At 42.1% G+C, this 119,251-nt stretch overlaps 2 protein-coding genes, 1 long non-coding RNA gene and 1 other non-coding gene across 6 annotated transcripts; 2 read left to right on the forward strand and 2 right to left on the reverse strand.

Moving 5' to 3' along the window:
* The first annotated feature begins 811 nt into the window (after window positions 1–811).
* Window positions 812–51,509, forward strand: COL17A1 (collagen type XVII alpha 1 chain). Of its 2 annotated transcripts, XM_074373679.1 has the most exons (57): window positions 813–1,013; window positions 5,892–5,954; window positions 7,704–7,748; window positions 8,777–8,881; window positions 9,894–10,025; window positions 13,524–13,571; window positions 14,498–14,533; window positions 15,615–15,662; window positions 17,046–17,189; window positions 18,416–18,574; window positions 19,182–19,253; window positions 20,591–20,662; window positions 21,444–21,512; window positions 22,702–22,863; window positions 23,250–23,330; window positions 24,855–24,899; window positions 25,935–26,159; window positions 26,705–26,926; window positions 27,328–27,357; window positions 27,711–27,737; window positions 29,183–29,209; window positions 29,304–29,366; window positions 30,104–30,208; window positions 30,978–31,040; window positions 31,697–31,732; window positions 32,326–32,379; window positions 32,617–32,652; window positions 33,168–33,203; window positions 33,861–33,923; window positions 35,155–35,190; window positions 35,476–35,547; window positions 36,423–36,449; window positions 37,382–37,417; window positions 39,280–39,315; window positions 39,589–39,669; window positions 40,733–40,768; window positions 41,292–41,369; window positions 42,256–42,309; window positions 42,428–42,469; window positions 42,630–42,692; window positions 43,297–43,356; window positions 43,654–43,680; window positions 44,013–44,045; window positions 44,127–44,201; window positions 44,509–44,559; window positions 45,065–45,190; window positions 45,868–46,005; window positions 46,512–46,580; window positions 46,866–46,997; window positions 47,571–47,660; window positions 47,761–47,871; window positions 48,263–48,409; window positions 48,682–49,020; window positions 49,501–49,638; window positions 49,893–49,955; window positions 50,106–50,186; window positions 50,544–51,509. In XM_074373679.1, exons 2-57 carry the CDS (start codon window positions 5,903–5,905, stop codon window positions 50,594–50,596), a joined length of 4,551 nt encoding a protein of 1,516 aa, XP_074229780.1. In that variant the 5' UTR covers window positions 813–1,013; window positions 5,892–5,902; the 3' UTR covers window positions 50,597–51,509. The 2 variants fall into 2 exon arrangements, with proteins under 2 accessions (XP_074229781.1, XP_074229780.1); XM_074373680.1 differs by lacking the exon at window positions 47,761–47,871 and having other exon boundaries at window positions 812–1,013.
* LOC123613158 (U6 spliceosomal RNA) lies at window positions 24,151–24,257 on the forward strand. The gene has a single exon (XR_006720509.1). It is a non-coding gene; the product is annotated as a U6 spliceosomal RNA (small nuclear RNA).
* Window positions 29,106–41,354, reverse strand: LOC123613132 (uncharacterized). The gene is made up of 6 exons (XR_012510139.1): window positions 41,243–41,354; window positions 38,563–38,682; window positions 36,781–36,895; window positions 31,663–31,767; window positions 30,305–30,405; window positions 29,106–29,261 (listed from the first exon to the last, which is right to left on the reverse strand). It is a non-coding gene; the product is annotated as an uncharacterized LOC123613132 (long non-coding RNA).
* A 5,365-nt stretch (window positions 51,510–56,874) lies between the features above and the next one.
* On the reverse strand, window positions 56,875–110,616 carry SLK (STE20 like kinase). 2 transcript variants are annotated; one of them, XM_010970957.3, is made up of 19 exons: window positions 110,015–110,616; window positions 93,370–93,534; window positions 91,062–91,110; window positions 90,538–90,687; window positions 85,271–85,343; window positions 84,913–85,107; window positions 84,284–84,365; window positions 82,777–82,905; window positions 80,946–82,301; window positions 78,720–78,850; window positions 78,369–78,492; window positions 76,682–76,861; window positions 74,178–74,270; window positions 67,139–67,268; window positions 66,271–66,395; window positions 65,553–65,741; window positions 64,876–65,001; window positions 63,844–63,957; window positions 56,875–60,556 (listed from the first exon to the last, which is right to left on the reverse strand). In XM_010970957.3, exons 1-19 carry the CDS (start codon window positions 110,165–110,167, stop codon window positions 60,410–60,412), a joined length of 3,711 nt encoding a protein of 1,236 aa, XP_010969259.2. In that variant the 5' UTR covers window positions 110,168–110,616; the 3' UTR covers window positions 56,875–60,409. The 2 variants fall into 2 exon arrangements, with proteins under 2 accessions (XP_010969259.2, XP_010969260.2); XM_010970958.3 differs by lacking the exon at window positions 74,178–74,270.
* Between the last annotated feature and the right edge of the window lie 8,635 nt (window positions 110,617–119,251).

Below are 119,251 nucleotides of genomic sequence, written 5' to 3' on the forward strand. Positions count from 1 at the left end.
GATTCATGAGCACTGTCTAGATTGGTGCAAATTAGTGCTTAGAAAAGTCTAATGGCCCCATGGAACGTACATGGTGTTATAGGGCCTCTGGGAGTCCACACATGTCTTTGTTGTGTGGAGACTCTATGGGTGCTAATTTGAGAGGCAAGAAGGTCCTTAACCCTCCCCCCAGCAATATCTCTCTCCATTATTAGGTGGCTAAATGCCTAAAATTACTCACATCACTCTTTGGAATCAGCATTACTATACCTGGTTACCTCTTTTAAAAAATGAACCCCCCAATTTGCTCCACAATTTCAGTCATTAACACCTTACTCTGAATTAGTTCACCCACTGTTTCCTCCAGGCAGGCTTGACCTGGGTGGGGTCAGAATGGGAGAAAGAGGGAAAAGGTATATATAGGGGAAACAGGTCTTGAATATAAATCCTGTCAACATCACTGTTTTTATAGGGTTTGGGCTTGGACCTTGACCACAGGCCCCCCATATGGCTGGCTAAACCATGAGTCATGCACATCGGGATTTTGACTTATTCTCATGCCAGCAAGTGAGGGGAATACCAAATTGTGACAGTTCTCTGGCATAGAAGGTAAGGAGAAGTAACAAAATGTTATATTTCCTTTATGCTGAACCTTTGTTCTCTTTTCCCCATGGCCCATAAATGGTTAACCTACTTAAACTGGAGAAACTTTCTGCCTCCTGCAAAGTTTGATTCCTGGAGGCAGATTTTTTTTTTTAATCCAGCAAGTGTCAGGTAATTGGAAGGGTGGAGTCAAGCTGTAAACCCTGACACACCTTTGTCAGGACTTGTTGGGAAGCAAAGAACTGAAAGAAACAAGAGGGAGAGAAGAAGTGAACATTTTTGAAAGATCACTCAGCCCTAACACACCTTGGCTGGGTCTGGATAAAAAAAAGTGGAAACGGCAAACGTCTAGAAGAAAGGATCAGAGGAAGAAAGAGAGAGGGGGTATTTATTCAAAGCTGTTTCCAGTTCCCTTCAACATCTCAAACTAAGTAAGTAACAGGAGGAATTTTACCTTTTTCTCTTTTTATGAGATTTTAATTTGAAGTTTGCCTCTGAGAACTTAAATGTTTGTGAGAGAATATAAGATGATGTTGTTTGGTTTCCAGTGTTCTGGTTGAAGTCATTAATTGATCAGAAATTATTTCTTTGGCTTATGTGTTCTGCTTAGGGTAGATTTTTTAAAGGAATGAGAAAGTTTTATCAGTGGAAAAAAAGAAGGAAAAGGCGTTAAGATAAAGAGGACTCCACTGGCCAGCTTTCTTTCTTTTCTTTTCTTTTTTTTTTTTTTTTTTTGGTATTGTTGTCAGTTTTTTGAAATGACTTGTGTTAAGTTGTTTTATTTAGAATATGTTTATTTAGAATTTATAATTCTTTCTCTCTTAATCTCAGTTTCTCTGTCTCTCCCTACCTCCCTCTCTCTCTTTCTCTTTCCCTCTCTGCCCTTGACAGCAGAGAACAGCTCAGAGGTGAAGTTAAAGTGTAGGTGAGTGGGGGCTTCTAGAAGCAGCCCCTGAGCACTATGAACCAGTGTGCTGCCGGGGCGTCTGTGCAAGGTCTGATTAAGCTCAAGGGGCTGGTGGACATTGCTGTGTATCACACTCTACAATTACTTCCCCTAATCTAAAGTAAACTACTTGAAATCATAAAACTAATCCAGGAACTTCCTGGAGTCAAACTGGGAACCAGAGAAAAAGAAAGAAAATTCTGTCAAACTTTTGCTGGCCAATTTGGACCCCCCCCCCCCAAGAAAAAATCATTTTGGGGTGAGAATTACCAGCTTAGTTATCTCACTGGACTACATTAACTGCTAACTGACAAATTACCACTTTACTTTCTGAAGTGTAGGCAAAGTCTTTGGCACCTCACTTCTTTTGAGAAGCGGTTAGTCTGTAGCCTCATAGTTGGATTTGTTCTGTCCATAAAATGTAATGGGATTTTTTAAAAGAAATTCATTTGGAAAGCAGAATTGTCTCTATCCCCATATGCTCTCTTGTAGAGCTAGGGCACAGATCTAAGTCAGAGCTAAACTGAAACAGATGTCCAGCCCCTGATGGAGCCCTTCCAAGGATCAGAGGGGGCCTGCTTTACTCTCAGCCCCTCTGAAACACCCACACAAATCTGATTAGAATTTACATGGGGACAGTTAAAGCAAGAAGTCCTGCCAAAGGCTTGGATTGAAACTCAGGTTGGTGAAACTGATCCGACCTAAGAACTAACCACATTCAATTATGCCAAGAGAAGCCTGCGTCTGCGTGGTTTGGTTCGTTTGCCATTGTTAGCAGCAATAGGATTGAACTAAACATGGCTGTAAACAAGTGGTATAATCACAAAGCTGGAGCCCAAGCTCCCCACCCCCTACAGTTAGGAAAATCAAGTATGCCAAATGCAGCAAGCTGGCGAGCCCATCACTGGAGGGGCATAGGGACAGAACCTGTGAGACAGTCAACCCTAGGGCGTTGGTGTTCCCGCCTCCCAGACGGCTTAGCCCTCCTGTGTTAACAGATCAATAACTAGTGGGTGGTTTTCTCACACTTTGGTTATTTTATCTTTTGTTTTGTTTTAAAATGTAGAGCATACAGAGATTGGGAAAAACAGGAGCTGAAAAAATACCTGTGATTCTTTAGCAGAATATAGGGACATTTATTCCTAAAATAGAAAATAGAAAAACACTTAGCTTCTCCATTCTCTTTTTTGTGTCAAAGGCCAAGTGCTTCATGAGTTGTTATAATCAAAAGGTCAGTGAGGTGGTTTACTATTGGTATCAGCAGTTTGTCCTTGTTTGTGCGTGGGTTACACACCATCATCATCGAAATAGTTTTGGGTGGATATAAAATCATTTAAATGAAGGGGGAAAGAGAAAAAACAAACCTCATAAAAGTAGAAAAATATTTTGAATTGTGTTTTCTTACATAAGAAAATGACACAGGATCATTTCAAAAAAAAAAAACATTAACTATGAAATACCCATGAAGCAGCCCCTTAGAACTGTGGATGGAGATAAGCATAATTTTGGAATTGAGCACTTGAATGACCTGCTCATCCTTAGCTCTAGTAAAGTGACCCAAACATCCAAGAAGTTTAAAATTCTGCTGCTTGACCATGCTTCCATTAAGTAGTGCTTTCGGAGGAGGGAGTACAGGTGAACGCTGCTGGGAGAGGTAGGCTCGGGCACGTGCCTGGGCATGTAACTTTCCCTTACATTACACTTTTAAAAAGCTATCAGCTTAAATATTTAAAGGGGAAATCCTACAGGAATACTGTGGGCCCCGTGGGATGGTCCACATCCAGGTTTGTGCCTCAGCTCACCACTTTCCATTTAATAACTCACAGAAAGTTCCCTCTTAGCATTGGTTTAAAGGAACCCACCTCCCAGCACATCCCTGCCATTTCAGACTACCAGTCTGAGAAAGAGCTTTGGCAAAGTCAGCAGAACTCCATCCTATGTATTTCAGCCCCAAGAAATCATTCTGTAAGGCCACAGCCATTTAGGGGCTCCAGGTTGAGAAAGAAACAAGAACCCATCTACCTGCACCCACCTAGGGCTCCTTCTAACCCAGAGCACCTGCCAGTGAGGAGCCCCCAGGCCTTGGAGAGGGCATCTGATTTCTTAGCAAGCTGCCTCCGCATGCCTTCTGAATGTTAGGGAACCCTTGGCTTTTTGCTGTAGATCTTGAGGCTTCATCACTGGGACTTAAGAAAAAGATGGAAATGCCTGGAAATGTCTGTTATTTTTCTGGATACAGAAAGAACAAGAAACCACTTGCCAGGTTTGCCGCCTAGACGCTGAGGCTGTACCAAACGAAGCTATCATCTGTCTGCCTTGATGGCTGCAAGTGGAATTAACCCAGCCAATCCCAAGTTTATAGCTGCCAGCAGCAACTTTCATTAAAGGATCAAAATGAGCAATAAGTTGTGGGAAGTAAATATTTCCGGGGATTTTTATAAACAGTTCCTTTCAGGATAACAATTCAGGTGTCATCCTAGGTGGCTCCCCACTGGCAGCCAGGTGCATTTGAACATTGAATCTCCACTAATGAACTTAAAAACAAAAAAACAAACAAACAAAAAAATGCAGAGAGGGGCTTCAGAGGTACCAAAGGCTATTAATGCTCAAACAAAGGATTTCAAAGATTTCAAAGAGGGTGTCAGGCTGTACATAGGCTGGCATGACATAAGTCATACAGGTAATAGGTGGAATGCAGACACAGTCACGGGCCAGGTTTGCCGTTCTAATGAGGCTGGACTCCATTGTTGAATTCTTTATGGAGCGTGTCCATTCTCTTTGGCTCTGGGAAACATACCTGCAAAGACCTTCTGTGTCTTCTCAGATCCAGCCAGGAATTTTTCCATGATGCCTCATTCCTTGCCTAGAGCTGCATTTAAGAAACTCTGATGAGCAAGAAGCTGGCACATTTGACTAGGCCCTGGAGCTATCTTGTTGGATTTCACCTGGTAGTTGACCAGCTGGTCTCATGTGGTCTTGGTTTTCAGCAGGAATATCACCCAGGGCTGCATTAGGACTTTGGTGGGCCCTAGACACGTTTGCCTTTGTGGATGCCCTTCCTTCATTAAAACATTTTTTTAAAATTTTATTTTATAACTTCATTGAAAGACTATAATCCAGGTTGGGTTGTGTTCACTTTTCCTTCTGATTTAAAAAAAAAACTTAAAATACTTTTGTAGCCCCTTAAAAATAAAATGGGACTAGGCACTCTGCCCATTGTACCTAACAGATAAGTAGACCCTAAAGCCACCAGGCAGGAGAAAAAGACAGAAAGGAGAGTTCTTCCAGAAAGGGGTGCCCTGGGCAGATGTGGCTTGCCCCAGAATTTTAGAATCCAGTTTAAACTGCATCCAAAGAGAAACTAGGAGGAAGGGAAGGTTGAGGGGCTGGGAGAAGAGAGCCATGGGGAAAGCCAGATTTCAAGTCCTTGCAGAGCCTGAGACAGGGAACTACAGCCAAAAGCACCCAGTTGGGACAGGGATCCTTGCTGTGGTGTCCTGTGTGTTTAAAGCCTACAGGCCCTCCCCAGCACAGCCCCACCCCTTGTGTCAGCCTTGCCTCATTCTGTCCACACTTCGGGACACAGTGGACAGGATCGCAATGACTTTCCTGTCCAGAGCAGAGTAAGAGTGAAGGGAGAACATAGGTGACATGTGCAAATAGGTATTTTCCTACATATTTCAATAGATTTTACACTGATTTTCTTCATATATTTTTCTAGCTATGTCTGCAAGTAAGGATAGTGGGGCTTGCTTGTTATGAAGAGAAAGTTTCCCATTGTAAAAAGTGTCAAGTTCCACACAAACAGAACCATTACCATGATTTTTATCATGATTTCAATCCATCAACCATCATTCTCACATCTGAACTCTAAATGATGAAGCACTAATGTCTTATATTCACAGAGCCCCATACAGAACACTGAACATTATGGGATACATCAAAATGAATTAGTTGAAAGTGCTGAGTGCTTTGACAGATATCCTTCAATTATGTGTTACTTCAGCAAAGAATGGAGGTTTTATAGTCAAGGGTCAAGGCACCAGATCTTCTATGTAAGACTTTTCATGTTCAGTAGGGGGCAGCCTGATCAGTTAGATCCTGGGGGGTGGGTGGGGGGAAAGGGGAAGATCCCAAGATCCCAGTATAAAGGAATAGAATCCAAGGTGGAACTATTATAGTACTCCCTTATCTGATACAAGAACTGGGAATGACTTCTGTTAAAAAAAAATGCACAGGAAAGAATTACACCTTGAATTCTAAGAATCAAGTTTTGGCTCTCAGCTTGAATAGTAGGGACCTATACTTATGAGAAGTGATGGTAATAGTCATGGCTAGTCACGATTTCTGGCTTTTTCCGTAGGTGGCTATGGTATGGATGTAACCAAGAAAAACAAACGAGATGGCACTGAAGTCACTGAAAGAAGTAAGAACGTGATATATATGTCATTATAAAAGTAATAAAAAATTTGGAAAGAGTAAATAATTTATTCCTAATTCCACCACAACCACTGTATCTTTTTTTTTTCCTGTTTCTTATGTTTTTGTTTTTAGTTTTTTTCTTGGATTTTTTTTTTGTGCTTATTTTTCACTGTATCATTTTAAATGTATTCCTAAATAGACTTTATTTCCTCCTATGAGATGCCTTTTGTTGATTTTAATGCTAACACACTTATAATCAAAATGTGTTCTTTTTCTGCAAAGATGAAAATAGCTATTTTGATGTGTAGTTTTTTAAACCAACATTTTTAATGGTTTCATAATATTCTGTTGAATGAATTTGCCGTAGTTTATTTAACCATGTCCTTATTTAGGGATACAGGGAAACAGAAGTCCAAAAGAATAATATCTCCATTATTGCAGGGACAAAATTGGAATCACAGTTGTGTCACAGTTGTAATCTACACTGAAAATTGAAAACAGACACATTTCTTTTGTGAAACTGCCCAAATGATAAATTCAAAGACATTTAAACTGTCCCCTTAGCAGTTCTAACTCATTCACTTATCCTGTGACTTTCATATATCTCCAATAAAAAAAATCTCTGGCTCCACAGACTTGGAACTTTAGGTTAAGAAATAATTTATTTTTATGTGTCACAGAATCCCAGAGGTCCACACAATGAGAAGTTTAGTGAAAGCTCAAGGACTGTTATTCAAATCAAGCCGCCATTTTAGTCTGAAAAACCATTTCCTTTTATGCATGGAATGCGGCTTCTGCTGCATTCGTAACCCCAGTTCCTGCTAGGACAACCAAACGCACAGGAAAATGCAGGGTGAAGAAGGCAAGGGCGAGGGATGGGGGCAGTGAGACTGGTGTGGGATGGAGCCGTGGCCAGCAGCACAAAGTGATTCTGCACCATCTTCTTGCATCCTTCTCTCCTTTTACCAACCATATGCACATGCACAGCACACATATGCACACACGTGTGCACAAGAAGTATACTTTGAAAGACCAGCGACCTCAGCTAGGTAGATGTTACTTTATGTTCAACCCAGAGGGAGGTAGTGGTGATGGTCACAGTCGGAGCACAAAATTGGCCTGGTTATGGTTTGGGGAATCTACCTACCTTCCCACGCTGCTGTGCAGGAGAGAGTGATTCAGGAAGGCAAGAGGTCTTTCTTCTAACTGGAAGCTTTTATGAACTCTATAGACTAACCATCACTTGGAGTCTAGAGAAACTCAATTTAGTTTGGGGGAGGGGTGGGGCAAAGGGACTGGTTCTTCAAATCTGTCTTGGATGTTCATCTATCCATGAACCAAATGTGACTTACCCACCCCCTTCTTTCCTTCACCTCCTCACACTCAAGGGTGACCCTGAAGATTTCAGAATGAATTATGATGTCCTTGAGACATCCACAAATTCATAAAGTTCAAGGTAATTATCTATATAATAGTGAAATCAGCCAGGATGATGCTTTGGCCCCAGCTGGAGTGGGTGACACTTTAGAAGGGAGAGTACAGAGAAAGAGAGTGAATTTGAGGGCCTGGTCCTCCTTCAAAGGCAAACCCAGGCCTGGACTAGATCTCATTGTTATATAAGAGACATTAATGCCAAGACAACTCACTTTTCAAATCAGTAGGTAACTAACTGCTTTTGGTTCCAAATCCCTTCGGTATTTCAAGGATCTCAGTGCGTTACTTAAGATCTCATCCTTTCTTTGTCTTTTTCTAGTTATCACGGAAACAGTAACTACAAGACTTACGTCCTTACCACCAAGTAAGTGACTGACTAGAGAGCTTGCTCTCAGTGAGGCCCATGTGAAGGGCTCCACATGTAACCTTTTCCCTGGTAGCTCACTCTCTAGTTGAGCAAATCCAAAATATCTGAAATCTTTTGTTTAACAACTGTGTTGACATTTATATACCACAGAATCCACCAGTTTGAAGTGTATAATTCAGTAGTTGTTGATGTACTTACAGAGTTGTGCAGCCTCTTTGCAACAATCTAATTTTAGAACATTTCCATGATTAAAAAAATAAAACCCTCCATGGCCATTAGCAGTCACTCCTCATTCTCCCTCCCCTCTCCCCAGCCCCTGAAAACCACAAATCTACTTTCTGTCTCTATAGATTGGCCTGATCTGGACACTAAAATACCAGAAATCTTATTCAGCCTGAGCACGGGGTGGGAGGAGGGAACCACAGTCAGGCTTCTGTTGGAATCCACTTTTTTCTCAGGAGGTCCTTAGGGCTAGTGGATTTTTTCATGGAGATCTGAGCCCTCCCACTAGCCCTGCACCCCAGGAAGCCTGGCTTAGTGCAGGGAGTGGGGAGACCCCACCCAGCAGCCCACGAGGTTGGAGCAGGGTGTACTACCAGGTGGAACACCAGCAGCACAGAGCTGTCCCTGATCTCAGTGACACGTCCAGTGGTTGCCATGTCTGGGGCCCTGACCAGACATGAGGGAAAAAAAGCAAGCCCAGCCCAGGCCCTGGCCTCAAGGAGCTTTTTATCTCTCACTGACTTTTCTAATATTTGTTTTCCTAATCAGCAACTTGCTATGCTTCACCCAGAAGACTTACTTTTCAAATCAGATAGAATATTTGTTCTTGACTTTTGTATCAAAAACAAACAAAACAAGAGCATGGCAGCCTGTACTGTGCTGTGCAGGTCTCGAGGGGAAGGGACCCCAAACCAAGAGGGCTGTGGGTGAGAAGCCAGGGAAGGCTTCTGAGGGGCAGGGAATGAGGAAACCCTCTGCACCGACTCTAACTGTACATTGCCACCTGCTCCTTGTTTCTGCAGAAGGGGGGACCAGCAATGGCTATGCTAAAACAGGCTCTCTTGGTGGAGGGAGCCGGCTGGAGAAACAGAGCCTGATGCACGGCAGCAGCGGCTGCATCAGCTCAGGTCAGTGCCACCTGGTGGGAGGGGCTGGGGGAAGAGCAGGTGGACAAGGGGAGAGGGACCTGCATGGAGAGGGACCATTACAACTGTCGGTCACCCATTCCAAACCCCCCAAAGAGCTATGTAAAGGACACACAACCCATTGAAGTTAAGACTTTTCAGTGATCACATTTGAAGCCTACTTAATTAAAATGGGATCAATTTTCATAATGTTCCTCAATATAAATTATAATAATAAAGAAGTCTTCTTGGGGAGGTGACTCCTTTCCAACTGAATTACTTCCTTTAAGCCATCTCTTTTAAAGTCTGAGGGCTTACAACTTGAATTAACAACAACAAAAGAAACAACGATTGGGTTACTGTGCTAAGGAAACCTAGTGACATACGATCCCACATGTGCAACTTTCCAGTGGGCAGGCATCCAACACAGGCCCAGTTGTTCCTAGTGAAACATTCTTTCACGGTAGCTTTCAAGCTGAAACAAAATAAAACAAAGCAGGAAAAAGACACACACAGACACACACACACGCACACACATGCACACACACACACAACCTGTGAAGCCATTTTAAAAGCCTTGGAGTGACACTAAAGAAAGACCCAAGACATACAAACAGCTGGGCTGACCAAGAGGAGCACCTGCCTTACCTGTCGAGGAACATGTCCACATCGGGTTACATTCTAGTCCCTGGCAGTGCTCTACAATTACGTGCCAGGACCTCAAGAAAAATCCTGTGTCTCAGTGTCCATGTGCTTTGACCATGGACATAAAGGACCTCCCTGCCTTCCAGTGGTCAGCTGGGGAGGGGCAGTAGCACTAATTCCACCCCCCATTTCTGAGTGGCCGTGGGGATGCTGTGGTGGACCCTTTCGGTCATGGAGATCATCTCCTGAAGTCCTCTGGCCCCTCCTCAGGGCCCTCTTTTATTACGGGCAGCCTGCATGTACATAGTTAGTATAACTGGAGGTCAGTCTGCTGCGGTGCTGTGATGTTTTACGCCTTCCCCCCTTGTAGGTGGAAGCACACGAGGCAATGCCTCCACGTCTAGTTACAGGAGGGCTCCTTCACCTGCCTCCACTCTGCCCAACTCACCAGGCTCAACCTTTGAGAGGAAGACTCACATCACCCGCCATGGAACATACGAAGGTACTGGTCCCAGAGACTTTAAGAGAGAACTACTCTCTCCCCCAAGTACCTTCTCTTGTTCTTTGAAGATGGAAGCATCAGCCACCTGTCTTCACCTGTGTCTGCCCTCTCTCCTTGCTCTCCATTCTGCCTTCATTTCTTTTATGGACTCTTGTTACTTGGAGATTTTGTTGATTTATCTACCCCTCATTCATCCATTCATCCATTTAGTCACTTTTTAACTGATATTTCAAATATCTACCATGTGTTTAACACTGTGGGATGCTTTGATGGATGCTTAAATGAACCATACCTGGATCTTGTCTTCAAGAAGCTTTGAGTCAAACAGACAAGATGACAGATAAAAGACTATAATGCAAAGTAGAAGGGGATTATCTTTTCTAGATGGGTCTTAAGTGAAGATTCTACATAGGAGGTGACATCTGAGCTGGGCCTTCGTAATGTGTAAGACTTCATACCTGGGGGAGAGATGAGGTGCTCCGGGCTGCGGGAGCCTGTCTCCAGACAGACAGGAGAGTCCAGGGCCCAGCTAGCAGCAGTGGTACTTATGTGAAGAGAGATGGAGAGACTCAGATTTGCTGCTAGGCCAAGCTGTTTGGGCTTTGTTCTGCACACAGTGAGGAGCCACAGAGATTTTGAGCAAAAGGGTCGATCCTATCTGAGATCCAGGACTAGAACTCTGGATGCCACATGCAGGAAGAATAGGGAAGGGGTGGAACACAGTGACAAGTTAAAAGGTGATCAATAGTCCAGGAAGGGGAAACCTTGTCTGAGACTAGGGTGGCAGCAGTGGGAGCGGACAGGAGGAGCCGGAGGTGAAAGGTGTGGCACGGCTGGAACTGACAGGTTTGACAATGGATCCGATGCTGGGGGAAAGGGAGGAAAAGGAGTCAGTGATTCAACTGGGATTTTTAAACACTGGTGGTTGGGTTCATGGTGGTACCAACAACTGAAACAGGGAGGTCTCCCCAAGGATGGGTTCAGTCATTTCATCCTGAAGTACAGCTGCTGGCATGGCTGTCAGGTGGGGATACCAAGCAGGCAATGGGACACATAGGACCTGAGCTCAGGGAAGAAGTCCCTGAAGCTCCCTGGCAAGATACCCAGTTTGGAGTCATTCACAAAGAGATGCTAGTAGACTCTAGAAAACTGAAGGAGTTGGTCAAGGAAGAGAGTTTTTTTTTTTTTTTAACATTTTTTATTGATTTATAATCATTTTACAATGTTGTGTCAAATTCCAGTGTTCAGCACAATTTTTCAGTTATTCATGGACATATACACACTCATTGTCACATTTTTTTCTCTGTGAGTTATCATAACATTTTGTGTATATTTCCCTGTGCTATACAGTGTAGTCTATTCTACAATTTTGAAATCCCAGTCTATCCCTTCCCACCCTCTACCCCCCTGGTAACCACAAGTCTGTATTCTCTGTCTGTGAGTCTATTTCTGTCCTTTATTTATGCTTTGTTTTTGTTTGTTTGTTTGTTTTTGTTTTTGTTTTTGTTTTTTAGATTCCACATATGAGCGATCTCATATGGTATTTTTCTTTCTCTTTCTGGCTTACTTCACTTAGAATGACATTCTCCAGGAGCATCCATGTTGCTGCAAATGGCATTATGTTGTCAGTTTTTATGGCTGAGTAGTATTCCATTGTATAAATATACCACTTCTTCTTTATCCAGTCACCTGTTGATGGACATTTAGGCTGTTTCCATGTTTTGGCTATTGTAAATAGTGCTGCTATGAACATTGGGGTGCAGGTGTCATCCTGAAGTAGATTTCCTTCTGGATACAAGCCCAGGAGTGGGATTCCTGGGTCATATGGTAAGTCTATTCCTAGTCTTTTGAGGAATCTCCACACTGTTTTCCATAGTGGCTGCACCAAACTGCATTCCCACCAGCAGTGTAGGAGGGTTCCCCTTTCTCCACAGCCTCTCCAGCATTTGTCATTTGTGGATTTTTGAATGACGGCCATTCTGACTGGTATGAGGTGATACCTCATTGTAGTTTTGATTTGCATTTCTCTGATAATTAGTGATACTGAGCATTTTTTCATGTGCTTTTTGATCATTTGTATGTCTTCCTTGGAGAATTGCTTGTTTAGGTCTTCTGCCCATTTTTGGATTGGGTTGTTTATTTTTTTCTTATTGAGTTGCATGAGCTGCTTATATATTCTGGAGATCAAGCCTTTGTGGGTTTCACTTGCAAAAATTTTCTCCCATTCCGTAGGTTTTCTCCTTGTTTAATTTCTGGTTTCCTTTGCTGTGCAGAAGCTTGTAAGTTTCATTAGGTCCCATTTGTTTGTTCTTGCTTTTATTTCTTCTAGGAGAAAATTTTTTAAATGTATGTCAGATAATGTTTTGCCTATGTTTTCCTCTAGGAGGTTTATTATATCTTGTCTTATGTTTAAGTCTTTAATCCATTTTGAGTTGATTTTTGTATATGGTGTAAGGGAGTGTTCTAGCTTCATTGTTTTACATGCTGCTGTCCAGTTTTCCCAACACCATTTGCTGAAGAGACTGTCTTTATTCCAATGTATATTCTTGCCTCCTTTGTCAAAGATGAGTTGACCTAAAGTTTGTGGGTTCATTTCTGGGCTCTCTATTCTGTTCCATTGGTCTATATGTCTGTTTTGGTACCAATACCATGCTGTCTTGATGACTGGAAGAGAGTTTTAAAGCAGGAGAGAGCATAGAAAGATAAAGTTGGGGGAAGATGGAGAAAGGAGAGGAGAGGAGAGGGAAGAGTCTTTGGGGGTGCATGGGGAGACTGGGAGCCATTGAAGTCGAGAGCAAGAAAGTGCTCAGGATCAAGAAGGAGGAGGTTAGAGGAAGACATTTGGGTTCTGCTCCTAAGGTTACTGAAGTTCCGGGTGATCTGCAGAAGCAGTTTTAGTGGAAAACAGACAAGCCAGGTGGCTCATGGGCCTAATAGTGAGTGGAGATGGATACCAGTGATGGAGAAGCAGGATTAGGGGATGGGCACCTCAGTGAATAACTTAGCCCCAGGGCTGCAGAGGGTAAAGGGAATCCCAGATTCAGGCCAGGTGAATTGGGTCATTGCAGTGCTTTCTGCTGCTCAGTCTGCATGTGGCCTGGTCCCTTCACTTGACAGGGTCCACATTCAGGACGGGCTTCACAAGGCCAGAGACACCCTGGTGCTAACAGCATGTTGATTTGATCAGAGGCAGGTAACCGGCAGCAGCACCACATAGGGTAAACGTGGTCGAGGAAGTGAAAACTAAAAGAAGCCTCCTGTTTTCTTTTGCTCAAACCCTGCCCTTCTGAAGTAGCTCAGTGACCAGAGGGAAGTGCCACAAGCACGTCCAGAGGGCAGGTCATGTTTAAATCAGGAGCCCACTGGAGAACACCTCTCAGCCTCCTGAGCACCCCGACTGCAGAGGCTCAGAGGGGAGTGACCCGGCTCCACCTACTCTCTCGGAGGCCGTGTGGGCTTAAGTGGCCATTTGTACTAAGTGTTTTGTCCTCTCTCCAGGGAGCTCCAGCGGCAACTCTTCCCCAGAGTACCCTCGTAAGGAATTCGGTATGTCCTTTCCTTATTTTCTGAAGAAATGGTCAAGTGTGCTGGTGGGGATGGAGGCAGAACATTGTGAATTAACGTCATGAGTTAAGTGGATTCTTCTAAGGGAGTCTGGACTCTGCTGACCTGTTTCCCTTGCTCTTTATCCTGAAGCATCTCAAGGGGACTGTCAGCCACATTCGCTTGCTGTCATAAGTCTTTGCTCGTGAAATGGCAAGCTAGTCATACAAAGCTGAGGCTTGAAAAGATAAGCACTAAGGCCATACAACAATCATAGGGTTTTTCCTTCCACAGGACACACAGAGATCTCCCAGCAAAAAGGAGCAGGGCTTAAAACACACCAGTGCCAAACATCCCTGCACCTCCAGCACAGCTGGCTTCACAGGGGCACATGTTATACTAAGGGACACCCTAGGCTATATCTTCACGTGACCTTCCGTCTTTGGTCCATGTTCTTGGATTCTCTCTGTGCATATGAACTGATGATCATTGATTGTACAGTGATTATAATTTCATTTATTTATTTGTTTACAGCTGGAAAGCCAAGGCAGTCTCATATAAAAGACTAGAGGAAAGACCTGGCAGTTGTTTGATACATTTGACCAGCAGGGTCAGCCAGTCCAAATGGATCGTGCTCCCAAATGCAAATGATTGCCTTAGTTAAAACACTCTAAGTGTGAGCCAACCTAACATTCATTTTGCTAACTTAACACCATAAATGCACTAGAGTCTGCAAAATTCTCTCTGCCCTTTGGCTCTGTGGTCACCACTTACTAAGGATCCACTGTACCTGAAGGCTCCTATATGGCTATAAACGCACTGTGAAAACAGCCTCCTCCCCCAACCCAAGTAGATCCACGTCGACATCTCTAGCATGCCACCTCTTATATATGCCTAAGTTGCCGAAGTTACTTTTCCCTGTTTTTCAGCATCTCCTTCAACCAGAGGACGGAGCCAGACACGAGGTGAGCCCTGCTGCTGGGTTCAGTTTAGCTCCTTCAGTATTTTCTGAACATCTATCATGTGTCCAGCCATGAGCCAGGAAGTGTGAGGGAGTAAAGAATGAATAAGGCATGGTTTCTGCCCTCAAGGAGCTTGCAGCATCTGGGGGTCTTCTGCTGGCTCCATTGGAATGGGAAGGGTAGATTTTGACAGGGTCTAGCAAGCATGTGGAGCAGTTTGTTCTGCTGTGGATGGTCTGAAGATGCTGGCACCACATCTGGTTTCACATCTAGTCTCCTGGGTGACTTTAACAAGATGTGCTGTCATTGGCTTTATGCAGCAAAAATGAGCACAAGCCCATCTTTTTCTAGTTGTTCCCAGGGATGGAGGACAGCTTGAGAGTTTTGCACTCTCCACAACTTCCAATGGATAAGGCCCTAGAAGGGAATGTGGTCCTGGAGAAAGCTGTCCAAATGATTGCCTTGTTATATCTGTTGATGCTGGGGAGGGGCGCATCAGAGCTGTGCTGAAGGCAGAATTCTTCTCAGGCTCCGGGAGTTCTCAGTGACCAGTCTAGACTTCCCAGGGGCCTCGTCGCATCACTCACTCCAAAGTTAGGCATGTACCAACCACTACAACTATAGGTTGATAGGTGATAGATGCTCATGCTCCACTTGAAGCTAATAATGTTAGACCACCCACTTTCTGCCCTGAAGAGGCAAAAATGGCTAAGCAAACACCATAGGCTTTAGAATCCTCTTGCTATTACCTGAGAAACCCTGGAGGCAGAAGAGCGGCTTGGGGCTAGTGATTGGAAATGGGCTGTAGGAGAGCAGTTGGTCCTTGCTGATTGTGATGGAGCCTCCAGGCCCAGCCTGGGATTTCTGCTCCGGGATACCGGGAGGTGCGCTGGGCAGGTTGAGGTGTAGGGGGAGGACACCTCTCTTGAAACAGCACTTGTTCAGGGTGCACCTAAGTTTTCTGTTCCCAGGACGCAGAGAGCTCAGAGCAGCCCAAAGATATATCAGCCGCTCAGAGCTCAGTGTTGGGCACAGTGATCCTAGCTCCTTCATTCACAGCCTTCCCGGTCTTTTCCCTGTACAGAGAGTGAGATCCGAGTGCGACTGCAGAGTGCATCCCCATCGACCCGATGTAAGTGCTCATGTCCTAGGAAGGATCCAGGACAACTGCTGTGTGTGTGTGTGTGTGTGTGCGTGTGTATGCAATCACTCCGTCATAGAACAGCTCTAAGGGCCTGGGTGACAGGGACCCTGGGCTCAGTGCAGGGGGTGAGGAGCTGAGTAAGTCACAGTCCCTGATGCTCAGTAGTTCACAGACTAATGGGAAGACTGTAAGCCAACCAACCATGCAGGTCAGGGAGCTGAGGGAGGGGGACCAGAGAAGACTTCCCAGGTTAGTGTTGTTTGAAGGGAGACTGAAGGGTGGATCAGGGAGGCTCAGTGAGATAAGTGGGCAGAGACATTGGAGGAACAGACAATGAGACTTTGGAGGAACATTCAGTGAGGCTGAAGGAAAAGGAGCAGGACCCAGTTGGGGTCATTAAGATCAGAGAAGGACCAGAAGCAGAGTGTGAGAATTTGAACATGATCTCGAATGTCAGGAGTTCCCCACTCCGTTGACTGTGTTGGACTCCTGTTATTTGCCACTTTGAAATGAGCCCAAGTGGGCAGGAGCCAAGAGTAGGAGGAGAAAGATCTGGGTCTGGTGGCTCAGGAATCAGACTGGGACTTGCTGGAAGAGCTCAGAGCCTGGGCTATGGGGTCTGTTCCAGGCCGCTGTCCCGCCTGAGTCTCCCCAGGCACTGGGGTGCTGAGCCCAAAGGATGGAGCCCTCAGGGGAGGGAGTGGCTGGGTTGTTCTTAAGCACATGTGGTCTGCAAATCTGTCTCCCCTTATGCATTGCTCTTACACGACGCCTCCTTCCTCTCCTGTTTGCCACCTTGGGGAGCACAAGGTGCTTGCTCCACTGAATCATCTCCCTGCAAAATTTTATCAGCCAGACGGTCTTGAAATTAACTAACAGGAAAGCAGCATAATGTTTAGGAGTTATAGGCCCCAGATTCCTTTTGATACTCTAGAGTATACAAGATCGGGGACCTGAAACCAAGGCATCCCGTGCCGGGGAGGAGACCAGTGTTGAACCATTTGTTTCAAGGAGTCTAGTTCTCTGTCTCCAGTGTAAATGTTCCGCCAATCCAGGATGACAGCATCATCCAGCCACAGAGTCTTCCCGCTGGTGTCTGATGAGGTCTAATTAGGAAATATCTACCGAGGACGTTGACCTCCTCATAGAGACACTGTATTTATGAGGCCATTAATACTACAAAGTGCCAGGTTGAAAAGTGCTATAAATTGACAAAATGCAAAAATGATAAGGCTAACCAAAAGTGTCCCAGCGGGTCCCAGATGCATCCTGCTCCCTAGTATTCGGGATGTGATTTAATGTTCCTCCCACTGCAGTTGGAATCAGGAAGGAATCCTGGGCCTAATGAAAAGTTGGGGGATTCTTTTACAGGGACAGAATTGGATGACGTTAAGCGTTTGCTCAAGGGAAGCCGATCAGCCAGTGTGAGCCCCACCCGGAATTCTTCCAACACACTCCCCATCCCCAAGAAGGGCACGGTGGAGACCAAAGTGGTGACAGCGAGCTCCCAGTCAGGTGAGCCCCACAGCCCCGCACTGCTGCAGAGGGAAGGGAGGCCTCTCAGGAGGTGGCAGAGAGTTTGCAAAGCACTGAGCATTTGCTCTCCCTGCGGCATGAACATGTGGGCTACACCCTTCTGACCCCCACCTGGTCAGCCAGCCCTTGTGCTAGCTGTAGTCTGGCTCTAGATCCTGGATATTCTCTCCCAGGAGATTCTTGACACGTCCTGGGAATGTGTTGGCCAGGTTCCCCAGATGAAGGATGTTGGGGGAAAGTTGCAGTGTTTTCTTTCATCCGTCCAGTGAACATTTATCATATGTCTCCTCTGTGCCAAGTACTGGGGACTGAGGAAAGGCAATGAACGAGGTAGACAGCCACTGCCCTCGTGGAGGTGGGGGCCGCTGGGGGAAGTCAGGTAGGCTGCGTGTGGTTCAGCGCTCGTGTATCAGGTACCTGCAAGTGCAAGGTAGGTTCTGGGGGAGACAGAAAGTTGAATAAGCAAATCCTTGGGGGGAGATGAGGAAAGAAGTCAGTGCTGCTATGGTATGAAGCTTTCCTCTCATCTACTGCTGAAAAAAATAGACCTTGAGGTTGTGATCTTTTGTTTGACAATATAAAACCAAAACCTCAGGGTAGTTTGTCATCCACATGGCTAACTCCCTCTCATATAATAAATAGGCAGAACTGGCTTCAGATGTGAAGAAGTAGAGTGCTCCTGGGTTCTGGTTGGCACATAAGAATGTTTAAGGAGGGATTAACCAGAGAAGGCTGCCCTCTGTGCAGTGCGACCTTGAAACCGAGGGCTTCCCCACCTGCCCTCCATCTGCCTGGAATTCTGTTGTAAGGGAGTCCCTGCTCCATGGCATCTCTGAAGGTGGAGTCAGCAACAGAGAGAGAGTGGGACCGTGGATGGGGACAACACATCAGGAGTGGGGGTTACGGGCACAGAACAGGAAATGAGTGGACCCCAGAGCAAAATTTATCTACTTCAAATTTTACTGAAAGCCAGCAAGAATTTCTTATCCAAGAGATTAGGTTTTCACCAGCTCTGAGACTTCAGACATGAGTGGGATGACCACCTGTCCCAGTTTGTCCCAGACAGAACTGAGGGAGTTCTCAGGACATGGGACCTTCAGGGCTAAAACTAGAAAAGTCCTGGCAGACTGAGCCCACCAGGTTCCCCCAGCACAGAGAGTGGGTTTGTCGCTCACTGGGGTATGTGTGGACACATCTGTTTCCAGTGTCTGGGACCTACGATACCACCATCCTGGATGCCAACCTTCCCTCCCACGTGTGGTCCTCCACATTGCCGGCCGGGTCCTCCATGGGCACCTACCACAACAACATGACGACCCAGAGCTCGTCCCTGCTCAACACCAACGCCTATTCTGCAGGATCAGGTACATGGCTTGCAGAGCACGTCCCCTCCCACCCCTGAACCCTCCACACCTTCCTCCCACAAAGAATGACCCCTCTGGCATTTGCCATCCCCAAGGCTTCCTGAAGGGGCTTTCTGTAGCCAAGCATCCCAAGATTCTTCCACTGAAACTTCAGTTCAGTTCAACCTCTAAGGTGTTTCCTCTCGGGGTCCCTCATAGAAAGAACTATATGGCACGGGGTATCTGAAAAAATGTAATGGGAAAGAACCCAAAAATAGATACAAGGAACCTAGTTTCACTCCATGTAGATTAACTGTGTGACTTTAAGAAGTCATTTAACTTCTCTGGGCTTCAGTGCCTTCTCTGTAAAATGGTCACTAGCAAGAGGGGCTTTGGCAAGAATCAATGTCCATTTGAGGCCCCACTAACCTACAACCACCCCTTGGCTCTGACCCAAGACACACCACAGATTAGTGTTTGGGTCTGTGCTGCAAGGCAAGAGCCTCAGTTTCTCCTAAAAACAGAAATGTGATGCAATATAAAAATGCAACCCTGGTATTTCTTCTGGTGCTTTTTTGCCCCTATTCTGTGTGGACATCCTCTCACCAGCCTTCCTCTGCCCCTGCAGTCTTTGGAGTTCCAAATAACATGGCATCCTGCTCCCCTACCCTGCACCCTGGAATCAGCAGCTGCTCCTCAGGTCAGTGTTTGCCAGCTTGAAAAAATTAGGGATGCTCTCACTTGGTAAGGAAAACAGAATGTTTTTTGGAGAAGATGTCCTTTCCTGCCCAAGAGTATGAAGGCTTCTCCACGCACATGGCAACGCAGAAGCGGCAGCCAAGGAGCTGCATTCCAAGGCACAGAGCCCGCCCTCCATGGCAGACCCAGCTCAGGCCCCAAGGGACAGGGGTAAAGGGGAGGGCACCAGAGACCACACCTCAGTGCTTGTTCTGCGCTGGCCCCTTTATTTAATGGGAGAGGTGGAGAGATGGACGTAGAGGGACCAAGTGAGGCATAGCTCAGGACATTTTCAGGGGGGAAGCACTGTTAATTTAGAAAGGCCGTAACTTCAGATCTTTTTATACATATTATAGTTCTTTGGGGGCTCGGATATTGTTACTGCTTAGCTTCCAATGCAAACATATGATCATTTTAAAGAAGTAATTATTCACTCTATTTCTGCAGACATCATAATAGCCTATGTGTAAATAAGCTGTCAGCCTGCATCCTGTGTTAGATGAGTCGGCCTTCTGTCTGTCATATCGTGACTAATAAATACAGTGATGTGGGCCTTCTCTATTTCCTTGGCTGGTCTCTCTGCTTCTGATTTTAACACCTCCAGTTGGCTAGAGTCCCACAAATACAGAAGACCCCAGGTTCAAGCTTTGCGCCTCCTGCCTTGGCTATTCTGCTTTGCAAAGTCCTGCCTCAAGAAGGTGGGCTGATGTTGGATCCATGATCTTGTGCCCCAAGCACTAGACAGGATAGAATCAGAGAAGCTCTTAACTAGTGTGAAATGAGCTTCTGCACGTTGTTAAAAAGCAAGCAAATAAAAACAAATGACCAGCCTTTGAAATCATAATGGGGGTGAGGGGAGTTTTATGTGTTTGAATCAGGAGAAGGAAGGGTCAGGAGGAAAACTAGGGTCCCACCCATTCAGTGCGTCTCAGCCCCCGTTGTGTCTGTCTCTGCAGTTCCCACACTGTGCACCAAGGCACCCCAGGGTGCTGCAGGGAAGGGAACCCCTGGGATATTTTAAAATTTCGAGGCATACAGCAACATCTGTCAGACCCTATGCAAACTACCACTGTTAAGTTCACTAAATGAACTTGGTCACTTTTGCCCCGGGATAGGGAGGTGGGGCAATAAAAAATCATGGTGTCACTAAGAGTGTGGGAACTGACAATGTCTGGGAATCTCTGTCATATGCAAAGGCATTTATCACAACTGTGGTTTGGGGGACCCCGGGGGGGATGCCTTACCTCGAGGGGCCTCATCTATGTACCTGTACTCACCTGTCCTCAATTCCTCACACAGTGTTTGGCATGCAGAACAATCTGGCCCCCAGCTCATCTGCCCTGTCCCATGGCACGGCCACCACCTCCACAGGTCTGCAACTGGGGTTTAGAGGCTAGGAGCTGGGAAATAATGCCTCTTGGCAGCTATAACTCATAATGTCCCTTTTCGACAATGGAATTAGAGGGACCAAAATGTTCTTAAAAATCAATTGACCTTTCCCACCAAAGAAACAACCCTCCACACCCCAACCCAGAGATGCCAGCCTCAATCATTTGCTGACTCAGACATGAATGAAACCACAGGGGAGCCGGGGAGCCTGGGCAGGGCAGCGGTGGGGGGTGTCACCAGTCTATCCCCTTGTCTCACTGCTGTCCTTGACAGCCAACTATAGCTGCAAATCAATTGTCTGGCTGACTCTGATGCATGCCCTGTGCAAACTTGGAGGTGGGGGGCAGAAGCAGTTTGAGCCTCGGTCGGTCTTTGCCCTCACGTGCTTACTGCTTAGTTGGTGTAGAAAGTCTAAAACACGTAAAACGGCTGGGGGATTCTATAAGAGGACGTGAATCAAGCTGTACAGAGCAAGTGTTTGGGCTGTGGAGTTCAGAAGGGAAGGAGATGTGGGAGGGTCTAGGAGGACTTCATGGAGGAGGTGGCCTTTGGAATGGTCCTCTGATAATGAGGATTATACCAAAGAAAGTTTCATTTATACTTGCTGCTGCCCCTGTGGCTAAAGACAGTTGATTCCATTGTTTGTTATTATTCTGCTCATTATTATCATTCATTATTATCTCACCTGGGGAAGCTGCTTCTAAGCTGCATGGAGCTACCCTCCCATGCTGGCCTCGCTCACTCCTTGCTTCATCTCTTGCAGCATATAGTGTGAAGAAAAACATGCCCCAGAGCCCTGCCGTGGTGAGCACCGGGGTGTCCACCTCCAAGGGTGAGTGCTGCTCCAGCTGCTGGGAATGGGCTCGCACCCAGGGAGAATTGCTCCCCAATGACACGTGGCAGGAGGGGACATGGCCCATTGGTGGTCTGAGGTCTGCAAATACGACTCACCCCACGGGCCTCTGGGTTGTTTCCAAGAGTGAGCAGAGATGAAAGTATATGTCCCTCGCCTGATCTTGGCCGTCCTGGGCAAGAGGTAGGAAGCTCCACCCTCCATACCTGCTCAGGGTCAGGCACTCAGAGCCCAGCCCCCACACTTGTTTGAAGCACCTGGCCTGCTCCTGTCACAGGTTATCCGTCGCTAGGGACAGGGCACCCCTAAAAAGCTGTTGCCCACACCCTCCATACTTTCTGTGGGATCTCTGTCGACTTGAGTACATGACATATGGTAGCCTATTTCTTCCATGGCTCTGATCCTGCTATGTTTCTTTCCATTCAACAGTTCATGGGCGAGGGTATAGCTCAGTGGTAGAGTGCTTGTTTAGCATGCAGGAGGTCCTGGGTTTAATTCCCAGTACCTCCATTTAAAAATTTCTTTAATATAAATAAGTAAACCTAATCACCACCCCACCACTACCACCAAAAAGAAAACATTTCAAAAAACATTTACTGAGCACCTGCTTTCTGTGAGACAGTGTTCCGTGTGCCTGGAGTACAGACTAGATTCCTGCCCTCACTGGGCTGACAGTTCCCATGGAGGTGGCAGATAACAAACAAGTAGACAAAGTACACAAGATAATTACAGCAAATGCCACGTGTTTGAAGGACAAACACAGTGAGGTGGTAGAGACATGCATGGGTGTATGTTAGGCTGGGCAGTCAGGAAAAGTGCCCCCAAGACACTAACACCACGGTTAGAAATGAAACCACCCAGTTAACTAAAGAAGGGTCTGCCTGACACAAGGACTTTTGCCCATTCACTGCAGGTCCTGTAACATCCAAGTGGGAGGCAGCCCCCAGGCCAGCCCCCCGTGCTTCTGACATGGACCCAACCTCCTGATGGTCAGGCCCATTCAGGCAGGAGAGGGTGTCTCTGGTCCCCAACATGCTTCTTAGTAACCGCTGTCAGCAAGATAGTCCCACTAATCCTTGTCTTCCTCTCCTTCCTCTTGTGGCCATTTCTTCCCTCTCCTTCTCTCTCTACCTTTTCCTTCCTCCTCACTCACTTCTTTCCTCTCCAGCCAGCACCACAAATGTCCAGAATGATGACTTCTTGAACAAAGACTGTAAATTCCTGATCCTGGAGAAAGACAATGTGCCCGCCAAGAAGGAGATGGAGCTGCTGATCATGACCAAGGACAGCGGGAAGGTCTTTACCGCCTCCCCCGCCAGCGTCACTGCAAGTACGTGGGAGCCCATGAGACTCAGGTTTTGGAAAAAAGACGAAAAGTGTAGGCAAACGTCCTAGCAACGTGGTTTGAGACACTTGAATGATGAAACCAGAGTCATCCCATTCAAATGAAAAATGCCTGCTGAATAGGGTGTCCCAGGGTCTGCCTCGAATGCAGACAAGCCAGGAAAATTCCAGCAAAGAGCTCCCAGAGGGGTTACTGGGCAATGGCAAGTCTCCTAACCACAGGTCCAGACTTGGGGTCGGGGTGGGGACTGACTCCAGGGGTGGCCGCTTCCTACCAGGCTAACCTCTACCTCCACAAGCAGGAAAGAATATGAAGCGGGGGCAGGGGAGTGGGGAGAGAATATCCCGGATTATCAGGAGTTGTGTGCACAGCTTCTTTTTCAGAGGACACCCTGAAAAAGGAAAAGCAAGCTGCCTATACCGCGGACACCCACCTACTGTCAGAAGCTAATGGTAAGAGCAAATCTGATCACTGACCACTTTGACTTCAGCCAATCCATCTGTCACTTGTCTTCTAAGACCTCCCTACTCTAAGCGTGGTCCTGAACCAGCAGCATTGGTAAAATCCTAGAGCGTGTTAAAAATGCAGACTCTGGGGCCCTAGCCCAGACCCACATTTTTATTTTTAATGGGGGTGCCGGAGATTGAACGCAGGCCCTCGTGCACGTGCTCTGCCACTGAGCTATACCCTCCCCCAAGGCTGTATTTTAACAACGTTCCCCCACTGATTAGTGTGTGCTTACTTTGAGGGGGAAGCGATTCCATGGCACATCTAAAGTTCACAGTGGTATTTTTCCCTCACCTTCTCCTCCCATAATTTTCAGAACTAATAGAAAAATGCTTTGCAAAGCACTTGGTAGCTTTATTTTTTTTCTCCCCAAATATCTGGATTCTGTCCTGGATAACCACGTTTCTTCACTGCTCTGGGTCCTGTGAATCTCTCAGAAAAACTGATTTCAGGGAGGTCAGTAAAGGAAGAGATAAGTTAAGTCATAGAGCATCAGCTACAATCCTCTCAAAGCCTGACTCTAAGTCTTCTAAGTTAGCAGTTCCTTATATTTTAGGGTTGGAGGTGGGGCTGTGGAGCCAAAAGACTCTTTTCAGAATCTAATGAAAACTGTAAACAATTTTCCCAGAGAATTCCACACATGCCCACAAACTCAACGTGCAGATGGCATCAGAGACTCATGATGAGCCCTCTTCCAAGCCCGTCCCTGCCTTTCTGTTCCATCCACTCCAAGTTAGGAACCTGTGTTCAAGGTCCCTTAACCAACTGCTCGCCTCAGCAGCACATACACTAAAATTGAAACAATACGGAGAAGATGAGCATGGCCCCTGCACAAGGACGACACGCAAATTCGTGAAACGTTCCATATTTTTGTAGATACTATACTGACAGGTATATATAAAATAGATAAACAAGTTTATACTGTATAGCACAGAGAAATATATTCAAGATCTTATAGTAGCTCATGGTGAAAAAGAATGTGAAAATGAATATATGTATATTTATGTATGACTGAAAAATTGTTATGTACACCAGAAATTGACACAACATTGTAAGCTGATATAACTCAATAGAAAAAAAAAAAAGAGAGAGAGAGAGAGTACAAAGTCCCTTAATCAAGAAATCAAGACTGATTTCTCACCAGCACATTTATTGTTTGAAAGCCATGGTCACCCTTAACATGGTCCTCTAAAGATGTCTTGGGCTTTCAAGGTTTAAGGTCACAAGAAGGTTATGACACTGTGCTTTTTCCCACTGTAAATTGTTTGCCAAGCCATGTCTTCTTCAATGAATTTATTGCAAATATGAGATCAGCAAGGACTGAGTTAATGGACATTCCTGTACGTGGCTGTTCTGCAGGGTGCCTGGGAGTCATATCTATTTCAGGCCTTGCCCCAAATCAATGCACAGGCTATCCTGTGGGTTCTTGCAGTTTAAAAGCTCAGGTCAAACCCATGTTTGTCTTTCAGGAGAATTGAAGACTGTGTCTGCAAAGGGCAAGGCTGCCTCTGCAGGTGGGTGAGAACAGCAGGTCCTTCAGTGATGGATGCTGAAGGGGCTGGTTATGATGAACAGAACAGACAACGGCCCCTTAGCCTGGAGCCAGGGCACACATGAGCCACCAAGCTCTAAAGAGTTTTCCCTAAGGTTCAAAGAGGGCTGCTGGAGGGGCCAGATGGGGTCTGTGAGCTGGAGCAGGGCTGCAAAAGGATCTTAGCTTAGGTGATGTCGCTCACAGGCCCCACTGCTCCTGCTGGGCACCCACTGTCTGCCCTTAGGTCCAGGGTCTGCCAACACAGCAGGAGCAACACAGCAGGGCTCCTGTTGTGTCTTACAGAACCCCCCCCCCAACATGGGCTTCAAGGTGACACTAAGACCACGCACACCTCCAGCCCTTCACACTTTCCTCACTTGCCCCACAGTCTCCTGAAAGAAGCAGATCAAGGGGTATCAGCCCACTTTAGATACTAAAAGCTAAAAACATTTCTACTGGAAAAAAAGAAAAAGGAAAAGAAAATCTTCCTGGCTGCCCTTTAAGTGCTGAGGGTAGTTCTAGGTGCTGTGTGTAGGGATTACAAAGAAAGAGCTGTGTGAGCAGAGATGTGGTGATGGAACTCTTCAGGTCTGAGCATAAAAAAAGATGCAGGAGGCTGTGGCAGATGCATACTCGTAATCAAGAATTTTAAGCCTGGGGCTATGTGCTCTAGCCTCTGCTAATTACTTACTTAAATATGCCTTATTTCCTTCAACAACCATCTCATGAAGAAAGCAAACTTTAAATCCTATTTTATCAAGAAAAAAGAAAGAAAGAGAGAGAGAAAGGAAGAAAGAAAGAGAGGTTAAGTGACCTTCTCAGGGTCACACAGCTCAAGCCCAGGATTGTGAGACTTCTGCTCTTTGCCCACGGCAACCCTGTGCTCATTCCAGGAGCCACACAGGAAACGGAAAGCTTCACTCAGGCCCAGAGGGAGTCACCAAAAGTTAGAGAATTTGCAAGGCAGAGGGCTCGAGCTGCCCGCCCTCACCCTACCCTGTCCTCTCTTCCACAGACATCCACAGCTATGACCACCGCCGTGGCGGTGGCGGAGGCGGTGGCGGAGGCTTTGGCGGCAGCACTGGCGTTGGCGGTGTTGGCAGTGGAGGCAAGGGCTCGTGGGGGGCAGCGCCAGCCTGGTGCCCCTGTGGTTCATGGTGCAGCTGGTGGAAGTGGCTGCTGGGCCTGCTGCTCACCTGGCTGCTGCTCTTGGGACTGCTCTTTGGCCTCATTGCTCTGGGTATGTGGTGACAGCGGCCCTGCTGCCCATTTAGGAGGGCCAGAATCAGCACGTGCACCAAGTTGGGGCCAAGGGCCCCAACCATCAGCGCAGACCCCTTGTTAATACAGATGAGGAGACTGAGGCTCCAGGAGGCATCCGACAATGGCCACTCGGTGCCAGAGCTAGGACTCTAATACAGGGCCCTGTCCCTGTGGCAGCCTGCTCTGAGCATTCAGCTGTCCTTAATTATCAGGCCAGGCCTTTCATAGCCTTTTAACTTTCCACATTCGTTGGCTCTCACCCAGCTCCCCAGCAGGGTGAGGACAAGCTCTGTCACCATCTCAGATGATGGCCAGGCTTCTTCAAGGCTTGGTTCCGATTTTGAGTAGCTCATCCCACTTGCAGCTACAACCAACAATCTCCATGTAAAATATTCCAACAAGACATCCCCAGGCCTGAAGAAGCTGCCACAGACCCCAGAGCCCCTGGCAGGATGCACGTGTGCTTGGGAGGCTCCACTCCAGGCCCCTGTGGCTGACACTGCCTCCGTGTGTTCTTTTCAGCCGAGGAGGTGAGGAAGTTGAAAGCACGGGTGGATGAGCTGGAGGACATCGGGGGCAGCCTGGTACTTTACAACAAGAAGATGGAGAGCAGAAAGCAGGACCCCCTGCAGGGTGTCAACCCCGACCTGACAGCGAGTGTGGGGACATCTGGGCTTGGAGACTACAGCCAGGAGGAACTCTGGCAGTTCGTGAGGGGCAAGCTGATGATGGAACAGGAAAACGGTGAGTACATCCCAGGGCAAATGTCCGGCCGGCTCCTGGTCCCAGCTCCTGTGCCTCTGTGTGGAGCAGTACCCATCCAGGGCACTCTCAAGCTCCCCCCATTCAGCCCCTTGACAGCCCTGGGAGGGAGGACCTGTGTTGTGATCCCATTTTCAGGTAAGAAAACTGAGACTTAGAGAGAATTGCCCAAGATCAAGATCGCACAACTTAAAAAAAAAAAAACACACAACTAGCCCACTTTAGAATCTGATTGCCAGTCTTAGCCTCAGTTTCTTCCCACTATAACATGGTGATCCCGTGTGTGTGTGTGTGTGTGTGTGTGTGTGTGTGTGTGTGTGTGTGTGTGTGTGTGTATGGCACAGAAGATGTTCAGCTAACTCAGGCTTTACTGTCTCTTGCAGGGAATCTCCGAGGAAGCCCTGGCCCTAAAGGTATTGCAGTGGATGGACCCCTTTCCCTGCTTTCATCTGGGGGAATTGGAAAACTTTTCTTTTTTCCAAATTGAAGGATGAGCAGTGGAAAGATCTTACAGAGTCTGTTGGGAGGGTTGAGAATTGGCTTTACAGTCAGAATATCTCAGAACGGGAAGGAAACAAAGGCATAGTCTAAGAGAGGCCAAGTGATGTGCCCAAGAGACAGTGATGGAGACCGAGGGAGCCACAACATAGGCCAGCTCACCCTGAAATGTGGTTTACCTGCTGTCAGCTGGTCTTAAGATACTAGGGGAGAAGGACCCCTTGGGGTTTCACCCCATCTCACAGTTTTCGTATCTTTCTGATTTTAGGTGACATGGGAAGTCAAGGCCCTAAAGGTAAACAGAACATGGAAAGTTTTACCTTAAATATTAGTGAGCATTGACGGTTTAAAACAATCAACGAGTGTCAGAAGAGGCACCTCCCACTCACCCTGGCCATCTCCCTGCTGTGGTAGGACTGTGAATTGCAGAGCAGCCTGCAGACCCTCAGGCTTTGAGGGGCAGGGGTGTCAGGACAAAGCAGGGCTACATCTCTGGGGGCAGCACTGTCCCTGGTCTCTTCTCAGGGACTCCCAGAACAAGGACCCTGGGCCTACATGTCCCCCAGCTCCAAAGGGCAGCCTCAGGGCCTGTTACTGCACAACCCCGGGGAAAGCTGGAGAAGTAAGGATTCCTGGGCTCTGCCAGGAAATCAGCTCCTGGATCAGATGCTCTGGGGCTGGACCCCCTCCCCCAAGGTTAATTCTGATGAACAGGTCAGGAATCAGCCCTCCAGGTGAGCAGCCTACTCTCGGGGGTCTTAGCTGGGAGGCTGAGTGTAAACCCACCAGTCAGGAATGGTGCTCCTGTGCAGGAAATTCAGCAGGAGCAGCACCATCTGCCTTCTGGGGAAGAGGGGGAAGCCCAGCAGGGAGGCAGGACATAGTCACAGGAAAAGGGGCCCCTCAGTGTTGGTTAGCTGAGGGACAATCACATGCTGACTTGTGTGGCACACATTCAGTTGCCATAGGAAACTGATATATGTCCCCAGAAAAGTGGTTTGACGGGACAGGCCCATGGGTGGGAGGAAGAGCTTTCCCATCGCAATGACCACAGCAGTGCCCCTTGATCTAGCTGAGTGGGGTTCACAAGCTTTAGGGGGTATGGGAATTGCCTGAAGATTCTGGGCCCCACTCCCAGAGCCTCTGATTGAACAGGTGTGGGTGGGGCCACGAGTCTGTGGTCTGGGTCACCCCAGGTGGTTCTGAGGTCAGGGGTGCAGGGTCGAATCCTTACTGGCGACAACAGGCTCGCCCCCTCTCCTCAGCTCCACCTCCCTTCCCAGCTCCACCTCCCTTCCCAGGAGATGCCAGAGCAGGAACTGGGGTTCCTCCACTTGACGGCCCTCCACCTCTCGTCAGGATTCCCTGTCCCCATACACGCCCCAAGTCACTGCCTCGGCCCCTCTTCCGCCAAGATTCCAGCTGGCTGGCCACACAGCCCACCCCCGACCATGATGACCATGGAGACTAATGGTCCCGGAGCCCCTGGCCCTGCAGTGGCCATGAAACACAAGTGCCCAGCCAAATCTGAATTACAGATAAGCAACAAATCATTTTTCACTCTAAGTATGTCCCAAATACTAAAAATTTGTTCATTGTTTATCTGCAGTTCAAACTTAACTGAGCGTCCCATATTTTCACTTGCTAAATTTGGTAATCGTACCTGAATTTTGCTGGTGATGCCTTTTGGTGATTGGCCCAAGTCCTCTGCTGACTTCTGTCTTCTCTCTGTTTCCACAGGAGATCGAGGCTTCCCTGGGACTCCAGGTGCGTAGACTCTGGTGCTGCTGCTGGGCTGCAGGCTGCCCTGTCCTGGCCCCTGGGGGGAAAGCAGGGCTGAGCTATTCTCGTGTGTCCACAGGTATCCCCGGGCTTTTGGGCCACCCAGGTCCAGAAGGACCAAAGGGACAAAAAGGCAGTGTGGGTAAGAACGGCTTTTCCATTCACTTATTCCCTCATTGCTTCATTCAGTTAACATTTGTTAATGTGTGCCAGGCCTGCTGTGTGCCAGGCCCTGTCCTAGGGGCTGGGGAGACAATGGTGAACAAAACAGGGAACCCCTGCCTATGTTTGGGTGGAGATAAGCAGTAGACATGATAAATAAGTGAAGTTCACAGAGGGCAGGAGTGGTTTGTGAAATAGGAAGACAGAACCCAGCAGGGCACTGGGAGTGCTGAGGGGGTAATTAAAATAGGGCCATCAAGGAAGGCTGACTAAGAAGGTGCTGTTTGAGCAAAGATGTGAAGGGGGTGAGGGAGCCGGGCCTGTGGAGATCTGGGGGTAAACATTCAAGGCAGAGGAGCAGCTGCAGGCCCCAGGGCAAGGGTGTGGCTGTGTGGCTAGGAGCTTGGGGAGGAGACCCAGGCTGGAAACCACGAAGGAGGTAGAGAGTCAAGAAGGAGGGGCCCTGGAGGCCTTGTAAGGACTTTGGCTTTTGCTCCCAGTGAGTTGAGAAGCCATCTGCATGTTGGGGCAGAGGTGGGACATGATCCGCTTGCATTTTTAAACTCTATGCCTCTGCACTAAGCCTGGGCTGCAGAGGGAGAGGCTGGGAGACGAGGGCAGAGGCTCCAGGCAGGCATCCTGCCAGCGAGATGCTGCCTGTGGCCCTTGAGCTGCAGCACTGGGCCCTAACTCTGCGGTGGCCATTCCTGTCTTTAGGAGAGCCCGGCATAGAGGGACCCATGGGCCAGAGGGGTCGAGAAGGCCCCATGGGACCTCGTGGTGAACCAGGGCCCCCTGGGTCTGGAGAGAAAGGAGACAGAGGTAAGAGGTGATTCCTTCACCAGGAGGGTTAGCTGTGTCCACGCCTCATCCTTCCATCGTCACCCTCCCCCCAACTAGCATTTGCTGAGCACCCACCTTGAGCCAGGGTCTGTGCTGACCCCGCAGAGACAGTGGTCTAATGACAGGGCACGGGCTGAGCTGTGGGTTCAGGCCTAGGGCTGAGACCCCTGCAGTGCCTGGAATCCACAGAGAATATGGTCACGGGGAGAAAAGGTCCTCTCAGATGGGGGTAGGGAAGAGTGCGGGCTGAGGTGGAAAACTCAGGTCGGGCAGAGCCCCAGGGAAGGCAGAGTGGGTGTGCAGGGCCTGGAGCCTCTCATGCCTGGAAGGAAGCAGGGGAAGCCTCAGACACAAGCCCAGCCCTGGAGGCAGCTGGGAAGATTGTACAGTTAGATTCTTAACCATGAGTCTGCTTTTATCAGCGCAAACCAAGCACAGACACCAGTAACTCTCAATACCAAAAGATCATGAGCAAGAAGCTTATTTTTAGCTTCACTTTCTCTTTAAAATATTGCTTAACTAGGCAACAAATATATATTTACTACCTACTGAATGCCAGACTTCATGTAATATAAAGGCTTTGAATGTGGAAGGTGTTTTGCTGATTCTTGGCCTCACAGAGGCGCCAAATAGATCAGAGACCACTAGCAGGGTGGGAAGCATCCCACTCACTCCCTCAAATGACACCACTGGGCTGAGCTGGCAACCAAACTGGGGGGACCCTCTCAGAATACTCATTTCTCCTCAGGGGCTGCTGGTCAACCAGGTATTCAAGGTCCACCTGGTGTCCCTGGTTCTGTGGGTCCCAAAGGTAAGTCAAGTGTCCAGATGGTACCCAGTTTGCCATGTCCAGGATGGATCTCAGAGGTCCAGGCACTGGGATTCCAGACAGCCCTAACCCATGGCCCCAGGCCTGTGTGGGGGTGATGGGCCCAGAGAGGGTCCCCCCACAAAGGAGTCCCTGGCATCAGGATCAGGGCTGCACTTTTGGCTCCATGGTGCATTTGCTGCCACGTTTCCATCTCTCTTCTATGGCCCTGTTATGTGGCCCCAAAGTGAGTGGATGGATCAGGAAATCAGAAGCTAGACAATGTCCTTGCCGGCTGGGGCCTAGATGCGCACATTCAAGAGCAACGTCTGGACCACCCAGGCAAATGGGGCCTTCTCACAGTGCGATGCCCATCTGGTCACCTCTCCTCCCTGCCCCAGCCTCAGCCCACATGTTTGACTCTGACCGGGAAGGAGCAAGGAGTCTTGATCCCAGCAGCTGCAGCTTCCTCCCTAAGGAGGACTTTGCACCGGGGTTACTCCAGACCCACAGACTCTCGAATCCTCATAAGAATCTGCACTGTGCGACACACACAAACAGGCCTCACCTGGAAGTACGCCCCCCTACCTCCCACTCACCATCGCATCCCTGGCCCATGCCTGACCTTCTGATAAACATTGTCATGTCATCTTCTTCAGGTTCCAGTGGCTCTCCTGGCCCACAGGGTCCCCCAGGTGGGTAGCCTTCTTCTTATAAATAGATGCCATTTCTGGGGCAAAGAAAGGGGATATTAAAAGGGAAAACAAACATTTTTAAAGCAAAAGAAGCAATTATAAAGAGAGTCACCTGGAGACATAAAACACATGTCTGCTCATGTGTCCCCTGCTGCCAAGGTCAGGTACCTGACGGGTCCCGTGAGACCTGTTCTGACCTGACTTGAGCACAAGGCCCTCCAGTGACTTCAGCAGCAGGTGGCTCTCATCCTGCCTTGATCTGAGCAAAGTGCCAGCCTCCACCTCATCCCCTCTGGGCCAGAGCCCATCCCGCTGTCCTGGGAGGCTCAAACTGCAGCCCATACTGTAATGCAGGCCAACATCTCTGCCAGGGTCCCATGGGGAGTCCTCGTGCCGGGCCTAGTAATCTCAGGGACAAGGAACCTGGACCAGGATAATATAGCAGGGACATGGGGACGAGTCTGTAGACACTTAGCACCAAGGTGTGTGTGCCTTGTGTGTGCCTGGCACATGTGTGTGCATGTATACAAGCATGTCCATCCCTTCCAAAGCTGAGCACACTCACCCACCTGTGTGGTTCCCTCTGCCTGCAGGCTCCATAGGTCCCCAAGGACTCCGAGGCGAAGTGGGACTCCCTGGTATCAAAGGTAAGCTGGGGGAGGAGTTGGAGAGAGGGGACATCCCTCTGTTGATGCTACTCAACAAGGAGGTCTAGGGGGACAGGGAGGATCTGGTGGACAAGAGCAAAGCTGAGCAGGCCAAGAGGTGTGTGAGGGGAAGGGGCGGTCAGGACAGCAGGGCAGCCTGTCTTCAGACTCAGACTCTGCCCCTTCCTGGTCTTCCTGCCAAGACTCTTTACACTAAGGTGTCCATTTCCTTTTCAGGTGACAAAGGGCCTATGGGACCACCAGGACCCAAAGGTAAGCTGTTCTCCTGCTGCTCGGCTATCACCACAGTCTGCCAATTCCTGAGACCCAGATGTGACCCAGAGGTCTGAGAACTCAGATGCCTTGGCTACTGGACCCTGAGGCCGGGAGGGATTTGAGATTCCAGTCCAAGCTCTCAAATAGGGAAACTGAGGCACACAGAGGGGAAACAAAGCACCACCATCATTGTACTGTGGTTGGGTGGTCCTTGGGGGTGGCAAGGACACAGCACTGAGACTTCTCCCCTCTAGTCTGGTCCCCCTTGTGCTCACAGCACCCACGGGTGCAACAGCAGGGGCTGGGTCATTTGTGGGTGGGCCCTGACCCAGGAGAGATCTAGCGTGCTTTTGGGGCTTTATGAATGCCAGGTTCTTGCCAACATTTAGCAGACAGCAGCTTACAGGTACGCTGGGAACCGTTCTGCAGCCAGGGGTCCCTCTTGCTGGGTGAGATTGCTCCTGTGCTCCTGATTGATAGTTCCCCCTCCCCCTGCTCCATGTTTGTTTTAGGTGACCAGGGTGAGAAAGGACCTCGAGGCCTCACAGGTCAGTCCCACACAGGAATCTGCTGTGACCCACTAAAGGTGTTTTGTAAATCCATTGGGAACTGGAGGTGGGAAAAAAAATACAGAAGAATGAGACAGAATCTCTGTCTAAAGACCTTCAGAGAACTTGCAATCTAGAAAAAAGCAAGACAAGATAGAATAAAGCACTGAATGGAGTATAAACCAGCATCAGCATGTATGGTCCAGATGGCAATGTTCAGGGCAGAAGAGGGAATCTATGATTGTCTCTGATTCTTTTGAAGAATTCAGCTGGAAAAATGAAGCTTTTCCCAAAGTAGCAGAAAGTTTGCTCTACTTGCACCCCTACATCCACTTACCTCCTGACAACTTGCATGATTAAAAAGGAAATTAATAGTACTAGTGCTTTGGCTACAAGAGGCAGCTTTTGGTTGCCAAGGAAATAAGACTCATACATAGGCCCCTTCAGGCCAGGTGTGGCCTCTGGCCCAGCCTGTGCCTGCTGCCGGGGATGGGAAGCCTGATGTTAGAAGCGAAGCTGGCGCCGCGTCCCCCACCTCTGGTTGGCACGCCATGCTTCTCTGGTTGGCGAGGTGGCAGGCTTGGTGGTGGACAGGGAAGATGCAATGCTGCACCCCTGTCAGTCACCTCCAACCAGCTAAGTCCATTTCCTTTGCAGGTGAGCCCGGCTTGAAAGGTTTGCCTGGTGCTATGGGCGAGCCCGGTGCTAAAGGAGCAATGGGTGAGTGTCTCAAAGCAACTGACACCATGGGTCTGCCCTGTTCCCGTCATCATCCTGGCCGTAGAGTTGAGATCCTTCTAGAGTTGTGTCTCCCGTTGTCTGATCTGCCCACCCCTGGTAGAGATTCTGTTTACAGGCTCTTCCTAGATCTGGACATCCTTCTTGGGGCTCAGGGAACTACTGTCTCTGATGGTTTCTTACTGCTCAGGGGAGGGGAAAGTTTGGCAGGGTATGGTCCATCCACCCTGGTTCCTGCATCTAAGCCACTCAGGCCCCTGGGAAGGACAGACAATGGCTGAGGTCCTTAGAAACCACAGAATTCCAGGCATGGCCCTGATACTCCAGGGCAGGTCTCACAGCCAGATCCAGGGTTCAGCCCTTTTACTCAGGGGCCTGTCAGCCAGGTCAGGGAAGCTGGCCAAAGACCCCACCCACCGCCACCGGGTGGCCAGGCATTTAGTACCACATCCCAGAAAAGTTTAAGCCCCACAAAAGGGGGTGTGGTTCATTCACAATCTCATTCATTTAATAAACCGTTAAGGAGCACTGACTGTATGCAGGACATGGTGCTGGGCAAGAAAGATGCTTTACCACCCTCAAGGAGAGATAAAGCTTGTAGGAGGTGATGAGGGCCATGAAAGGTACAAGGTGCCATGAGGAAACAGTAGAGAGAGGTTCCTTCCAACCAGAAGGACAAAGGAGGTGGATTTTCAGATGGTTCTAAAAAGTAAGGAAGATTTTAATAACAACAATTTAGAAAATTCTATGCAGAGACAATCATATGGAAAGACAAAAAGGTGGGAAAAAGCAAGAGTTGGTCCCAGAAAGACACCAATTTGGACAGAGTTTAGGGTAATGCCTACAACAGAGGAGACAAGATCTGGGAGAATTTTGACCTCCAGGACCTGGTCTAAAAGAGGCCAGCGTGTACTGAGCATCTGGCATGTGCAAGTCCTGTGCCATCCGGCACTGGAGATGCAGTGAGGAGCCATGGAATGGTTCTCCGTGGGAAAAGAGGCAGTTCCGGGTTCAGGAGAAGAGGGCAGGGCAGAAGCTGCACCAGCTGGTGTAACAGCGACAGGGCTTCTTCCCTGTTTGACCGCTAGGAGGGGGAGGAGGGGCTGCGCGGGCCCCACCTGGGAGAACTTGCTGTAAGGCTGTTGGGCAGTTGAGGGAGCGGGTCCCAGAGTAGCTCCCGGAGTCACTGATGAGCTTGGTTCTGCTTTCCTAGGACCTGCTGGCCCTGATGGACACCAAGGCCCAAGAGGTTGGTCACTGATTGCTCTCCTCACTCCCCTGCCTCCCCCGCCTACCACCCTCCCCGCCCTGCCCACATCCCAGGGCACAGCCCCCAGTCCCCTAATCACAGCGCGGCAGGGGCGGGGGGATCCATCCCATGGAAATGTGCAAAGTCTAGGTCTTGTCCCCCTTCTCCCTTCCACCTACCAGCAAGTTACTCAATAAAACCCCAAAACAACACCGGCGCCAATACACTGGCCGGTCACTTGCCTGAAAGGAAAGCATTGCCACATTGGTCATGCTCTCTCTATAGGGGAACAAGGTCTTCCAGGGATGCCTGGAACCCGAGGCTTACCAGGACCTTCTGGAGATCCAGGAAAGCCAGGTAACAGAGTAGGAAAATGGAGCCGGCCCAGCTGCGCGCGTGCGCGCGTGTGTGTGTGTGTGTGTGTGTGTGTGTGTGTGTGTGTGTGTGTGTGTGTCTGTGTCTGTGTCTGTGTGCACGTGCAAGTGCCTTATTCCATTTTCCTCCAGCAGCTTATCAGGGAAGTGCCACAACCGCTGGCTTGTGCTGGGCACAGTGGCTGTGGGTCCTGAAACCTGAGTCACCAAGTCTGGCAACTTGGAAGAGAGAGATCAACATTTGAAAGCAAGGAGTTCTAGAAATGGGCACTAAGTCTCTTAACAATGGCAGAGTTTAGCACCACCTCAGTGCCTTGCTCCTCTGAGCCTTTCCTCTTGGAATGCCCTTGGGTTGTACCCAGACCCTCACCAATAGCCACTAATTTGGGGAGAGCAGCCTTTATTAGGGTCTCCACCAAAGGTCCAGCAGGAGCAAGATCCTCAGGGCTGCAGGAGGAACAAATCAAAACCAGCCAAGAAAGCTGTGAGGGCAAGGCAGCATTCCTCGGGGGACCTGTGAGGAGCTGGGCCTCCTGGCTCCTTTGGCGGGTGCACAGATGGGGAGAACCAAGGAGGGAGCCTAGGGCCAGCATTAGGGGTTGATGAGTGTCTGAACTTTCTGGATTCACAGCACTCAGACGCCAAAGGATCTGTGACCCTAAACAGGCTAAGAACCATCCTCCAAAGGAGCGGTGGGTCCCTTCACTGCGAAGTCCGCAGAACTGCTCTCATCCAGTGCTGGGAGGACCCTGGCATCGGGCTGCCCCAAACCCAGGGTTTGTCCTCCTGCACCCACCAATCCCTCCAGCCTTCTCCTCAGCCCTTCAACTCTCCTCTTCTGTGTTTTGTTTTCCGTAGGTCTCACGGGACCCCAGGGACCTCAGGGTGAGTCATCGGGTGACTCCTTCCTCCAAACGCCATTGCCAAGCCTCCCACTCCAAGCACTCGGCAAACACTTCTCTAGTTACCTTACAGTTCCTCTCCTCCCCTCACTCCCCTAGCAGAAATGGGTTCAGGTCCTTTTACTCTTGAGTCTTGAAAAGCGCCTTAGGAAGGAAAAATATGCACAGAACAATCTAGAAGGCCTTTCTGGGAAAGAAGAGGTTAGATCACGTGCAGTTTCTGCCTGCCTGAGCCAGTCCTCTTTGGTGCAGGAGTTCCATTAGCCCCACAGAGACCCATGTCCCCTGTGGCAGGGTAGGGAGTGGGCACTCACCTCATGCAGAAGGGCCCAGCTTCTCTGGGGCAGCCCCAATGTCAAAGTTGTCCAATAGTGGGACAGTGTGTACCCACTTGGATTTGAGAAACTGTCACCATACCAGCCCCAATTCCTAAGGAAATTAGGCAAAGATGTAAAATAAAATCAAGCAGCAGCTCCCTGCAAGAGCTGAGCTCATAGGGATGTCTTTCAGATACTCCTTGGTGTTCAGTGGACGAAAGAAGAAGGGCCTTGCATCAGCCCTAGGAAGCCCAGCCCCCACTCCCCTCACGGCAGGGGTGGGTGGGGACAGCGGCTGCTCTGCAGGCTACAGGGGGCTCATAACCCAGAGGGACTGGGATCCCCCAAAGCTGAGGCCATGAGCCTCTGCCTCCCTCAAGCCCAGTTGTTGCCCCGTTTCCCAGAGGCTGGGGAGGGCTTAGAGAGAGAGGCTACCAGGAGGGGCCACTGGGTTAAGGCCAAAGGCAGAGCCAGGTGAGTCTGCGGGTTTCAGCCAGCGACTGTGGCTCTGCAGTGACAGAGCACAGGGAACCACCACAGGGTGTCTGAAATTGCAGAAACTTAATCATCCTGACTGACTTGTTTTCCATCACATTAGGTCTTCCTGGTACCCCCGGACGACCAGGGGCTAAAGGTAAGTGATTTTCCAAATCAGATAGTTACTAGTCATTTGGGCAGGAGGGAGGCCCCTCTCTGGCCAGAGCCTGGATCAACAGTGGCATCTAGTGGCTTCAGCAGAAGGCTGTGAGGCCGGGGAGCCAGGGCTCCATTCTGATCAAGTAAGCCCCGAGTCCTCACGCCCCACCCCAGCCCCACACCTCCCTCCCCACAACCCAGAGCCCCGCTTTGGTTCCTGGATGTCTCCAGGCCATCGCTGGAAGAGGATCTGGGAGGGAGCTGCCCCCACCTCTAGAAGCTTTTCCATCCCCTTGCTTACTCTGAAATGCCCCCGCTAGTGCTCTGTCCCCCTCACCTAGGTGTGGTCACCCCAAAATGTGATTCTTCCCTGAGACAGGAACCACCTTGGGTTTTATGGACCACATAAGGCCTCAGTGTGACTGGGACTGTCACCCCCTTTCTGAGAGGGGGCTTTAATGCAGGCAGCAATGCTACCAAGAGGGCAAAGTCAGAGCTCTGAGAGGGGCAGTCATGCTCAGGGCTTTGACCCTTACTCACAGGGTTCTGCACCCTCAGACCCCAACCCTGAGCCAGTCCAGGATAGACAGTGCTCAGGGATGGTCCTCCTTCCGCCCCTGTGGCCCCACGTTCCTGAACCCTGACATTCTGTGAAGTGGCCCTCCATCATAGGCAATCACTGTCAACTTAGGGGGACCTACTTTCCAGAAACTATTTCCAATAAGTGGTTGGGCCAAGGAGTTCTTTCAGGCACATCCCAGGCAGACTTCTGGGTCCACAGAGCTACTCATGGATTGATGGCACCTTTAGTAAGAGATTGGAGGTCTGGGGATTCTGCAGGAGAGACACTCTGCCTTCTTGAGGGCCTATGACTTTTTGTCCAGTGTGCACAAGAGGTGGACATTTTATCTAGTACTGGATTGTGTTCCAACAAAATACACTCAAGTGCTTTCTCCTCTTGGCCTTGACCCCAGGACCTGGCAGAGAGCAAGCAGGACCCATCCCTCTACACCCCCTAAGGGGGAAATCAGTATCGCCCCTCATTGTGTGGATGACTGAATTGCCCACAGACCTTGGGAAATGACAAAAAAGGCCCCCCCAGAACCCCTAGTCGAGGACTTCTCCATTCTCTGCTTCACTCACTTGGTTCTCCAGAGTCCGTGGGTTTCCAATCCCAAGAGGTCCTTCATCGAGAGCCTTGGGAAAGTGTGAATCCCACATCCCCTTCTTGGAAGTCCTCCTCGCACATCGGCATTTCCAGTCCTCCAAGATACAAGACAGAAAAGAGATCTGTTAACCTTTGTGTGGCTCAGGATTTCCCAGGCTTGCCAACCACAGAACCCCCTCTTAAACCTGCACGGCCCCTAATATTGTCCCAGGGACTTCGTGTCCTGAGGAGCACTTGGGAACCAGGCTCCACCTCACAACCTTGCTGCCTCTGTCCTTCAATACTATGACCTTTCAATACTTTCCCCACCTAAGATCTTTCCCAGTAAGAGCCTGCGAAGCTCACTGTGGGAGACGATAGTGTGGGAGGGAGGGGGACTCCCGAATCAGCTAATTCAGGCCTCACTGAAAGGCAAACTCTCCAACATCCATAAACGAAGTCCTGTCTGAGTCCATGCTTCCTCCAAAAGCTAACGTGGGCCAGGAAGATTGAATGCTTGGGCCTCCAGGTTCTCCAGTGCAGAGACTGGTGCTTAATGCATCCCTCTCTCTCCCCTTCAGCTCATTAAAATGCCGTTAGCCTGAGGGTTAGAGGCCCAGGAGTGGGTCTCAAATGCCATCAGAAGCCTTGATGACTTATTGAGCCACTAACTGATCCTGAGAATAACTGCTCTCCTTTTCCTCCCCTCCCAGGTGAACCAGGAACTCCAGGCAGGATCATGACTTCAGGTAGGCAGGCGCTGCACTGTGCACTGGGCAGCTCGCTCGTGTACTGAGCACCTGCCCTGGCCTTGCCTCAAGATCCTCCAAGTCTGTGGGCTTGGTGCTCCGGGCAGGATGTAGAGCTGGGCTCTTCCAGTCAGAAGCAAGGAGGGTTGGGGAACCTTAAAGGTAATGGGAGCAAGAGCTGCTGGCCCAGCCTGGCCCGTAGCCTGGCTTGGGTCCCAGCACATCTGAGCAAGAAGAGTGGGGCTCAGTGTTCCACACGCCTTCTGTTTTCAGAGGGATCATCAACGCTCACTGTCCCAGGCCCTCCAGGACCTCCTGGAGCCATGGGACCTCCAGGACCTCCAGGTGCCCCAGGTCAGTCTGTTTTCTTACTTTGCCCCAGATCAGCATCAGGCCTTGGTTATATTTAACTGTAGCAATGTTCACTCAAATCCTAAAACCCAGGTAGGAACTGGGGGAAGAGTCAGGAACTGAGAAAGCCCCCTTCCAGACGGCCTGTGTGCCCTCGTCACACCCTGGCCAGTAACCCAAGGCCTGTGCAGGTATTGCATCATCAGGTCCCCACAGCACCACTGAGGCTCAGGCAGGTAAATGACTTGTCTTAAATCACATGGCTAAGAAGTAGCAGAGTCAGGGTATAGCCAGGGTCCTCCTGGCCTCCAGAACCAGCATTTGACCAGCCAGAGCACTCGGTCCTCAAATTGTCCCCTCTTGGAAAACAATTTGATAATATGCCGCAAGGGCAATAAAAATGCTAAGAATCTATTTGAAGAAAATATCCCCAAATTGTCCAACAATAATGAGATGACTACAAAAACATGAAGACTTAAAGCTGTTAGCAGATAACAGTGTTCTTTCAAAGAGAATACTTGTTATTGTGTGCTCGGTGGTTACAACTATATTTTTACAAGATAAAAATATGCTGGAAGGAAATGAAATGCCTGCAAGGTAAAGAATTATAGGTGATAACTTTTTTTCATTTCTCCAAAATGCCTGTTATTTTGTTATATCTACTTTTTGATTATTTTAAATGTTTGTGTGTAAATGAACTACATTACTTAACAAGACCAATGTAAGTATGAACCAGTCTTCCCTCTTGATAAACTCCAGGGAGACAGGGGACACTGGGGGCATTTAGAAGTCCCTAACCATTGAAGGACAGTGTCAGAGGGGCCAGTCCTGCTCATCCCAGGAGCCCCAGTGTCTGGCAGAGGAATTCTCACTGTGTGCCAAACGCTGTTCTGGTGTCAGATTGCTTACTGTTCTCAAAGAAGCAAGCTGACCTCTTTGGGCCACTGTTCTATGCCTTGCGAGGAAGCTACTTATGCACCCAGGCACTTGCCTTTTCTTTACTTCTTTCTGAAACTCTGACTCTACATGTGTGATAAAGCCTTTTCTTCCCCAACCCCATTTCCAGGCCCTGCCGGCCCAGCTGGTCTCCCAGGACAGCAAGGTATGTCACCCCCCAAGTCAGAATGCATGACTGAGGCTGTTGGGAGAGACTCCTTCCCATCTCTAAGTGTAATGAGACGGGCGTTTTTGGAAGGGAGGCAAGGGGGCCACCCGGCTCGTCACCCAGGGCCTTGCAAGGTCTCAGCAGCCAGGGGAGACACCACCTCTCACTCTCTTCCCTGTGTCTGAGAAGATAGGGGTCCTCCGGAAAGGAGGGTGGAGGCTCTTGGGTCAGGGTCAAGCTCAGCTATTTTCACAGGCCTCAGGCCTCTTGTGACCAGATCTTGATAATCATGTCACCATCCAGCAATTTATCCAAATACCAAAGACCCAATTCCTCCTGGGGTGTTTCTCTCTGACCCCACCCACCCTTGGCTCAGCCCCGCCCACACTCAGCTCAGCCCCACCCATCCTCGGGAGCTCAGGCTGTGCCCCACCCTGGGCACCTGGGCCACTTCCGGGGGAAAGCACTGACCGATTGCTGCAGGCAGTGCCCACCTCCCAGCTCTGTGTCCTCCCCACAGGCCCGAGAGGGGAGCCAGGACTTGCTGGCGAATCGTTCTTGAGCAGTGGCAGCTCCATCTCTGAGGTCCTCTCCACCCGTGAGTGCCACCACGTTGTCCAGGGCAGGTGACCTGGGGGTGGGAGTGGGCTGAGGCCAGTGGCAGCTGCACCAGTGAGTCATGCAAGCCCTGATGTAAGGATGGCAGTTCCTCTGAAACAGTGCTAGCTGAGAAAGAACAGCAGGGGTTTTCTCAGCTCTGGAGGATGAGTCACGGCGGATAGCACAGCTGTCAGAGGGCCTCTCAGGATTCCAGGAGGACCAGGGTCACGCGGGGCCGCTGGACCCTGCCCTGAGTGTGACTGGAGTGTGCGTCCCCCTCTCTGGAAGCAGTGACGAGGGTCTGTGGGTTCTCAGCCACAGGCCTGGCCTGAGAGGGTTGACTCCTGGGTCCCCCAGTTCTCAAAGTCCTTTAAAAAGCCCAGCAGAGATGCCGCTGGACCTCGCACCTGGGCACCTGGATAGCAAAGACAATGGCCAGCCCTGGTCCAGCAGTCACTGTGTGCCAAACGCTGTGCTGTGAATCCCACTGAGTCTGTTCAAGGCCCTGTGATGTCAGTCGTAGGCCTCTGCTTTACAGCAGAGGAAGCTGAAGCTGAAAGAGGTTGAGAACATACCCAAAGTCATAAGCTGGAAGCAATGGGGCAGGACTTAGACTCAGGCTGTGTGACACCAGAGCCATGCTCTTACTCATCACTGCGTACACCCACATCAGCCATCAGGGAGTTGGACCCAGCTTTGTCCTGCCTCTGAGCCAAAGACACCTCTAGCAGAGGGGGTCCTGGAGGGTCCAGTGCCATGACCCCTGACTCACGGCCCAGGGTGGCAGTGTGAGTATAGGTGCTGGTGATCCTGGTGAGGGGTAAGGCTGGCAGAGAGCAGCCTCATGACAGCTTATGCTCATCTCTGGTTTCTTCTTTCTACAGAGGGTCTTGATTTACGAGGTCCCCCAGGCCCACCTGGACCACCTGGGCCACCAGGTGAGCACCTCAGGGATCTTTGGAAGGTTGGGAATCTTGGGGCAGGTAGCTCAAGGCACTTAGTGAGGAAGCCAAGATACTGGATTCAGCTTTTCCCCTTCCTCACCCTCTTCTACAGGACTGTCCATTCCAGGCCCCCCAGGCCCCCGAGGCCCAGCAGGTAAGACCTGAGCAGTGGGAGGCATGAGACAGTGGGACCCAGAGCCCATGCTTCTTCCCAGTAGGCTCTTAGGAAGGAGCTTCCCTGCCACTTCTCCTCCTGGGCAGGGGTTCCCAGCTGACCCCTTTGCATTAATAAGTCTTGGGGTTCTCTTATTTAGGGGAAGGCTTGCCAGGCCCACCAGGCCCACCAGGCCCACCAGGATCTCTCCGGACCAGCTCAGGTAATGCTGGGGAGCCAAGTCCCTCCCGTCCTCCACCTCAGCCCTAGCCCAGCACGTGCTGTGGTCACAGGCATGCAGCCTTCCTGACCGACTCACCATAATTCCTCCTCCTGACTTTCCACCGTGGGTGTGTTTGCATAAACTCCCTGCTACCTGCTGCATGGAGAGAGGGTGCTGGTGCCACCCCACCCACCCTGAGAGCCACTGGTAGCCTAGCCTGGGGGAGACAGCCAGTTCTGCCCTGGGGGAGCTTCTGGACTGACCAGGGATACCTGGCTCCTGTCCTCAGGGAGCCCAGGTCTGATAAAGTAGGCAGGACATATGCACGTGAAATGGGATAGATGCTGATCGTGTAACATAGAAACAAACGGAAATAACTTTAGAGCAAACATTAGCCCAGAACTTGTCTCTAGTGGAAAATTCATCCACCCATCGACCCATCAACCTGTTTGTTCATTCTTTCTTTATCTTTATTTATTTTTCTACCCACCCATCCATCTGATAAATATTGACTGGGCATCTGCGGAATGACAGGCACTGGGCTAGAGGCTGCTTCCTCAAACACTGCTGCATCTATACTCAGAACTCTTTCTTTCTTCCACAGAGAACTTCTTCTCTGGCCCTCCAGGCCCACCTGGCCCCCCAGGCCCCAAGGGAGACCAAGGTGAGAAGTGTCTTAGGGAGCACGGGAGCCTGTGTGTGCCCCTGCTTAGAGTTTGGATGAGCTGGCGCGTGCCTTCATGCTCCTGCCATATCCCATTAGGAGCTCAGCAGCCTAGAGCAGGGGGGTGGGGAGGCACAGTGGTCAGATGTTGTGCAAAGAATTCCCACCTCTGCACTGTCCCAGGGAGCCCCCAGCTTGGTGTCTACTCCAGCCCGGAGCCCTGTCCCCTCCCCCACAGGCTCCTTGAATCACAGCATCTGGTTGGGTCATGTCTCACAACTCTGCCTTCTCCCTCAGGTCCCCCAGGTCCCCGAGGACACCAAGGTACAGTAGAGCTGGCATCAAACACACCTGGGATGGGGATGGGGTGGCAAAAGATGACCTTCCAAGAGCCCTGAGCTTCTTGAGTTTGGTCCAAATGAGTGAGGGTAGATGTATGTCTCTGATGGCTGAGAATTTGTGTGTGTGTGTGTGTGTGTGTGTGTGTGTGTGTGTGTGTGTGTGTGTGTGTGTGTGTGTGTGTGGTGTTAGCTCCAGGTACTGCCTGGCAGGCAGCGCAGCCCCAGCCATGGTGAACCTTGAGGAGCCTCAGGGCTGGGGCATGGGAAGAGGGAGGGAGGCACAGCTAACTGTCACCTTTCATCTGTGTCCCTCAGGCGAGCGGGGCCTCCCAGGGTTCTCAACCTCAGGTAAGTGCTGAGCACCCGCCACTGCTGGCTCTGCGGGAGCCTCTCCCCACGCTAACTGTACTCTGTGTTATTGGCTTCCAGGCTCCGGTTCTCTTGGACTCAATCTGCAAGGACCACCAGGCCCACCTGGCCCTCAGGGACCCAAGGGTGACAAAGGTCAGTGAAGGTGGTGAAGAGTGGGAGCAAGGCTGGCTCCCAGAGCCCTAATAGAGGGCAGCAAGTACTTATTGGTGCTACAGCCTTGGGAGGAAGAAGAGGCTGAAGAAAGGAGAGCCTGGAGAGAGAAAGGGACAGGGATGGGAGGATCCAGTCTCTGCCCAAAGGGAGCTGTGGTATTATTGCAGAAATGAAACTAAGAAACATGGGACAGTTGTTGAGTCACAAGCTGATAAGTGTGGTTAGGCTTAACCAGGGAAGGCTTCCCGGAGGAGGTGATGCAAACAAAGCTTGTTTTGGATTCCAGGTGATCCTGGAGTCCCAGGGGCTCCTGGCATTCCTGGTGGTCCCTCTCGAGGTAAGAACCAAAAGTGACCAAAATTCTTCGCCCCTTCAAGAGAGTCTGGTCATGCCAGTGAGGATGTTAATTATCTAATCATTCACTTATCCATGATTCAGTGTTGATGAGGTACTTTCTCACGTGCTAGGGTCTCTGAGCTGTCTTTAAGGAGGTTACAAGCAAGTGGGATGGGAGGGAAGAGTGCCTGCACGATAAAGATGACTAACAATGCAGAGCAGAACAGAGCCGGGAGCTAGGGGTTCAGGGGCGAGGTGGGCCGTGTGGGCAGTGAGTAGGTTGCTGAGGGAAAGGGAGGGCTTGTCTGGCGAGTTCCTGCAAGCTCTGTGCCCCTTGCGGACAGTGGCTTTCCTGCCGTCTCTTTTTGGGGAGACCTTCCTCTTTGCCCAGTCCTACTTCTCCTACTGAGGAAGACCCTCCCTCTTCAGACCATGGAAGTATTGCCTGAGCCCCTTCGTCTGACCCCAGGGTGGAGAAACCAACTCAGAGGCTTTCTCTCCTACAGGGGGTTCGTCATCGAACACCATGTTCATGCCGGGCCCACCAGGCCCACCAGGCCCTCCAGGGCCTCCAGGCTCCATCAGCAGCTCTGGCCTGGAGATTCAGCAGTACATCTCTGACTACATGCAGAGTGAGTGCCAGGGTCAGAGTGTGTGTGTGTGTGTGTGTGTGTGTGTGTGTGTGTGAGTCAGAGTGGGGCAGTGTGTGTGTGTGTGTGTGTGTGTGTCAGTCAGAGTGGGGCAGTGTGTGTGTGTGTGTGTGTGTGTGTGTGTGTGTCAGTCAGAGTGGGGCAGTGTGTGTGTGTGTGTGTGTGTGTGTGTGTGTGTGTTGGGGGTGGCAGTCTAAACAGCCAGGCCCAGGTCCTCCACCCTTGGAGCCAGGACTACAGGTCCATGAGCTCCCAGACACCTTCCTTCTCACAGCTGCCCACATACACAGCCTTGCCCTCACCCCAGGAGAGGCTCACACACCCACAAGCCTGGCCACATGCACACACACACACACACACCCCTTCACACCTGTGTGCGTTCCCCCAACCTCATCCCTGTGCCTCAGGGATGTGAGAGTGTGGTTCCCACTGACTGGAGGCTTGCTGGTCCATAGCCCTCGAGCTCCACCTGACCCGGCTCAGGTCTCTGCCCCAGCTTCTCCATCTGTAACAAGAGGAGTCCAGGCTCCCTGCTGGCCCTGCCTTGGCTTGTGTGCGGGGTGGGTTCGGCATTTCATCAAGTGCTTCAGGTCACCTCCATGGGGAGGACACGCCCTCCCAGGGACAAGCTTGACTTTGCTTTATTTCTTTGTTGGCAGGTGACAGTATTAGGTCTTATCTATCTGGAATTCAGGGACCCCCGGGCCCACCCGGTCCCCCTGGGCCTGTCTCCACCATCACGGGTGAGACTTTCAACTACTCGGAGCTGGCCAGCCTCGTTGTGAGCTACTTACAGAGTAAGCCTCTCCCCAGCCCTGTAATGGTATCTTCCTCCCAGGGTCCACTTTTATTCCTGGAGCCTCGTTTCTTAATTTGCTTTTTGCTTTGTCCTTCTTCTGAATGTGATGTTCAATGCTGAATTCACAGTAATCAGGCCACAGGGATCTAACTTTAAAATAGGTTTGTTGAGACCAAGAATGGTGGCCACGCTGCAGAGCCCCTCTTGCGGGTAACGCGTCTGTCCTCAGTATATGAAAATGGATCCTTCCGGTTGGCAGGATCAAGTAGGAGTTAGTCTGAAACATGTTCTTGAAAATAAACTGCATTTTTTACCAAACAAAAACAAAACAAACACAAAAACAACCTTTGACCTTTTCATGCTTTCCAAATGGCCTCCTAATGCCCCCATTCATTCACTTTCCCCAAATGGATGCAGCCGATTAACCAGGTCTTGGTGATTCTGGAGTCATAAGGGCGTTGCTTCAGTACCAGCCAAGCCAGTAACCCATCTCCTTCCCCACAGGTTCTGGGTACAGCATCAGCACGTCCTCTGCCTCCATCTCTTCTGAAGACATCCTGGCTGCGCTCCAGCGTGAGTGGCCTGCCTGGGCTGCAGGGTGGGGCCTTTCTCGCCTCCTGTGAGGCCGTTCCTCAGGACAAGGAGCCACTCCCTCCTTGCTCCCAGCAGCCAGCTAGAAAGGGGGGCATCTGATCTCCCCGCCAGTGCCGGGCAACCAGGCGGGTACTCCTTCACTACCAGGAGCTAGCTGATGTGCCCCTGGGGGCTGAGAACCTCCAGCTCACACATGTCCCGCTGGCCAGTCTGCGGGGAGACCAGCCGGCCGGTGGGCCATGCCAGTGCCCCCTCTCCTTCCAGGGGACGAGGTGCAGCAGTACCTACGTCAGGTCCTGATGGGCCTTCCGCGGCCCCCAGGCGCCGGTGGAGATTGGTCCCTCCAGTCTTTGGACTACGCGGAGCTGAGCAGCCGCGTCCTGAGCTACATGTCCAGTGAGTGTCCACTTCCATAGGTGGGGCTGGCGGGAGGCCTGGGTGAGGACGCGGGTGCTGGACATCCCGGGAATGGCTTCTGACCCTGTCCTGCCAGCCTGCACCCAACCCAGAGGGAAGGAGTGGCTTCGGGGCTGTTCAAACCTGCTGCCCCGAGCAGGTCACGGAGCCTCAGGCTCTTGAGTGTCTTGGGCACCATCCTGAGTGGAATCTGCACACAACTCACACGCACACTTCTCTATACAGAGATAGGCACGCATTTCTCTACACGTGTTCATGCACGTACACACACACACTTGTACACACACGCACACTCCCACACACCAGCAGGAGGGACACAGGCTCTGCTAGACCCATGCACCTCCCTCTCCACGTCCATATCCAGGGTCCTGTCTGCCTTACTCTCTGCCATCTCTTCCTGCTGCCCCAACTCTCCCCTCTCCCAGACCCCACTCCTATTCAGACAGTTGCTTCTGTCTGGCTCCCTCTCTGACCCGGGGTTCCCATTGGTGTTTCTGTCTGCCTTTCCCCATCCGATCTGCATCCTTCACAACTCGGGATTCTGTTCCTCAGGCACTGGAGTCAGCATTGGGCTTCCTGGCCCCCCAGGGCCCCCGGGCTTGCCGGGGACGTCCTATGAGGAGCTCCTCTCCTTGCTCCAAGGTAGGGCTGAGCAGGGCCATTTGAATGGGGGCTTTAGGGTGGAGGGCAGGTCCCTTGGCCCCGGGTGGAGACCAATCCTTGCTCCTCCTTGGTGTCTCAGGGTCTGAATTCAGAGGCATAGTTGGGCCCCCAGGCCCCCCTGGGCCACCGGGGATCCCAGGCAGTGCATGGTCCGGCATCAGCGTGGAGGACCTCTCGTCTTACCTGCAGAGTAAGGAGTGAGGCAGGTGGAGGAGGGCACCCTATCTCAAGGGGTCCCGCAGGTTTGAGCAAGGGCAGTGTGGAGATTTCAGCCCACTCACTGGTCACTTGGTCCCCTGGTGCAGGTACAGGGCTGGGCTCTGGGGCCCTGGAGGGGGACATACTTGCTTCTGGGGTGCCTTCAGTGGCAGGAGGGTATAGTTGCGGGGAGACAGTGCTTCCAAGTCATGAGAGAACTCATGGCCAGCATGTGACCTGGCGCCAAGCCGAGAGCTCCACTCTCAGCAGCAGAAGGGCCGACGTAATCTGGGTTGAATGAGGCTCAGGACTGGGGCCCTCCTTCCAGAGGGGCCTGGGCTAGGAATTCATGGTGACCTTTCTTTCTCTTGCCTCTCCCTTAGCTGCCGGCTTGTCATCCATCCCAGGCCCCCCAGGCCCTCCAGGTCCCCCAGGCCCTCGAGGGCCTCCGGGTGTCTCAGCAGCTCTGGCGACCTACGCAGCTGAAAACAGCGACAGTTTCCGGAGTGAGCTGATCAGCTACCTCACAAGTAGGTGCCCCTGACGTCGCTGTCACTCCTCCGCCCCCTCCCAGACCGTGCTTCTCCCCGTAAAAGGGGCAGGAGGGGCTTGAAGGGACCTGGAGGCCAGACACAAGAGCCCTGGTTGGGAAATCCAGCTTTGTCCCGGACCACAGTCTCCCGCTCGGTGCAAGTTCACAACCTGCTCAGAGGTGTCAAGATCCTGGGAGAGGCCCCCCAACTCCCACTTCTCTGTCTCCTGCCCCCAGACCTGGCCCCACCAACACCGCTTCCCCTCACAGGTCCTGATGTGCGCAGCTTTATCATCGGCCCCCCGGGCCCGCCCGGGCCCCAGGGCCCCCCGGGGGACAGCCGCCTGGTGTCCCTGGACAGCTCCTACAGCCGAGGCAGCAGCTCCTCCTCCTCCTCCTCCTACAGCTCGTCCATGGGCATAGGAGGAGCCAGCGGAGGCTCCCTGGGTGAAGGGGGAGCCTTCGGTCTGGACCTGGGCCTGGGCCGAGGCTACGGGGCAGCAGCAGAAGGCGGCACATTTGGTGGCGAGGGTGTATCGTTTGGACCTGGCTTTGCTGGAGGTCTGGACTACAACGAGCTGGCCGTTCGGGTGTCCGAGAGCATGCAGCGTAAGTGACACCGCAGCCTCGGTGCTGGGGGCCAGGGACGTGGTGAAGGGGGGGCGTGTGAGCATCTCCACATCCAGGAGGACAGTAACTCTGGAATCAGGTGGGCAGGGACCGAAGACCAGGGCCTGGAGCCCCTGCTGCAGGGAACAGACATGCTGGGGTCTTTGTACTTTGTTTTCTTTCTCACGTGCGGTTCTCAGAAGAGCCTGTGACTGTGAAGGTTTTCTGGTGGGGCTGAGGAAAGGTTACTGGCTAAGAGGTCCTTTCTCCCTGTGGCACACCAGCACCGCTGTGCAGCAAGAGCCTGTAATAAAAGCCCACGGAGATGGAGCCCTGTGCCATCAACAGGGGAGACAAAGGACACATGGGGCTCCTCCCTCGCTGCCGCGTCGTCTAAGCTACTGCATTGGGAGTTAGCCACAGGGCACTGTGCTCCCCACATGACCCCTGCTCCCTGGCCCACACTCTGGTGTTTTTCAGGTCAGGGCCTGCTCCAGGGGATGGCCTACACGGTGCAGGGCCCACCAGGCCAGCCTGGGCCCCAAGGGCCCCCTGGCATCAGCAAGGTCTTCTCTACCTACAGCAACATGACCGAGGACCTCATGGACTTTTTCCGAAGTAAGGGCATCCCCTGACTACCTGCCCAACACTTAACTTGCTGCATAGCTCACACAGGGTCTGCTCCGAAGAAACTGGTCTCACAAAAAGCCTTGTTACCACTTGAGATGCTGAAAATGATGAATTCTAAACATTGTTTCCCTCTTATAAGTCCAAACTCTACCACTACCTGCCATGTTAAAGTCTGAACAAATCACTTTACTTCCCAAGTTTCAGGGTGATCCCTAGTCTAAAGCCAGTTTTCCCCCTTGCAGCTTACGGAGCTATTCCAGGACCCCCTGGACAAAAGGGAGAGGTGGGCTTCCCTGGACCCAAAGGTAAGTGATGGCAGGAAACCACCACCAGGATCCTGTATAACAGCTGCCTCTCGTGGGAAGCAGCTCCCTCACCAGTGCTGTGCGGGGACCGTGTGGCCCTCCAGCCTCGCACTGTGCTTGACTTAGCCCTGCCCCACTCTGTCCTCCTAGGTGAGAGGGGCCCTGCTGGACCACCAGGTCGGCCTGGGCCACCTGGCCCTCGAGGGCACAAAGGAGAAAAAGGAGACAAAGGTAAGCCTTAGCTGCCGCAGCTTCTGGAGTGCTGGGAGGCAGACTGTACCCAGAGCCAGACTGAAAATTTAGGCAAAAGCCAATTTCTAAAGGCACATATGGCCAACGACATAATTTGCATAACAATCAAATGAAAGGCCAGGGAGAAAGGAAGGAAAGTGTCCGTGCAGGGAGGAAAAGGAAAACCACGCTGGGAATGAAATGGGGTCATCAATTTTAATAAATGGATAGTCTCACAAAAGAGTCCATCTTTCAAGTCAGTTTTGCAGTAGTCACAGTTGCCGTAATTACCCAAGCAAAAGTCCTCACAGACCAAAAGGTGTTTTTTAACTTCCTATTCATCTTTCAAACTTCTAGGTGACCAAGTCTATGCTGGGCGGAGAAGGAGAAGCATTGCTGCCAGGCCATGAGTGAGCCTTGGCAGAACAGCCCCCTGGACCAGTTCTTGCAGTGGCTTATGGCACTTAGGTCAAAATCTCTCCAGAGGGTAAAAGCTGGAGTCTCACTGTCCTACTGAGACAGCACAGCAAGTAGTCAGCTAGGGTCCTGTCTTAGTCTGGAACAGTATATATATGTATGTAGAATTCATTCCAAGACACAGTCTGTGACAGCTTCACGGGGTGGGCTCAAGTGGCTGCGGGGTGGCAGGATGAGATGGCCTCCCCGCCTCCAAGCCCGAGCCCTCCGCTTATTCAACCCTGACCTAAGGAAGCCAGTTACGTGAAAGTTGGCTCAGGAGTCCTTGAGCTTTGCCTAAGAACGAGCCCAGAAAATGGAAGACGGGATGGGGTGGTTTCCTGGGGTGACACTCGGTGGGGCTGTTCTGGTGAACACCACAAGGCTGTGCTCTTGGCTCCTCTCGCCTCTTCCCTCCGCATTCTCTCTATAGTCATAGGAAAGAGCTGGCTAAGAAGCAACTCTCGCAACTGAAAAAACTTAAGAAATCCACTTCCTTTGGAAGGTGGTGACAGGGTCTCTACTAGTTATTTCTCAATATCTATCACATTCCCACTTGCTTAGAAGTTTGATTGCAGCTAGGCTCTGCGTCCATAGGTCCGTGCTAGAGTTGATAAATATGGTACACTGAACTAGGTTGCAGCCAATAGGAAAAGAAGGGCAGTTGGACAAGGAAGAATGAAGGGGAGAGGAGAGAGAGCAGAATGCCTGACACCCCTGCCCTGCACTTAGGAAATGCATAGGGGACTGGGCACAGTTAGTTTTTAGGCACTTTTCAATGTCTACAAATGTTTATGTGGTCTATTAGATGAAGAGTCATTTCAACTGCAAAATTTCCAATTAAAAGTTTTTTTTCTTCTTTTTTAATATTATGTTTAATGTGATCCATCTAACCAAAAAAAGAAAAGAAAAGAAAATGAAGGAAAGGAGGAAAAGAAAGAAGGAAACAAAATATTTTGGGTTAACTGGGTTTGACTCTAACACCATTACAAACACAAGAAAACATATATAAAACAAATACTAACAGACATAAAGGGATTAATTGATGGGAATACAATAATAGTAGAAGACTTTAACACCCCACTAACATCACTGGACAGGTCTTCCAGACAGAAAGTCAATAAGGCAACGGAGATACTAAATGATTCAACAGAACAGTTGGACTTGGTTGATATTTTTAAGACATTACATCCCAAAACAGAATATATATTCTTTTCAAGGGTTCATGGAACATTCTCTAGGATAGGCCACATACTCTGGCACAAAAGAAGCCTCAACAAATTTAAGATAGAAATTATTTCAAGCATCTTCTCTGATCACAGTGGCATGAAACTAGAAATCAACCCCCAGAAAAACAAATGAGAAAAAAAATGACAGCATGGAGACTAAACAACATGCTACTAAAAAACCAGTGGGTCAACAATGAAATCAGAAAAGAAATTTAAAAATACCTTGAGACAAATGACAATGAAAACAAAACCACACAAAATCTATGGGATGCAGCAAAAGCAGTCCTAAGAGGGAAGTTCATAGTGATACAGACCTTCCTCAAAAAACAAGAACAATCTCAAATAAACAAGCTAGAAGAATTAGAAAAAGAAAAACAAACAAAACCTGAAGTCAACCGAAGGAAATAAATAATAAAGATCGGGGGGAAATAAATAAAATAGAGACTTAGAAAAAATTAATCAAACCAAGAGCTGGTTTTTTGAAAGAGTAAACAAAACTGACAAACCTCTGGCCAGGCTCACCAAGAAGAAAAGAAAGAGGGCACAAATAAACAAAATAAGGAATGAAAATGGAAAAATTATAACCGCTACCACAGAAATACAAAAAATCATAAGAGAATACTGTGAACAACTATATGGCAATAAACTGGACAATTTAGACAAAATGGATGTTTCTAGAAACATACAGTCCACCAAAACTGAATCAAGAAGAAACAGATCATTTGAATGGATCAATCACTCTAAGTGAAATAGAATCAGCAATAAAAATCTTCCCTGCAAACAAAAGTCCAGGACCAGATGGCTTCACTGGGGAATTCTACCACTCACACAAAGAAGAGCTCATACCAGTCCTTCTCAAACGCTTCCAAAAGACTGAAGAGGAGGGAATATCCCAAACTCATTCTATGAAGCCACCATCACCCTGATACCAAAACCAGACAAAGACATTACCAAAAAAGAAAACTATAGGCCAATATCATTGATGAACATAGACGCAACAATCCTCAACAAAATATTAGCAGAGTCCAACAGCACATAAAAAAGATTATACACCATGATCAAGGTGGGTTCATCCCAGGGACACAAGGATGGTTCAACATACACAAATCAATCAATGTGATACATCACATCAACAAGAAAAAGGACAAAAATCAAATGATCATCTCAATAGATGCAGAAAAAGCATCTGATAAAATTCAACACCCATTTGATAAAACCTCTCACCAAAGTGGGTATAGAGGGAACATATCTCAACATAATAAAAGCTATATATGACAAACCTACAGCCAGCATAGTACTCAGCAGGGAAAAGCTGAAAGCCTTCCCACTAAAATCTGGAACAAGACAAGGATGCCCACTCTCACCACTTCTATTCAGTATAGTATTGGAAGTCCTAGCCATAGCAATTAGACAAGAAAAAGAAATAACAGGGATCAAAACTGGAAGAGAAGAGGTAAAATTGTCATTACATGCAGATGACATGATACTATATATAGAAAACCCTAAAGGCTTCACACAAAAACTATTAGAGCTAATAAAAGAATTTGGCAAGGTAGCAGGATACAAGATTAACATTCAGAAATCAGTGGCATTTCTTTATACTAACAATGAAATATCAGAAAAGGGAAGTATAGAAACAATCCCTTTTAAAATTGCATCCAAAAAAAATAAAATACTTAGGAATAAATCTGACCAAGGAAGTGAAAGACTTTTATGTGGAGAACTACAAAACACTGGCTAAGGAAATTAAAGATGACTTAAAGAAATGGAAAGATATCCCATGTTCTTGAATTGGAAGAATTAATATTGTTAAAATGGCCATACTACCCAAAGCAATCTACAGATTTAATGCAATCCCTATAAAATTACCCAGGACATTTTTCACAGAATTAGAACAAATAATCCTAAAATATATATGGAATCACAAAAGATGCAGAATTGCCAAAGCAATACTGAAGAAAGAAAGAATGAAGCTGGAGGAATAACCCTCCCAGACGTCAGACAATACTACAGAGCTACAGTAATCAAAACATCATGGTATTGGTACAAAAACAGACATGTGGATTAATGGAACAGAACAGAGAGCCCAGAAATAAATCCACAAACTTTTGGTCAATTAATCTTTGACAAAGGAGGCAAGAACATACAATGGAGTAAAGACAGTCTCTTCAGCAAATGGTGTTAGGAAAACTGGACAGCTGCATGTAAATCAATGAAGTTAGAATATTCCCTCACATCATACACAAAATAAACCCAAAATGGCTTAAAGACTTAAACATATAAGACGACACTATAAACCTCTTAGAAGAAAACATAGTCAAAACATTATCTGACATAAATCTCAGCAGTGTTCTCCTAGGGCAGTCTACCCAGGCAACAGAAATAAAAGCAAAAATAAACAAATGGGATCTAACTAAGCTTATAAGCTTTTGCACAGCAAAGGAAACCATAAGCAAAACAAAAAGACAACCTACAGAATAGGAGCAAATATTTGCAAAAGATGAGACTGACAAGGGCTTAATTTCCAGAATATATAAACAGCTCATGCAACTTAATAAGAAAAAACAAACAACCCAATCCAAAAGTGGGCAAAGAGCTAGACAAGCAATTCTTCAATGAGGACATACAAATGGCCAATAGGAACATGAAAAAATGCCCAATATTGCTAATTATCAGAGAAATGCAAATTAAAACTACAATAAGGTACTACCTCACACCAGTCAGACCGGCCATCATTCAAAAGTCCACAAACAATAAATACTGGAGAGGCTGTGGAGAAAAGGGAACCCTCCTACACTGTTGGTGGGAATGTAGTTTGGTGCAGCCATTATGGAAAACAGTACGGAGATTCCTCAAAAGACTAAAAAATAGACTCACCATATGATCCAGCAATTCCCACTCCTGGGCATACATCCAGCGGGAACCTTAATTCAAAAAGACACATGCACCCCAATATTCACAGCAGCATTATTTACAATAGCCAAGACATGGAAACAACCTAAATGTCCTTCAACAAATGACTGGATAAAGAAGGTGTGGTATGTTTATACAACAGAAAATTACTCAGCCATAAAAAATGAAATCATGCCATTTGCAGCAACATAGATAGACCTAGATATTGTCATTCTAAGTGAAGTAAGCCAGAAAGAAAAATACCATATAATATCACTTATATGTGGAATCTAAAAAAAAAAAAGACAAATGAACTTATTTACAAAACAGAAACAGACTCACAGGCATAGAAAACGAACTTATGGTTACCAGTGGGGGAAGGGGTTGGGAAGGGATACGTTGGGAGTTCGAGATTTGCGGATACTAATATATATAAAACAGATAAACAAGTTAATACTGTATAGCACAGAGAACTATATTCAGTATCTTGTAGTAACTTATGGTAAAAAAAGAATGTGAAAACAAATATATGTATGTTCAAGTATGACTGAGGCACTGTGTTGTACACTAGAAATTGACACACTGTGAACTGACTATACTTCAATAAAAAGTATATATATACAAAAATAAAGGCAGACCTTTATCTGCAGCTACTAATTCAACCTGGGCATATTACAAAGCATCTGAAGGCTCTCCCAAAGTATAAACTACTGGAAATAAACACATATGCAACAGATGAGCAACAAGATTATGTACAATTAATGTAGTGATTTCTCCTGGAGCAAAGGAACTACGATTGCAGGGCAAGTTAATAAGGTATGGAATAGCAAAAATCCTATTAAGGAAAATGCCCCACAGAAACACATAGTAAAACCCCTCAAATTCAGAAGAGGCCAACTTGTGAATTTGTTACAAGCTGTGACTCAATTTCAATTGCTGGATAATTAAAAACGGGGTTAAATTCAATTGACTTCCGCACCTCTACTCTTCTGAAAGCCTGGATTATTTTCCATGTGCCTCTCCTGAATCTCTCACATATTATCCTAGGAAAAATCACCGTTTCGTTCCACTGTGTCACACAACTGCAGCAGCAGCCACCAGTCACACACCAAACACACTGCTGGTCCGTCCGCCTCCTTTATCACATCCTGAGAGCTATGGCTGTGGATCAGGATGGAAATTCTAAACTTGAGTTCATAAGGCCTGCAGAATTTCAAACAATGTTTTACTGTCTAATGAAAACTTATTATGCATAATGAATGACTGCATCATGCCCTTTTCATATTTTAGTTTTACCTAAAGGCTAAATCAATTTGTTTTTGTAACAGTAGCTTTAGAAGCTCAAGGATGTAATACTTTTCTTTAATGATACTTATATTTTGACTAACCAGACTTTTAGAGTTTTTCCCTAGTTACAAGATCTACCTATCCAAGCTATCCAAAAGTCTTCAGAGTCCTATGCCCAAGGGAAACAGGGTAAAAGCCCAAACTGGCTAGGAAGCCCAAACTGGCTAGCTTCTCCAGACAGAACCCAGATATGAGCTATGTCCTCAGCTGGATGGCAGTGGATCTGAGTCTCTTTTGTTTCATTAAAAAAAAAAAAAAAAAAAAAAAAGTCAAGCATGAGTGCTGTAGTGTGCAATGCTCCTGGATTAGAAAATGACATGCCATGCCTCCCTCCAGCCAAGCTGACAACTTGCCAAATGATGCAGCCTAGTGTCTACTGAATCTTGCATCAACACATGAATGATGGAAAAAGGTTATTTTTAGCAGAAGTGAGGTCATACAGTTTGTGAAATGTTTGGTGAGAAAAAAAATCCATCCCAAGGGAAAAAAAATAAAAAATGATATATAAGTATTTTGATGGAAATATTTAAGCACCACCCAAAGGAGGGGTTTACTCAATGAAAAGACACTCCAAGTTACTGGTGAGAAGGACACTGTTGTGTGTGGTGACTACAGATGGTATGGAACACTAAAGTCTGAAGGTTCAGAAGATCTGGAGGACTGCACGTTTTAAAATATAATTAGGATTTAAAAAATGCTACAAAACCTTCTCAGGCAGGACAATCTAGTTTCAGAGATTCTCAATGAAAGACTGCTTCCCAAAGTAGATTAAGAAATAACTTTATTTTTCATTTGTCAATCCCATGATTGAAAAGACACATTGCTCCCAAAGAAACGAGGCATTTTCTGAAACAAAATTCTTTCTGAAAACTTAGTTTGTGAAGCTATTACACTGCAAATGAGAGAAGGATCACAAAAAGCTACAGCCAACATTTAAAACTGGTGTAACATTCTACCCCAAGCTTCATAGCAGAAAATGTAAAGCTACATCAAAACCATGTCAGCCACAGGATAGCAACAATAGGCATTAACTGTTGTGCCTTCAACTTAAGAAAAGCATTTAAAATATCCCATTTCCTATAAAAGATCATTTCCCAGAAAAGAACTGATATATTCAATCAGAAGCCTCTTAGAACTGGAACTAAAGCGCTCTCCTCCTCCACCTCAGTTCTACATTGTCCTTTAATCAGCAGTTATCTCTAGCTAATCATTTGATAGAATTTAGCTTCTCAGCAGTCTTTGTCATTTAAGCACAGTGTGGAATGGGGAAAAGTGTGTCGTTATAAGGGAACTAGAAGAATACAAAAGACAGTCACTTCTGAAACTCGCTGATGCTCAAGAAATCAGAGACCCTCCGTTAACGTGGGTCTTATATGCCTGAGAGCTTTGTGCTTGAGGAAACACTACTTAGAGGTAGCTCTGGTTCTGGTTTATATTTAATTACAATTTGCTGTATCCTGTCACAGGAAAGTTCTAATATTTTCAGCAAGGTACAAGCACTCCAAATTTCCTCCTTACCCACCCTATAGCGTCCCCATAAAAAGGGTAAGAAAAAGCTTAACTGTGACTCCATATAGTATAGCAGCTAATTCAGCAATTCACACCCAACCATGGATTGACAGGACTAGGAAAGGCAACCTGGTGCAACGAGCTCCGTGAGCTCGCCCTGCAGAAGTGCGGCGGCGGGCGTGCCGCAGCGCGCAGGGAGACGAGGGGAGGCTGGGGAACTAGGGTGCACAGAGGGGGAGCTTCTTTTACGCCTTTCATAGCACATCCTGCCACAGCAACAAAACCACCCAATCAGGAATGGAGCTGACTACTGTTCGATTTCAAGGAAGTCTGTGCCCGTCCCCAGCTCCCCACCTGCACTTCACGCAAGAGAGAACGATCACTATTATCTACGGGAAGACAGGGTCTGACAAGAAGTGGGCAGGGATGGGTACAAACGGCATGGTCTATGACAAAACAGGTTTTGAAAAGATTTATGTAATTGTAAGTATTCAAATGAAGGTTTTTACCTCTATACATGTATCATTCTGTAGCCCGGTGCCCACATGAACATGGTCAGGTCATACTTGAAAGAGAACTCGAGCGTGAACACTTGAATCCAAAGGGCAGTTTTCAGGGAGATGCAAGAGCTGCTAATAAACTTACCGGAGTGTCAACCGTTCTACTCTGAGCCTCTTTCCTTTACTCAATACTCTGAATGTCAAGTTGAAAGAAATAAAAAGAACCAAATATTCAGACCAAATTAATTATGTGCCATAAACTATTCAGCACTCAGGATATCATTTAAATGATACTGGAAAAATGTCCACTGCCTGAAGTATTAATTTTTAAAAAGCCAATAAACTGAAAATTTCAAAGGAGAAAGTGGTATGAGAACCTTCCTCCTCTCTCCCTCATGAAATAAATCGTTAAATACACTGGATAACATTATACTGTCATATCTATCATAGCAATATAAACAATTTCCATCATCATCCTGAACATTACTTTATAAAGATATATATTTTAAAAGGCTTTCAAAACATTTTTCAACCCAGCATTTGAGAATAAAGCATTAAAAGAGTTTTGTATACAGTAACACATTGATGTGATAAGTGTATGAATTTACAACCATACATGATATATATATGTATAATATATTTATATAAAAAACAAACTTGGCCAGAAGTTGAGGCTACCTACAAAGTTGCCCAAGTAAATTATGCTTGTCAAAACAATTACAAAATTAAAATCACATGCATTTTTAATCATCTAAACCACTGACAAAATAAGGCTCAGCACTCAAAGTTTCCAAATTAACTGCAAGAAAGTGCTACCGATATTTACATTTTCTTAACATGAGTCAGTGCTCCTGCAAAGTTTCATCTGAATTTTTCACCAGCCTCAAATAACTAAAACCTGAAACCTCTAGAACTGGCACCCAGTACTCATAAGAGAACAGGCCACAAATGGCAGGCAGCAAGTTTCATCTACAAACGCACTGTCTCACACCCCAGAGTGTGGTCTGTCATCCTGTTCGACCTGACACCTGTGGGAAATCCTAAGCCTCAAGAGGGACTGGGAGTGAACATTTCATTAACAATTATATGTATCAGCAACCACATGACAAAGGTTTCAGGCTTTTCCCACTTCAAATCGAAGTAAATAATTTAAACATAGAGCAAAATAAAACCAAAATATAAATGACTTTATTTCAAAACAACAAGAAGTCATTTCTGGTATTTGCCTAAATATTTCATTTAAATTCTTTCCTGAAAACTATTCTGAACAAATGCCTCTCTTAAGATTAACTTCAGAAAAATATATTCATAAATATAACTCAGAGCCTGCCAGCCCCTGACAGAATTTTAAACAGGGTTTGCTAAGATGGGAGAAGTCACTTAACCAGCTCATGTATTTTTTTTTAGGAAATAAGTTGAGATAACCTAAATCTGCATCTCTTTGAATTTGGTAAGTTCTACACTTCCAGTCTGGACATCTACCTTTTATTTTTTCCTCCTTTCCAACTTTGTGCAACATATAGTTTAGGATGAACATTTCTATCAAGTGGTAACAGGAGCAAGATTTAAAAAACAGTAATGCTTAATGCTAAGGGTGTTTTGTCCCTGTTGAATCAAAAAAGAAAATGCTATTTTAGACTCAACTGAAATTTAGTGTTTTAGGCACTATTTTAATAAAACTAGCACCCTTAATTATTTGCTCATGCCTAAACAGGTACTTGGTTTAGACAAATTATTGAAATAATTTTTCTCTTTTAAAAGAGTGTGTTGCTAATATTTAAAGATAATAGATTTATTTACTGAATCAATATCATATTTTGAGCAACTCGTAACTTCTTCATGAGACCTGATTCACCAAAAGAAAATTATTCCAACTCTCTACAGCAGAGTTTGAACTATAAACTTTATCCATCATTGAGAAGTCAGGTAAAAAGATATTTACTAATACTTAAATGACGTAACAGTTTTTTTTAAATAACTTTAAACATTATATCTCTACCAGTTTTTCAGGTAACAGTGTGTAAATAACACAATTTTTAAGACTATATACAAAATCACCTTAGGGAATTACTGCAAGACGCTATTTTGCCAACATGGCCCAGCATCTGTCTTAGCTCCTTTCCCTTCATCTTTGCTAAACAAACAAACAGCAACAGCAACAAAAAAACACCTAGAAGGTGAGGCAGGTGATTGTCTTCATGAGCTGTCTGACACAGACTGTGGCAGAAGATGAAGAGAACAGAGCGACATATTTAAAAAGCCAAAACTGAACCACAGATTGCTTCCCATGTTAAGATCCAGTGGAATGCAAGCTAGGAATAGGATAGAATTTGGAAATCCGGCTCTGTGTTGAAGGGTTAAGGCATTCAGACTCCCCGGTCATCTTAAAGAACACTTCCTGTTCCTGCAGTTTCCTAGCAAACTCTTCTTCCAGTGTCTTAAAAAGGAAGGAAAAAAAAATTACGCACTGGTATTACAAATAGAATTTACTCTGAGAGTCAAGATAAAATTATTTGCCCCAAAGACTTTCCCTGTATGTTATCCTAAGGAAGCAGAGACTGCTCAGTGGCTAGGACCATAGGCTGCGTGGCTCGAGGTTCAAGTCTCGGCTCAGCCACATGAATGGATAACTTGGGTCAATGACTTAACTTCTCTATATTACATAATCATTTCAATGTTCTGCTATGAAATAGCCATAATACCGTCTACTTCACTGGGTTGCTTTGTGAGGATTAAATGTAATAATGTACTTAATACATACTGGCACTCAACAGATGGCACCTATTATTAACTATCATCTGACTCTCCCACGTGGAACTCACCATTTTCTATTTTTTATTTTGATTATTGATGTGCATGTCTTTTCTTCCACATTGAACTATAAACTGTTTGAAGGTTAAGACCTAAACCAGATTCATCTTCACATTACCACAATTCGGAGCAAATATAATAAGTGCTTGATAAGTATCTGAGGTACCAATGACTCTGTGGACAGAGACTCAGGGAGAAGCGCTGCTGTAAAGACACAAAGTATAGGAAAAGATGGAAGGATACAGGAAGGTTTCTCAGAAGAGGAAAAGCACGAGCTTAGTTTCACAGGAAAGATAGGAATCTGACAGACAGGACGAGCTGAAACATTGCACGGAGGCAGGAAACTGTGGAGCTGGTGTGAGGAATGGTGATTACACCCAGTACTGGAACATGAACTGGGAACAAACAGGCTAGTGGGAACAAAGCTAGAAAGGCTCATGTGGCCCGAGTGTGGCTCTATGAAGGCTTCAGAGTCAAAGCAAGGCATTTATATTCTATTCTGATGGAACTGAAGATTTATCAACGCCACTAAAACAGTATCAGAGATGCTCTTGAAGATAAATATTCTGATGACGGCAGCCAAGTAGGAGGAAAGGGATGGGAACTAGAGACCAGAATGACCAGTAGGACATTACCAAACAATTTTAAACAAATAGTAGGAAGACAGTAATGGGAAAAACTTATGAAAAGAGAGTCAAAATTATCTGTCATCTGATTGAATGTGGGGTGTGATGGAAATGAAAAATAACTCAGGTTTCTAGCCTACATGCCACTTAAGAGAACAGGAATGTTGGGAAGAACATCTGATGGTGGGTAAGACTAGAGAGGGGAAAGGTGAGATGGAAATAAAGGAAAAAAGATGTTGAGTTGAGTTGTAGCACCACTGAGTTTACAATCTTTAGTCAACATTCAACAACACATGACAGGTATGTACTGATCATTTACAGTGTGCAGGAACTGCTCCAGAAGCTGGGTATTTATCAATGAACAGAGAGATAATGTCCCTGCTTTCAAGGAGCTTACATTCTGGTGGAAGAAGACAAACAATAAGAAGTGTGTCTGGTGGTGGGCACTGAGGCTATTTTATATAGGGTGATCAAGAAAAGAAACCTTCGATGAGATGATAATGGAACAGAATGAATGAAATGAGGAGGAATGGAACATCCAGATGGAAAATGAGAGCTTAGAGAGTGAACTGATACTAGAAACAGTAAACAATAACAGCAGTAACAACCACTCACTGGGCCTTGACCACATCTCAAGTACTGGGACAAGGACTGCACACATCACTTCTGTTAACTGTCTTAACAACCCCAGTAACATCCTCATTTTCGAAATAAAGAAAACTGGGCTCAGAAGTGTTAAGTAACCAAGTTAGTCAGTGTCAGCAACGAGATCTGAACCCAGACCTATAAGACTTTAGAACCTGTGTTCTGTGTAAGATTTGGAATTACCCTTAAACGTGCGGCAGTTGAAGCCACGATCAGCTACAAGATCATCAAGATAAAGAGCAGAGCTCAGAGTGCACAACTGGGAAATGCCTACATTTCAGGTGACTAGAAGGCAAAGAAAAGGTGATAAAGAGCAGAGAGAAAGGAGAGAGTATGTCACAAAAGTCAGGCGAGAAGAGAATTTTAAGAAATAAAAATTTGAAATAAACCTATGAAATAAAGCTATGAAGCATCTGAACTAAAAAAAAGAAAAAAGAAAAAAGATTTTTAACAAGAACAGGTAGATAACACTATAGGATTGTGACCACTGCCAACGAGTTCAACCTGGGAGGGGCCTGAGGCAAAAGCTGGGCTGCAGGGAGTGAAGGACCTGGAGGAAGAGGGACTTCTCACTTGCACCCTGCTTTCACCCCGCTTTCACCCCACTTTTTGAATTCAGAAACACAGGAATGTGGTACCTGTCCAAAAATTTAACAATAAATAAAATGCAAGTTAAAAAGCTGACTTGGTCAGTTCTTTTCTTCCAGAAAGCTTTAGCACATGGTAGGTGCTAAATATATATTTTCTTCATCAGTTGACTAGATAAATGGGAGAAAGGATAGGTAGGAAGCACAGGAGAAAACACAGGTTTAAGTTTGAGAGTTAGCAGAGAGAGACTCATACAGTAACAGCAAAGACGGAAATGGTTGATCAACTGGACCAGGCTAGCAGGGAGTCAAGCGCAAAGAAGGAAGATGGTGGTTGGCTGGCTCGGGGGAGGGAGGCCATTCCTATTTTACTAGATCGTCAATTGACCCCGCACATAAGGGCCTTGTAATCTAGCTCCAGTTGACCCATCCAGACTAAGCTGTCATCCCTTCTTTCTCTCCCCCTGGAATGCCAACACACAGGCACCCACTCCCCTTAATGCTACAATGATAGGGAGCTACTTATGGTTCCAGTACACATTCTTTTCACTCATTCTCTTTTCTGTGCTTAAATTGCTCCATCCCACTCCAATCTGTCCGCCGGCCTTACTCATCCTTCAAGCCTCATGGTTTACAAGGCATCTCCTCTCTAACGCTTCCTGACTTCACCGGGCAGATGTAAGCACTCCTCCTTCTTTGCTGGTACACTGTGCTACTCTGTTCTGTATCCTGTACTTCCTTCCTTCATAGAAATGCTCCTACTGATCTGCAATTGCTTGTCACTAGATTCTGAACCTTTGGGGGAAAATCTGACTCTTCATCTCTGCATCTCCTGTCCCTGACACTACCTGACACACATTAGGTAAAGAGCCAACAGCTGGGAGGATGGAGGGATGGATGAATGCAAGCATATTTTAATTCAAGCTTTTAAAATTACCTTTTTCCTGCATGCTTAGCATGCATGAGGTTCAGGGTTCAGTCCCTAGTACCGCCATTAAATAAATAAATAAACATTCCCCCCGTAAAAAAAAAAAAACCTATCATCATAAAATTACCTTTTTCCTCGGTCTCAGTTTCTCTCTCCATTCCTTTAATTCCTGGCTGTGTTCCTCATCTAGCTCCTTTAGTTTCTGAGTCTCATGCTCAACCAATAGGTGGCATTTTTCATTCTGAAAATAAAGTTTGGATTAAAAAATTTCAGATCAAGTTAGCTACTATTCACAATACAATTATCTTACAAAATAATAAAGTATTCACCAAACATCAAGCTATTACTGAGGTTGAAATTCTCTGCTAACAATCGAGGGCCAAGAATTATGAAATGAGTCACAGCTTCATTTTGGCAAGTTTAGAGGCTAGAACTGTTATTCACCATGTGGAGAGAACTTGAATAGAAAGAATGAGTTTGATCCTCATTTCCCTTTCTAGGAAGGTTCACTCAGGAGACAGACACTGCGGAGGGTGCCCTGCAAGCACTTTACCCAAAGGTACCACCAGAACATGGGACCAGAAACTACTCTGCTCTAGTAAGGTAAGCAAATATGTAGAATACCCACAATGTACACGCTACTCTGAAGCTATCAACGTTTTAAGACATACGGGCTGCAGGCTTCAGGTACGGTTCAAAAACTGTCATCTCCAAAGTAGTGTTTAAATTCTTTAGGAGAAAAATTACCATATATTTATCACTGTTTTCAAAAAGTTTGAAGAAAATGAAGTGTTTCTCCCTAAATTAAAAAGAAATTTTAAATTCCAAATACGATAAAACTGCCCACATCATTTTAAAACCTTTGTTCATCTTCTTTGCAAAATATATTAAGAATTCTCAATAGTACTTTTGAAGGATTCAACTCCTTAGATTATAAATTAGCTCCATGTGCATATTAATCACGGTTATATAAAATCTGATCAAGTGCCTGTGACACTAAGCTGATCTTCATTGGGGTCTACACAGGAAAGAGAATCTTTTAACCCCATCTTCACAAGCACCGTGGTGCCGCTCCCTCTGAGTAGCCGTTACTTCCTCACAACCAGCCACCTGCTCTGCGCACGTGCCACCAGCTTTGTCCTCACGTGTCTGGACTAACCTGTAGTTGATGCAGTTCGCGGACGTTGGCTTCACACTGCAGCTGAAGATCCCGCATTTGATTTTCATGTTTTTGATGCTGAGCCATTCTCTCGTTTTTCTGCCTCTTTTCTTCTTGAGAAGCAAACTATAAATAAGAAAAACAAAAGATAAATATCAAGTAATGTAATTTCTGCATCTTTCAAAGGTGTAATTAAGGAATTTAACGAAGCTTAAAGTATAATAAACTAAAGCTGCAAGTAATAATACACTGGTACTCAATGCTGGAGTCTGCATCATGGCTTTGGTGGGGGGTAGGGAGGTGGGGAGACACTTCTGATTAAAACCTTGTTCCTCCTGTCTGCTTTGTGACCTCCGTTAGTTTGTGTGTGGAACCTGTGACTGTATAAGGCCGTAAGTTTGACTAAAAACCTGGCCATCTTGTTCCCAGGGCTGGTCCTAGGGCCAGTCTAGCCCTGGATCTGATGTGAGGCACGGAAGAAAACAGCTCTCTGCGGCCAGCACCTGAGGAAGACTGAGTTGGCATATGCCATATGTCTAGCCCCGGCCCACACAGCCGTGGTGAACATCAGAAAGCCCAAGGTGACTCTAAATGTTTACAACACAATTATGTGGTACTAATAAGGGCAATCCAAAATTTTTAAACCTAAAAGAGAAGAGAGTAATTTGCTTATGTACTTGTTTAATTTTGTCACGGTCCTGATCTGGTGTTGCTGTTGAGTTAATTCTCAAACTCTTCTTAAACATGGCCATTCGTGTCTTGGCTTCACTGCGCTGAATCTTAGGCAGTCTTGCTCTTTCTTGAGTCTGTCTGTTTTTCAATTCCTCAATAAGTCGTTGATTATAGCGCTGCATTTGTTCTGTTTCCTAAGAAAGTTTTAGACAGAATCCAGTGATGGAGATATAATTTAATACTCAGTACCCACATGTATGCTCAAACATGTCATTTTGCTGTTGTTTCCCAAAATTACTCTCTCCTTGTTGCATACCAACCAGCAAAATATTAGGCAAAAAATAATTTATAAGAAAAATAAAGCTTTTAGTGGTAAGAGTCTCATATTGACTCTCTTTTACTAAGTATAGGGAGTCTATATTTTTAAGATACCTGAACCAGAAATGGAGCCAAAATAACTGCCTTTAAGAGACAAGATGAAGATTATAACGTATAGAGGTCTTTAAGCATTGTAATTAGTTACATTCCTTGGAATTTATAGAAAAGAAGTTTGTAATCATGATCAACATACAATTAATTACTCCAATTCATCAAAGACATTTTAGGATAAAAGAAAGAAACAAAATCTAAAAGGTATCCTCTAAGAAACCTAAGTTTCAAAGATAAATAGCTCTGCAAACTTTAAAATGAACAAAAAAGTGAACAAATTTTCCTTTCATTAACCTTCTCATGGCGCTTAAGTAGCTGATGTCTTTGCATAAAATACTGATCTTTAAGTTGCTGTTTGAGCAGCTGGTGTTTTTCTTGTAAGTGTCGTTCTTCAAGCTCCCAAATCGCAGCTTCTCGAGCTAAGAGGAGAAGAAAGCAATTTTCAAAATGTCACTTTGCTCTTTTTACTAATGTACTTCGGCCTTCAATATTTACATAAAAGTGTCTTAATACACTGACATACACACATGGACATTGAGCTATAAATATTACCAATGTAAAGATAATATCCATCCTGTTCTAATGTCCTATAAACAGTGAATGCCCCGCCCCAATATCAAAATTCCATTTAATCATCTCAATAAGAAAGAAAAAAAGTCTACGGTATTTGTTAGGGGAAATAACAGCTTAAAATTCCATCCTATCATGTAGCCAATTAAGTATACCAACATTATAAGGCATAATGAGTAAATAAAATTATTCAGGTATATTTCCAGCATCATCTGGACAAAAAGATGTTTCAAGGATTATGTTCACTTCTATTGCCATAAAGGAATTCTATATCTTGCAGTATTTATGGGTTTTTTTTGGGGGGGGGATAGTAATTAGGTTTATTTACTCATTTAACGGAGGTCCTGGGGATTGAACCCAGAACCTTGTGTGTGCTGGGCATGAGCTCTACCACTGAGCTGTTTCCTCCCCCTGGATCTTGCAGTATTTCTTAATTTTAAAAAGTTATTTCCCTCTTCTTTACCTCAACTTTCTTAATCTTTCCCTCTATCATTGTAGCAAAGGAAAACATTCAAATAATTTCCAAGGTATGTATCTCTGCAATGTTTTGAGATATCTGATATATACACATATGCTGCGTAATTCCATATACCTCTCATGAGCTGCTGCTTGTTATTCAGACACTCTCTTTCGATGTTGGCTAACTCTGCCTTCTGCTGCTGGATGATCTTTTTCAGAGAGCCATCTAATTCTTGTTGTTGCTTCTGAACAAACTCTTGTTCCTATTAGACATAGTTAACCAGCAGTTAATAAGTATCTACTGAGCGAAAGATCCATTTATCTACCTGACTGTATATGTTAGTGGTTAACAAGATTTCTGAATCAAGTTTTTGAAGTTAACTAGATTTAAAAATCACCAAAATTATACAGTATAGACACAATATAAATGTATTAGTCACCCAATTCAAACCCAGAAAGTACTAGAATACATAATATTCTAAACTCACTATTAAGAATAATACACACAAAAGAAGTCAATAACCCACTCATGATTAAAATGCTCTATTACACTAACATCTTTAGGAAAAAAATAAATTTACAGCTTCTAAAACTGACTATTCATTCCACTGCAGTGTGGCTAAAACAAGAATAAACAAGAAATGCCTCTTAGAAAGAATGGCAAAAAAGAGCAAGTAAGTAAATTAGATACCGGGATTTAAAACTCTCTATTTTTCTAATAATACAGAGTTAGGAAGAAACACCATGGCTGCACTAAATAGAGAAAGACAGTTTATTTATCTACAGCCTACACCTAAAAAGAATAATACTTTAAGGACTTAATGAGAAATGATGCATTGCTAGAGAAATGTGAACTAGAACTAGTTTTGTAACTCTATAAACAAATTCCTTATAATCAGAGAATTCTACAAAAATATTTGGGATCCACTCATTCACTCAATATTTACTGAGCAAATACTATTTGTACAAATGACAGATTTATACTTTAAAAAAAAATCTTTCAATTACTATGTAAGAAAAGAAAAGGTTAAAATGACTTCTGGTCTCTATGCTAAATCATACATTTACAGAAGGAAAGGAAAAATATCCAAATCAAAGAAATGCAAATTTTGCCAGTAAATGTTTGCATCTCCATCCCTCTCTTGGCAGTTATAGCAGTTTCTGATTAGCTCAAAGGATATTCTGATCAATTTAAGTGTGGATTTGGGAATTTAGGGTTGAAGCAGCACTTCACCTATAATCCTTCCTCTTGCAGATCCAAGAGATGATAAAATCCCAAGATCCATTTCGGAACTATTTTTTAGGCCTTAGACAGTCTGAAAGGATGTGGATCAATACCAGTCTGGTGCTCAGGGCACAAAGAGTGAGTCTAGCAGTGTTCCTCAAGATGCTTGTCTCACTGTTTCTCTGGAAGTAAGAATCAGATCTTACCATCCCACGACATCCTGTTAAAGTAATTTCTCATCAAAAATGCTGCTGTCTCATCTGCATCATGATGTGTATTTTAGCATAAATACAAATATACAGTAATAGAAAAACTAATGAATTGTCTCCCTAAAATACAACTGCCAACTTGACTACAGTCACCTATATAACTTAATCACAGCAAAAAAATAAAAGAAACAAACTCAATACATATTTAAATTCAACTATCTAGAATAAGGCTTTTGAATTTTAAAGAGATGCAAAATCTCCATCCTATCTTGTAAGCAGTTATAACAATCTAAGTTGTTCCCAAGCTTCTCTTTTCCCTATAGTAAATATCATTTGTAATAAAAATTAAATTGATTCTCTAATTTCACTGTAAAATTTCTATATGCAAACTTCTTTAATAAACAATATAACCTGCAGATGTATCAAAAGTTTTCTTTTGTTCAACATGTTTACAATTGGTTTGCATAAAGAACTTTATAAAGTATTTGTGTGGACAGAAATAATGGATCCAAATTATAAATAAAACACTACATTTAGACTCAAAGAAATCAAGTGTAAAAGATGGGGCAAATAAAATATTTATGTGAAAATAAAAAAGGTAAATATAGTGGACCCTTGAACAACACAGGTTTGAACTTAAATGTGGACTTTTCTCACTAACTGTGTACTAGTAGACTACACAATCTACAGTTGGCTGAATGTGCAGACACAGAACCACAAACATGGAGGGCCCACTGTAAAGTTATACGTGAATTTTCTACTGCACAGAGGGTCAGCACCCCAACATCCAAGTTGTTCAAGGGTCGACTGTATCGTATAAGCCAGTGTTACCAAACAAGTGAATGTGGTTTCTCATCAATGCAATTTTGGGTCATATTATTATATTTATATCTAAATTAAGCAAGATAAGAGTTTAATTCAAAGAAAACTTTTATTAAGCACTTAGTAAATTCTAGACACTGCACTACTCACAGGGTTACCAAAATTAATCAAGACAGTACTGCCTTCAAGGAGTTTCTACTCTGTTGGTCCCAAACTGGTTTTATCTGTCAGTCCACATAAACAGTAACGGGCCCCTTCCCTTAGTATAAAACTTTCAACACTTCAAAAATAAACCAGAGAAAATTCAAAGCAAGGAATAAAGGGTTCAGAAACAAAGACACACAGTGAATGACAAAGAACTACAGAAGCATGCCCTGAAGTAGTCAATGTATAAGAGGAAAAAAAGAGCTAAGACTTTATAGCAGCAGACAAAACTAGCACTGTGCTGCTCCAGAAGATAAAATAAGGACCCCCAGGTAAGAGTCAAGGCAGGCAGCGTACGGAAGCGCTCCTTAACAGTCAGAGTCTGCAAATACATCAGCTGCCTTACAGAGCTATGGACTAGAATAATTAAGCAGAGTGTAGATGATTATATAGTCAAGGATACTGTACAACTGATTTTTTATATTAAAGCTAAAAACTACCTAAAAGGTTCCTTACACACTAATTAATATATTTTATTACCACAAAAGAAATAAAAATTTATATTATTGACCTTTCATTAAATGTCTTAACTTCAGAAGGCAAGTATAAAACACTCACAGTGGAATCTGTAATTTGAAATTACTCCTAGGATCTAAAAGAAACGTGATCTTACATTCCAAAAAGACTGCATAAATTACTTTCATTAAAAAAAATTAATAGGTTGAGTTGATCACTAGAAGTAACAACTTCAAAATGGACACATAAATGGCAAAATGAGTGCCCTTTAAATGTACAAGTTTCAATTCCGATAAGGAATTTTAACATATTAGATAACTGTGAACATTAAAATACGGCTTTGGGTTCTAGAAAACTGTAAGAAAGGGTTATGATATATGGCGCTATTTGTACAGAATTTGATCATTTTAAAAGAAAAGCTAAAAACAGTAATGATCAGAAAAGTGATCATAATTCTTAATTTCTCCCTCTCGTCAAAAAAATTAACGTTTCGCTTACTCTTTTAGAAAACGATAAAGAGTCCAATGGCTGCCAATAATAAAAAAAATAAACAAGTAATTCCAGAAGAGGGGAAAGGAGGGGATGTATTCAAGCTGTACTCTATCTGCTCCAGCTGTGTATATCAAACATCACAAACAAAACTTACAGTGTTAAATGAGCTAGTCATTTCCCTACAGAAACTGTGAGAAAGAATACAGCTTGGAATTCCAGACTTAATTTAAAACTACAGCAAAGAGAACAGCAACCCACTATTCATTATGGACAATATGAATAGTGAAAACTAAGTGGAACTAAAATCACCACTTTTAACATGGCTTTCTTTTCTGACCATACCCATAATTAAGACATCTACATAAACACATATGCAATCAAAATGCCACTTCACACGAAGATAAAAATCTAATCACAGCATTCAATTTCTCACATGTGCAAAGCTCATAAAATACTACTGGAAAGATATTTCTTGGCGGGGTAGACAGAAAAAAAGAACACTGTAGTAGAAGTGTTCTAATTCCAGCTCTACAATTAATCTCTTTTGTGACTTTAGGCAAATCACTTAGTCTTCTGTGCCTCAATTTCTTCATCTGTAAAATGGACACACTCCATCCCGATATGAGGGGTTGGCAGCGGAATCAAATTTGAAAACTCTTCGAAGAACACTGTACTGTAAAGTTCATGTCAGGTTATTACTATTGTCATTACTGACATTATCATCTATCAATCTTCTAGATTTACAACAAATGAAAATGAAAAGACACATGTGAGCCAAAGAAAAAGCAAGTAAAGCAAAAGAAGGCATCCCCCTACAAGGCATGTGGGACTTACGTCCTGCATTTGGGCGTTGAAGACTGCACAGGATGACAACTGAAAAGACTGAATCATGACCTGAGCAATGCCCTGTGGATCAGAATACAATGCACCTCCCAGGTGAGAATAAAGCCAAATGACTTTTTGTAAATGGAAGGAGTAATTATACAAATGTTGAGTTTCTTGAGGCCTGGAACAAGTCACTTAACAAAGAGGCCTCTTTCTCATCTGTAAAATAAGGGATCTGAAGTAGATCAGTGGTTTCCAAACTCTAGTTTGCTGCCATTGTTTCTTAAACCAGCTGAACTCTCTTTTTAAAAAACTCACCCCAAAAATCTGTTTATAAAACAGATGAAAAGTGATGCCGCTTTAGCTGAAGTGGAAGCAGGGGCCCAGAGCCCTGCTGTCCTCACTTTGTGAAGGATTCTCGAGGTGCTTCTTACAAAACCAAGAGCTCCTGGGAATACAGTTTGAAAACCACTGGACTAGATGATCAAATACATTCTAGCTCCATGAATATACAGCTATTATTTATAAATTCTCAAAAAAGTTTAAACTATCAGACTCTGTAAAGTTATCAAGTTTTATTCAGCAAAAGCAGTAGCTAAATAGAAATATTTTTGAAATCTGTTAGACTACTACATTCCATTAAAATTACAAAAAGAAATTTACTATTGTTTCCAGCTTTAGTTGGAAAATACAGGCTAACCCCTCATATTATATGAAAAATCACCAACAAAGTTTTATTGAAGCACAGGATCATCTAATTCGTTCAACACTAAATTCTCAATTTTGACTCCAGAGTCTGACATATTATCTTTTGGAATTAAAAAACTCTATATTCCTTTTCAAGGCAAAACCAAGTTGTTAATTGGTTTGAAATTCAAATTACCCAAAAATAGACAACATGTGGCCAGCAAGGACCTCCTCTTCATCTATTAAAAAGTCATGGTCAACAGCCAGTGGGCCAAGCCAGTAAAAGTTTAGATTAGGCACAGAAGAGGTAGCTTAAATATGAGAGGCAGCATGAGGCAGTGGTTCAGTGTATGAAACAAGGAGCCAAACTTGCCTGGATGAGAATTCTGGCTCTACAACTAACCCAGTGTGTGAACTTGGGAGAGTTACTCTACCTCCTGTGCTTCAGTTCCCTCACCTGTAGAACGGGGGTAATAAGAGTAACTACCTCATATGTTGTGAGGTTAAATGAGTTCGTATAGGTAAAGCATTTAGAACAGATCTCACACATAGTAAATGCCTTGTTCGCTATAATCAACTACAGGCATACCTTGGAGATATTGCAGGTTTGGCTCCAGACCACCTCAGTAAAGCAAATATTGCAATAAAGCAAGTCACATGAATTTTTTGGTTTGCCAGTGAATATATAAGTTATGTTTACACTATACTGTAGTATATTAAGTGCAATAGCATCATCTAAAAAAAAAACAATGTACATAACTTAATTAAAAAAGTTTGTTCCTAACGAATGCTTACCATCATCTGAGCCTTCAGCAAGTCATAGCATTAACATCAAAGATCACAGATCACCATAACAAATACAGTACTAATGAAAAAGCCTGAAACATTGTGAGAATTACCAAAACGTGACACAGAGACATGAAGTGAGCAAACGCTGTTGGAAAAATGGTGCTGATAGACTTGCTCAATGCAGAGTTGTCATAAACCTTCAATTTGTTAAAAAAAAACACAGTACTGCAAAAGAGCATGTAACATGAAGAGCAACAGATCAAGGTGTGCCTGCAGCAATTCCGACACTAAGCCAGGACAAAATTTTTCACTGACTCACTCACAGAAAGGGAAAAAACCAATTTATTCAAATAGGCTAGTTTTATTAAAATTTTAAATTCTGAGGTATTTTCCTTATTTTTCATGGCATTAAAATAGTCTCTTCATTGAAATGATGGTGATAAGCAAAGCAGTTTCAAAATATTCTTACTCAACAAAAATAAAAAAAAATTTTAATGGCAATCCATTTGTCATGGACCCCAATGGTTTTTGTTGTTTCTATGTTTCTTTTCATAAATATGTAAAATTCAAAAGTCTAGGAATCACTTTTTTAAACTGCATAAAATTACATTAAAGGATAATTTAAAGCAACAATTAATATATAATCCATGTCTCTTTCCTTTCGTTAACATCTGTAACTACAAACTGAGCTCACTTCTCTCTTTGCCTCCAGGCTGAGTACAAACTTAATTAAAAGAAAGGCAATTCCAAGTATAAAAGACCTCACAGAATCATGTGGGATAATTCTAGAAAAATCTGCTGAAAATACAAATTTATACAGTTTTGTAAATAATTCACTAATTAATTGGCTCAGCTTTATCATAACCTAGAATCAAGTATATATAAGTAAAAATTGTCTATTTTTGTAACTGCTATATTCTGAATCAAGAAAAAAGGTATCAAATATTTAATACGTAAAATCTGACTAAGTTACTTTTCTTACTAATAGTAATATATGTTTGATCTGTCATTTAACATTATCAGTTACCATTTTTCTTTGAACTTTGAACTTTATAGAATTAATGGCCTTTTAATAGGCATTCTTTTCATATGCACAAAGCTTATATACTCACCCCCTATATTTTTCTGTTCTGAAAGTCTTCTATCAAACATTGACATTACCACTTAAAAATACAAGCTTCCAACATGATTAAAATTAGAAAACAGTGGATTATACATTAACATACATGTTTAATTCATCTGGAGTCAACTTTCCAAACATTTCACTTAATTTCATATTAGCAACTTAAATGTCACCGTTAGTGTGAATTCAGAACTACATAAAGAATGCCCTGGGAAACTCTGTACGAGGAGAAGTCAACATCATATAGTAAGCACAGAATTTACCCTATCAGCTATGGTTTACTGAGCTGTGAGAATAATGCCGCTTTCTGTTTTTAGTAGCAGTAAGCTGCTGCTGTTACCTGAGCATGCTGGCTTTGTGCAAGCTCCTCTTTCCTGCGTTTCATGAGCTCTTTTCTCAGCTCTTTGGGTGCTTTCTCCACTTCATTTATAACCTACAGTGTATAAGCATGCAGGAGGTGGGGAAAAATACTTTCTCCACAGCAAGCATTTATGTGAGCAGACAAGCTACAAGTCAAATATTAAAGCTGTTAAAAAGTTCCTTTCAACATGCATTAGCACAGGTGTTAGTTTGGTGAAAAAGAATGAAAGGATAGAACATGCTTCATCTCAGTGCAGAAAGAGACAGTACACCATATAAAAGTTAATTAGTTGCTTAATTATCCCTCCATATCTTCTCTCTTAAAGATCCAAAGACAATCAGTAAAGAATTACTTGCGGTGCTGATGCTGAACTAAAGGTGATAAATTCAAATGACCTTGAAAGATTATAAAATTATAAACATATTTGACATTGTTTGAAATACTGGATATAAGGAAAACTAATCCCATTCATTTATAAAAATGCAAAATTTCATAATTGGCTTGATAAAACCAAAGAAATAATTCTAAATGAAACCCCACTTAATGAGACCAGAAGAGAAAGTAAGCCTTGGAATACACAAAGGAGAGATAAATGGACACTATGTTTCTTTTTTCATAAAACACCATCTTATACATGGTGTGATTAAAAATGAACATATCTCATGAGTCGGTTGTTGGATTAGAGTAACATTCTCCTCTGATGATAATTTAAGCCAAAATCAATTGTCAACTTTAAAATCTTTAAAATATTACTAAGTGCTCATAAAATAATAGTTTAGTATGCTATGATTTATTATACCAGATAAAGTATATTACTAAATGAGGTGTATTTTAGAGCTCCTTCTTTTAATCATTACAAAATCCTATTCATACATTCCACCTAATAATAGATCTGTAATCCAGCTATGAAAAATGATCAAGTGTTTACAAGTAGAAGCACCAAAAGCAACCAGATTCCAAATCACCACATGCTATTGATGGTCCGTGAAAGAGACTGATTTTGATTTAATATAGTGTATTTTAAATTTCCCATCAGTAATCTCTCATGAAACCAAATCACCATTAAAAGGAAGAGACTCCCCAATGCAAGAAGTTTAGCAATAAGGAAAAAAATACATAATTATTTAAAATATGCATGCCATGATATCAAACACGTTCACTGGCTAAATCTCTCCTACCCCATGACAGTAGTAACTAGAGACTTTTATATGTCTAAAATTAAATCATATACTTCTGTAAAAAATTTTTAACTTAATCTGATATTAAAAAATTACCTCTCAATAAAAACTACACATGGTTTCAAGAAAATTAACATTTAGTCTCAGTAAAGTCATGTCACGATATATAGAGCAATTCTATATAAAATATAAAAGTAACAAAACAGTAATTTTTAGAAATGGTAGCCACATCAAATGAAATTATATACCATTTTACTCATCGTTACCTAAAGAAATCATAGAATGCACTATATTTATTAACACTTGATTCTATGTTTTTTAAAGAAAATCCTCAAGTTCAGCAATATGATGCTCCATTTTCTGCATAATTTCATTGTTAAAATCAATTAATCTGAGTATTTGGGACAAGCAACAAAAGTGAAAAATGTATTCATTAGTTTGAGATTTTTCTGTTCCAATTCTAATAGAATGGATCATAATATTGTCCTGGGGGTCTTCTATATCATGAAAAGGTAAATTCTCCTCCTACACTAAAGGAACAGAATAAATTATAAAATTACTTCTGAAAAATGTTAATATGTAAAGCTCACTTAGTTTTATTTTAATTTGAAAAGAAAAAGGTACACTAATATGTAAATCTTCTTTCTGAATTAATGACAATCTTTCATAATAAATAATACCACAAATAGATTCTATGACAATATGGAACAGTTTCAGAAAAAATTAAAAAATTCATTCTAATCAAATGACTTTACAGATATCTTCCACCTGTGAGTCTTCAAAGTAACTCAAAATGTGATAAACTTATAGATATTCTCTCAAATTTCAGGTTACTCAGCTTTTGTTTTGACACAGCATCCAAAAAAGGTCATCAAGCTGATCAAGAAAAAAATTTTTAAGTATGAATTAAATACTGAAAATAAAAATTAAGATAAATTTTTGTTACCACCTGCAAACAGAAAATTGTTTTCTTGAAAAAACACATTACTGTATCAGGCCTTAAATGCTGCATTAATAAAGGAGGAACAATAGATTGAAAGGAAAATGGATTAGCCTCAATTTGAAGACTTAATTCAAGGGTTAGCTAGACATTTAATGGTAGTTTGTGAACTTGAACAGGCCATTAAAACCTCTTCTACTCCAGTTTTCTTGGCAGTAAAATGAGATAAGATCTGACCTCACCACTACGCTACGGGACTGCTTGGGGACACTGAAAGAAAGAATGGATGAGTGCCATTTAACTAGCAAGCATTATTCCTAATTCCTCAGTCTTAAATGTACATTAAAAACAGTAGTTACACTTACCTCCTTCTTTCGGTTCTTTAACATATTCTGAAATTTGGACAACTCTTTCTCTTGTTCTCCTTTAATGCGTTTGGCTTCATCTCGCAAGCGATTTGTGTGTTCTTGTTCTAGACGTTCAATAGTCTGTTTCTGTTGTTTCTCTAGATTCTCAATTTCTTGGTCATATTGTCGCTTCTTGCTCTGTAAAATGATGTAGCTCAAGATCATTTAACTTTTTTTTATCACTTATATTAACTCATTATTCTAAAAGTGTTTACTAAGAGCATACAACTGGCATTTAAATTTAGTGATGTGATCTGTATCCTTTGCAATACTGAACAAGTCAAATGCACTAAAATATGTTTCAAAATTTTTTCAAAAAGATGAGCATTTCATTTTTTTCTAATATAGAAAATACTTTTTTCTATTCTACAAGAAGTAGAATGTTCAGAATTTTTAGACAATCCAGAATATCCACAGTTGCTATGAAATACTAAAGTAAGAAAAATTTCAGTATTTATCCTATAAAATTTTGGATTTTTGATAAATCAAAGGTTTTATTTGAAGTCTATTTTACTAATGTACCATTTTCAGATTTACTCTTCCTCATTAAGATTCCTAAAATAAACTTCCTATTTCATTGAAAGAATCTTTTGGAATTATAAATCTACTCTTTCAACAAAAGATTCCTGCCAATATAATACCTGAGTAACACTGCAACTTTAGATATAGAGTTAAATATTTCTAAGGGTGTTTTCTTTTAAAAAATCAAAAAGCAAAACATTTTGGAAAATATGAGGGGGGAGAAACAATTTTTACAAGGTTCCGAAAAAACAGAATGTAAGTACTATAAAAATACTCAATGAGAACAAAAGTTCATTATTTTCTTAGCAATTCTCAGTAATGATCCAACATATATTATCAGCAATGCCACACTTCACAAAAAACAATCCTTACCACCTAAAATTATAAGAACAACAAAAGAACTATATTCAAAACATGAATCCTGTAACATTTCAAATGACCTTTTTTCTAACCTACATTAAGCTAGATGTCCAATATAAGTTACTGAAATTTTATATCAAATTAATAATTCCTTTTCCAATTTTGGACACAAGGTAAAAACTGAAAGACTCAGTGACAATTACCCTTGACAAGTAAGCACTAACTACTCTAGCAGCTGTGAAAAGGGATGTGGAAGCCTAACTGTAGTAGCCAGAGAAGTATTTTGAAAAATCCCCAAGAAGTTCTAATACTCAGCCAAGTTTGAAGACAACTTCTCTAGACTGGATTAAAATCTTGGATTCTAGATCTGAGAGGTCAAATTGTAACAATAAAAAATTATCCAGCGATAGGCACACCTAAGAACTTCGTAAACCATCTACTAGCTTCATGATTCCAGGTTTTCACGACAGATTTTAATCAAAGGAAAATGAAGACACCCACCACACAGTATGTCAGGCAAAAAGAAAAGAGAAGGAGAAGGAAAAGGAAGGGGAAGGAAGGGGAAGGAAGGAAGGAAGGAAAAGAAAGAGAAAAGAAAGCATCCAGAACACCAAAAGCTAAAGGCCTGAAATACACCACAAAGCCAGAGAAGTCTAGTAATCATAATCAGAGAACAGGTTCTAAAACCTGCCATTAGTGGGGTTTTTTTTTTAAGCACTAAATTTCATTATTAATAAAATGGTACAAAATTCCAGTACTTTACCATCATCTCTTGCTCAAAACGCCGGAAAATTTGTTCTCGCTGTTGCTGCAGTTTGCTGTTAAGCTGCTGCTGGGCTCTTTGCTCTTCTTTTTGAAGAAATCTTAATTCCCGAAGTTCTTGACGTCTGATAAAATTTAATGGCAATGATAGAGGAAGACAGCAAAAATTACATCTCTGATGTAATGTTTTAAAAGAAAAAACTTTCAAAAATAACTTTCTTTTCAAGTGGACAAGTAACAAAAGGATAATCCAAAATTAGACAAGACTTTACTCTTGTTTCTCTATTCTTCAGACTCCGCAGAGACTGACAAGTCACAAAATCAGTTTTAATTATGTTGTTTCTCTACTCACCTAAGAAACCTCAATTCTTCAGTTTTGGAATCACTATCTGTAACTATCTTTGACGTTGTTACACTCACTTCTACACCATCAACAACAAATTTTCGTGTTTTCTTCAATGTTTTCTTTTGTCTTCTGGTTTCCTGAGTGAGATTTTATTTTAGTTAGGCTTTATATGGGGAATACTACAGATAGAAAACATTTTCTTCTTTAAAAACAAAAAACTGAACGGCTATGAAGACTATGAAAACTATACATATAAAGTATGAATACAAAGCATTAAGACTCATCTTTGGAATCAGTTATATCCTCTATACTTCACCTGACTTTCACATAATTTTACAGATGAAATCAAATTTTTTTCAAGTGAAATTATGTGTTTTGATGATGTGCATATACAATTTTTATGATACATCATAATTAGGCACAAGTGGTAATGAGCAATTCATATAAATGAGTAATTGGAACAACTTTCACCATTTTTTCCTTCCTCTTTTTACCTAGTAGGTTCTCAGTTACCTCTGCTTTTCTGTTTTAGAACCACTCACACAGCAGTTAAAAATGAATTCTTGGGGCTCATCCCTTAAAGAATCCAAATCAACAGGTCTGAGGGTACGTAAGAATTTTACTGAAAAAGCCCCCAGGCAACCTTTAAAATGTTCTCTTTAGGAGGGGTATTTAGGTTTGTTTGTTTCTTAAACAGAGGTACTGGGGGATTGAACTACGACCTCATGCATGCTAAGCATGCACTCTTTCACTGAGCTACACCCTCCCCCCGCCTGCCTGATAACGTTTAAACAGGGCCAGGACTGGGAATCAAAATGTTTCATCAATAATACCAGCAGCCCTCCTCCATCTCAGGGCCAAAGATGGATGTGTGATTTTACAGTTACTAGAAAGACAGCACCTCTACCACATCCCCCAAAGTACCAGATCTGCCTGTTAGCTGTTGCCTAAAATTCTTTATCAAGACCAAGCTCCTCACTCCTAACTTTTTAAATGCAAATAGAAATAACAAAAGTGTAACAGTGCTATAGATACATTTCCGTAAACATGTAAGTATTGAGAACAGATAATTACTTACTTTTGATAAGGGGGAAAGATTAGAAAGCAGAGGGAGCAAAAGGGGAATGTGAAAACACCACATGCAAAATGCATCAGCATTTTTAAGTTTCTATTTGGCAACTTCCAGTCACCTTTCTGCAACCTCTTACTGTTCTGTTCCCTAGGCATCCAGTAACCACATGCTCCTCTCCCTACGCCCTGGACTATGGCCACCCTATCCAGACTTCCTCTAAACTCTAAAGTGGGCATGCTCCAAAAACAGATCTACCTCCCTGTATCCTCCAAATTTTCCATTTCTTCAGTTCTTACTGAAGTATCCACAGTTAACATCGCCTCTGCATTTTTCGGAAATGCTAACTATTAAATCAGTGAATGAACTTCAGATTAATGGAATTTCAGTCAATGAAACAAAATAAACTGAAAACTGAAGGCCATAGGCAATACATGTAATGATTTGGGGCAGACAGGCATGCCAATCAGTCACACTAGAGTCATGTCCCAAAGGTCTGTTTTCCTAAGTTGTTCCTGCTTTTCTGCTACCTGTCGACCCAGAGTCCATAAGTAGCCCGTGGCTCATCTGCATGAGAATTCCAAGGGATTTTTTTGTTACAAGTATTGATTCTTTAGCCCCACTCCATACTTCTACATAGCTCCCCCTACTAACTCATAAGCACATTAAGATTTGAGAGTTATGCTCCAACAGCTCCAAGTGTTCTGGGTTTTTAATGTCTGATTCTCATGGCAGTAGTGATGGCTATGACTGAGAAGGCAGGAGTCACCTGCATGGGCCAGTGGTAAATCAAGGGCTGTTTGTACCCTAAACATTCCTAAAAAGAGATCATTCGTTCAAGTCCTCAATTCTTTTATTTATTACTGATTCTTGCTAAAATAATACCTCAACACGGGCAAAGAGAACCCAAATTGCAATAAGCAACTATATTACAATATTTATGTCAAGTTGGCAAAACAGGTAGGTGCTACCAAAAAATTAAAAATTACACCTAGAATCTCTAGGTTTTCTTTTAAATGACTGACTTCTTAGGCCCTAAGAATTTCATAGGGTTAATACTACACTGATTTAGTGTTGTTTTGTTTTCAAGACATCAGTTTCACATAAACTCTCAACTGCCAAATGACAAAGAAAAACCCAAACAAGGACCCATATATACTTACTTGTAAAGATATTGATCCACTGTCTTTAGTTTTGCTTAGGAAGCTAGAGATGGATAAATTCAAGTCAATGCTGCTATTATCAGCAGTGGAACCAGTGCCTGAATCAGTATCATTTTCCTTTTGACTCTCAGATTCTGGTAACATGGTTTCAGTTTTTGACAAAGCACCTATTTCCCCTTTATTTTCTGCTTCTTCAGGGTTGATATTAATACTGGGTACTGGAGCAGGCTGAGGTTCACTGGGATGTGAAGCGGCAGTAACTCGGGGTTCTGTTTCAATTGGCACTTCATATGGAATTTCTTCTTGCTCTGCATCTATCTGAGCAGTGGCTTTAGGAGCATCCTGAGTTTCACTTTCTAAAGCTTTTTTTGCACTTCTGATCTCTATTCCTTCAGCGTTAATTGATTCAGTAATATCCTCAACTTGATTTGTCCCAGGTTCTTCATTGGTCTCCACTATGTTCTCTGAACTGTTGATTAATTGTTCCTCACCTTTTCCTTCTATAGGTTTTTTATCTATCTCATTTGTTTCAGCTATTTCTTTAATAGGAACTTCCTCAGTACCACCAGCCTCAGGACCCTCTGTGGGCTTACTCACTAACTTCTGACCTACTTCACCCACTTCTTTCCCATCACTGCTCTGAGCATCCACAGGACTGTTTCCAGCTGACTTTGGAGGCACATCTACTGCCTCCTCTGTCCCTATCACATTGCTTGTATCACTGACCACATCTTTTTCAGTTTTGTCATCTTTTCCCAATTTCTCTTGGGTGTCTTCCTTTGTAAGCTCAACTTCATTTTCAACTGCCTGAACATCCACCTCTTTTTCTCCAGTCTCTTGAGAAACTAAATCCATTGTTTGAATAGCAGTATCTTCAATTTCTTCAGTTTTTATAACCTTATTTTCAAATATCTGTTGCTTTTCCTGATCCCTTTCTTCCTCGGGTTTCGGATTCTGTTCAATATTTGTTTCTGAAGTTATCATTATATTTTCTTTTCTTTCACTGACTGAATTAATGTCCACTGTTTCATGGCCTTCTGTGCCAAGTAGATTTTCAAGCTTGGGTCTCTCTTCCTCGCTCCCATTTTCCTTGATTATTGCTGTTCTATTATGGAGTTCAGCCATAGCTTCTAAAGGAGCATCATTAACGTGGTCATTAATACCCACTGCAGCTTTTTCAGGCTCATCAGTGGTGGGTTTTTCAGTAAGAACTTTACTGTTAAACTTATCCTCAGAAGTATTACGTTCTGTTTTTTCTGAGACAGATTCCAAAATACAAGCATTTTGTGAAAGCTTATCTTCTTCAGAACTGGCAATACTAAGGTCAGAGGAGGCACGTTTACTTGCAGGTATTGGCTAAAAAAGATTTCACACATTTTTAGTGTTAAAACGTAACTTCAAAATGGTGACCAAAACAATGTTTCATGTATATATATGAATTATTTTATATATAAACGATTTAATTCATACATACAATGATTTAATATCTTTATTCAGTAAATTTGATGAAATTATAAAAATAATTTAAAGAACTGACAAATTTTCAAATACATGTGACAAAAATGGATAGCAAAAAGCAAACTTGTTATTATTCTGCACCTCTAAAATTAAAAGTTTTGTATTGCTAGCCAACAATTTTTTTTTAATTAAAGTATAGTCAATTACAATGTATTAATTTCTGGTATACAGCATAATGTCCCAGTCCTGCATATATATACCTATCTTTGTTTTCATATTCTTTTCCAAATTAATTCTTTGTTATTGGTGCAATCATACCTTAAAACTCAAATCTAAAAATTACCTAAATGAAATTTCCTTTCTAAATACTGACCAGAGAATTTTCTGCTTCCTCATCATCATCCTCCTCTTTGCCATCTTCAACTTCTTCTGTTACTTCAGCCTTTGCCTCTGCAATCAACTCTCGAATTGGTTTGTTGGAATCAACAGTAACAAAAGGATGCTGTTTGATCATTAAAAAAAGTATGCTCAGTGTAACAGCCAAAATGCTTGTAGAGTAAGTTTAAAATACATAAAACACATTATTATGTGGTAAAATATAGGCATATAAGTAAGAAAAATACAAAACTTCAGATGATGTTACATCTGAGGAAGGAAAGAGGGGGAGGGGACTGAGCAGGAGTAGGGGCTGCCAGCAACTATATATCTTTTTTTTTTTAAGAATCTGAAGGAAGCATGTCAAAAATATATTACATATGAGTAGTACGTACATGTACTTTTCTGTATGTTTGAAAATTTCACAACCTAAAATTTAAAATTTAAAGCAGGTTTCAAGTGCATTACTAGTTCGTAAAAAGTAACAATACAATTATATCTTGTATAAAAGCCTCAATAAAAGAATTACAAAAAGCTTTGGAGTTCTGTTAAAAGTGTCTACAACACCTGCTTTTTTGACATAATTCTAATACTCTTAAGAGTAAGAAGATATTTTATTCATCCCTGTACACTCAGCACTTGATGTCTGTCACAGACTAAGGCTTTCAAATGTGGGGATGGTGAAATAAGGAGAGAAAGTGTGTTCCAGGGATACTTTTGTTGCACAGAGCAAGGCAATTTTTCCTGCTTCCCCCCCTAGATAAACAGGTCAACCTTAAAAACTGTAATGTAGGAGTTACACAATAACTCAACCTAACAGTAACTGCCTCTAGACTAGTCATTCTGTTTGTCCGCCTGTACTGTTATTTGACAAAACTTCATTTCAAATGATACAAACAGCTCCTGCTATAAAACAAAATTATCCAATCACTTTAACACCTTTTCTTTAAAATCAGTAATATTTACTGAAAATTTACCCTCATTGTAAGAGACATTAAAAAAAATTAATTAGCTCATGGCTCCTGCCGCCAACGTGCTTGCTTTCCAGTAACTGGACAGACAAAAATGGAAGTAACTGACAAAATGCAAATAACTAAACAAAATGAAAAGAACACAGACTGAATCAAAAAAGCATAGGAGGAAGCACTTAGAAGCTAAATATCTTTTATTAACAGCAGCAGGTATGTTTGCAAAGCAAATGTTAACTACTACAATGCATTTTGAGTTTCCACAGGAAAACTCAAGTGGAAAGAAGGCACACTGAATCAATCTGAAACTATTCTTCTTTTTCTTTTTTCCTTTATTTATTTTTAATTTGGGTGGGGGGGTTATTAAGTTTCTTTCTTTCTTTTCTTAATGGAGGAACTGGGGATTGAACCCAGGACCTTGTGCATGCTAGGCACGCACTCTACCACTGAGCTATATCCTTCCGCCTGAAACTGTAATCTTAAAGAGATGTTACAAAAATCACACAGTCTGCTGTTATCATACTACTCTTATCCTACCTGCAGGAGCTGAGATGTGTTCCATCTGGAATCCACATTTTTTTCCAAGCATTTCTTTAGAAAGTCCTTAAAATTTGAAGACCTTCAAAAGAAAAATCTTTATAATGACATTCTATTTTACTTTCTTGTTATTAAAATAAAAACTCTGATAAATTATGCTTAAGTTCTCTTATGTATGGGATAATGTGAATTCAACATAAGAAAACTAGTTAATGTGAATATTAGTATTTCATAAGTCATTCATCTATAAATACAAGTTAGACATATAAGTAGGTTCATAGTTTTAGTCATTGAGACACTCATGTTCATAAATACGCTAAAAATCACAAAAATTATTCTATTATATTAAACTGCACAAATATAAACTAACCACATAAATGCCTTACTTTCTCATAGTACAGGAAATAAATTTTTCATGTAGAAATCAAATCACTGGTATTTTTTAATTTCTACAGAAAGTTAGTTATAAGCGTTTACATGGTCCTTAAGTCTTGAAAATATACCAAAAATCAGTTTTCTACTTCATATAGTCTTCGTACCATGTACCTAAATTTGAATACCTTTGGAAAGTTGGAAGAATAAAGCATCAAGTTTTGCTTTTTAAAAAGCTTTGTTCAGGAATACTTTACCATTTTGATGGCTGTGCTAACGTAGGGGGCTCAGACTTTGCTATTTTTAGCAGCACTCGCATTGGATTTAATTCATGATGAGGTGGTTCTATCTCAGCCATTTCTATTAAAGTGATACCCAGGGACCAAACATCAGCTTTGTAGTCATAGGGTCTGTCCTTGGATGTTTCACACATGACTACCTCAGGAGCCATCCTATGAAGACAGAGAATTGAAAGTTAAAATGTTCAACTTAAGAATAGTGATTACAAACCACATAAAAGACAGACAGTATAATCAATTATGTGGGAAAAAATTAATGAGTAATAATAACTGCTGACATAACTAATGCTGCAAACCCATAAAACTGAACACATACCAATAGGGTGTGCCAATAAAGGAATCTCGTCTTTGAATTGTCCTTGTGTTTTTAGCTGATACTCCAAAATCCGCTTGAAATAAATAATCAAACAGAAGTATTAATGACAGTTTTTAAGCAAAGTTCACTGTATTCAACATAAGGGATAAGCATATCAAGGCTTTAAGAAGGCCACTCTTACTAAAGGGTAAGCAGAACAGAAAGAGAAATAACTTCCACATGCCACAATTCTCCAAACTGAATAAATACCAAAAATTCAGTACTTAGTGTTCATGCCCCAAGGCCTAGCACAGAATTTACACACAATAAATGGCAGCTACTATTATTAACCATATGTATAATTTTAACCTTCGCAATATTTTGTTAGTAGAATTCTTAAAACTCATGAAACCTTGTCTTGTATTCCAATTATTTGTGTCTATTATACAGTTCTTTTTTCCTTTTTTTGACCATGTGGTTCTCTTGCTCAAAACAGACTGACAGCTACCTATTCCTAATATGGTGTATGAAGTCTTTCACTATGTTAGATATTTCATTAATGTTTCATAATTAAATAAATGCATAAGTAAATAGAACATACTATACTTGGAAGATATATGCAGAAAATGCAACATAAATAGGTGTATTCAGGACACTCCACCCCTCTTAACCCCAACTTCCTCAACTTACAACTTCTCATGTTTCTGCAGGAAGGGACTGAGATCACAACATGAAATTCCTGCCAGAAGAGGTTTTCTACTTAGGCAAAGTCAGCTCAGTACTTATTCTAGTGTTTCCCTAGAACCTATTAACAGTCTATTCATTTTAACATTTTTCCCCTCATGTGACTGGGAAAGGAGGTCCAGAAACAGGCCTAAACAACAAATGTCCACTGTCAACATTTATACCTCTCTAACCATACTTACGGGCAGGAAGTAGAAACTAAGGAGGGACAAAAAGGCATCTTCATTTTTGTGCAAACGAGAAAATTAAGGTCACTATGTGCTTTATAGTTCTACTTACAATGATGTGGCATATATATGTTGGTCTGTTAAAACAGCATTTTTACATACTTATTTCCATTTGCAACAATGTGATCTGGTAAGAGCATCATAAAAATTCAGTTACTGTAATTTATTATATGGTTCGTGAAGATAATATGGTTCTATATACATCTGTGTAGACTTAACAGGGTGTCACAGAAATGGAAGGTTCTCTGTATTTATGAATTAATGAAACAAATTGCAATTATTTTAAATGTCAACCAATTCAAAACTATTTTAGCATTCCTAAATCTTCAAAAATATACTTACTTTTAATGGTATGCACTATTTTACACAAAGTACATTTCTGTATTCAAATAAGATTTTAGTACATTTACAGAAAAATGTACCAAAAATGGATCAAAATTGTAACATACTATTCAAACTGAGCTACAAGATTTTAAAAAATGATGAGACAAAAGAGTAACATAAGTCAGAATTTTAAAATTCAGAAATGAGTTGACAGAACTCAAGGGAAAACAGAAATGAAAAATCATTTTTGAAATAAAGGCTGAACAAGGAGGAATACAAGAACAAATAGACATAACAAATTCCCATGCATCACCATGCCACTCCCATTAGGACAGCAATCATCAAAAATACAGAAAATAACAAGTGTCGGCAAGGAGGTGAAGAAATTGGAACCCTCGTACATTGCTGTGAAAATGTAAAATGGTGCGGCCAGTGTGGAAAATGGTTTTATGGTGGTTCCTCAAAAAATAAAACAGAGAATTACCATATGATCCAGCAATTCTACTTCTAAGTTTATACCCCAAAGAACTGAAAGCAGGGACTTGAACAGATATTGTACACATATGTTCACAGCAGCATTATTCACAAGAGCCAAAAGGTGGAAGCAACCAAAATGTCTATCAATGGATGAACGGATGAAGTGTGGTGTGTATATACATATAGAACAGAATATTATTCAGCCTTAAAAAGAAAGGAAATTGACACATGCTACAACATGGGTGAAACTTAAAGACATTATGCTAAGTAAAATAAGCCAGTCACAAAAGGATAAATACTGTATGATTACACTTATATGAGGTACTTAGAGGAGTCAAATTCACAGAGACAGAAAATAGAATGGTGGTTGCCAGGGGCTGGGGAAAGGAGGAAATGGGGAGCTAATGCTTAATGAGTACAGAGTTTCAGTTGCGGAAGATGAAAAAGTTCTGGAGATGGACAGTGGTGACGGTTGCACAACAAAATGAATGTACTTAATGCTACAGAACTGTATACTTAAAAATGGTTAGGAGATTAAATTTTGCTAATTACATTTCACCTCAATGAAAAAAAAAATGAAGAAAGATAAAAAAGAACTTGAGAGAAAGTTCAACATACTTATGATTGGCAAACCCAACATATAATAATCATCCCTAAAGAAGGAAATCAATGCAAGGGAACAGAATAAATACTCATATCTGTAATTACAGAAAAAATTCCTGGCAAAGGGGGAGAAAAGTTTAGTTAAATTGTTGGCCTTCAAAGAAAACAATTCTTTAGCATCTAGCAGAAAGAGCACATGACTTGTAAGAGAAAGAAAATCAGATAATCAACAGACTTTCAACAACACTTTCTGACAGAAGAAAACAGAGTAACACATTTCAGATATTCAAGGAAAGAAATGTGAGCCAAGGATTTTCTATCCAGCAAAACTGACCTTCAAAGTATAAAGGGTAGAACTATTATCATTTTATAAGAACTCAGAGAGCCCTTCCAGAGAAATCCACCAGAGAATGAACTTCAGACAACCAACATAACCAAAGAGATATCAACGTAAGAACTGGTGGTGAGCACTGAATATAGAAATGAAAGTTAAAATGAGTAATTACAGAATATTCCAAATCTATCATCAATGTCCTTGAGAACCAAGATTCTCAGGATAGAAGGAAATAACAGATGTAATACAGAGGGGGAAAAAAGGCTTGATCCTGAATTTGAATAGGAAATACATAGGCACTCAATGAGAGCCTACCTCTGTGTTTGGAGAGGCCTAGAATGAAGGCCAGTCCAGAAACCGTAAGCATCTCTAACGTGCAGTCTGTGGTCTTAAAATAGCACCACATCCTGCTAAAACTTCTTCAGGGCTTCTTGAAGGTCTGAGGCAGGAAATATGCACGATGAGCCTGAAACAACTCAACCTAACAGACAACAAGGAAGCTATCAAAGATTACTAGAGTCATGCCAAAAAAGATTAACAAGCCAACTTGAAGAGGTTCCAATTGACCAAGATGGTACAATGTGAGCTTTAATAAGGATAAAAAATGTAACAGATTTGAAAACTACAAAATAAAATTAAATTCATGAATTAATAATAACATTTTAAAAAATACTGGTCACCAACTAAAGAAAGAGAACCAATTCACTGTCTTTAAAGCTAAATAAATAAAAAAAGAATCAAGCATTTTTCCTGTCTTATCCATATGAATTATACTCCTGAATAACCAAACAGCTGAAGGGAAGTGTCTTCTTATATAAGTATTTCTAATTTTATAATGATAATAAATGAACACAATGAAATAACTGATAATTATATCAAAATTATTATCAAAAATAATAAATGAAAACAAAATGACAGAATTCATTTGGCTCCTTCAATCAAAGAACAGACCTAGATATTAAGCATCAATAGCTGCTAACATCAAAATAGAGCAAAAAGCAAGTATTGCATGCCTCCCAATGAAAGAACATAAAACCACCAACAGTCTTGTCAAAAAATCAAACTTGAGACTGATGAGGTTTTCGGATACATCTGCAAACTGAAAGAAATACAGAGAGGAACTTTAGAAAGTCATCATGAGTATGCAACCAGCAAAATGCAAGATGACAGAAACCCTACAGGTCCAACAGCCCAGGTCTTATAGATCAGTGTTGCTCAACCTTTTTTTCATCATCACTCTCATTAGGAGCCTTTTAAGGTATTTTGTCCTAATCCTCCCTCCCCCCACGAAATTTTAATGCCAAAGATATACTATATATCTGTGTACTTTGGTGGGTCATAATCATTTTAACACTGAAATTCTTTTGCCCCCAAAGAACCAACTTTCCTTGAGAAAGCATCCCATGAGAATGCACGCCACAGATAAAACACAAAGAGAAGAAAGAAACTGGTGCAGGCGAGACTCATAAATTAAAAGACTTGAAAGAAAACTCAGTTTTAAATATGGGTAAGTCTAAACTCTAATGTCTAGAAATAAATATTGAGCCATTAAAAAAACACAAGAAAGTGATTACTATAAAAGTCAGGAAACGGGTTATCTTGAAGAAGGGAGTGACAGCGATTGAGATGGGCCCATGAAAGAGCTGCTAGGTACCAGACACAGTTCTATTTCTTTATCTAGGTGGTGGTCACAAAGCTACTGTCTACAAAGCTACAAGTCATTAAGCTATATAACTGTTTACTTATAAAAAGGTTAAAATTTAGTAGTATATCAAATTTAGTAATATATCAAATTTGCATGTCATGACAAAGTGAAATGAAATGACTATGATCACTGCTATCAACATGGCTTTTGAATATATCTTATCCTTTTAACATCCTTCCAAAATACACAGATTTAGACTTCATCACTAGATTTTCTTTAAATTCATATCTTGGAAATACTTAAAGAGGACTTTCTCTTTTATTTGTACATGTATATATGAAATTAATTAGTTTCCTACCTAAAATCTACATCTATTTCTTCACATAAAATTATCATTTATTCCTCCAGTATAAAAAACAAAATTAAAAATATAGTCCCTATACTTATTTTAGGCATCCTTTTCAGACTAAGGTTAGTTACTTTGTTAATTTAAGATACAGTTATCTATAAAGTAAAGTATAAAACAAAACATGCAAAAAGAAAACCACTAGATATGAATTTTGGAAATGAAGATAAAACTAAGCTAGCAGTTTTAGCTACTATATCATTTTCTAAATGTATTATATTTACAAGTATTAAGTTTGCATATAAAAATTGAAGGGAAAAAATAATTAACCAGTCTTTTAAAAGTGTGCCTTTTTAAAAATAAAAATCCATCCTTTCTTACTTTCTTTTTAAAGTGTCTTTATATTAGGAGCCTATACTTAGGAATTCTGGGAGTTAATGCATAATTATTCAAAATTAAAAATTAACATGGAGTAATTCTCCATGTTTCACATATTTGAGTCATAACAAAACAACATTTAGTTACAAACATATAAGGGGAAATCTCAGAGCACAAACTCAGATGTTGTATTTAATGGAATAAACTTACCCAACTTAATATCTCCATCTAAGGTGAAAAGAATGTTGCCAGCCTTTAGATCTCTGTGGATGATTTTATTATCATGTAAGTAGTTCAACGCCTCTAAAGTCTGTTTACAAACTACTTGTATTTGGGACTCAGTTAATGGTCTCTCAAGCTCTATAAGGAAAAAGTAAACAAATCTGCATTTTTATACAGTGAAAACATATCAGCAGGCTATATACCTTTATCATCACTGTCAAGGATCATATATAGTGAATTTATTTTTTAAAAACTAAGTGTCTATAAAAATTACTTTCTCTACATATTATACTCAATATTTCATTTTAGAATTTTATTACAACTATCCAAGAATATAAAAATAATTAAGCTGATTTCTTAACTTATTGAACTTCACTCAAAAATAAGATATATATATATAAAATATATTTATATATATGTAATATATATTTATATATATATAAAAATGTTTGAAATTCTTTGACTTTTTACAGTATAATTCAAGATAACATAAAGAACAAAAAGGCGTTTACCAAGCATCACAGCATCCACTGCTCCACCTGCACAAAATTCAATGAGGATCTGCAGGTAAATAAAAAAGCATGTATCTAACATGACACTGAGTCTAAGTAGTTTTTCTTCAATTTAGCAAAAAAGATAAAGGAATAGCTATCAAATAACCTAGGTTACGGAAATGATATTATGCTAACCATAAGGATTTCCTTTGTCAAAAGAGTTATCAGTCTTAATGATACACATTTGAGAAAGCACAAAGAGAACACATTGTGGAAGTATGTGCCTTTGAGTTAATCACCATTTTTAGTGTCCCTGCTTCTCTAAAATAACCAGGTACAGAATTTTTATTCAGGACAGTATTATATATCCATCTCATTACCACTGAAAGATTTTATTACTCTCCTTTTTAAGGTAACTATTGTGAATTAAGTGATCAAGTATATTTTTATCCTCACTAATAGGAATAAACCCTGGAAACAGAGACTGTTTTTGGTTTTTTAAAAAAATAGAAAAAAAAATATATATATATACACAAAAGCTTCTGATCCTAGCTCAATTATGACTTCCTGATGGATGCCTTCCCAGACCTCCCTGGTACATACCACCATGTACCTTTCCTTCTTAACCCTTATCACAGCTGTAATTTTGTATTTACTATGGTTCTTAAATTAATGCCTATCTCTCCCAACAGACTGTCCCTCACAGTTGTCTAACTTCTTTATTTTGCAATATAGTCTCAAGTAAAGATCTTATCTATTTATTAAATTGTCTAGGAATTCATTTTCATTATAATCTCTGGAAACATTCTGCTAGAACCCTAAACAATCGTATTAGAAGACACTACACTAATAATAACTACAGATAATTTTTTTCAGATAATTTCTTTTAAACTACACATCTTAACAAATTGTACAGCTTCATACATTTTCCCCCTCTGTATAACACTTTATTTTTTTTACTTTTTTTTAAAACTAAAGTATAGTTGATTTTTCTTTTACTGAAGTATTAGTTTCTGGTGCACAGCACAGTGATTCACTTATACATACACATATATATTCTTTTTCATTACAGGTTACCACAAGCCATTGAATATAGCTCCCTGTGCTATACAGTAGGACCCTGAACAACACTTTACTTTTTATAGGAGCTTGCAAATTATAAATTGTTTTCAAATTCATTACATCATATGAAAAATAATTGGGGAGGTAGATCATTACTAACCCTATAGGTGAGTAAACAGACTCATAAAGGTCAACTGACTTATTCAAGCTCACGCCTAACATCACCAAAATTTTTTTAAAAAAAGGCCTTTTGATTCCCAATCAGGTATAGCTTATACTATCTACTCTTTCTTCATAACGCTTTGCTTTGTCCTTTAAGAACAACTAAAACTCCATTTTAAAAATCTTCTTGGGAGAAGGGTATAGCTCAGTGGTAGAGTGCACGCTTAGCATGCACAAGGTCCTGGGTTAAATCCCCAGTACTTCCATTAAAAATAAATAAGTAAATAAACTGAATTACCTCCCCAACCAAAACAAAACAAAACAAAAAGAAAAAGCCCTCTTGACTAAATTAGTATTGGTGCAGAGGAAGTGAATGACTGGTTATTATAAAAAATACTAATATCTTTTTTATATATCTTTTGTGCTTAATATTTTCTAAAAAGGGACAAAATTTTTACATACTGCCTTAGCTACTACAACATGTACTAAAGGTGGGTTTGATAATATATACAATAAATATTTAACATTTCTGGTAAGCATTTTGTTTTTGTTGTTTTTTGTTTTGGAGGAGGTAATTAGGTTCACTTATTTATTTTGATGGAGGTACTGGGGATTGAACCCAGGACCTTGTGCATGCTAGGTGTGCACTCTACCAGTCAGCTACACCCTCTTCTCTAGTAAGCATTTTATAATCTAATACATGATTTGCCAAAAGTGTAGGGTAAGAAATTATAAACAATTTATAGGAAAACAAAATAAACTTAAAAAAACAAATTTTAAGTAAATGCTTAAATTCAAAACACGAAAGGCTATCTACTTTCATTATTTAGGAAATTTAATTTTCTTAACGAAGTTTCTCCACTTGGATTTAATATCAAACAGTCATGAAGTATGGTACAATCTGAAATATACATCTAAATATCTGTTGAAGCTAAGGATGTTATTAATGACCCTCTCATCAGCAGATCAACTCTCATTCAAGTAACATACGTTAACTAAACAGAAAAGGTACCACATAAAACAGGCTTTCACAAGTGATAAACCTCTTTACAACAATTAAGTCATTTTTGGCTACTCCCATAGTTCAACAGAAAATACTTACCCAAAGATTGTTCTCATAATAGAAGGCATCTAGAAGCTTGACTATGTTGGGGTGATCACAAGATGCTAATATATCAATTTCAACCATGTAATCTTCAAGTTCTTCTTCAGATTTGGTGTCAATCACTTTTGCAGCAGCTAAAACACTGGTCTCTTTATTCTGGGCCTAAATATGAAAGTATCAAAAGTGTCACAGACACATATAAATGCATACTTGCTTTGTTAATTTTATTATTATTTTTAAAACAAACTTTTTTTTTTTGGAGTAGTTTTAGGTTCACAGCAAATCTGAGCAGAAAGTACAGGGAGTTCCCATACACTCCCCTCCCCTACACATGCACAGCCTCCCCTACTATCAACATCCTGCACCAGAGTGGTATATTTGTTCCAAATGATGAATGTACAAAGTCCATTGTTTACATTAGGATTCACTCTTGATGTGTGTTCTATGGCTTTCGACAAATGTATGATATGTATCCTCCATCATAATATCATACAGAATAGTTTCACTGCCCCCAAAATCCTCTATGCTCTTCCTATTTGTGCCTCCCTTCTTCCTAACCCCTGACAACCACTAATCTTTTTACTATCTCCACAGTTTTGTATTTCATACAGTATGTAGCCTTTTCAGATTGGCTTTTTTCACTTAGTAACGTGCTTTTAAGGTTCCTCCATGTCTTTTCATGGCTTGATAGCCAATTTCGTTTTAGCATTGAATAACAGTCGATTACACAGATGTGTCAATGTGTTTATCCATTCACCTACTGAAGGCATCTTGGTTATTTTCAAGTTTTAGCAATCATGAATAAAGCTACTATAAACACCTGTATGCAAGTTTTTGCTTGGACATGAGTTTTCAACTTCTCTGGGTGAGCACCAAGGGACAGAATTACTGGATCGCATGGTAGGAGTATGTTTAGTTTTGTAAGACTGCCAAACTGTCCTCCAAAGTGGCTATACCATTTTGTATTCCCAACAGCCATAAATGAGAGTTCCTGCTGCTCTACATCCTAGCCAACATTTGGTGCTGTCCATGCAGACTTTTATAGGTGTGTACTGGTTATTTCGTTTTAATTCGCAATTCCCTAATAACATATAATGCATGCTTAGTGGCCATCTGAATATCTTCTGTGATGAGGTGCCTGTTCAAATCTTTTCCTCACTTTTTAACCAGATTGTTGGTGTTTTAACTGTTTAGTTTTAAGAATTCTTTATATATTTTGAATAACAGTCCTTTACCAATCTTTTGCAAATATTTTCTCCTAGTCAGTGGCTTGTCTTCTCATTCTTTTGACATGTTTATTTTTTAAAAATAGCCTAAACATAAATATTAACTGATGCATGCTAACTACACACTGTGCCAAGTGCTTTATATGCACACAGGATAGTTTCAAATCGCAGGCTCTCCTGGGACAGACTGTTAGGGTTCAGATTCTGGTTTTGCCACTTATTAACTGTGTTGCTTGTGCAAGTTACAAAATCCCTCTCTTAGTTTTAGCTTCCTCATCAGTAAAACATACTTACATCTCATGAGTTTATGAGAATTAAGATAATAAATATTTGCCAAGTAAAAAAAATACACATAAACATTTAATACAATGCCTGCCATACACAGCAAAAAGGATTCAAAAATGTTAGCTGGAATTATTCTATTACTATTTAATCCTCAAAATGACCTGATGATATATTATCATCTCTACTTTAAACGAAGAGAAATAAACTTAGATTAAAAGGCTTCCTCAAGGTCATGTAGCTAGTAACAGACAGAATCAGGATTCAAATCCAGGTTGTTTCCAAAGCCCTTTCTTTATCTTAATCATTACCTTTCCAGTTTCCCTGCGCTTTCATCAGTTTAATTATTTTTCATTGTTCCTAGTACTTTAACTTTTTCATTTTCTTTCTTTAGCCGAATAACTTCTCACATCCATTTATTACAAATGAAAGGTTTCTAAATATGTAGTAGGAGCCAAGATCATTTTTTTTTAGGTTAGGAATCAAATCTTAAAATACTAATTACGTTTTTAAAAGACATTTCAGTATTATATATGTCATCATCACTTCAACAAAACCGTATCTATCACCTTAAAAAAAAAAATTTGAAAAGCTAGTAGTGTTTCAATAAATAAATAAATATCCAAATCCCACTTTTAATAATTTGAGATCATTTTACAAAATAAAAAATATGCATGCACAAAAATTTTCATCCGAGCACTGTATACAATAAAGAAAACTTAATCAGCCTAAATGTCCATTAACAGGAACCTGCTTAAATCATTCAGTATACCTCTACAATGGAAAATTATGTAGTCATTAAAATGAATCAACTAATCAATTAACATTTCTTAAGATGGAACAAAAGCCACAACACATCACTGAATGGGAAAAAGGACAAGTTACTAAACATGAGTAATTTTACAAACACACATTTTCACATATGGATAGCTACATAAGAAATATCTAGAAAGACATCAGTGAGGATGGTAGAGTTTCAGATGCTTTTGACTTTTTCTGTATTTTTTACATTGTTTAAATCTGTAATGGACATGTATTATTTTTACCGAACAATATGGTACTAAAAAATCAGTATGTAGGATACTTATTAGGGATCTATTATCTAACTTTGGAGATGCTGATGAAAAGAAGAAAAAAAGCAGCTATCAGCCTGTATATGGGAATTTTCCTAAGTAGATTATTGCCTACGTTTTACTTCCTTAAGTAAAAATAGAAGTAAAGAGTAATACTAATTATTAATGAAGTAATCCTAATGTTCAGAGTTCAGAGAATATACCTGGATAAAAAGATAACTTTATATAGTCATCTCTACCTCTCTAGAAGAATGGTTTAATCTACTATATATTTTTTACATTTTTTATTGAGTTATAGTCATTTTACAATGTTGTGTCAATTAATCTACTGTATTATATCAAATCTAGAATGCCTTTTAAGATGTGCCACTACCATATGTTTCACTAAGGAAGAAAAACTGCCAATCAAACTACGACAATACTTTATCATTTAGAATTTTTATGTTGTACCTTTTTAAGAGCTCTTTTGGATACACTTAAGACAAAAATTGTTACTGTATATCTATTATCCTTGTGCACACATGAAAAATTAAATACTTCATATTTAAGTTTGACTGTTCTGAGTCATTTTTTCACTCATAGTTATCTAATGCCTGTGTTTTTCTACATCATTCCACATCATTCTCTGGCCATTAGAAGCTTTGGTGATGCAGCATTTCTTAAAAGGGTGCTCCTCTACTACCGTCTCCAAACTTCTCTTTGAAGCTACCGTCTCCCATTTTGCAATTATGATGCTGATACCTTCTTGATCTTACCACAGGTGCTAAAAGATGTTTAGGTAACAACCAGGACTCATATTCTTCCTTCAAAACGTCCTTAAATGGTTTATTAATTGAAACATCAAGGGGCTGCAACTGTATGACACTAGAGATACAACTACATCCACAATGTACTGGCCATGATAGATACAACACAACCACCATCTGGCCAACAACAATACTAAAGCATCAGTCAATAAATTGAGACTCATCCCAATTTCAGAGATGTTAAAAAGTTAAAAGTCTGTCATAACTGGTGAAATATGGCATTAAGTTTATCTAAGAAAAACACTACAGTTAAACCAATAATAAACAGAATTCACCCTCCCTTAAGTCAGAGGAAATAGCCAGTGAGATAAGCCCTTCTCTCACCATTTTAATGTAACACTTTGGGAAGAAGGAGAGCAGAGGAACTGTACTTGAAGACTACTACAAAATATGAGCCCTGGGAAGAGACCAAGCATACTGTGAGTGGAGTTAAAAGCCACCCCGCTTCTGCACGCCTCTACTGATATCCTGGGAGATTCTAAAGATGTGTATTTTACTTGTGAATAGAATGGCATGGATAGGGAAAAATAACTAATACTAGATAGTATCTAAAGCTCTTTATAGTAACAAATTTCACTATTCCGTTATTTTAATATTCCATTTTATCCATTTCATTATTATGGATATACTGATTGAACCAACAATGATACCATTTAGTTTAACATAAATAATAAATAAAATTTACACTAGAAAATACAGTGCTTCTTACATTATTGCTTGAAAATAGCTGGATTACTCATCAGGATCTGATTCTAGAAAACTCTAAAAATCAAAACTGAAATAAACATTGATAAGTGTATAAAACTATACTTTAAATAAAGATAATGCAAATTAAATGTTAAAAAGAAAGTCTCATCTATCTACTACCTAAAGACATGAAAATTCTTCACATAAAGATATAACTAAACAAATGTTAAAAACAAGAATGAAATAACAAATAACTCAGATATTAATTTAAAGAAGATATAACTTCTATTGTTAAAAAGTGTTCAGATATTAGTCACGACCACTTAAAAATCACTATGTTTTTATTTTCACAAATCACAGCAACCAAGGAAAGAGACTGGAATTACTAAAACCCAGAAGTTTGGAGGCAAGATTCTGCACAGCTGTAACTCAGTTCCCTGAGGAGATAGTGCTGCTCAGCTGCTGCTGGCATCTCTGCACTTGGAAGACGGATCCTGTGGGACTAGGGCGCCTTTTGAGGAAGAAAGGACTAGCCAACTGGAGCTGGTGTTATTAAGAGTCATGATGAGGCTAGCTGTGTGAATGCTGGAAAAACTACAAACTGGATTTAGGAATGCTGTTGCTGGGGTGAAGAATTTCCACTAGGATGGTGGTCAAAGTAACAGGAAAGCAGACAGGGAGCCCACAGGAAACAAAGAGAAAGGTTTAAGTTCTTTCTTCCTCCTCCTTCTCCTTGAGACCTCTCTCAAGTGCTCTGTACTTGTGCAACCTAAAAGTGAGCAGCTGGCAAAGCAGAAACGTGATCTGCAAAATCTCAGAACAGCATCACAAAGCAGAGCACAGAAGGATGTGTTTGGAGCTGGCATAATCCTCCTAAAACTGATCAAGATTATAGATGGCAGAATTAAGGCACAGAGTAGTATTAAATATTTGGGTAATAAATATCCAAAGTTCCAAAGAGCTGTTGAGAAAAAAGAAAGAAAAGCACTTAAAAAAAAAAAGCAGATAGTTTTAGACTATTGATATTGTTATTACCTGATTTATATAATACACTAATTCTTAATTCTGGTGACCTGGTCAGAGACCTGATAAGATTTTGGTAGTAACAAGTGTGAATATTAAATAAGAGTAAAATTAACATCACTTAGCAAAGATATACAGCTCATTTCCATTATTTGTCCCATAAAGTCACTGCAAACACTGAATGGGTAACCACCAAATCTTTGCTCCTAGGAGACACACACACATACACCTCACACAGATTGTAATCTTAAATCTCAAAAACAACTCATCCTGGTAGACTCTATTTTCTTAGTTTTAGAAAAGAGAAAATGAGGTTCAGAAACATTAGGTAACTTGCTTAAGACCACTCCAGTAACAGGTGCCAGAGTTGGGATTCAAACCCCATCCAACTTGGTTCCAAAGCAGGTGCCTCTTGCCCTACATTACAGTGCCCTCTACTGTCTCCATCCTCTGGCCATCTCTATATGAGAGCTGAAAAAAGACAGAGAGCATCACCTAGCTCCACCTCAGCTGGGAATGTGCAGGTCTGTGGGCTCACATTTTACATTGCTTTGCACACATACACAAGTGACTGTGAAAGCGCTGCATGGGTAGATTTGGGGGCTACAAATAAATTTTAGCATTAGACAAATTTGAAAAGACAGAATCTGTAAATAATGAGGATTGATTACACATACTCCTTCCATAATGTCTGTAAAATATTACAGGAATTTTTTTTAAAAAATATTTTCCTGTTATTTTCCGAATTCTGCAAAAGAGAAGGGAATATACTTTGTATGCTCTTTTTACTCCCAAACACTATTTTATTTATTTTGTTCTGGTCGCTTATTCAAAACTTAGTTATTGGTCAGTCAAGACAAAGACAACAAAATGCCCATAATAAGTTAACGCTGGCTAAACCTGCAGTTTCCAAAATATTTTTACCAATTCTCAGATCACATGGTTTTCCCACTTACATCAAGGACTTGCTGACTCTGAGCAGCACGAATAAACTGAAACATTATTGACAATTACGTGATAGATAAGCTGTGGAACTCTGTGTAGACTGCACAGAGGAAAAGATAAAGTGAGAACACAAAAAGATAATTTCAAAAAATACTTAAAAATAAGACAAAGATGTACTATTTCTGGATGTTAATTCAATAATAAAGGCTTTTAAATGGAAATGAAGATCATTGCCACACAAACATTCTCAATGTTAAATTATGAAAGTAAAGGGCCAAAAAGCATTGCTTTCAACATCAATACTAAGACTTTTACAAAGAAAAAAAAAAGAAAAGTCAGTATGTTAAAGCTATCTTTACAGTCCAAAGTTTCAGTTACCTCTTTTAAAACATAAATGTATATATGCTAGGAACGAGGACTGTATGTGGTAATGAGTACAAAATACAACACAGTATTTTATAAATGACAAATAACTTTGGCAGCGTAATACAGAAATAGTTGCCTAGTCAGAAACGAGACTTCTCCTTTCATAGAGAGAGAAAAATGAATGAACATATAGAGGGGGAAAAATGTGAAAAGGAGAATTGTTAAGTGAAATAAAGCAATGTGCAAAAAAGTATTTAAAAGTATGACTCCTTGTTTCTTTATTTTGAAAAATTCAAACCTACAGAGAAGCTGACTGAATAGAACAGTGAACACCTGTATACCCCTCACCTAGAGTCACCAAGTTAACATTCTGTCACACTTGCTTTCTCACTCTCTCTCACACACACACACACACACACACATGCATACATATATATTTTATTTATAGACATGTAGACACACATACGTACATTTCTTTTTTATTATACCATTTCCAAGTAAGCTGCATTTCATTCTTAGGAGACACATGCTGAAATTTTTGGGAGCAAAGACATCCTCCTACATAACCACAATATAATTAACATACCCAAAGAATTTAACATTGATATAATATCTAATATAGCAATACTTAAATTTCCTCAAATATCTAAAAATAATTCACTGCTTACATTTTTCAAAGTCCAAACCTCTGATCTGCAGACTGTCCACTATCTGGATTTGTCTGTTTCCTCATTATTAGATTCAGGTTAAATACTTTTGACAAGAATACTACATTAGGTGATTACATAGTTCCCACTGAAAATACATCAGAAAACACAGTCTGTCCTATTACTGATGATTAACCCTAGGTTTGATCACTTGATTAAGATGGTATCCATCAGATCTCTCTACTGTAAAGGACCTTTATGGGGTAAAACCATGCGTACATATCCTGTTCCTCCACAACCTTTCACACAATGATTTTAGTATCCATCAATAATCTTTGCCTGAATTATTACAATGTGGTTACAAAATAGTGGTTTTTCTAACCACTATTAACTAGCATTCCTCTTTTAGGTTACTATTTTATTGTTGATATTTTTGTTGTTCAAACTATCCTGTATCCTTTGGCATGTCCTCATTAGTTTCTGAGTACATCCTTGCTTTCTGGTACAAAATATTTCAGGCTCCTCTGGGGAAAACTGAGTAGTGGAGAGGCTTTCACTGTTCAAATTTTGTCATTTTTGTACTTCCTTACCCCACACCTGAACAGCCATTTCAATGAGCCTTGATTCCTTTTATTGGGTAATGGTACTTAGAAACCAAAAGCTAGGAGTATTAGGTATCATTATTTCTAGGCCTTTTCAGTGGAACGTAGGAATATATATATATTGTAGTGTGTGCGTGTGTACATGTACTCACAAGCATATATGTTATCATGAGTTCAAACTGAAATCTCCAGTTCAAAAATCAACATCACAGGGTTCTTCCTCATATTTCAAGTTTATAACCCCTTTCTCCATAGCACTATATTAATTTGCTCTATCCTATAATACATATGAAGTATTTTCAGAACTTTGACATTAATATCACTACTAGTAACAAAACTATTTAATAAAGTTCAATCATTCTTTGCTGTTCTTTTTATCCTTTAAATATATCTCACTAGTCAGAGAACTGTATTCAAAAATCATTTGAAGCACTTTTTCAGTATGATTACGTTATCAATTCGCTATGCAGTTAAGTTCACTTGTATATATTATACATGTGGGGAATACATTTTCAGTTTTACAAACAAGCATTCATAAATATGCCTATATAAGCATAAAATTTTACCTGAAGAGATACACAAGAAATTGTTATAGTGGTTGACTTTGCGAAAAAGGATTGGGGGTAAGGCTTTCATTTTTCAATTTTATCACCTCTATACCATTCAAATTTCTAACCATATTAATACCCAGTTGAGTTTTTTACAAAGTGTTAACAGATTATCTGAAAGGTAGGATTGTTTTTATGTATTCTTCTTTATACTTTGCTTTATTTTCAAAATAATAATGTTTAAGCTTCTAGAAACAGATAAAATATATTTTTGGTTTTTAGGGTGGACTAGAGATTCACATCAATCCACAGAAAAAAATTAAATTCCAGATGAATTAAAATAAGATTCTTTACAACTGCAGTATTAAAAAGTCTATTTAAAATATATATAAATATTTATCTGATTTCTGGGTAGGGAAGGCTTTTCTAAGCATGAAAGCAAAGGGGAAAAAAGTAAAGTTCAATGTATGACATTTTGTAGAATAAAGAACATTGTAGACCTTTATATCAACAAAGCAGCAAAAACTAAAGTTAAGTAAAACAACTGCACCATCTATGACATGGCTCATTTCCATTGTAAGTAAAAAGTAGTTTCAAATCAACAAGAAAACAAACAACTCTATTAGAACATGGATAATCTGATTATTTTTAAAATGTGCACTTTCTTTAGAAATCAAAGAAACTCGAAATGAAATAAACATATTCTTTTTGCCTATCGAAAAAACAAATACTTTTTTAAAAGGATAAAAACTAACACTGAAAAAGGTTAAGCAACAAAGGCACAGAAATAGACCATTGTTGGGTTTTCAAATAGATATAACCCACATACAGATATGTAAGTACACAGAGAAATATCTAGAAACATATACATGAAATTGAAGATAATAGTTACATTTATGGAGAGAAGAGGAGGAACAATAATTAGAGTAATGGTCAAAGGAGACTAACTTTATCTCTGATAAGTTAATTTCCCCAATAAACAGAATTTTTTTAGTTATTTGTACAATTAAAATTAACTTAAAAATAAATTTGTGCAACCTTTCTAGAGTAATTTCATAGTAAACATATAAATGATTGTGTATTTTGCCCTAATAATTCTACTTCCGGAATTTATCCTAAAGAAATGACAAATGTCATAGAAATACACCATGTGTATGCATGGACATGTGACATGTTATGGAGGCATTGTAAAGCAGTATGGAAAGGATGGTCTTTTCAGTAAATAGTGTTGAGACAACTGAGTATTGACATAGGAAAAATGGAACTGGACCCCTACTTCACACTATAAACAAAAATCAACATCAGTTTAATTATAGACCAAATGTAGGAGGCAATAGGAGGACATCTTCATCACCTTAGGCAAGGAAATTTTAAGACAAAAAACACTAACCATGTATAAAAAGCTAGTAAGTTGGACTACATTAAAATTTGAAATGTCTATGCAAAAGAAGTACATCATAAAGATAATGAAAAGACAAACTACAAAGCATGAGAAAATAATGTGCATCTAATATAACCTGAGAGGATTAGTATCTGGAATATACATATAATCAATGAGAAAATGCAAAAGAACCCAAAAGACTTTACCAACCACTTCAGAGAAGAAGAAATCCAAACAGCCAATAAATATATAAAAAAGAACTCAACCTCATTAGTAAGGGGGGAAGAAAATCCCAGTGGGAATAGGAATTGACTGCAAAAGGGCACAAGGGAACATCAGGTGGTCATAGGAGGATTCTAGGTGGGGGAGGATATAGCTCAAGTGGTAGAGCACATGCTTAGCATGCCTGAGATCCTGGGTTCAATCCCCAGAACCTCCATTTAAAAAAAGAGAAAAAAAGGGGAGAGGTACGCTCAGTGGTAGAGTGCGTGCTTAGCGTGCATGAGGTCCAGAGTTCAATCTCTAGTACATCCATTAATAACAAAAACAAAAAGTTTAAAATAAAAAACAGCTTATACCCTAAAAAAACAAAAAAACAAAACCTTATATAAATAGACCTAATTATTTCCACCCCCCTCAAAAAAAAGAGGATGCTCATGCTGGACTGTAGTGATGGTTGCACAATTGCACAAACTTATTAAAACTCATCAAACTATATATATAAAATGCATGAATTTTGTGATATCTAAATTATATCTCAATTAACTTATCTTTTAATGGGCAACCAAACAGGAATTTCACAAACAGCAATACCCAAATATTCAATAAGCACGTGAAAAGGTACTCAATTTCCTCAATCATCAGGAAAATATAAATAAAACCACTTCACACTCACCAGAATGGTTAACATAAAATATTAAATAATAGTATTAATAACAGTAGCAAGTGTTGGTGAGAACACAGAGCAACAGGGAAAACTCCCATGCCCTACTGATGGGAATGTAAATTGGTACAACCACTTTCGAAGACTAGCAGTATCTTCTGAACCTTAAAATACATATACCCAATGATCCAGAAAATCCATTCCAAGGTACGTATCCACAGAAACAAATGTAAATGTGCACTGAAATGTATAAAAATATTCACAAGTCTTATTCTTAAGATCCAAAAAGTGGAAACAATTCAAATGTCCACCAAGAGTAAAATGGATAAACTGTAGTTTCATATATTACAATACTTTAGAACAAAAAAAAAATCAAATGACTACTACATACAACAAAAAGGATGAAATCTCACTCATACCATGTTGAGTACAAGATGCCAGACACAAAACAACACATGTATGATTACATACCAAAATTACAAGCCAAAAATACACCAAAAAGATGCAGTAGTCTGGGTAAGAGATAATGGCAGTTGACTAGCAGTACAACAGAGAAGAAAGGAGGAGATAGATTCAAGAAACATTTAATAGGTAGAATTAATAGGCCTTGGTGATTGCCTAGACGATGTTAAGAATGACCTCCAGGTCTCTGGCCTATGCAAGATGGAGATGTCAATTACTGTATGAGCAACACAGGGAAAGCAAATTTGGGGCTGACATCATGATTTCAATTAGTTCGTGTTTTGTATTTGCTGTTTAAGGAAACTGTGAAACATTCAAGTGGAAATCTCTAACAGTTGGATGTGTGGACCTAGAGGTCAAGAAATAGAGACAGAGATATAAGTTGCATTTAAATGGTAACTGACGCCATGGGAGAAGATGAGCTCTCATAAGAAGAGGGCCTATACCCAAGCCCTATGGAATCCCAACACTGAAAAGTCAGAAAAAGGAAGAAGAATCAGCAAAAGAGTCTGAGGAGTAGACACAGAGGTGAGAGAAAAATCAAGAGTGTAATGACCTAAAAGTCAAAAGAAGAGCTTTTTCAAGGAAAGGATGGTCAAGGGTCTCAAACGGTCCTGAGAGGTAAAGTAGTCAGGTGTCCATCAGAGATGTGGAGAATCCAGAGACCACAGCAAGAGCCATTAACGGGATAGAGGGGTAGCAAATAAATAATACAAGAAAATGTTAAAGAGCTGAAGGACATGAGTCTTTGAATCGAAAGGACTAACCAAGAGCCCAGCAAATGAAAGGAAGGGGGGAAAAAACCTGAATCAAAGTGCATCACCATGAACAGGGGACAAAAAGAACATCTTAAAACTTGTCAAGGGGAAAAGATCACAAAGCATCAGAAAACAAAATGGCATCAGACTTTCAACAGCAACTCTTGAAGCTAAAAGGTAATGAATGGAAAAAGTCTTCAAAATTCTACGAAAAATGTATTTTTGAACTAGAATTCTACAATCAAACTATACATCAAGTATGACATTATAATAAAGACATATTCAGACAGGCCTTGTCTTTAAAGATGAACCTTTCATGGATCCCTTCTTAGAAGACTACTGGAGGTTATACATAACCAAAACAAAGAGGAAATTCCAATAGGAAAAACAAAGCACTTAAGACACTCTTGAAGTAGTTTGAGCTCCCAAGACTTCTAGGGAAGAAAATTATTGAGAGATATTTAAAAAAGACCTAAAGATAAAACATACGCATAGACAAGAAGACTCAGTATCATAGAGATGTTAAATTTTCCAAAGTTGATTTATAAATTCAATAAGACCCCTGCAAAATAACACAACAGATTTTTTGTGGAACTCAATTAACTAATTCTAAAATGTATGTGAAAGCACTAAAGGCTAAGAATATATTAGATACTGCTGGAGAAGAACAAGAGCAAGTCTTACTCTAGCAGAGATTTGTTTTAACACTCTCCTAATTAAGACAGTGGAATACTGATAAAGGAATAGACAAAGAGATCAATGAAGAGACTAGAGATCCCAGAAACTGACACATGTTGCAGACAGAGCACTGCAGACCAGTGGGAAAATAGTTTATCCTGGCGATAAGCCTTGGCACAACTGGGTATCCATACGGAGAAAAAAATGAAACTGGATCCCCACCTCATACCATTTGCAAAAATCTATTCTAAGTGAGTTGTAGACCTAAATGTTAAAGACAAAATCATAAAGCTCTGAGAAGATAATATAGGAGGTTATCTTCATGATCTCAAGTTACGAAAGCTTTTCTTCTTTTTTTTTTTCATTTGAAGATCTAACTGGCTTTATTAGGTGATACATGAATCAAGGGGCCTCCCATCCAACAACCAGAAGGGCACTCCAGGAAAGAATTTCTCAAAAATAATACAGAAAGCATTAACTAAAGAAGAAAAAAGATAAAATTGGAGTACATTAAAATTAAGAACTTCCTGTTCATAAAAAGACACTATAAAGAAAATGAAGACAAGCACAGAATGAGAATATATTTGCAATAACCATAACCAGGAAATGGTTAAATTCTAGAACACATTACAAATAAATAAGAAAAAAAAAATCTAAGAGGAACATGAATGAGAGACTTGAACACAAAAGAAGAAATCCAAATTACCAATAAACCTATGAAAAGACTTACTAGTAGTCAGAGATAGACGAATTAAGACCACAATGAAAAATACAACATGAGATTGTCAAAACTTAAAAATTCTGACAATATCAAATGTTGGTGAGGATATAAAGCTAGGAAATTCTCATATGCTGCTGGTGGGAGTGTAAACTGCTACATTTTGGCGTCACCCAGGAAAATTAAAGACACACCTATAACCCAGCAATTCTACTCCTGAGTTAAGTATTAGTGAAACTCATGCATATATGCACCAGTACTGTGTATAAAAGCCAAAAACTGGAAACAACTGATATATCCATTAACAGCACAATGGCAAATAACTGGTGATACAATCATATACTAGAATTCTATGCAACAATGAAAATTAACCAACTACAGCTCTGGTAATAACAAAGACAAACCTCACAAATATAAAGCTGATTTCAAAAGAGGGAAGACACAAAATACACTCAATACACACAAAACTGAAGTTACAATGTTTAGGTATACACACTTAGACGGTAAACTATAAAGAAAGCAAAGACATGAATAACTTACAGATAGGATAGTGTTTTCCTTTAGGGAGAGAGACGGATCAATTCAAAATGGAGGTGGGAAGGATTCTGGGGTACTGGCAGAATTCCTTAACTGTGATGGTTGTTAATATGAATTCACTTCATTATTGTTTGTTAAATGTACATACATGTTTTTTGTGCTTTTCAATACAAAGATTACATACTTCACTATTTAAAAAAAAAAAGGATGCACAGCCATCAGGGTCATAAAGAATCACTTTCATGCACACAGTCAGGAGATCAGCTTCAAACCAATAGATCATTTTATGTCATTCCTTTTTCTTTTTTTCCTCGGCTAAAATCAACAGAAATCCAAACATAAAAAGTTGTGAGGGATATTACATATCTTCATTTACATGTCAAATTATATATTTTAAATCAGGAAGGTTTTTCAGGTAAGAAAGTAATTGTTACAGAGTTGTGCAGGGAAGGACTGGGTGGAAATGCAACAATATGATGAAAAATTGATTCAAATAAACTAAATACACAAGATGATTGCCTACTTAGAATTTAACCTTTGCAATAGATACTAATTTCCACAAGCAAATGATAGTTGGAATCAACTTTAGAAATAGTTTTCTATTGCATACTACTACTTACAATTGTAAGGTTTGATAGTTTTTTTCTCCTACACAGAAGGAAGTTTATACATTTAAAATGTCTAGAGACTCGTGGACAATAAAAACTTTAAGGGAAAAGAGGCAAAACAGATCAGATATTTAAATTTTAAATTTTCTTTTTAAAAAATTCCCAGAGCTTATTCCTTGGAAGCATAAAATAGATGAAAAGATGCAAAGAACTCATGCTCTTCAAATATCACACTAAAACAGTCAAGTTTACAAAAATTATCCTTGACACAACACAGTGTTCAACTACATAGAGTAAGTCTCTTATTTTTCAGAAAATTTTCAATTGGTGTCTCCCTATGGGAAGGTACGTTCACTTTGCAGAAAGAGTCACTAAGAATTTAATCACAGAACATTAGCATATCCATACAATCTGCCTGTGCCAGAAAATGGTTCACTATCTTCATAGGTCCCTTTTCCCATCCCATCCCATATTTTGTTTCTGAGCTCTAAATGTAATAATAGAAAAGTTCTGCCATTTACTGAGCCCTTTTTGTGTGTCTTATATTTATTATCTCCTTTAATTCACACACACTGAAGAGTAGGTCTTACTGATGAGAAAAATGAGACGTGGAACGATTAAGTAACTTGTCCAAGGTCACAGGCTGCTACTGTGGGAGCCAAGATAAAGTCCAAACCCAGTGCCAGTGTCTTAATACTGCACTGTTTCTATTTGATAAAACATTTGTACCATGAAAACTGCCCATAATCACCTACTGCCTTCTAACTACCAGATTCCAGATGCCTTGAGGATTTATTTTTGCCTTCCCTAGATAACTGTATACTCACAGAACATTAATGGGTGAAGGGATATCTTATTATTTTCCAGCTAGGAAAAAGGAGATCCAGAGAATTTGTGTTCTGTCCAAGACCTCGAAGCTATTATGTGACAGCCAGCAATAAAATACAATCCTTAACTCCTAGGAGTGACCTTCTCACTGTAGTAAAAGCCCTTTCTATCATACATCTATACTGTAAGCTCTTGTTGAAATCCATACTCCACCCTCCACAAAAGCACTGAAGTTTACTTTGTCAACTTTCACAGCAAACAACAGCTTCAATAGCACTCACATGCAGGTAACATACATTCTTTCATTTCAACAAACATAAAGAGAAATGCACTATGTGCTAAGGCAATACAATTAACTCCAATGTATATCATAATTTTGGCGCCTGGTCTTATCATAAAAACATAAACACATTAACCATAACATGTGACAAGTGCCACAGTAGCAACGTGAACACTGTGTTTTGAAAGCACACAGAAAAGAGCAGATATTCCAGACAGAGTAAAGAATGAGAAGGACTAGGGGCTCTGAGATGAATTCAAGGCAGAGAAAAAAGCAGAAGTGTGATGGTATTTAGAAAGGAGGGAAAAAATGTCATCACTCCTAACAAGAGAAGTTCAAAAAAAAAAAAAAAAATAGTAAACACAGGGCAAGAAGACCTGAGTGCAAATCTAGGCTGTGACTGGTGTGAGTGCGAACAATTTGAGTCTTAGTGTCCTCATCTGTGAAATGTAGATACTACCGACCTGTACCTCCCACAGGACTTTCGTGGGGGCCAAATTGTGTGAAAGTACTTTAAAACTGCACAGTCCTGTATAAACATAAGTTATTTATATTTTCACTTCTAGGCAACCCTGTGGGTCCTCTCCCCTAAACTGTTGTCTCATTAAAAACTTCACCCTTCAGGAAGAAAATACTCCAATGACATCATTCATATACTCCTTATGAGATAGTAAACAGTTAACATTAATGGCTTCAGGTTGAAACATTAAACCTCTTTCTACCGAAATGAGTATCAGTATATAAAAATATTTGTATATGTATCTGCGTATTTTTTCATTTTTCAAGCTCTGGTATTGACTTCCAGTCCAGTTCTTACTATAATTATATTTAGAAACTAGTACCGGATGCAGGTTTTCTTCTGGAAATTTTCTATCAGAAATTCCATTCTACAGTATGTTGTCAAGCAACCAACTCAAGAACAGTCTGCAAATAGCAATCACTTTTCTCTCATCCCAAGTCTGGTTATGTATTAGCTATAGATACAAACCAGACCCCTCCTTTAAATTAAAGAACACCCTCATTTCCTTTAACGTTTGACAAAGTAGACTGTATACCTTACCTCCCTTTGGCAATCACTCTTTACTCTTTATAAACTACCTCCAGGTCCTATTTTGCTCAACCTTAAACCCTACGTCTCGGCTACTCCTTGGACGATAACCTAAATAAGGTTCCAACGTACGTTTAAGAAGTCAAAAGAAGGGCAAGAGGCAGGAACGGGACGAGGGAGTGAGAAATCCTCGGGCCACTCCGGGCCACGGGCTGTTTGATCTCACAAGTGCAACTTCCCGTTTTCCCCCTCTTACCTTGTACACTTTCCCAAAGGCTCCGTCGCCCAATTCTCCTATAATTTCCCAAAACTCCTCGGGGTTCAGGTCCCTCTTCACATGTTCGTACTGCTTCTTCTTCTTCTCGCTCCCCAACTTGAAGATCTTACGGAAATTGAAGAAGGAGGACATTTTCCCTCCCAACAGAGTTCCTTGCACTTAAGGACTAAAAACAATAAGAGGCAAAGTTTCTCCTCCCTCCTCTCCCGCGCGAGCCGGGCGGGCGGCGGCGGGCGCTGGCTGTCCGGGCTCCCGCCGCTCCAGCCGGGCCGTTCCCGGGGAAGGCGGGGCGCTACTCCCGCTCTGGCCCACGGGGTGGGGGCGCTGCGCGGGCGGCCCCTCGCCGAGCCCGGCCCGCCGGCCGCGCGGCTAAGCGCCTGGCCCCAGGCCGGCCCTCGGCGGGCGGCACCTGCCCGGACGCTCGTCCGCACCTGGCCCGGCCCGACGGGTCCGAGCGGTCTGGACGCCCGCGGCCACCGCGGTTAGGCCCGTGTCACGGCGAGTCTCCAGGGGCGGCGGCCACTCCGGGCGAGGGACGCAGCCAGCGGCCTCTGAGGCGGCGAGTGGGCAGGCCGAGCACTCCCGCCTCCGGCCGCGAGCTCGGGGTCCCCTCCGTAGCCGTCAGCTCCGAGGCGCGAGGCCCGCGCGTCTCCTGGGCTCTGGGGCGCCGCCGCCGCAGCCTCGCTCCCTCCCCAGCCCACGCAGCCTCGGTCTGAGCGCGCGCCGACGCCGACGCCGCAGCGCGCCCGCGCGCTCCCGGGGCCGCGCGCTCGAGCGGGGGCGTCCCCTCTGCCCCCGCGCACGCGCGTTGAGCCCCGCAAGCCGGCTGCCCTGAGAGCCTCGCAGACGCCGGGTTCCGGCTGAGACGTGGGCGCCGGCGCCGGTCGCTCGGTGACGGTTGCTCCCAGCTTGCCCTACAAGCCCCAAGTCCTTGCTAACCCCCGGCTTTGGTGGAGTTGCGCCCTTGCGCACGATCCTGTTGGTTGTGCTAGCGGACGTTGCCTCCATCCTGGATTTGGGGAAATGTGCTAAGAATGAAAGCTGAGCTATCCTGATTGGGGCCTGAAGGTGGAATTTTTTGCCCTAAAATTGGTCCCAGGGTACCGTGAATGGGGAGTATGTGAGGTGGCTGGGAGCTTTGGAGCCAGAGCTTACCAGCTCTATGACCTTGGGCAGGTAACTTCTCCCAGCCTCAGTTTCTTCACTGAGAAATGAAGATCCTTAAAGTCCTGTCCAGGAGGCTGTGGCGAGCAGTAAATGAGGCAATGGATGGAAGCCCTCTGCACGGTGCCTGCACCCGGCAAACGCTCAATTTTAGTTCCTGCTGTTGTTGCAAGTATGCGGGTAAGATAGACATAAATACATAAAAATCGTTTAAGCTCGCTTCTCGAGTGATGACCCCGACACTCCCTTGAGAGTAATCTACCTTCTTCTGGCCACTTCCATAGCCATACACCTTGTGCCACACTTCGTGACTCCATCTGAACCACTAAGGCCTTCACTTCCTGACCTGCCTTCGGACCCCTTGGACGGCACACGTGTAAGGCTACCTTATGGAGCGATGTGGGCGTTGGCTGGAATCTGTCAGATGGTGCCCTGCTTTCCCCTCCACCAGAAGGGAGCTCTTTCAGGGCAGTGGCTGATTACTCATCATGATATCCAAGTACCTACTGACATTCCTGGCGTATGATTGGAAGACAGATCCCTTGATTGAATGAATGAATGAATGAATGTCATCTGGAGCAGAGGCCTTGTTGCTGTCTATACACCCCTCCCAAACCATTTTGCCCTCCAGCCCCAAAATGGCATAGCAAAACCCCTGCTCTAGTTAGAGGGTTATGATGATTTTGTTTCTCAAGATCCTCTATTTTTTCATAGTTTTATTGAGGTATAATTGATACATAATAAGTTGCACATATTCAAAATATATACTTTTATATGTTTTGACAAATGCTTACACTTGTGAAAACAATAACATAACCTATTTTTAATTAGGATCATTATGTAGGTGGCAGTAGATGTAAAGGTAATACACACTCGTTGTGGAAAATGAGGAAGTGCACAAAGAATAAAATAAAAAGCCCTATAATTCTACCCTCTAGAGATAACTATTGGCAAGATTTTACTATATTTCCAAACGGTGTTTTGGCTGTGCATTAACTTTTTTTACTTGGAAAATTATACTGCATATGAAGATTTGCATCCCACACTTTTTGCATTTCAGTATGATTAATAATTGTTTTCTTCCATCATGAGCTATTTAGATTACTTACAACTTTTCTCTGTTTCAGATAAAACACTGATAAATATCTTTGTTCACAGATCCTTTTCCACATATTTGATTATTTCCTTAGGATAAATTACCAGAAGTAGATTTGGGTCAAAGGGTATAAGTCTGTTTCCTTTTTTTGTTCTTTTCAAAATGGAAAACGCTTTACTGCTTTCTCAACTAAAAGATAATATATCTTTGTTGTAAATTAATTCAAATGATAGAGAAATGATAAACTAAGAAGCTGTCTATAATTCTCCCCTTCTGCCTTCACTCTACCCAACTTCACCCCCAGCCTAACCACTGTTAAAAAGTTAAGCCTTATGAGTAAGAAGGAACTTTTGGGGGGTAACAAAAAAGTTCTGAAACTGGATTGTGGTAATGATTGCAAAACTGTATACATTTACCAAAAATCATTAGATTGTAGACTTACAATAGGTGAATTTTATGGTATATAAATTACTACAATAAAGCTGCTTTTAAAAAGTTAAAGATGTATAACCAAATTTTTTCTACACATATACTTTTTAAATACAAAATATTAAATATATAAAATATTAAATATAAAATAGTATCTGATATGGATCATGGGCAAGTTTCCATGCCGTCACAAATAGACCTATCTAATCCTTTTTAATAGGTGCGTAGACTCCAGTGTACAGATCTACCTCTGATTATTGGTGATGTAACACCTTTTCAGATGTATACTGGCCACTTTTGTTTCTTATTTTATAAGTTGCCTCATCATATCAATGAATAATATCAAATGATGTTGTCAGTATTATATAAATGAGGTGATCAAGTCAAACATACTTTGGTGAAATGATCATAGAGCTAATAAGCTTACATGGTTTTTCCGTGAAGTTAGAACCACAGAAATAATTTAATAATACTGGGCAAAATGATAGTTAGACAGATTAAAATTTTCCCAGTAATGACCATGAAATCTAGGTGTTTGTGTTATTTGTAAATAACAGTATGGCTTCCTTGAATTTTTAATCCTTTAAAAGTGAGGTTTAACCAGTGGCCACATAAAATATTCATCTAATACACAGTGTTTTGTCTTTACTCATTAACAGCTTGGTGAAGGTAGAGCTATCTTCACAATTTACCAGGTCACTAACCTTCACTGATAATAATAAGGATAGTATTAAAAACTAAAAACTGAATATTTATTGAGTGCTTCCTACACACCAGGCACTGCACTGAGTGGTTTACACGCATCATCTCATTTAAACCTCGTATCAACCCTGTGAGGGAGGTACTGTGATAGCCCCTATGGAAAAGTGAGGAAAACTGAGACAGCATTAAATATAAATAGCATAGTCTTGGCCTCAGAGACAGTAATGGAAGATTTGAACTTGAGTCTAGATCGTAGTAAACCAATTCCACTAAGACCATTGCCTTAGCCTTACTGAGCTTCTGTAATAGCTATCTCACAGGATTGCTGCCACTGCTATTTCTTTTTCCTTCACTTGGTAACTTGAAAACATACTCCACTCATGGTCTCCACTTTGTAAGCTCCCAAACATGGATGTAAGCTCCCGCGTGTGTGTGTGTGTGTGTGTGTGTGTGTGTAAATATGTATGTGTGTGAGTGTATGGAGTGTACAGAATATACAGAAGTATAGGCGTATTTGTGTATGAGCATGTGTGTATGTGTGTGAATACCCGAGTATGAGGGTATGTGTGGGTGTGTTTGTGTGTGTGAGCATGTGTATACCTGAGTATGTGTCTGAGGGTATGTGTATGTTCCTCTAGACTGAGAGCACTTTGCAGGCAGGGACTGAGTCTCACTCATCATAACATTCTCTGCATCCAGCCCAGTGTCTTCCTATTCCATAAATTTTCATTGGGTAATGAATGCAAATAAAAGAACTTTATACCTAGTGAAAGCAAATTACATGTCAATTCCTTTTCCCTTCCTTATTTCTAATTTAGGCAGTAAATTTGCTAGTAAATTCTTTAAATGCTGACATAGAAGTAGCAAATTCCTTTGGTGTACAAGTACTCTATGATGTAAATATTTATTTTTTTATCCTTGTGAAGTTATATTTTTAGAAAGGAATTTTTTTAGGTATTTTAAGGAAATAACCTGTAATTACGACAATTATTCTCCTGAAATAGGAGTTGCGTGTAATTCAGGAAACTCCAAACCAGATTTTTGGTCATTTTTTCCTATTTTAGAAGTAAACAAATTACCTGATTTAAGCTACTTTTGATTCAAAAAGGGAATCCAAAAATATCCTCCCTTCTACTTCATCTCCCCTTCTGTGTCATACAGAACTGTTAGACTACACTCCCACCCTCTCCTCATCCCTAGCTGCTTCTGCTGAAATGAATCATAAGCATTTCACGGTGTAATGACAAGTCTCAACATATTCAGATCTTAGGAAATTACAAAAATAAAACTGTACAGGCATACTTCTTTTACAAGTGGTATTCAAATCCCAGTTTCAAAATCTAGACACATAGAGGGAGAGTATAGCTCAGAGTGCATGCCTAGCATGCATGAGGTCCTGGGTTCAATTCACAGTACCTCTACTGAATAAATAAATAAACCTAATTACTTCCCCCACCCATAAGAAAAAGCATTAAAAAAAATCTAGACATCATAACATCTTTTGAACTTTAAGGGTTTGAGTGGTCAGTATCAAATTAATTCCATTCAGACATTAACTAGCCACAGCATTCAGGCAAGCAAACCTTTGGGGTTGATGGAAGACTTTGTACTATTCTATTGCTTCATACTTTTATGTGCTACATTTCTTCTATCTTTGTTTCATAAAACATATGTTGGATGAGATAGTTTTGAGTACTAGCTCAAAATTATTTGTCCTGTGATTAACCAGCTATGTGGGAAAGTCAATACTCTACAGCCCGAGGATTACACAGGAGTTTCACTTTTAACAGAGGTGCCTTCAAGAAGATGAAACAATTCAGAATGACTCAGACAACAGGAATAACTCTAAGTTAAAATTTTTGGAGTAGTTTGCCTCTTCAGGATGATCATATGATCTCCAAGGGCCCTCGCAACTATAAAATTCTGTTTTCATTGTGGCCCTAATTTTAGCTGCCTTATATGCTAATAATTGTGTCCATTTTTCTGACACAATTGTGACTGAAGGGTAAATAAATGCAGTTAGCAATTACAAAAAGAAGAGCATGTCTGCCAAAATGCGCTGAGAATCCTGCTTCCACTGAAAACTATTCTTGGGACAGTTTTACCTGCTGAGATGGGAAAACCTGTCTCGTGGGCCAGGAGGAGGGAGGGATGTTTTTAGAGTAATGTCAATGGCTAGCTTCCAAGAGAAATTTTCAGGTTTTCCTTGTGAAGGAAAAACTTCCCAAGCCCTTGTTACCGTCTTACAGTTCTTCCTCTTCCTCTTCCTCTTCCTCTTTGAATCTTTTAGAACTTAGTACCTCACCCAGATTTCTAATGAAAAGTTTGTGACTGCAAATTCCTGTTTCACAAAACTGTCACGGCAATTACAAACCACAATTTGCGGCTTATTACAGTAAATCATTAACACAATCGTAAGACTGCCTGTTTGGGCGATCACAATTTTTCTCTATTTCTATGTCCTTGTATTTCATGTTGCTGCAGGAGGAAATTAACCAATATAGATTCCTATTACAAGCATGCATAATCTCCGGGTTTTATCCATGTGAACTTCATAAAATGGCATTTCTAACAAAAATGAACAAATTATTTGTGATTGAGGGTGCAGCTGAATTGTTTTTATATTCCAGAGCTGAGTCTTTAAATAACTATTTAAAATTGCTACCCTTCATTCGCTCCTTCATTCAACAGATAGTCTCAATTCTCTACTATATGCCAGGCAGTATCCTAGGGACTAGGGAATCCGTGGGAATCAAAACAGACTAAAAACCAAATAAACAAAAACTGGCAGCCTCTTGGAACTTATAGTCTAGATGGTTAAGTAGGATTTAGATAAACAATAAAGGAAAGATATTATTTTCTAGTCCAATGATTCTCAGCTGGGGGTGATCTTGCTTGCCCCACTCCCAGATACTTGGCAATTTTTGCAGACATTTTTGGTTGTCACAATGTGGGGTGAGGGTATTTCTGGCATCTGGTGGTAGAGGCCAGAGATGCTGCTAAACATCCTGCGATGCACAGGACAGCTCCCTGCCTCGCCCCCAACAAGGAATTATCCAGCTGAGGTTGAGAAACCTTGTACTAATCTTCAGTATGAGTCCTGAATGTTGACTCACTGTTACCCTTGAGGGAGTAGTGACTGGAAGAGGACAATTGGTGGGGGCCAGGGGAATGGGGATGAAGGGAGGCTTCTGGATGCTGACTACATGGGTGAGTTTATTATGCAAAAATTCACTAAACTCTGCTCTCATGGTCTGTGCCTTTTTACATGTGTATAATTGTAACATATATTCACTACATTTTTTGAAACTCCTCCCACCAAGAGGTGAAGAATCTATGTCCCCTCCCTTGAATCTTGGATCTGTGACTGCTGATCCAATATAATACAGCAGAAGTGACACTGTGCCAGTTTCCAGACCCAGACTTTAAGAAATTGGCAGTTTCCACTTCCTGTCATTTGGAGCGCTCACTCTTGGAACCCAGCCACCATGCTCTGAGGAAGCCCAAAACAACCCACAGAGAGGCCCATGTGGTGGGAACTGTGTGGAAGGAAACAGAGGCCCCAGGCACTCAGTCCTGGTTGAGCTCCCACCTGACAACCCAGCATCACCTGCCAGCCATGCGAGTCAATCATCTTAAAGCAGATCTTCCTGCCTGTATTCAAACTCCCCAGCTGACAATAAGTGGAGACAAGCCAGGCCTTCCCCACTGAGCCCTGCCCAAATTACAGATTCATGAACTAAGTAAGCAATTGCTGTTAATGTAAGCCACTAAATCTTAGGAAAGTTTGTTAAGCAACAATCTATAACTGGAACCATGTTAAGCTAAATCAAACTCTTACTTTAAAAAGGAGTGCTACATAACTTTGGGAAACTCTTGGTTGAATAAAGTTTTAAAGTTTCTCTTGCAGAATTTTCAGTGGACTAAAATGTTTTGTGTTTCTGCACAAGAGTATCCAGTGTTTCTCAAACATTTTTAACCCCAGAATCTGTATTTTAAAATGCCACCTTGCAAGAACGATGTTCAATGGACCAGACTTTAAGAAAACCAAGCTAACCTTTCAGTGATTCAGTAACTGAAATTCTAACCCTTAAAATCGCAGACTTAATCTCAGGATAGTTTTAACTAGAAAATTGAAATGTAATCCAGTTAATTCTGGTAATAAAGTGAAATATCTTAAATTTGCCTAACAAAAAGTTGTGAGTTATTTTAATGGCAGTTAGAAAGCTTTGATGGCATCTCAGTAGTTATTTCAAAGTCCCTGGAGCCATAATCAATGGCTACATAATTTTTTTTTAAACCTACATTCTGTTTTTCTTTGGAAAGTTAATAGTAGCAATGTGTACTCCGATTTAATGTTGAATGTTATAGAATGCTTTCCTTGTTTCCTTAAATTCTCACTTGATCTTAAGTTGAACTACACAACACACTTCTATTATAGTGATACAAAGTTGTCTATTGACTTGTCCAGACCTTAAAGATAACATTGAACTGAAGTGGATAAATTTATAAATTATATCCCATCTCGTGTCTAGTGGAACTCAGGGTTATTCTTTACTGTCATCCAAAATCAAATGGAGGGTTTTTTGGGTTTGGGTTTTTTTTGTTGTTGTTGTTGTTGTTTTTTATCAAAGACCAATTCCAAGTCCCCATGAATATTCAGTTTCCCCACATCTCAGCTCAGATGTATCCCTTCGGGATATACTTTGAGGGAACTTTGGAACAAAAACTACAGCATCAAAGTGTAGCATTATGCAGAGTAGGATACTGACCAGCTTCCCAGGTACCCTTGGTCATCATCCTCCTTTCACCTTTCAGATATTCAACTTGAGCCTGACCTCTGCAGACAGAGTTCTCCAATCAGTCTTTACTCCACTCTTACCTTGGATCCACAGTGCCTTGATTTCCATCCCCCAGTCTTACTTCCAAATCTTATCCACTGTAATCTTTGCCTGATTGCTGGAAACTTTATTCTCTGTCTGAACCTTCATGTTGAAACTGTGCTGACTCTAATCACCTCCCTCCCAAACCAACTGAGTTAGGAATTCTGGTTTCTAGATTTCTCTTTGGCTCACAGAAAGACACTTGTTTGGCTTTTGTGCATCACACAAAAGTACTCCACCAAAGAGATAGGGGAAGGCTGAGTGACTGTGAGTCTGTCGGCCCAAAGGGACAACTTTTCTAGTTTTAGCAAAGGTGGTATATATATATATATATATAGTGGTAGTGCTGGTCTCTAACATAGACCTCAGAGTCGTCATTGAAACATGTGAGATGTTCTCTTTCCATCATTTCTATTGCCTTAGGCTCTGTGCTATTCCATGGCATTTCGGACAGGTCCTTTAAACATGAGAGATTTGACTGAGTGATTTCTAAAAAATTCTGTGCCCTCGAATTCTATGATTCTGTATTCCATTCTTCCTTTCTCCCCTCTTTTTAAGGACTTAGTGCCCTGTGCCCCAGCTTGAGAGGCTGTCATCTACCTAAGCTGCTGGTGCAGAAGTTTCAGTTCTTCCCCACCCACCCAAAAATTATCCCCTATTACAACAGCCTCGGTTAGATGTGTCCAAACACCCAATTAAAATTTAAAAGTAAGTCCTACTGCCTTCTATTATAACTTTAAAAATAGTTGAAAACTATGATCACTTTTTAATGAGTTCTTTTTTTCAGAGAAAATCTAAAATAATTGTGACATATTTACATACCTTACCAAGGGCAGGAGAAGATGAATGTCCCAGCTCAGAGAGCAAATTTGCCCTTGCTTTGCCTTTTTGTTCTATTCAGGTGATCTGCAGATGGATGATATCCACCTGCACTGGCGAGGG

The sequence above is a fragment of the Camelus bactrianus genome, chromosome 11, assembly GCF_048773025.1.
Source record: "Camelus bactrianus isolate YW-2024 breed Bactrian camel chromosome 11, ASM4877302v1, whole genome shotgun sequence".
Lineage (NCBI taxonomy): Eukaryota > Metazoa > Chordata > Mammalia > Artiodactyla > Camelidae > Camelus > Camelus bactrianus.

What these genes read in the sequence shown, in the direction of transcription:
- COL17A1 (XM_074373679.1), top strand. Translation starts at nt 5,903, where the DNA reads ATGGATGTAACCAAGAAAAACAAACGAGATGGCACTGAAGTCACTGAA. An exon ending in AGGCAGGATCATGACTTCAG is followed by an intron (nt 39,316 to 39,588) that starts GTAGGCAGGCGC and finishes TTCTGTTTTCAG; the next exon opens with AGGGATCATCAACGCTCACT. An exon ending in GGTGTCCGAGAGCATGCAGC is followed by an intron (nt 49,021 to 49,500) that starts GTAAGTGACACC and finishes GGTGTTTTTCAG; the next exon opens with GTCAGGGCCTGCTCCAGGGG.
- SLK (XM_010970957.3), bottom strand. Translation starts at nt 110,167, where the DNA reads ATGTCCTCCTTCTTCAATTTCCGTAAGATCTTCAAGTTGGGGAGCGAG. An exon ending in AGTGGATGCTGTGATGCTTG is followed by an intron (nt 90,688 to 91,061) that starts GTAAACGCCTTT and finishes TTTTCCTTATAG; the next exon opens with AGCTTGAGAGACCATTAACT. An exon ending in TTTATTGGCACACCCTATTG is followed by an intron (nt 85,108 to 85,270) that starts GTATGTGTTCAG and finishes CTGTCTTCATAG; the next exon opens with GATGGCTCCTGAGGTAGTCA.